The 144179-nt window shown below is 42.1% G+C and overlaps 2 long non-coding RNA genes across 2 annotated transcripts; one reads left to right on the top strand and one right to left on the bottom strand.

Annotated features, from left to right (window-relative positions):
- Positions 1-56128: 56128 nt before the first annotated feature.
- Positions 56129-106249, bottom strand: LOC149857261 (uncharacterized). The gene is made up of 3 exons (XR_016444091.1): positions 106174-106249; positions 56483-56574; positions 56129-56313 (listed from the first exon to the last, which is right to left on the bottom strand). It is a non-coding gene; the product is annotated as an uncharacterized LOC149857261 (long non-coding RNA).
- LOC149857260 (uncharacterized) lies at positions 63747-143046 on the top strand. The gene is made up of 3 exons (XR_016444090.1): positions 63747-63770; positions 75609-75648; positions 140705-143046. It is a non-coding gene; the product is annotated as an uncharacterized LOC149857260 (long non-coding RNA).
- Positions 143047-144179: the final 1133 nt, after the last annotated feature.

Raw genomic sequence — 144179 nt, 5'->3', positions numbered from 1 at the left:
TTTTTGTTATAGGTATTTTCTGTGGCACTGATCAGAACTCTAGCTATTGCATATAGAATAAAAATGCAAGTGTAGATAGTTGAGACCTGAGATCAATACTGGAAAAATATAACAAAACAGCTAAAATACCCTTCAGGATTTCACTCAAACTTAAAAATGCATTTGCTCCAGCTGTGCCTGTATATATTAGAGAAAGTTGTACTCCCAAAATTGTAAGCAGAGATTGAATTTATGCTCATACACTTAAATATTTGCGCTGGCATTACACAAATGGCATGACATTCTGAAATGTGATGCTGCTTGATACAGCAGAGATGGGACTCCCAAATACTCACTGGAATTTTGGTGTGGAAACAATTAAACCAGACAAATGGATAGGATTGTATATATGCACAATGTTAGTTGGCGTGTACGTAATTAGAAAATTAACTATTAAACTCAGTTCTCAGATTAATAAATTGGGCACGGTCTGTGTTACCCCAAAAGGCAAAGATGTAGTATTCCTAAATGTATCTGTCCCTCATGGTCTGCCACAGATTTTTCACAGCTTGCTTCAAGCTCTTACAAAACTTTTGTTCAGGGAAGCAAAACCAATACCACATGCTTACAGTATTAATCAAATCTCAAATGCTTAGAATCAGAAACACATAGATAATGTCTCATGTGATCCATCCTGAATTTGCAAAGAGGTTTGTCGAGGAACTTGGAATGTTTTAAATTTGATGAAATTATGCCCAGCTTATTATATGAGTTTAGGCGGGGGGAAAAGTCATTTTGAGCAAATTAATTTCTCTAGTTGTAGCAAACATTGTGGATGTTAAGTATTGTGTGTGGCCAGTAATTTGTAGTGTACTGTGCTCTCATCCAGCGAATCCAGGCCTAAGTACCTTGTGAATAAGCTAACTTGAAATTGGTGCTACAACTCAAATCCTTTCATGTATAGTGCTGTTTATTTCTTGAAGACATTTGCTTGGAAGTAGATGGGTACATCAGAGCTGGCAGACTGGAAGACAGTCTGTTGTGCTGTGACTGACAGGAAATTTGATCATTCTCTGACAAGAACAGGACCCCTTTCGGTTTGCTTTAGATCACACGGTTCTCTTCTGAGCCCATCGTCAGAAAGCTGTTGAGTAACTTTGGCAAGAAGAATGTATGACAAAGAGCACAGCAAATGGGGACAAGTGCAGTCATATATATTTTACTGTTGTGTTGCTGAAAAGTCTTTAGAAAGGCTATATCATTTCACGTGTTCAAATGGAGAATTTAGGCCAGAATCTCAGGCCTGCTGTGGCAGCTTTGTTTGAGGGTCACAAAACAGGATTAAAGTTTCCCTTCCTCTGTGTAAGTGCACAATGTTAATGTAACAATTTCTCCTTGCTTTTCCATGGCCAGGGGCATGGCCTTTGACACGGGTGGCCAACCTGTGGCACAGGTGTCATAAGGGGCATGAGCAGCTTCTGCATGGTACACTGGCAGTTTGGAGAGGGATGGGGAAGCATACTGGCAGATCGGGTAGGGTAGGGGAAAGAAAGCCAAGTACCAGATTGGGCAGGGAGCACAGGGTTGGGACAAGAAAGCAGAGCAGCTGATTGGGCATGGGAAGGGGATTGGAATGGCGTTCAGGGATAACTTGTGGCAAGCCCACACTGGCCTTGCTTCTCCCAGGCTCTGGTGATTCATGGTCACTGGAGAAGTCTCAAATAACCAGTTGACACCTGGTGCAAATTCAGAGTCCCTAAGCAAAGATGAGCAGAGGATTTTTTTTACCCCATTTCAACTTGCATCTCTTTTCTGGGGTTACAATGCAACCCCCATCTTCAGTTGTATACCTGCCCTGTTCTGTCGCTCCGCAGTCAAGGGGATCAGATAGCATTTGGAACTTCACCTGGGAGTTGCCCACATCTCTAAGTGATGTAAACATAAGAGAACAACCCTATGACCCCATGACTGTGGGAACCCTGGTGTTTAGGGGTATGTTGGGTGTATGACTAGAGATGGATTGGTGCATGTTAAGGTGTCTGCCTATTCTGGAGTACTATATAGCCCCCACAAAGCATTGCCTCCTCATGTAAAGTAAGGCTGCCATTGAGGCAGCTCATATTTAAGCTGGGAGCTGAACTGGCCTCTGAAGCCTGGATGTGCAATGGTGGCACCATTTTCCATTCTCCCACATGTGCTTCACCACCTGAACTTCATGTCCTGAAATATGTAGCTTATAATTAGGCTCCTGATTATTTCTTACTGCTCACATTCTAATCAGCAGCCATACTTAAGTTTAGACTCAGATCCCTAATTTAAGATTTTTTTCCCCCATCATTCCTTATTTATACTTTATGGCTGCTTGAAATTTTCAGACTTGTATTTTATTTTCTGTGAAAACTTTCAACAAAAATTCATTTTTATTTTGATGGTTGAAAACTGAAATTGTTTTGGCTGTAAAAGATGAGAAAAAATGATAAAAACAAAATATTGTATAATATTCTAGAAGTGACATTTATTGTACTATTTTCAATTTGATCTAGTTTTCTCCAGCGCTAATGTGCTTTTGTATTTGTTTGCATCTACCTAGGAAATGTTAAAAATTAAAAATAAAAAGGTTGCCTTTGAATTACTTTGAGTAGAGTTAGGCAGTGAAGGGTCTTTTTAAACCTAGGTTGGGATTCTTACCCTTTGTTCTCAGCAAGTTATTTCAGTTGTGCAAGGAAGAGGGAGACTGCACCAGCTAGGAATTTTTTTCCTTAAGAAAAGGGTTATTCTTTAGAACTGTACCACAGTGACCCAAGGCAGATATGCTGTAGAGGCGATGTGCGTTGTGTTTTGTTTTGGTTGATTTAAGCAGGACAGCGTAGCAGGCTCTCTCAAGTGTAGTCCCCCAGAAATGTCTGTAGCAAACTTTGTCTAATATGATTTTCCTCTTGAGACAGACCCTCGTGTTTAAAGGCTGCTTTACAGTTGGCTTGGGAAATGAGGTCCTCTGAAGTATACAGTGCACATACACTAGGTGGAAAGCTAAAATGAGAATATAGTTGACATGGCTTTCCAATAATTTATCTTCAGATTTGAGGCTGTTTGCAAAAATTAAAATGTTTTGCTATGCTTATATGATGTCCTTTCTGTCTAGACCAAACTGCATGTGCTGTAAAAATATTATAGATATAAATGTACTTGATGTGCTTTGCACTGGCTTCTGTTAATGTTAATGGGAGTCACAGATGCCAGTTCTGAAATGTCTCCCCCTATGTTAAATTCCTTAATATTTGTAAAACTTTATTTCCACATCTCTTCTGGGATGAAGGTAATGTGGGTTTTTCCCACCCCCAGGTTAGAGATGAGAAACTGAGACTAGAGAAATTAAGGTCAATAGTATCCCCTAATTTTGGATTTCCAATTTGAGACAGCAAATGCTTGAATTTTCCTAGTATCAAACTGAATTGTGTTGTATATTTTCAAAACATTCTCTCTGACATTAGTTGCAGCTGTGAGTGCTCAGCACTTATGGGAATCAGATTCCCAAACCCTGGTCACTCAGGAAATGAAGAATGCACATGGGGAGATGTTTGATGTATATGGTTTAACCAGGATTACATAGGAACTGTAGGATAACACATCTTTCCAGAGCAGTATGCGCTGCCTTAATCATGAGGCCATCCTATTTTTGCTTTCCCCCTCATTTACTACATCTTCCAGCTTCTACATCAAATTAAGTCAGACACCTGTAGAAAGTGGTCTCTTTCACTATACAGTCCTGATTAATTCCCAGAGCATGCCCATCCTGTGAACAGTGGAGACAGGAAAAAAATAGTTTGATCTAGTAATTGAAGCCTATGTCATATGACTTGAAGGGTTTCCCTGAGTCACCTGAGTCCAGTCCTCTTACTGTAGTGTGGGTGTGTCTGTATTCTTGACCTACCACATGCTGTGATGCCACTGACTTTTGTCATGCTCACCTCGATGACTTGGGAGGGTAGATGACTCTTCGGGAGTAGCTCTGTCTGGAGGGGTCCCGGTTCTTCTGCAGGGCTCCACCTTCCCTAGACTCTGCCCCTTTCTTCTCAGCCCTGTGGTGAAAAGTCCCCTTTGGTCTTGTGTGGTGAGGCTTATCTGGGTCAATTCTTTGGACTTCTCTGTGTTCCTTAGTCCATCACTCTATGGCACTTGTCTCTCTCCTGTGAAATTTCTATCCATTTGCTTATCCAGACTAGGTAGACAACTTGATTGGTATCTAAACCCCACTGCTTGCTTCAAGATCTGTTCTGGCTTTCTCACCCTGCTGGCCCTGCTGGATATCCTGGGAAATGCCTCCTTCCTGGCCTTGTCACCAGTGTTTGCTGGTGTGGCTCCCCCTGACCAGCTTCCCACTTCACTTAGCTCTCTGAGGGCTGGCCAGATCCTCACTTGGGGTTATTTGGACCTCAGTGACATGGGCCGACTCAGCTGCTGATATCCTCTTCTTCCCCTGTCCACACAGCTCCTAGCTCCACCATGTTTTCCCCACTCCTGGGGAACACCATTTATCATCTTGGCATCCCTTTAAATTCTCCAGTCCTTTCTATTAGCCAATCAGAGCCGGCTCCCTGGGGCAAGTGGTCCAGTGCCCCTGGAGGCCTGTTTTTCTCCTTGGTTCTCCCTGGACACTTTTCCCTTCTGTGCCAGGGATACACAGCCCTTCCAGACCCATCCCAGTAAATTGCTGGCTGGTATAGCTAGGTCTGTGGGTCTGTAGCAGGGGCATGCCTCGAGCCCCTGTTACAGTTGGTATAAACATTCCCAAACTGATTGAGTTGTGTCTAAAGTTAGGATTTTTTCCCCCCTCTAGTCCCATAATATGGTAGTTTCAGGAACTGTAATATCTTCTTCAACTATCCAGTCACCGTTTATTCACTACCATAATTGGGCCAAACCACCTCAATCTTGCATTTCTGAGTGCTTGATATTGTAACCTTAATATTTTTCTTTTAATGCAATTTTTAGGTTGAGTCATTTCTAATGCTTTTAAAAGAGGATAATGACTCCATGTACAACTGATGAATTCTGAGTTTAATGTCCGGAGACTCTGTGTCTACATGTTCTACTATAATGGATGTCCATTTTGGATGTGAGGTTTGATTGCATTTTGCTTCTATATTGAGCTAAAACCTAGAAGATGACAAGACATTCTTTTATCTGGTTGCAGGGCTAACAATAGAGGGTCATTAAACAGATTACTCTACATTCCAGGGGAGCCCTCTTGAACAAAGAATTGGCTACCATCCTTGGCAAAACATTTTTCATGTCTGAACTCCAGAAGGAGAGGAAACTAAAGGGTGTGGCAGCCAGATTTAGAAGGTGGAAGGTAAAGAAAGCTTCCTAGCTTCTTACAGGACAGCTGTGGGACCCCTTTTAAATCATGGAGCCCATTTTCCTGATTTATAGGAGAAGGCATATGAAGAAGGGAAGAATCCTGGCTTTCTTGGACTGCTGTCTTAAGCACAAAGAATGCTTAAGCATGGTGAGGAATCTGAGGCAGGGAATTGTAACAGGGGGCCATCTCGGGGCTGATTTTTGCCTTTGGCCCACCCACCTGGTTTCTGGGCCAACCACCTACCTTCTCTCCTGCCATGCCTTGTTGTTACCTAATTAATGATCTTAATTAGGTGGGAGGCTTCCCATTTTCTTGCCCCGATGCCAGGGGTGGCTCCGTTCTTCCCCTATATTGCAGCCCAAGCCTTGCAGATGGTTTTATAAATTTTCTCTTTACGTTGGGGTCTCAGCTGCTGTAGGCTTACCCCCTCTCTCTAGCTAGACCTGTCGAAACCCACTAATTGGGGATTGACTCCGAGGCTCTAGCTTTCTGACTCACTCGGGCTCAAGGCCCTAATGTGGCAACCCTAGTGCCGCAGGGCTTCCTGAGCCCTCTATCATGGCACCCCTTGGTGCTAATGAGGCCTCCTGAACCCCTACAGCCTCAACCACAAGTCACCGGTATTTTTAACATCAAACGTAAACCATAGGCTTCTATGGCCTTATAATGAAAAATAATAATAAAGAAATGAGAGGCAATGTGCCTGCTTACTTCAAGTGATTGTGCCTCTGGCTCACAGCGTGGCGTATTCTTTCCAAAGAGGCTGCTGCAGCTGCACCATAGTCGTTGCGAGTCCCCCTCTCTGCTTCCTGTCTGGCCTTCCCCACTTGCAATTTATAGGGTTCTGGCCTTCCCCTTCCTGTCACCTGACCAGGTGGCAGGGCTAGATCCTTAACCCCTACTTGACCAGCCAGCTGTGTATGGAAGGTTCTGAATTTAAAGGGACCACCCTGTTTCTTGGTAACGGGGCTAGGGTTCCCTGTTACAGGAATCCAAACAGGTGTTTTTATCGTTTGGTTTTCATCTGCATTGTTCTAGATCTGTGTTTTCATTTGTTTGCTTTCACAGATGTGTATCCCTAAAAAGGTAAATTGTAAATCAGAGTGCCCCACATTTGGAGTTCTAGGGAAGAATCTGCATAAACTTCTGGAGTGTGAAGGAAAATTCCTTCATGGGGCCTTAATATAGCCTGGCTCTTAGATCCCATTTTTGTCAAGAGGTTCCAGTTGCCTAGGAAGTATGCCAGAGAAGCTTAGGGGAAAAGAAAGCAAAAATGAACAAACAAAGAAAAAAAATCCAAAGACCTAAAAATCAGTGCAGTGGCTGACTTGGGTCAAGAAACACAAGAGCATAGGACCCAGGTGTCATGGGACTTGAATAGCAGTCTACTCAGTGTCCGCTAGGGGGAACTATACAAGTGCCATGTGATGAAAACAATGAAAAAGCTGAAATCCCATTGTAGGTGAAACCCAATAGTAGGATTGGAATGACCACACTAACCCTTTTTGCCTAAGCTTACAGAATAACTGAAAACAGTTGTAAGTCATCATCCTGTAGGTGATTTAATCCTAGAGGGGTATTGTTTGTTTTGCCAGTAGATTTTTGTTGACACTAGAGAAACGGTCAGGTCAGGTCAGCATTGAAAACCTGCTACTGCTATGGCCGTAAGTGGTATAACCTGTACCGGTCAACAATGAGTGCTGGGCAGGAGATAATTAATGACAACCTCAGGAAGTGCCAATGGCTTCAGTTGGATGAGTGCCTGAGGAGGGTAGTGGAACCCTTGATGGAAGAAATGCCATCAAAAGGCAGATGAGCATAATCACTCAGTGATTTTGCCAACGGTATCTACGTAGGGCAGATTGAGCTCTTCAGCCATGGTTGGCAACCAATATAGGAGTGGAGCCCCAAAAGGCAGGCAGATGGAAGATCTTCTCTTCACTGGCAACTTCTGCAGCATAGCTAGTTCCAAATGTATTGATTTTATGACTGTCCTTCCTTTGGACCAAACCAGTGAAGCTGAGATGGCGTTACTGATACAGGGCAAAGCAGCATCTCCATATCAACTGCCCAGGCTATTGCAGCCATACCACATGGCAAGGATATGCCATCCTTGCTGGCAGCATGGATGCAACATGGAATGTGGCAGTGAAGAGTCATAAGCTCTTGCTTGATTGGTGTAGAGGAGGGTGCTATGGGTCACCTTCAATGGTGGGAGGAGTCATCACATTCCACTGGTCAGCTACAGCCCACCATAATGCTGGGAAGCCCCTGGACAGCTGGCCTGCCACGGTCTGTCTGCCTTGTTGGGTGCATAGGGCTAGGCCAAAAGCCAAAAAGCACATGAAAACCTTGCACCTGGAAAAAACAAGAAACCAAGAACTTCCTGGATTGGAAGATGGAACATCAAGACCACGTGTCCTGGCTTGACAAACGACAATGATCTACAGTACATGAGCAGCATCCGAAAGTCAGTCTTGATTGACCATGAGCTATACAAACTCAACATTGACTTTGCAGCGCTCCAGGAACAAGACTTGCAGATTCTGGTCTATCCAAGAGGCCAATTATACCATCTTTTGGTAAGGTAAAAGCACTGAAGAAATTTGTCTTCACAGCATCATGGTGAGCTCCCACAGGTGGCAGCAGTGCTGTTGGTGGCAGGGGTGTGGTGATGGCTGTGAACGAGTCTATCTATCGTCTGGCTGTGTTACTCATAGGTCCATTATTTTCCTAACCAATCCCCTCTCCTTCTCGGTCCGCACGCGCTGAGATCGCCTGCCACGACTTTGATGTTTTCCACGGTTCAGTGGACTTGTGTACGGTGCATACCAGATTGTCCAAAATTGGGACGGGTGGTCCCTGCACTTATTGAGGGCTCCTCCACCCCTACACCCTCGCCCGTGCCTCCGTATAACGTCCTGCCCGCTCTATAAGCCAAAGTCAATCTGATCCTACCAGAAGTGTTGGGGAACGACGCCCCGGAGGCTTCTAGTCTTCGTGCAAGGAGTTCCGCTCATCTCCTCCTCCAAGTCTGATCCTGCCGCTTGCGCCTCTTCGAGTGAAGGGTCTCGTGCCCCTCCTCTATCCTCTCTTAGCTGAGTCACCGTTTGAGGTCCTTGCGCCTCGGTGGGTTCCAAGGCTCTCCTCTGCCCTTCTCCCGCCAGAACCTGGTGCCCTTGCACCCCCTCGACAGTCGCCTCTCCACTGGACCCCGGCTCCTCCGCAGTTCACCCCCAGGGTGCCTTACCGCTGCCCCAGAACATCCGGGTGTCATGTCGGGCGGTGTGGATCCGCCCCTCTGCTCTCCCGCCAGCCACTGACATCTGTCTCGGCGCCTCCGGTCCCGCAGCTCTCCTGCCAGCCGCCGACGTCTGTCCCGGCGCTTCCGGTCCTGCAGCTCTCCTCCCGGCTGCCAACATCTGTCCCGGCGCTTCCAGTCCTGCAGCTCTCCTCCCGGCCGCCGACGTCTGTCCCGGCGCTTCTGGTCCCACAGCTCTCCTCCCTGGGCTTGACTCTGGCCCATCCGTCCGGGGACCTATAGCGGGTAAGTGCTCGCTCCACCCCTGGCTCTGGGGTAAAGGGCTTCCTGGGGTCTCCCAGTCCAGGCAACTCCCGGAGAATGGCAAGCTGGTGGCCATGGCATTGTCTGCACATTGGGGCGCTGTCAGTGGTGGGGGAGTGGGGTGGTGAGTGCCGACTGGTCAATGACCACCTGCAGATGCTTCCGGCAGTGTCAGTGGCGGCCAGCAGTGATCAGGTACTGCCCACAGATGCTACTGGCAGTAGTGGCAACGCCTTTTGGTAGGGGATGCACCGCCAAGCTCGGGGGTGTATGTGCACCTGCATGCACCCCCTATGCATCACCAGTGGTCAAAGCACATCATTTCATGTAGACTTTAGACAACCATAAGTTCTCTGAACATCATCAGCGCTTATGCACGAGCACTCAGCTCCAGTCTTGAGGATAAGGATAAATTTTATGACACTGCACCAAGTCATCAAAGGAATACCATCAACTGAGCAACTATTTCTCCTTAGATACTTTAATGCAAGAGTTGGTGCAGACAGCAACTCATGGCCAGATTGCTTAGGACATTTTGGCATCAGCAAGATGAAAGAAAATGGTCAATGACTTTTTAAAATCTGTGTCCAAAACCAACTGTGCATTACCAATTCATATTATGATGCCACGAGGTGTCACATGCCACAAAGCATCATGGCAACATCTATGATTAGGCCACTAGCACCAATAACTTGTTATTGTTAGGGGGAAAGACCTACCTTCATTGTAGGAGATCCACATGTTCCACAGTGCCAATGGTGACACTGACAACTCCCTGATCATTAGCAAAGTGAAGATTACAGTCAAGAAACTACATAGAGTAAAACCTAGGAGCAAGTCTAAAATCAATACCACTAACACAAAGAACCAGAGGACGTTCCAAGAGTTTGTGAAGGCTTTCAAACTCGGCATGTTTGGGAAGTCATTACTAGAGAAGGCAGAGGAAATTAGGGAAGGTTTAAGAACTGAATCCATGAAACATTTGGGGAAAAGAGACCATGCAATAAGGACTGGTTAAAGAAAATGCAGAAATATTACCTCTCATCAACATCGAGAACACAGCCTATCTGGAACGCAACAAGAGGCCAACAGTGAGGACCAAAGTGAGACGGACATACAAAAAACCGAGCTATGTAGAGCAAATAGACGCTGTGCAAATCAGTACTGGACTAAGCTCTGTGAAGAGATACAGACAGCCTCAGACACAGGAAACCTAAAAGTCATGTACAATGGTCTGAAGAAAGTTCTAGACCCTACTGTCAATGAGATACCACTGCATGATTTGAAAGGGGTGAAGCCATTACAGATAGAAGCAAGTGGATGTCTCACTGGGTTGAACACTACTCAGAGCTATATTCACAAGAAAGAAACATTGCCAGTGAATTACTGGACTCTACAGGTCATGTCAGAGTTCGATGTGGAGCCTACTGTAAAAGAGCTAAGAAAGGCCATTGATTTGCTATCAAGTTGCAAGGCTCCTGGAAAAGATGGCATCCCAGTGGAAATTCTCAAGTACAGGGAAAGAAAGCCTACTACCATATCTTTATCAGTCCTGACGTACCATAGCCCTGAGGTACCACAAGACACGCATGACACAATCATCACTTTGCATAAAAGTAAAGGAGATAAGGGCAACTGCAACAACTATAGAGCTATCTTGCTACTAAGTACAGCAGGAAAAGCTTTTGCAAGGGTCATTTTGGTGCACCTACAACAACTGGTGAGTTGTCTACCCAAAATCTCAACGCGCAGGGCTGAAAGATCAACCATAGACCTGATATTTCCCCATTCCAACTTTAAAAAAAGTGCAAAACTGCCCACTGTACATTGCTTTCATGGATCTAACCAAAGCATTTGACACCATCAGCAGAGCAGGCCTATTTGCAGTCCTAGAAAAGATAGGATGCCCACCAATACTGTTAAGTCTTATACATTCCTTCCATGACAATGTGGAAGTAACTGTTCAGTTTGATGGGTCCACTTCGAACAGCTTTGAGATGAAAAACAGAGTGAGGGAAGGATGTGTTCTTGCCCCTACTCTCTTTGGAATCTTATTCTCAGTACTCCTGAACTGCTCATTTAAAGATATGGAAGGTGGAGTATACCTTCACACAAGACTGGATGGGAAACTCTTCAACCTATCGCAACTCAAGGCAAAGGCTAAAATTGAAAGGTGCTTATCAGGGAGCTTCTAGTTGCTGCTGCTGCTGCCCTTACAACCCATGATGAAGACCTACTACAAGAACTCATGGATCACCTCTCAAGAGCTTGTCAGGCATTTGCTCTCACTGTCAGCATAAAGAAAACAGTTGTACTAAGACAGGGAGTTGTACAAGATGCATAGAATCATAGAAAGTTAGGGTTAGCAGGGACCTTAGGAGGCATCTAGTCCACCCCACAGCTCAAAGCTGCGGGGATGGTCCCATTACCAACTAGATCATCACAGCCAAAGCTTTGCCTAGCTGGGTCTTGAAAACCTCCAAGGATGGAGCTTCTACCGCTTCTCCAGGTAACCTGTTCCAGTGTTTTACTACCCTCCTAATAAGAAATTCTTCCTAAAATTTAACCTAAACTTCCCATGATGCAACTTGAAACTGTTGCCCCTTGTTCTGTCATCTGCCACCACTGCAAACAGTTTAGCTCCATCCTCTTTTGAACTCCTCTTCAGGTAGTTGAAGGCTGCTATTAAGTCCTCTCTAAGTCTCCTCTTCTCTAGACTAAATAAGCCAAGTTCCCTCAGTCTTTTTTCATAAGCAGGGATCCTGGCTTTCCCTGATTTAAAAAAAAACAAACAAAAAACCCCAAACAACAAAAAACCCATACAAATTCTCTGATTTTAAAAACAGCAAAAGCCATAATTAAATTACAGCCCCCCCCCCCACATCCCTCCTCTCCCCTGGCCCTGCTGGTGCCCCTCATTTCCCCCCACAAGAAATCCCCAACCCTACTGGTGTCCTTCATTCACTCCACAGCTCCTCCCCTTGGGACTGCTGATGCCCTTTGCTCCCCAACCACAGCTCCCTGTTCATGCCTCTCACTTCCCCCGCCACCCACATCCACCACAGCCTTGCTGTTGCCTGTCACTCCCTACCCACAGCTCCTGTTTTTCTAGCCCTGCAGGAGAAAGCCCTCAGCTGCCAGGGCTATGGACCTGGGTCTGCAGCCCCTTGTCCCCACTTCCCCCTACTGCTTGCTGTAGGCTCAGGCAGGGTGGCTTCTCTGCTGTGCACACTCCCAGGGGGCAGGGGGGACCCACAGTCCCCAGATCTGTATGCGGGGCAGGCACAGGCAGAAAGCAGAGCTTTGAGGGGTACAGCTCCGCGTGCAGGAGGCGCAGTGCCTGGGCAGTGTGGGGCGAGGCAGCAGCAAGCAGCTTCTCTGTGTAGCAATGGTGCTCTCTGCTGCACCACGTGGTGCCTGCTGGGCTGCAGAGGCCCCAGGGGAGGGAAGCAGTGCAAAGCGAACAGTGGTGAGCAGTTTCTCTGTGCAGGCCTGCTGTTTTCTGCCACCCTGCTTCCACCCCCAGGGCCTCCAGAGCCCAGTGAGCACCACCCAGTGCGGCAGGGAGCACCGGAGCTATGTGGAGAAGTGAATCATCCTGTGCAGTCCTGGGGTTGTGCCTTCTGCATGCGGGGCTGCATCCCTCAAAGGAGCGGCAAATGCAGGAGGCGCATTGCCAGAGTAGTGTGTGTGTGTGTGTGTGTGTGTGTGTGTGTGTGTGTGTGTGTGTGTGTGTGGTGGGGAGCTCACAGCAGTGAGGAGATCCTCACATGGCCCTGCTGTCCCCAGCTGTGCCCGGTCATGCCTGCTGGGCTGTTGAGGCCACGGGGGAGGGAAGCAGGGTGGGAGCCCGTGTCCGCAGCCTGTGCTTGCCCTATGCACAAATTTGTGGGGCATGGATCCCCCCTGTGCCCTGGGAGTGCACGCAGCAGTGGGGAGCCAGCCTTCCCCCTCCCCTGGATGAGCCACCCATGGCCCCATTCTGCTCACCGCTGGGGCCCTGCAGCCGAACGTTGCAGCTCAGGGCTCCAAGTTCCCCCCCACCCCCCAGCTGGGCAGCAGCCTCAGCCCAACCCAGCTTGCTTCCTCCCTCCCTACAAGGGTCTCAGTCCCCCTCTCCCCCATTTACCTGCTGGAGCCACTCTGCAGGCTGCCTGGGGCAACATGCATGTCCTTGCATGTGGCGTCCCCTGTCTCACTGCACTCCTCCTGCTCCCTCCCAGCTCCCTGCAAGCTGGAACTGGGCCAGGCAATGGCAAAATCTGTGGGTTTCTTTTGTAAAATGAGAAATCTGTATTTGCCTCTGGTAAAAGGTAAAATCGGCTGTTTACTCCGTTTTACCATGGGAAATGGAAAATCTGGATCCCTGCTCTTAAGTTATGTCCCCCAGCTCCATCACCATTTTTTTTTTTTTTTTTTGCCATCTGCTGGACTCTCTGCAATTTGTCTTTTCTGTAGTGGGGTGCTGAAAACTGAACACAGTACTCCAGATGTGGCCTCACCAACACTGAATAGATGGGAATAATCACTTCCCTTGATGTACTGACACCACACCTACCAATGCAGCCCAGTATGCCGTTAGCCTTCTTGGCAACAAAGGCACACTGCTGGCTCATATTCAGCTTACTGTCCAGTGTAACCGCCAATCACCCTTAATGAGAACCAGCTAGAAGCAGTCCAAACATTCATCTTCCCAGGTTCTACAGTGACCACCAACCTCCCTGTTTACACTGCATAGTCAACATCAAATGGCGATAGAAAATTACCAAAGCAGAGGTTTTTCAAAGTGCAAATTTACCAGCTGTGATAGTCCTACTCAGACAGAGATGGATGACTATGCTGGCTAGGCCATCTGAACAGATTGGAAGATGGACATATACCCAAAGACATGTTATACTTTGGGTATCAGAGGGAACAAGAACAGGATGCCCCAAGTTTTGCTACAGAGATGCATGCAAGTGAGTTATGAAGGCTTTTAGAATTGATCCTGGCCAATGGAAAACCTTGGGAAGTGATCAGAACAAGTGGCATCATCATCTCCACCAGGGCATTTAAGTCCATGACAAGAATTGGCTCCAACAGCTTGAAAAGAAAAGAGTCCATAGGAAGTAAGCAGCTCCTGAACCACCCAACCATGACACATACACTTGCAACTACTGCCACAGATCATGCAAATCTAAGATTGAACTATTCAGTTGTATGAGACACTACAAGCCATCTCGGTCATAGGCTGCAATATCCACTGTCTCTCATAGATAAAAGGATGCCAGAAATAGGTGAAACTTGGTCTCTCTTGTATTCTGTTCTAGACTCTAGAAAGGATTCTGTTTACTGGCCATGAACTCCTCCATTTATTCCCACAAAGCTTGACCTCTTTCAATCTGATCTTTTCTCTTCTTACTCCTGCTGTCTTGTCTTGTTTCAGTTCCATTCTTCTTGCTTAGCCTGCCCCATTCCTTAAGGTTTTCTTTCCAATTCCAGTCTCTTTAATCAGAATCCTGTGGTTTCTCCATTTAGATTCCCGTTTTTTTTCTCCCTCAACCCCATTTCCATGCTCCTAGTGTTGTTGACTACCCCATTTCTATTCCCCCCACTCCTGGCTCTTCATCTGATCTTTCAGTACCTTCTTCACTGGTTTCTCCTGCCCTCATCCTCTTTCCCCACCTCCACCCTCACCCTTCAGAGAAAAGACCTCTGTAATTAAAGGTTGCATATTAAAGAGACTCTATTTTTAGTTTCTTTCAGCCTTAAGTGGAAGCTATTTTGGACTTACGCACAGCTCAATCATAAAATGACCATGACTAGATAAAAATTAAAAACAGTCTGGCTGTCACTAACTGTATGAGCACTGGAAGGCAATTGGGAAATTATACTTCAAGATGGCCATTTGAGGTGAAGGTCAAGATTTAATGCCTCTGCTGTAGTCCATGATCTTTACCCCCTATTCAGGTTTAAGACATCTTAAAATTACTACCTTTTCATGGACATTCACTTTTCACTGGCTTCTAAGCATGAAAAATGGACTTGTCTTTTTTCGTCTTCCTTATTCTTGATTCTGAAGTAGTAGACTTATCTGGCATTCTGATATCTTCTGACTAATTTTTCTGACATCTCTGTGATCATGATTTCCTAATGTTATCATTGCGTTGTCGTCAGTGCCAGAATTTTAAAGGCAACTTGTTCTTCAAAGCATTCCAAATGCAAGAAATTATTCTCTCTATTTTTCAACTTCTCTGAAACCTTTATTATAGTTAGACCCTCTAAATGGATTTGATGAAACACAAGGTCTTTTACATTATGTCCTTTTCCTTTTGCTTATCTGATTCAGTGCATTTCTTTTGTATTCTCTTTTAGATTCTGATTCCAAACTGTTCTATATTTGAATGTTTTGGGTTTTTTAGGGTTGCTTTAAAAACTGTGTATAAGCTGTGATAGGGAGAAAGATTAATCTTTTCCTCCAAAACTTAAAAGGAGCTATATCTTAGAAAATAAATTTCAAGGTGTGTAGTTCCTCCCACACTCCACAAAAAGGTTAACTAAATATAGCCCCAGTTCTACAAATGGACCACACACATTTAACATTGTTTTGACTTGAATGGAGTTGCTAACAGTGTAGAAGGTAAATCATCTCAGTAAAGCACATTTGCAAGATAAGGACCTAAATAACCAGTATATCATGATGCTGTGTGCCACCAATTAACAAACAACAATGCTAGAGACTGCCTTTCTTATATCTGTTGAAATATGGATGCACATCATTTGCCAATCTCCTCCTCTGAGAACAAGTGATGTCACCACAGCCTTCCCATCTCACCTGCTGCAGTTTTTTCCCTAATACCAATTCTACAGCATCACTTGGAGTGTCCTCTTAAAGTACCATAAAGCAGTTTATCTCAACAGTCCTGTTTGGTACTTAGACTATTTGATTTAGAACAGTGGTGCTCAAGGTCATGTCATCCAGCCCATAGGTCTAAAAACTTTGTTGGAGGAGCAGGGTCAGCAGTAATCACTATGACAAATTTTGCAGACCTGTGGGGAAGCCTGTAGGCTAGCCTTGCATGCTAGATTGCCCCTGAATGTGTGGTCACTCCTGTGTGCGGAGTTGGGCTGGCATGAGCCACATTGCACCCCATGCACAGGATCCAGCCTGCAGATGGGCCCTGCACCAATCATCTGGCCTGTAGGCAGGGCCATCCCTGCGGGGGGGGGGGGGCAAATTGGGGTGACTACCCTAACCTCTGTGCTTTGGGGGGCCCCACAGAGCCAGGTGGAGCAGCTGTGGTGACTCTGCACTGCCGCTGGCTTCGTGCCCAGCTGCTTGGCACATTTCTGCCCCCACCACCGAATCCGCCGCCACCTTCCTCACTTCTGGGGGGTGGGGCCTCTGCACAGGCTGATTTGCCCTGGGCCCTACACCCGCTCAGGTCACCTCTACCTATGGGACTGAAAGATTGAGCGCCACTGATTTCAAGAATGCATCCCAGTTATAGGATCACATAGGAGTGAGATATTAGGTTTGCCTCTACATGCCTCTATTTATAAAAAAGAAATTAGTAAGAAAACGTCTTGCTTTTACAACTGATTTGCTGACTTCCGATTAAACGTAGCTATATCTCTGTTCCCTTTTATAATGGTGCTGCCAAAAAATAAACCAGATGTACAGGGCTTATTTTTGGCAGCAGGCTCGAGCCACTGTGGATGTGTTCATAGTCACTTAAACTGAGATCCAGATTGAATTTAACTACTCAGATTCTTCATTGTGTTTGGCCTGTAGGCACTGTTGAAAATTTTAGCCTACATTAACAAGTTCAAAGAGTTTGTCAGAGGTCAGAATTAAGGTGATTTATTTCAGTGAATAACCCTGTTATCTGTGCTGTGGTTAACCAGGCTGGGGTCTTTTACAAATGCTTGGCCTAGGCTAGCTCATGAGCGTAGCTTTCCCCATAATGAATGCTCTTTCAAATCTGAACCTAAGAGCTCAAGTTATGAGGGTAATGGAATATTTACTTCCACAACTCTTTTCCATAGTTTTTTATCAGCAGGATTTTTAAGAAGTTGAATACTCTGCATTATATTGATTTACAGTGAAGTTTTCTGTTATGGTATGGGGAACAGCATAAAAACAACCACTTTCTTTTGATTTCCTGCTTCCTTGCTAGCTTTTCCAAGTTCAGAGCTGCTCTTTTACAGGCATGCTTTTCCCGTTGTGTCTTTATGAAGCTGGAACTTTAAATTTGGTACAGTTCTGCAGCTGCTACTTTGTACTTGGCTACTGTGTTTTTCTTTTCCTGTACCTGTTACTTGTCCACACTTTTTCATTGCTTATTATTGAAAAGACAGACACATTTTATACAAACAATAAAGCAGATTTTAATTCTACATTCATGAAGTAAAAGGTGCTGAGAAAGTGAGTATGTAGTACTCACAGAGAGCACACAAAAAGCAGGTGCTTCCATACATTATGGCTAGGGACAGTAGTTACACGTAAATGGATATAAGTGATCAAAAACTGGTTCAAATCTGCAACACAAGTTCAGTGCATATAAAATGTTTTCAAAGGCTAGGGACAGACATTCAAAAAGCCTGAGCTAAACTGATTCAATCTTTGCAGGTTAATCTAACCTGGCTAAGCTAAATCACTCTGGAACTGCACAAATATCCCCTCTGAACTAAAAAAAAAATGCTGGGACATGCCGGGAGTGCTAGAACAGCCCTCCTTTCCCTTGCACAGGGCTGAGCTGAGGGGGGCATGACCAGGCCCTGGCAGGACGTTGTGATTAGGGAGGGGTTCCCTTCCTCCTTGATAACAGAGCATTTATCAGCTCTGTTATTGGCATTTAGCTCCCCATCAGAAAACAATGCCTTACTCATTAGTTCAAGCTCTTCTTAAACAGCTTTTTTCCAAAGGAAGGAATACAGGGACGTTACCAGCTGAGCTGTTGATTAACTCTAAAAAGCCCTAAGCAGACACTGACCTATCTGCCTTGCACAGCATTAGATAGCATACCACATGTTGGCTATAGTCCATGCCGTGGGAGTGAGAAGGAAGGGATCTCAGCTCGAGTGGTAAGAAGGAGGGGGTAAAGATGGGGACAGGGAAGCCAGCAGACTCTGCTGTGCTTGCAGGTCACTGCCAGAGCTCCAGGTGGGGAGCAGAGGGGAAGGGTTGTTGAGAGCAAATTAAGATGCTCATGGATGGCTCATGTTAGGTTGGTAAGGATATTCACAGGTGAAACTGTAACTAGGATGTATGATGTCATGCTGGTCCTAAGTTTGGTAATTTTCCATATGACACCCTTAAATATAATGAAGAGTGCTGTGCACACACCCACATGCTGTGTGCAGAGCCCTGGTGTGCTGGGTACACTACCCCTATAAAGGGCTTTGATTGACAGAAACTGTGTGCGTGTGTCTGGGCATGTGTGTATGGGACTGGGAGCATTTGAGCTTGGTGTGTAGGGTGCGTGGTGTGGCTGGATTGAGGTGGGACTGTGAGAGGGAAAGAAGTTGGGGTGCTTGTGGACAGAAAGGAGATGGGGGGGAGAGAGAGAGAGAGAGAGAGAGAGAGAGAGGAACGGAGAGGCTGAGTGGCCAGTTAACTGTGTTGGACCATGGAGGTTCCTGGTGCTGGGCCCAATTGTTGTGAAGGATCCTCTGTCTGCCACCAAATCAGAAAGGGTTGGCTCCCTGGGCTTTTCCCTCTGGGTGTCTTTGATTTGATATATAATTAGAACTGTTAGGATTAAGTGTGCTCTTGCGTAGTTGTATATTTACCTGTTCTTGTCAGTTTTATAATAAACCATTCCATCCATGTATTACAAGCCTTCCTATTAGTGATTATTAATTAAACCGTTGACAGATACGGACAGGGCCAAGATCCACCTTACCTTTTGGGGAGAAATATGACAAGAAGTGGTTGTTCAGGCCTGCTTCAAGATTTGTTTTAAAAAAGCATGATTTTTCCCCAATAGGGCCAGTTCTGCATTCCAGAGAGCATGCCAGGATGCTGGGGAAATCTTATTTAACTTAAACCAGCAAGTGGGGGGTCTGGGACAGATGTCAGACTTAACTGTTTTGGGTCAACCAGTTTATGCAACACTACATTCAACCAGGTTTATCTCAAACCAATTTCAGTCATTTTCAATTGGTTTATGTGCACTGAATGTCTGTTCTGTTACAGGTTTAAACGAGTTTCTGATCACTTAAACAGATTTATGTATAATATCTGTCCCTAGCCAAAATGGCTGAAACCAATTTAAGATAAACCTGGATGAATGTAGTATTAGACTTAACTGATTTAGGTTACATTGGTTTATTGAACTTCTGTCCCAGATCCCCTCCAGATTCAAGTTAACTCACAGTTCCACAGCATCTCCAGATGCTTTGCACCTCCCTTGCAACCCCACCTCACAGGTTGGGTAAGCTAGCTTCGACTTAAGCTGCCTGCTTCAGCTGAGCAGGGAGGTCTGCTCTAACATCCCCTCACCCCACAGCTTCTACTCTGGGTCACTGCAGCATGTGGCTGCATTTCTGGAATCAAAATTGAATGTCTGTTAGCTTGTTTATCAGTTCAATCTACGTAGCTTAGACTAACCTGCAAAGATTTAATCAATTCATCCTCAGGCTTTTTGACCATCTGTACTTAGCCTATATGCTTTGTTTATTTCCAAGTTAATTTCAAATAAAAATTTGGTTTTTATACTGATTACAAAAAAGTACCTTAGGGGGCATACTGCGCATGGATTTACTCTAGAATAAAGTTTACCATGCTTTAAATGACACTTTACCTTGAACCAAATTTACTTTCATGTGTAAACAACCCTGTAGAGTTAGCCTTTGTTTTAAGGTATTTATTGCAACTATGAACATGCACATTTAGAGACAAAAGCTGGTTTTTAAGAAGCATAATTACATTGTTTATATGTTGTACTTTTCAAGTCTGCTAATGTAGCTGGATGAATAGTGGATTAAAAAAACCCTAAATAATCATGATGCTTATACAGGGAAGGCAACGTCTGCATGGTAGCAATGAAGATTCCAAATAGAATCTCTAACTTGAGCTTTATGAAAATGTAATACAAAGAGCCAAATATATAGCCAATTTGTAGTAAAAGGCATTTAATGTTTTACATCTAGTTTCTATCATGGAATTTTGGTTTATTAAATTAGTTTCTGAACAACAAGCACCTCCTAGAAGTAGTATGTCCCTTTGAAGAGCAACATGCAGAAGAAATACTATTAAAATTTATAATAGTTACTAATTATAACCAAATACCATTTTTTTAAAACTGAAAAGGCATAAGGATGTAACACCTTAAGCACACAACTTTAATCTTGCTTTAATGTGAATCAGAATAAATTCCATGGGATTAACAAGGTTAAATTGGATTTTTCCACACAGTTTGAAAAAGACCATTGGGTTCCTAATATTCTAAGGGCTTGTCTCTGTATGAAAATTAATTTGGATTAAGGTAGGCCCTCGTTTTAAAATGTAATTGCTATTCTTGAATAAATATGTGGAGTTATTCTGGACTAAATATTTCCACGTCAATTTATTCAGAAACAGCTTTTTTGGAGTAATCTTTCTGTATTTGTGTCCTAAATTTATCGTTTGGGGGGATCTTTCACAAGAGCATTTCTAAAACCTGCACAGAGGCTTCCCAAAATACAACACTATAGTTTAATTGCATAGGCCCTCATCTAGCTTTCAGCAAACTCAATGGAAATCTTTCCGTTTAAGAGTTGGATCATGCTTCTGTAGATTAAACAATAATTAGACATTCTGTTTGTAGCTCTGTAAAAAGGCTCTATCATTGAAAATGTGACTTCCATTTGAAATTCGTACAGTTAGTGCTTACATCTAAGTACAAAGGAAAAACACAAAACACGAGGTAAAGTGAAATCCTGGTAAACTTCTGTTAACTTCTGTGGGTCTGGTATTTTACACACTAGCTCTAGTGAGAAAATTCTGCATCTCCCTATCTCTGAGTCTTTCACGGACATGCAGGCCCTTGAACGTGGTGCATCTGTTTCACTTTTGCTGAATTGGGAGTTTAGATTGCAGAGAACCGCAAAGTGTGCTCAGTTGATGGAACTGAGTCAGCATGGTGTATGGTGACCAGTGGGATCCCTCAGGGTTCAGTACTTGGACAAGTACTCTTTAACATATTCATAAACAACCTGGATTTGGGTATCAGAAGCAGACTGGCTAAATTTGCAGATGACACCAAATTATGGGGAAGCACAGTCGAACTAGAGGATAGACTGGGGATTCAGGCTGACTTGGACAGGCTTGCAAAGTGGGCAGATCAAAAACTGATGACTTTCAACATAGAAAAATGCTAGGTGCTCCATCTCAGGAGAAAGAACCTACATCATACCTGTAGGTTCGACAGTGCTACACTCGCTAGCTGTACAGCCAAAAGAGACTTGGTCATGATTTACCACAAGATGAATATGAGCCACTGATGTGAGGCTGCAGCCAGCAAAGCAAATATAAGCTAGGGTTTAATCTACCAATGCATCTCAAGCAAGACCCAGGATGTCATCCTCCCACTTTATTTGGCCTTAGTAAGGCCGCAGCTGGAGTACTGCATCCAGTTCTGGGCTCCATGCTTCTCTACATCCTTCCTAAAGTTTGAGTGAGTTCAGAGGAGAGCCACGTGCATGAGCAGAGGTCAAGAGTGCAGGCCTTAGGAGGACAGGCTGAGAGGCACAGTATTCTTCAGCTTGGAAAAGCATAGGTTTAGGGGGGACTTGGTGGCAGGCTATAAGTATATTAGGGGTGTACATCAGGATCTGGGAGAATGTCTGTTCACCAGGGCACCCCAAGGGAGGCAAGGTCCAATGCCACGAACTGCTGGAAGATCATTTTAGACTGGACATAAGGAAAAACTTCTATGCTGTGACAGTCTGGAGTAGACTCCCTTCAGAAGGGTTGCAAGCACCTACCCTGATCATGTTCAAGAAGTGTTTGGATGATGATCTTGCTACGGTCATCTGAGCCCAGCTGACTTCCTGCCTGGTGATTTCCTGCCCCAGCTGACTTCCTGGACCTGACAATCTCGCAAGGTCCCTTCCAGCCCTAATGTGTATGAAATCTATGAAACTAGCTTTTCCCCAGTTGACTTTATAATCGTAGAAAATTTGGGTTAGCTGGAAGCTCAGGATGTCATCTAGTCCAGTCCCTTGCTCAAAGCAGGACCATCCCCAACTTAATCATCCCATCCAACGCTTTGTCTAGCCTGATTTTAAAAACCTCCAAGGATGGAGATTCCACAACCTCACTAGGTAACCTGTTCATGAGAGAGTTTTTCCTAAGATCTAACCTAAACCTTACTTAAACATCACAATCAAAGAAAGTCAGGGTTGGAAGGGACCTCAGGAGGTCATCTAATCTAATCCTCTGCTCATAACAGGACTATCCCTAACTAGATCATCCTAACCAAAGCTTTGTCTAGCTGAGTCTTGAAAACCTTGAAGGATGGAGCTTCTACCACCTCTCTGGGTAACCTGTTCCAGTGTTTCACTGCCCTCCTAATAAGGGCAATTCTTCCTAAAATCTAACCTAAACTTCTCTTGCTGCAATTTGAGACCATTGCTCCTTTTTCTGTCATCTGCCATTACTGGGCATGTCTACACACGTGCTTTAATGCACAGTAGACTATTAAAGCATCGCATAAAAAACTGTGACATTATGTTAATGCACTGTAAAATGATCTACTGTGCCTTAAGAGTCACTAAAAAAAGCATGCGAATGCACTATTGTATATTAGCACAGCCTAATGCGCATTCATTTAGCATCTCACATTGGAAGTACTAAATTGAATGCACATTACAAAAGGTGCATTAATGCATGTGTAGGCATGCCCACTGAGAACAATCTAGCTCCATCCTCTTTGGAAGCACCCTTCAGATAGTTGAAGGCTTCTATTAAATCCCTGCATAATCTTCTCTTCTCTAGATTAAATAATCCCAGTTCCCTAGCCTCTCCTCATAAATCATGTGCCCCAGCCCTGTAACCATTTTTGCTGCCTCTCCACTGGATTCTCTGCAATTTATCCCCCCAGTTTGTAGCGGGGGACCTAAAACTGGACACAGTACTCCAGATGTGACCTCAGCAGTGCTGAATAGAGGGAAATAATCATTTCTCTTGATCTTCTGGGGATGCTCCTACTAATGCAGCCATATGCTGTTAGCCTTTGCAACAAGGGCACATTTTTGGCTCGTATTCATCTTATTGTCCACTGTAATCCCCATGTCCTTTTCTGCAGACTTTCACCCTGTCTTTGTAAGGATGACTCGCAGAAGACCAATTTGCCAGTTGTGTGCGAGTGATAGGACCTTCATATGCAATGTCTAATTTGTCATTCCTTACCGTAGAGTAGAATACAAACCAGTTCGCTGCAACCACTAATCAGCAGAGGTAGCAGTGGTGGTAGGGACTGTTTCACTCTCCTAACCTTCTACTTTGTTTCCACTGTATTTTTTTAATGTTATGTCTATACCTGGCATTTTTTACTTGCCAGCTGGGCTTTGAGATGGAGCCACGTAGCTTGAGATCCAACATTAAAAATTCCAGATTTGGTGCCCGGTTGGTTAATATATGGGTGATTTTTAAATATAGGTGCTTGTGAGAGGCTTTTCATAAATACTTGAATATTGATTGTATATACAGTTGTAAAATATTATGAGATATTAATTCTTGGAAATGGGAACAAGGATATTTTAGACTTTTGTATATAATGCTCATATGAGTACCAGAAAGATTAGCTAATTAGTATTGACCCTGGATTTTTGTGCACATATTAAGGGACAATATATACACCACCATTATATAACTGCCATTATTATTTTGTCTGTGTAATTATAAAATATAAATATATTACTGTAGTTGGTATCTGAAAACATGAGTATATATGTAGGCTCTGATCTTACAACACTTAAACCAGCTCTGAGTACAACAGTCTGATCATAATCTACCAGGTGCAGATCTGAGCCTTTATAGCTTGATCTAAGAATACAAATACAGTAATGTCTCATACCCACCTGCAGATGCATGCTTATCTCTGGTACCTAACATAGTGTATATGTCAAAATCACCCCTTAAGGTTTTTTCTGTTTTTTTCAATGTGTATATTTTAAAATGTCCTTAAGAGATTGCAGGAAGTTGTTAATGATACATTGTCTGTAGGTCTTGAGTCCTGCTCCCTGATTCTTCCCAACTTTGTGATATATCCTGAAAGCATTACTTATTTAAGGACTTCAGGGTCATTACCTTCAATGCCACCTTTATCTTTCTGACACTATGTAGGAGAACTATATTAATATACATACACAAAATATTTTTTAAAGTACACGTGGTGGTTTTGGTTCTGATGTATTTGTGATAGCCAAGAATTAGTATGTGCTGAAACAGAAGAGTCATGATCTGACTGTATAACTAAAAATAAGTTTCCTTATGTCAACCTAAAGTTTTAATGTCTACCCTTTTTAAGATTCTATCAGTATCTTAGAATTAGGTTGTTTATCTCAGGTAGAGAATGATAGTTATTTTTGCTTTACCAAAAGCCAATTACATATTTTGGTTCCAGTCCCTTGCTAAGCAGCTTTTTCTTTTGGCATTTAATTTTAATGTTTAAATAGCATGTGCATTTTCCTAAGGCTGCATAAAGATATGTATAAGTAGAAGGCTACTCTGGTTGGGAAGATCCAATGCTCAGTGAAGCCTTTCGCATATATAGAATACTGAATATCTAAACCATTATTTAGCATCAGAATCAGTTATGGTTGTCTGACTGATGGACAATTTTTTCCTGACCCAGTCTCTTTGCAAGTGACCTATACTGTCTAGACAGTTGCATATTATTTATACATTCATTTCAGATTTATAGTTCTTTTAACTAAAGTTGAGGGTGTTTGCCAGTGACTTTATGTCCATATAACTATTTGAAATACACTGGAACAAAATCACGGCCACCAAAATTAAAAAATAAATGCCTAGTCCATTTACATTGCCCTCCGTTGTTTGCTGATTCACCCTCCCCTTGCTCTCCCCTCTCCCTGCCCCACAGAAAAATTAATGGGTCAACAAGTAAGGAAGATAGTGGAAATCCTGCTAATTTCAAAGAGCTGAGATTAATTCTGGTTGATCACATTGGTTAACTAGAAAATCACAAAAGCAATATTTGCATCCAGTTTCCAAGTCTAAAATGCTAGCAGGCCTAAAGTAAAAGCAGCTCTCTCTGGAGCTATTTCCTAAAGGGCAGAAAGGAGGTCATGTTAAAGCAACTCTAAAAGTACCATGTGAGAGATCTACACAAAGGTAACCTGCATTTTTTTTCCAGAATCATGATCAGGAAGCCCTAATAATGCAGTGTTGTTGCTGTTAAACTGGTCTTCTCTAAGACCTAGAACCTGAGCAGTTGATAGTTTGTCTATAAATGCTTCCATTATTACACCTGCCCACTGTTTTAAAGATTGTAATGAAATAAAATACGAAATCCACATATTTTTAGACTATTCACACTTGGTCTTCTATCATATGCCTTCCTTTGCATTAAATTTCCTTTTAATATGGGTATGCGTGTGTGTTTGCACGTGTTTGCATGAATATATTTGCATGTATGTATAAGTGTGTGCATGGATACGTGTACGTATGTGTATATCTTGTGTATGCTTGCTTTTGTGCATGTGTGTGATGTATATTAGAATTTGTATAGGCAAGGTTTCACCTAAAGGTTTTATTAGCATAAGCCTGGGATGGTCACTGGCCTAAGCCAAGTATCTCAGCAGTCACACCTCCACTAATGAACTCTGCCCCAGATTAGGACCAGTGAGAATCCTGATTGGCTGCTGAGAGTGCTGCCTGTCCATTTAACACCAGCTGGGAACCTGGGTTTGCAGGCCAGTCGACAGTTGTGCTGTGGCAAGACTCCTGGTTCTTTCACTCTGGTTCTCTTAATTCCTGACGCTGGTTTTTGGCTTATTTCTGGACTTCAGGTTTGGATATCCTTGCATATCTGTTTCCTGGTTCTTGACCCCAGTTTCGCTCTGTTTTGGGGCTTCACATTGTGAATTGATACTTGGCATCTGATCCTCGGATCCTGCCCCTGGACTGTGTTGTGAAGTCTGCTTCTGGATTTCTCTCTGGTTTTGGTATATGGCTTTTACCCTCTGACCCAGCCCCAGTCCCCTTCTTCCCCACAGCAGTCTAACCATTAGTCATGACTTCCTAATGGCCTCAGACCCCTATCCAGGCCACTTGGCAGGATGGACCCCTCCTGGGATGCAGCTGCCATCAAGCCTGGGCAGGCCCACATGAGCTGACTGCCTCCGTGCAGAAGCAGCTGGGAACGCTCCAGCAGCGCAATCCTTCCTTGCAAGGCTGTTCCTCCCCTGCCAGCCCGTGGTGGACACAGGGCTGATGCTTATTCTGTGGGGCTGCCAGTCATTGGGTAAATCAGGCTCAAGTTAAGAACAGGAAGGGCTCAACCTCAGTAGTTTCTTCTAGATCCCCAGGGAGGCTGGGAAGATCAACTGTACAGCCCTTTGAACTCCAGATTCCCTATCACAGTTTCCCCACTCAGCTATGAAAGACTGCATGGAAGGTCACTGGTGGACGTGGGAACCTCTGGTAATTTTATGGATACAGACTTTGCAAAAGATCACTAAAATCCAGGTCATGTGACCTAGTGGAATCAATTTCATTGATCCCCTCCATCACTGGGGCCTGTCTCCTGTGAGAGCCCCACTTAGAGCAACAATACATGGGTCATCAGGAGTAGTTCCAGTTTGGGCTTATCTGGTCCACTCATTACGCAGTTATCTTTGGTCCCCCCCCAGCATGTCATCTTGCATGGCCCCATGCAGTGATGGCAAGTTAGATAAATTCCCTTTAACTTCCCTATTACAGGCAGAATTGCTTGCCCTCACAGGAGCTACACCCTTCTTCTGACAAGACCTGAGACTTAAGGGTACCTTGGTTCTCTGCTGGAATCCTCCCAACCCCCTAAAGGAGGGAAACCAGTGCCTCTGACTACAGTGATGATACTGGGAAAAGTACGAAGGCCTGACAGATGTTTTTGATGAGAAGAATGCAGGTATCATCCTGCCTCACAGATCCTATGATTGCCCCACTGATCTGAAACTGGGGTCTGAAGTTTCCTTTGGCCCCATTTACACTCTCTCAGAGCCAGAACTACGCGTGTTCTAGGAGTGCATTCTGGAGAATTTAAACAAAGGGTTTATCTATCCCTCAAAATCCCCAGCAGGGGCCCCAGAATTTTTTGCTGGTCAGAAGTATGGGCACCTCCTGTGTTGATTACGGAGTTCTAAATAGGATAACTATCTGCAACTGCTATCTATTGCTCCACTAATGAACATGTTTTTGAGTGGTTCTGACTGGCCAATGTTTTCTTTTAGACTTGCATAGGGCCTATCTATAATCCAATGCCAAATACAGAAAGAGAATGAATGAAAAATGGCTTTCCAGACCTGATGCAGGCATTTTGAATATCTAGTCATGCCCTTCAGGTTTTGTAATGCCCCTGCTGTGTTTCAGCATTTTATCAATTATAGTTTTAGTTACATACTGGACCATTATATTATAATATATTTGGATGACATTCTGATTTTCTCCAATGACCCAACGCATCACACACATGTGCACTGGGTTTTACAGAGGCCCTGGGTAAACCAATTGTATGCTGAGTTATAGAAGTATGAGTTTAATAAAACATTAATTGAATTTTTAGGATACAAAATCTCCCCTGGAGGCCTGACCATGGACCCCCACAAAGTATCTGCAATCACAAAGTGGGCTGCCCCACAACATGTGAGGGGAGTCCAGTGGGTCTTTGGATTAGCTAATCTTTTATAGACATTTTATAAAGGGGTTCTTCCATTTGCCACTCTCCTCAAGAAGGGGATGCCATTTAATTGATTCCAGAAAGTTCAAGAAGCTTTTGAAACACTAAAAAAGGCATTCACCTTTGCACCCATCCTAGTGCATTCAAAACTATTTACAGTTGAAGCAGACTCTTTCAGTTGTGCCACAGGGGCTCAGGCACTTCGAAGCGACTATGTCTCTGTGCATTCTTCTGTCAGGTCATAACACCCTCAGAGAGGAACTACAGAATTTGTGATCAAGAGCTGCTTGCCATTAAGGCAGCTTTTGAAGTGTGGCAATAACTTGTGGAATAAGAATGAGCCACAAGAACCAGGTAATAACAACCAGGTAATAAAAGACCACAAGAAACTGGAATACCTCCAGTTGGAATTGTACCAGTTGGAAGCTGAATGCCTGCCAAGTCTGCTGGTCAATATTCTTTTCCAACTTTGATTTTGTGGTTAGTTACTCCCCAGAAACTAAGAATCAGAAAGCAAATGCCTTACCCCAGAAAGATTAACTTTTAGTACCCAGTCCGCCACACTTTTCCACCATCCTTCAGCCCATTCCATAGAGCCTCTCCTCACTGATTCAAGCAGCTCTTGCAGATGACATGTTTGCCAGGGGCCTGCAACAGGTTTACCCAGACCCAGTTTCCAGTGGTACTATAGGTTCTTATTTTTCCAACAGTGCTTTATATTCCTGAAGGCCCACTGAGACCCCAAATACTTAAGCTTTGCCACACACCCCACCTGTCAACCATTTTGGGTCATTCCAAGCATAAGCATTAGTTTTTTGGCAGTTCTGGTGGCCTCAGATGAATGTTGACATGAAATGATATGTTCACTCTTATGCCATGTGCACCTGAACCAAGAAGCCCTGGACCAAAACAGTTGGTCTTTTCCAGTGCTTACCCATTCCCTTGCTGCCTTGGTCTATAGTTTCCATGGATTTTATTGTGGAAAATCCATCCTGTACTATACTTAAGATGCAAACCCAGGGCCCCAGCTGGTGTCCAGATATTCCACATGCAAACTAGTAAAATCCCAAAATTTCACCACTATATTTTTTTCAAATGTTTCAAGTTGCAAACAGTGCCATTAGGAGTCAGATCATTTTTACACTCTTTATTGGATCTGTTTCCTGTAGTGGTATTTTCTTTGTAAGGGGGTGTTTAGGGGTTGCTATGTGGGAAAACCATATCATGGAAGTTGGGATGGTGAACTGGGATAAATAACAGAATTGAGGATGTCTGGGGTAGTTCTGCATGTCATTCCCCCTTCCCAGAGAATTCACTAGTCCCTAATCTTTCCTCTCATTGTTTCTATTAACAGTCATAATTAACAATGCATTTAGGATCTCTCGGTAATATTTATAAGTGAACAGGAAAGAAAGAAGTAAGAGGTATATGGGATTATCAGGTTCAAGGGAATGCGAGAAGGAGAGAAGAGGTCAGTAATATATGGCAAGTTGCAAGAGAGCACAGGGAAACATTAAAGGAACAGGGTGTAGGAGTGAAAGAGGCAGTAGGAGTGGAGGATGAAGAAACAAAGGAATGTAAAGAATAACAATGGAGAGAGATGGAAAACAGAAGTGAAGAAGTGAGTGTATTTGTACATGCACCACACTTCAGATGACACTTTACTGAGGAGTAAGCCTTCATTTTCTTGATTTTTTTTTTTTTTTTTTTTTTTAAAGAAAGGAAAATTTACCACTCTCCTATTCAATTTGGCTTTAATGCTGCCTATTTGGCCTCGGTGAGAAGTGGCAAGTATTCATGTTAGATTTGGATTCAGCTGATTCAGAGATTTAAATCGCTGTCCTGATTCAATTCAGCCAAACCAGATCCAAAAGATTTGGCACCACTTCAGAGATTCACCCATAAACTAAACAGGCAGCTGACACAGGTGCCTCCAGCTGGTAAGTCTGTTGGGGTTGGGGGATAGGGGAGGGAAGGGGTGTAGGGGAGGGATTGGGGCTGGGAGAAGCTGCCCAGCTGGGATGGGTGGGTACATTACTCAGGGGTGTGTGGCAGCGCTGGAAGCAGGGGTTCTGCCTTGCTGCTGCTTGCCCAGACAGGCTGATAGGGGTGGGGGCAGGGCGTGGGTGTGGCTTGCTCTGAGTGAAAGGGGACAAGCGGCAGCAGGGCATAGCCCCTGCTCCCAGTGAATTCTGCCCCTCCCCTGCACTGGCTGGCAAATGGCGGCAGGGCAGAGCCCCCACTCCCATCACTGCTGCCCTGCTGCTACTTGCCCCCTTCTGCCCGGAGCAAGCCGTGCCTGCATCACGCCCCAGCCCCGCCGGCTGGGCAAGTGGCAGCAGCGCATTGCCCCTGCTCCAAGTGCTGCTGCCCCCCCACCCCAGGTGGGCAGCTTGTCCAGGCCCCAATCCCTCCCTCCCCCATGCGCCTTCCTTCCCCCCTCCCCCAACCCCAACGGATTTACCAGCTGCCCGTTGCCGAATCTTTTCCGAATCTTTTTCTGAATCGATTTGGATGCTTCAAATCAATTCAGAGCTTTTAATTGATCTCCTGGTTCAATTTAGATTTGGAGATTCAGTCCCCAAATTGGGCCAAATCCCCTCCTATTCTAATCGGCTACCGAAGGCAGTAGGGCAGTGTGAAGCTATGTGCATGTCCAGGGCAAAATAATTTTTAAAATCAAGGAAATTGGTTTTATCCTACATAGGCATGATTCACATATCCTATAACTCAACATTTCACTCAAATGCAATCAGAGACTTCTTCTGGCCAAAGCAAACTTCTTTTCAACTCTCACATAAAATTGTTCACAATATACCCATCCATTTACTAATGGTTTCAGTCAAACATTTATCATCACATCTGATCTCATATATTCTTAGGTAGTAAAAACTGTTTATAGACTTTTCAAACAAAAGCAGGTTTCATTGGGAAATTATTTAAACTTGCTGAGGTCAGAGTTAAGGTTGATCATTTAATGAGAGGTGTAAAGGAACTAGATGCTGACTTGTGAGCTACATTTATTGTACATTTGAAAAAGACTAAACTAAAATGACTAAGGAAAGCAAATTAACCACTCTTATTGAAGAAAAGTTCATGTTTCTAAATCATAATCCTAAAGCACCATTTTTCCAGATAACAGGAAAAAAGACATATATGGACATTTTCAGAGCTTGTTACTTTTAGCCTCTGAATCTTTCTGTTTGGCTAATACAGTATAAGATTAATTCTCTCACAGCACATTGCCTGGAGTTCAGTGCACATGTTTACTGATGTGTACAACTCTCAAATAAGTTTAGTGCTTCTTTCACCCACTGTTAGGAAGTATATTTAAAAGAAATTGCCTTTTATAGATTTAAATTACAAAAGTACTGATATCATGCAAAAAGCAGTTCAACTCATGCACGCATACAAATGTGTAAATCTTAGTGAAAAAAATACCCAGGGCTAATATGAATGTAAATAGGATTAGCTGCTTACATTGGTGTCTAAAATGCAGTTTAAAATGCTTACTGTCTGCTTTATATTTATTTATTTATTTATTTATTTTATATATAAGAGAGAGAGAGAATAATTAGTATTACATTTGAGTACCAGCTGGCATTCAAATGTAGCACTAATTATATACTTTTTGAGCAAGACATTTTTAGAATATTATTGCTTATTGACAGCTGAGTTAATGGTAGAATCTAGGATTTTTAGTAATGATAGAGGTTTAAATTTGCTGCTATACAAAATACTAATATAAGAGGACTGTTTTTTTTTTCTCTCTCTCTCTTTAAAATGAGTGCACAATAATACCATGCTCAGTCTTCTCAGTGGAGTGTGAGAAATGGCAACAGCTGTCAAGTTCTTGAAAACTCCATGTAAAGAACAATTTTCAATTAATTAAACCACTGAAGTTGCATAAATCAATATACCAGGCATTAGAGATTTCAGTTGCTTATGCCATGGCCTCTGTGGCAAAACCCCTTTAAGCAGCCTTAGTGGTAAGATGGAAAACTTATTTTTGTTGTTACTTATGTCAAACTGATAGAAGTGTGGGTTCTAATAAGCCTAACAATCATTTAACTGTCAATGTGCTTGAAATAAGGAATAAAGCAGATTTTGCAGTTATAGGGCAAATGTTAGGATTCTTCGGGTTTCTCATCCCACAATTGCTAGCAGCTAGGACTGCTTGCTGCTAGAGACTATAATTTCTTTTTTTAAAAAGATCCGATATTCTGGTAAACTGTTCATTTTAAGTGAGAGCTAAAATGTGATAAGGGAGTAAAATTTGACAGTAAATATGGGTGAATGGTGCCTCAGTAGTTCTACCTGATTTCTTATAAAATGGAAACATTCCTTGTTCCAGTATCTGTGCATATTATTGAATGAGACAAACAGCTACAATAGATGCAACAATAGTGTATCTGGAACCAGAAAGCCAAAGGAGTAATTAAGCAATGCAAAAGTCAGTTTTTCCTTGAAAATAAATGTTTTGAAACATTGCCTACCTTAAATATTTAGAAATAAGACCCTTGCTATATAGTTTTAGTGCCTGCTTACAGATTACACAAGCGTGGACTACCTGCACTTAAAGTGCTAGTGGCTGAGCAGTCAAGCCATCGTAGCATAGTAAAGTTAGGCCTTTTCCAGCAGAGTCTCTCTGGAATGTATTACTTGAGACATGTTGAATTAACATTGGACTTCTCCATGGAGGTAATATGATGAGGTGATTCCAGTGTGGTGGGGAGTGGGAGCCCAACAAAGCTATTTGTGTGGCTCCCAGCCTCCTTCCAAGAGCCTTAAATCAGCAAGGCTCCACTACAGTGTGGGTGGTGGGAGCTCGACAAACAGCTTTGTTGGGCTCCCACATCTTGCACCACACTGGAGTCCCCTGGTTGTACTACCTCCATAGAGTAGTCAGATGTTAGCTCAAAACAGTCAAGGCTCCAGTGCAGTACAGGGACTGGGGGCCTGACAAATGGCTAGTCATAAGGCTCTGCTTCTCCTTCCATCCCCCTTCCTGTCCTTCTCCCCTGAGCTTTGCCAGGTCAAGGATCCACTGCAGTGTGGGGGCTGAGACATACTTTCTGGAACAGGTGTTGCTTCCAGCTCCTGCACTACGTCGGAGCCTTGAACCAGTTCACCTGCAGTGTGGGGGCTGAGTGCCAGTGTCACGCCTAGCCCCTGTACTGTACTGAAGCCTTGAATGGGCTCTGGTGCAATCCCAGGACTGAGACAGAAAATTAGCTGGTTTTGGTTTCAGCCCTGGGATCACATTAGGGCTCATTCAGAACTGTGCTGCGGTAACTAAAATCTGTATTTAGATTGTAGTAAGTATTACTAATGACAAAGCTAACCTATTTAACAATTTATTTGCCTCCATTTTTCTGAGCAGGGACCAGGTCATCTCCCCCACTGGGATCCCTGATGGTCCTGGGGAGGCACAGCCAGGCCCAGTGTGAGAGAGGACCTAGTCAGGGAACTTCTGGTGGGACTGGATGTGTTCAAATCAGCAGGTCCTGATGATCTCCACCTCAGAGTGCTGTGGGAATTAGCAGAGGTTATTGTGGGATCCCTGGCACAGCTTTACGAGCACTCATGGTACTCTGGCAAGGTGACAGAGGACTGGAAAAGGGCAATGTGGTCCCCATTTTCAAAAAAGGGAGGAAGGAGGACCCAGGAAATTATAGGCCCGTTAGTCTTACCACAGTCCTGGGGAAGCTTTTTGAGAAAATTATCCAGGTGCACATCTGTGAGGGGCAAGCAGGGGAGTGTATACTTAAGGGCAACCAACATGAGTTCATTAGAGGCAGGTCTTGTCAGACAAATTTGGTGGCCTTCTACAACCAGGTCACAAAAGCCTTGATGCACGTGTCGCGGTGGACACAGTCTTTCTGGACTTTAGGAAGGCCTTCAACACTGTCTCTCATCCCATCCTCATTAAAAAATTAGGTGACTGTGGTGTTGACGCTTACATAGTCAGATGAGTCGCAAATTGGCTGGAGGGCCACACCCAAAGAGTGGTGGTGGACGAGTCCTTTTCGACTTAGAAGGATGTGGGCAGTGGGGTTCCCCAGAGCTCGGTCCTCGGGCCTGCATTGTTCAACATCTTCATCAGTGACTTGGACGAGGGGGTGAAAAGCATCGTGTTCAAATTTGCAGATGACACTAAGATGTGGGGAGAAGTGGTCATGCTAGAAGAGAGGAATGGGTTGCTATCAGACCTAGAAAGATTACAGGGGTGGGCGGATGAGAACAGGATAGGTTTCAACATTGACAAGTGCAGGGTACTGCACTTAAGGAGAAAGACCCAGCAGCATACCTATAGGCTGGGGAACTCCCTTCTCATCAGCACAGAGGCAGAAAAGGATCTTGGAGTCATTATAGACTCCAGGATAAACATGAGCTGCCAATGTGGGGACGTGGTCAGGAAGGCTAACCGCACCTTGTCATGCATCTATAGATGCATCTCGAGCAGGTCCAAGGAGGTGATCCTCCCCCTCTATATGACATTGGTCAGGCCACAGTTGGAATACTGCATCCAGTTTTGGGCACCACACTTCAGGAGGGATGTGGACAACATGGAGAAGGTCCAGAGGAGGGCCACTCGCATGATCAGGGGGCAGCAGGGCAGGCCCTACGAGGAGAGGCTACAGGACCTGAACCTGTTCAGCCTGCACAAGAGAAGGCTGAGAGGGGATCTGGTGGCCATCTATAAACTGGCCAAGGGAGACCAGCAGGCAATGGGAGAGCCCCTGTTCCCCTGAACACTATGAGGAGTAACAAGGAATAACGGCCATAAGTTGACAGAGAATAGATTCAGGCTAGACATCAGACGACACTACTTCACTGTCAGGGCAGCTAGGATCTGGAACCAGCTTTCAAGGGAAGTGGTGCTTGCTCCTACCCTGGGGGTCTTCAAAAGGAGGCTAGACAAACACCTTGCTGGGGTCGAATGACCCCAGTACTTTTTCCTGCCATGGCAAGGGGTTGGATTTGATGATCTGCTCAGGTACCTTCTGACCCGAGCAACTATGAAATGAACGTGCAATTGCTTGGGAAACTTTCTAAGTCGTAGTAATGATTGCTACAATCTAAATATAACACATGCTAAAGCTCATGAATGGTGTGTGCCTCCAGTAACTGGGGTGGGGCATGTCTGCACCAGTGGCAGTGGGAGCCCGGTGGCTGTGAGCAGGGAGCTCCTGCAGATACCACTGGCACTGTCGGCAGCAGGCCGGGAGGAAGTGGTAAGCTCCAACCAAGGGGTGCACCACCACGTGCAGGAGGTACATGTGCGCCCACATGCATCCTCTACGTGTCGCCCCTGCTAAAGGTAACACATAGCAAGGCCCTTGCATTGAAACTGGATTTACTGTTTATAATTTTGAAATCAATCAAATACATTTGAAATTGTCGCTTCTAGATTTTGCCCTGGATATACATGTGAAGTTTCCATTTCCCTCCAGCTGAGTGGTCCCTGTCAACTATAGAGTAGGAAAACTCTTTCCCTCCACCACACAATTTTTAACCTGGGGAGTTAGCATGGGGTGCAAAAGCACCTCAGTAATTTAAGAGCACAGTCCCAATGAAAGTTGAGGAAGCATGTGCTCCTAAGGCCCATCTCACATGTTACACTGATGATCAGTTAATCATGCCTTAAGTTGTAACCTGGCCACATGTTAAAGCAATTACAGGCATCATAAAACACAAAGTTATTCCACAAAAAAGTGTAGTCACTTTATGGCTGGTTCCTATCATACTATTAACTGAACATGTGACCAGGTGTGCCCCTCTCTCCCCTCCATCAGCTGATCCCACAGCTGGGAGGCCCATCAGCTGAGGAGGTCCCAGCTATGGGAGCTTGCTACTTGCTGGTGCAGGGAGAGCCTGGGATCAGGATCTCAGGCTTGTCCTGCACGGCCAAGAAAATATGGTAGGAAGTGATGCTGGATCCCACAATCATGCTTCCTGCCCATGCATGTGTGGCATAGCAGGAATCACAATGCTGTGGATTGTGCATTAGAATCCATTGTGCTTTTACCTGCACATCTAGCAGAGGTCTCATTAGGACCTTTTGAAAATCTAGGCTTAAATCCCTTAAGTAAACAAGTCTTATTGATTTAATTGGTCCAAATCTCATCTCACAGCATAGGAGATCAGGAGTAACAACACTGAAGTCAATGAGGTACACCACTGAGATCAGAAATGGGCTTTTATTGGGTATTTCCTATAACTAAAACAAGCAGAACTTGTTTCTTGTCCCTGACTCCCCTATTTCCCTTATGTCCCTGGCTAATTTACCGGGTACCCCACACTCCATTGTAAGAAGAGCAGTTGCCAGCATTATGTAATACCAATAAAGTGAACCTGCTACATCCTTTTTATTTAATTATACAAAAATAAAAGAAAACATAAATGAGACCAGAATAGAGCTCTGAGTGTTTATAGAAATAAAAATAAATGAGTGTGTGTTTTAAAAATAATATTTTCAAATGTTCAGCTTGAATTAATTTGAAAAATATGAATATGTATTGGTAGTGTTAATTCTTTGGGGTTTTGAAAATTCTTACAACCACATAATTAAATGAGTGCCTTTAGAAATACTGATAAAACCCATTGCCATTCAAATATCCATACAAGACAACAGGGGCTGTAAGCTGTAGGCTTTAGAGATTAGTTTGGCCACAGGCCAGTATTTATCACAACATTTCCATCTTAGAAGATAAAATTTAATCATTTTTATTTAAATATAAATCAAAATTAATGCAGCTTTTTAAAAAGGAATGTATAAACTAATCACAATATCTTTATTTTAGAGATGCTTGCATGTATTGTCTCTATTCAAAGAAGCAATGCCAGTCTTTGTTGTGCTGCTTTTTCTTTTCTTCCCCTTTTTTTTATTTACAGTGTGAACAAGAAGTGGGTTGCTGACCCAAATCCAATAGCGTCTCCTAATTTTGCCAAGATCAAAGGCATTTTTAGTGTTTTATGTGCTGCCTTTCCAATTGCTGAACTCTAGAAACAGTGCAGTAGGCATTTCTCTGTTTCCTAAATGCACACAGTCAATCCCAAATCAGGTTTCTGTAGTGCTTCATTTTTGTCTATGCGTTCTCCTTCTAGGTCTATAAGATGTACACTGTAAAAGTCTGGCCCCATCTCCCAACTACTAGGAAGCTTTCTTACCCTTCCAGAGAAATCATGTGTGTCTGAAAATTTAGAGAGAGGTAGTTAGTTGTGTTAGCCTGAAGTCAGGCAGAAGGCAAAGCAGAGATGTACTTTACAGACTAAATCAGCATAAGCTTTCGTGAGCCCAAGTTCACTAAGTCAGATCTGAGTCTGTATTGTGCATACTGTTAACATTGTAGTACCAAAATGCAGTTTTCCTTTTTGTTTTTTTTTAACGTGAACTCTAATACTTTCTGCATCAGAAAAATACTGAGTTATCCTACTACCAAGGTTTATTGTCTGCTTTGATTATGGATGTTAGTATTAACTGATCAGTCACTACTTCTCCTTATTTCATATGGATGACTTGGAACAACAATTATAAGTCCAAGTTAAGGTTAGTTCACCAGTTTAATGCTCTTGAGCAGGGGTGGTCAATTATTTCAGCTGGAGGGCTGCTTAACGAATTTTTGTGACCTGTTGAGGACCGTAAAGATAGTCCTGCCCCTTGACAGGTGCCCTACCCCTGGTCACCATCTTGGGACTGGAAATCATGCCCCTAACCTCTGACCTTTTCCACCAGAGTTCCCTCCCCTTGCCCCTGGAAGTAGTCCTTGGGGGAGGAAGGGTGCCATCTTGAAACTGGAAAAGAAACAAATCAAACACAAAAAATTCCAAACATCTACTATAACTTATTTTAATTTTATTTCAAAAATATTTTTGTACTGATTTATGTGCATTTGTGTGATGCATCTAGAGGTGATTGCATAATAGCTCAAAATACAATCTAATGTTTTATATTTGTGTGTGGGTAAGGGGGTATATGTGGGGGGAAGTGATTGGGGATCGGGGCTAGGGACAAACATTACATATAAACTGGTTTAAGTGATCAGAAACTGGCTTAAACCTGTAACAGAATAGATGTCCAGTGTGCATGAACCAGTTTGAAAATGGCTGATACCAGTTTGAGGTAAACCTGGTTGAATGTAGTATCAGAATTAACTGATTTGGCTCAAAATAGTTTATGCAATGTCTGTCCCAGACCATTTGCTGCTAAGTCAAACCAGGCTCCTCCAGCATCCCAGCATGCTTTCTCAGCTGGGTGGGGCTCTCTGTTCCACAGCAGGGCTGGCCCCTCCCCTCTGCTCCCTAGCTGGAGCTCCACAGAGACTGAAGGCATCTGCCTGGCTTCCCCCTGCTCCCCCATCCCCTCTGCCTTACACAGACACCTCTCAGCATTAGCTAGTAGACCACATGCTGGCTACAGTCTGTGTTGTGTACCTGCATCCCCACCCTTGCAGGCAGGGAGACTGGGAACAGCCATGGACAGCCAGGCATGAGTTCTGCCAGGCAGAGGCTTTTTGTCTCTAGTGCCCCCTAGCTCAGGGCTGGTGCAGGTCCAGCCAGGCTGGGGTTGGGAGGTGGTTGCTTAGCAGCCAGAGCCAAACCTCTTGCATGGAGGCACTGGCTTGCAGAGGGGCAGCTCAGGGCCAGGCCTTATGGAGGGGCCCTGTAGGCTGGATGGAATTGACTGGTGGGCCTGATCACAAGCCATATTTTGCCTGCCCCTGCCTTGAGGAAAGCGAATGTATTGTCACTGTCAAATTTGTATAGATGGCAGAGTATTGTTATGTGGTCCATAGTTTGATCAGGATTGCCACAGTCACATTCTGCAGAACTCCTAATACACCATCTGTGCATCAAGTAACCATAGCGGCCATGCCCAGTTTGGATCTTATTTAGAATCTTCCATGTTTTTTGTGGAAGATCAAAAGTAGGAGGCTTTATTGTTTGGTTGGAAATGAGATGTTTATTTCAAATGGTGGTTTCATTCCCTGCTGTCCTTCAAGCTGCTGCATTGTGAGGGTTTGTGCATGTGTCCACAAAGGTTTCCAGGAGACCAAGCAGTGAGCTGGAAGGTTCTTTTAATCTTTATGGATGGGGAAGTCTGGATTGTCATTCATATTCTCTGTATCTAGCTTCATTGCAGCTAATGTTTGGAGGAGCAATATTGGCCAGCACTGATAACCACTAAATTGGTGTAGATTTCAGAGTTCTGGTGATAGCACGCATTACAGAATTTAACTGGACATCCACGCATTTAGTATGAGTACTTGCACCCAGACAGATGCACAGTACTAGGCTGTTGAGAAGACCAGTGCCAGAGCAGAGGTATAGAGTACTCCTGTGATGGCACCCAGCTCATTCCAGTGAGTTTTTGCACTATGTTCACCCAACTCTTGATCTTCACAGCTATTTTTTTTAAGATGGTTATGAAAGGTTACAGTGCAGTCAAGTGTCTCACCTACATAGGATGGAATTGGATCATGTTGTAATTTTCCTCTGCAAAAGGTGATGTTGACATGAACATGTGGTTTGTGGTTGTTGAGGTAAAATGCTGAGATGACAGGCTTAGTTGTATTTGGTTGCAGCCTCCACTTGCAGAAATATCCTGCCATTATTGACAGGTATAACATCAGCAATTCTTCAATCTTGTTGAAGGTTCTTGCCTGTGTGGTTAGTGCCAGGTCGTCAGCTTATGCAAATTTCCTCAGAGGCAGCAGGCATACCGCTTACATAAATGTTGAAGAGGGTCAGAGCAAGAACACTTCCCTGCAGGAGGCTGTTATTTAGCATCCTTGGTTTACTCATTTTGTCTCAGAGGTAGACATGCATCTGTTGATTGTCCAGAAATGTCCACAAGAGGTGGAGCAGCCTGGCACACAGGAGAAGGTAGGACAGTTTTAGCAACAGACCATGCTTCCAAACAGTATCTTATGGCTGCAGAAAGGTCAATGAATGCAGCACTGAACACTTTGTTTAATTTGGTCTTTTCAGTCACTTTGTTTAATTTGGGTTTAAATACTGGTAGTTTCTTAGAGCAGGGTTGTCCAGCTTCTGAGTGGTATGGGGCCATGGTCCCTTTGACCATGCAATGCACTGTGTACCTCCTACCCCCACTGAGCTTTATGGTGAGTGCCTCTCTGCTACACTGAGCTGGTGCCTTGAGTTTCCCCTAAGTACCATGGCCACAAATTCCCTCGTCTCCATGGGGCTCCAGTTGGATAGCTCTGTTTTAAAGGATGGTTACATTAAACCTTGTCTCTTTACACAGTAAAGACCACCATTGTGCACAGGCATGGCAGTGTTTTATGTTATTGGCTGCCCTAATATACAGTACAGGTCAATGGAGTTTTGAATCTTTTCCTCCAATGACAGACTAGGGTTTTCTTTGAATGTATACATTTGTCTTTTCTAGCGCATTGCTACTATAGGGTGAAGGTACCAGGTTTCCCTGTGTCTGTTTAATCCTGTCTTAGCCTATTTCTCTGGCAATGTCCTTTGTTCTTTTTGGGAAACCTGTACCAACTGACTAATTGCAACCACTAGTAGAAGTGAACTAAATTTAAGAAATCAGGCATTTGCTGTAATTTAGGAATTCAACTGCGTTCCATAAGAGTAGTAGGCAATTTGATACATTTCTACTGAGTCACATTTAAAAACATTCCTTTGGGGGGAGGGGGTAGCATTTGATTGAAACTTTTATATAGTCAAAATATCTTTAATTGGATACTCAACAATATTTTGATTTTGTTCATATTAGGAGAGACGTAAGTAGAGCATTATATTACAGAACCTGCAGAAGAAACATTGGTATGTGTGATCCATATAGCAAACTATCAGTGATCACTATCATAGTCTGGTGTAACAAAATCAAACAAAATAAAATGGAAGGAATGAAAATAGAAGCAGGAAGGGTTCCCTGTTCCTGCCCTCCCCCTGATTTTTTGGTCAAATCTAAATTAATAATATTTCTGAAGTGAGTGTGGGAAGGAGGATTTGGCCTTCAAGAGGCATTTTTTTGGTAGTTCAAGGCTATCCAGTGGCTTCATAGCAGAAACAGCCAGTTAATTTGAAACTACTGTCCATGTAACATATACTACCCAGCATTTCTATATGCTTTATATTTTCCATGTTGTGCCCATGTACTGGGTTCTTGGCCTTATGGATAAAATAAGATTTTCCCGTGATAGAAAAGACTGATTATTCAAAGAATTGTTGAAAGGATTTGACACTGGTTTAAAAAAAAGGCTCTAGAATTGTTTACATATTCCAGCATCAAGTGCATATATTACTTCAGTGTTTGCTATGATCAATCATAGCTCCTACTATCTCCTGTTTCTTCTGTAAACACTACAGAATTCAAAGCAGAACTGAAGGTGCTTCTGTTTCTTCAGCAGTATATTTCCATGCTTGCTTTGCAACAGCTCTTGAATACTAAATGGCAGTTGCTGAGCTCATGCTTCTTGACCTAAGGCTATGTTGGTATTAGTTGTTATAACCCTTTAGCTATTCAGACTAAGTGGGGCACTTCATTAGCTTTAGCTAAAGACAAAACAAAAATGTTTGTTTAAACTAGTATATCTTAAAGCTCTGTTTCTTTTGCACCATTAAAAAAATTTCCCACAAGCCTCCCCCTTGGATTTGTCTTAAAAAATCAATTTTTTCAGGTACTGTACAAACTGAGGCTAACTTCCTATAACCTTTTCATTTACCATACAGATATTGCATATGTGTTTGCATCATTTGTCTGCCTGTGAACAGCATCAGCTCAAGGTGACATTCATTTTTGGAGATTTTCTGGGGGCTGTACCATGTTGTACTAGGCACCTTGCATTCTCTAACAAGGCAGACCAGTTTCCAGTTTTATATCGATATTAGTTAAAGCTAGTTAACCAGGATAGATCTCTGATCTATATCTTCTCACTGAACCGGAGATGCTGTAGTTGCAGTGTTTTTTCCCAGGGTCAGGGATGGAGGCAAACTGATCAAGGAATAAAACAAATAGGAAGGAAAGGATATTGTCAACTATGGAGAGGTATCCAGAGAAATATCCCTTCCCCTTTGATTCATCCTTTGGGGAGTTATATCAAATCCAGTGTTAATTTTGGTTTCCCAGGTGATAACAATGGCACTTATTATTCCTAAATGACAGCATTAACAACTAATATTATTTTTACTGGCAGACTGTCTCTTGATTGCAGCCAGTGCTATCCAGTGTGAACCTTATCATAGTGATTCAGGTTTTTGTCATATTTTAGCAATATGGATAGCCCAGAGGCACCATGTTTCTATGGTTTGCTGTTCCTTTCCTGGTGAATGTTAGGTCATATGCTGTGACACATCTCTTTGGTCATGGCAATGAGTCTTACCAGTATATAATTTTAATAGTAATGATGTTTTAAAACTTCACCTTGCCCAAAAAGGAGAGTAATGAATGGTAGTAATGGCTCTACAGTTGAAAAAAAACATTTCTAGAGCTGCTAAATGGCATGATCGTTGCTGAAAGAAGTTCAGTTGATGGCATATTCATGCCTGTCAGTAAAAGTGCAATAAACATATTGTTTATTATTAGCCACTATGGCTGCCAATGGTAGGTACACGTGGGAAGTACACAAGACCAACAACCTTATCAGTTAAATCCACCCATGGGCAAACAGTCCATGGCCAGTACACAGGTAAAGGCTCACATAGCACTCATTATAAAGGCTCATAGAGGTAACCTGACTTACTTGGGAATGTAACAAAATAATCACTTGGATAACTGGGCTCCTTACAGTGAGAAACTGGGGTAAGTATCATGCCCTCCCATGTGTTTATATGTTAGCTATACTAGTTTCTATGGGTGTGGCCAGATGAGTGAAAGTGTGTGCTTTGCAGCACCTCAAAGCCTTTTGAAGTGCCACAAAATGCACACAGTGCACGTGAAAAGGTTCTCCACACTGCATTTTTTCAGTGTGGAGCCGAAATTAGATACTGGGAAAACCCAGTATCTAAAAATAATGCTTAAAAAAAATGGGACAGTGCATGTGGCTGTAGCATGCACTACCCGAAACCGAAGCCTGGCCAGCCAGAGCTATGCTTCAGCTGCCATCCAGGCTCTGAGCACCTGGATTGCCACCACTGCAGCCCTGGGAGGCCTCCAGGTCCCCAGATAAGGCTACTGGGTCCAGCCCAGGTGCTGGCCCCAGCCTCCCCTACTTCACCTGGAGCAATTTTCTGTGCAGCAGGACATGCATGCAGGTGCATTCCCCAGGGAAAAGTAGCAGTGGCACCACTATGTGCTGCTACTATTTGTCCCTGGGGAAACACACATACATGCTTATGGGGATGTGTCCTGTATTTGTTTCTGTGAATTGTTACACATTATACTAGGATTATTAAAAGTTAGCTGTTTCACTGTCTACAGGATCAATATTTGAAGGAATAGGTGTTGTGTAAACAAAACGCTTACAGGGTGCTTTTTAGAAGTAGTTAAAGTAAGACAGTAGTAAGACAGTAAGCACTTAATTGGAAAATGTATTCAGAAGTGTTTGGATAGCTGAGTTTTGCTAGCAGAATCCAGGACCCCAAGCCACCTGCAATGGGATACAGTTATGCCTGTCTACAGCCCTACTCTGTAATGAGGCACACTTGGTTGTGTCAAGCTGGTCAGGGGTTGAAGACAAGTGTATATGATGGGGTAATGAAATAAGCTGCTACAGAAGTATTATATTTATTCACTTCCAAGACAAGCCTTTTTCCTCATTTTACATGGAGGGAAAAAGGGCTCTCATCTTGGAATCAACTATGAAGCAGTGGGGGGCAGGCAGCTGCTGTAGCTCCAGATCCAACCCTGACCCCAGGTCAAAATCACAGCTGCTACCTGCCCTCTTTACCACCTCTGCACACCCTGCCTCTTCCCCTTCCCACCTCCAACAGCCTTGGGGCCCTCCTCCCCTTCAGCCTCTGCCTTCTTGCTAGCCCCCCTTACTTCACCACTTACCCCTGGTGCTGGCTTTGCGCTGCTGTGGGACTAGGTTAAGACTGCTCTGTGCCTCAGGCTGCAGCCAGGATGGAGCCTGCGAAGGGTAAGTGTTTGGGAGAATGGGAAGGGAGTGGGGGGGGGGGCAGCTGAGGGGCAGAAGCAGTGTGAGGGAGGGAATAGTGGGGCAGAGGGCCTAGACTGCAAGATGGGGCAGGCACAAGGGGGACTAAATGACAGGAAGGGACAGGTGGCAGGAGGTAAGCTGCCTTTGCCCCACTCCTACCCCATCATCTGCCCTGTTACTGCTTCCCCTAGTGCCTGCCCTACCCCTCACCACCTGCCTACTTCCTGCCTCTCCCACTGCCTGCCCCCCTACCATTGTTTTCCCCACCGCACTGGTGGTGAGGATGAATTTAAGAAAATAATCTAACAATGAGATTCTATACATTGAAAATTGTATAAATTTTATAAATTTTCTATGTGTAGATTTGGATTTTTGGCGGCTTGTCTTAAATTAAGGGTGTTCTTGGATTCATATAAATATAGTAAAAATGAAACCACTTAAAAGGTATGGAGGAAAATTGCAATAGTATAGATATTTTTATTCTCTTCTGAGAAACCAATTTCCTGTCCAACCTGAGAGTGAGAAACTTGCTACCCTCTCATGTGATGAATGAGATAAATCAATCTGTTTGATAAATCAAACTGTAGTTGTGCAATGTGCATATTGTAAAATAACACGCCACATCAGGACAAGAAATAACTGTTAAACTACTTGTTTCTTGGTTCTGAGAATAATAATGGTATGGGAATTTGGAAAAAAATGCCTTTTTACATTAGGAGGACTTCAGGGAAATATCTGAAGGAGAAGCCTGGAATCTTGAAAAGATGAGAATGAAGAACAACAGAGTTTCTTTTTAATGCAGCCAAGTGTTAAAATGATATCAAAGATCACCATATTGAGTATATATGAATTGCCTTGAACAGAATCACTGTAAACTTCACTGTTTACTAAATATCTTACTAAGTACTGAACTGTAGTCTAAGTTCAATGTCTGGTCCTGTTGGACACATTGGGAATTGTAACTATCATGTATATCATTGATTTTTCTGGATCTTGAGGCACTTTTCAGGGGTGTCACTTCTTATGCACTTGCCTGTCAGCAAAAAGATAAAGTACAGGAAATGTTTCTACACATTTTACTTGATCAGTTGCTGAAGTCAGAGCATCAGTAGCATGCACACAAAATGTTCACAAAAGCAGCTTGATTTTTCTGTGGTCTTATGAGACTGTTAATCTGCAGAAAGGAGAGAAAAAAGGGTTGGGGAGGAAGCTTCACATTATTTGAATTTTTTTATGATGACATTTATTTAATATTTTATCTTTAAAACCATTGAAATATTATATATAGATATAGTTTTATCATGATAAAGTTTGTACTGAAATGATAAAAGATAGGATGTATATCCTATACTTGATTTAATTAGGATTTGTTTATCTATCTTGCCTAGTTACATACAGCACTTTTCCCGAGCAATATTCTAGCATTTTATATTTTCTCAGATCCTAGAGCTCTGCAAGAGAATACCTTTGAATGCTCCATGGAGAACCACCAAAAAAAGAAGTCACACACAACTTTTAAGAGAAAATATACTTTCCTTTCTTAAAGATGTTATCACTCAACAAAATATCTATATCTCACTGCTATCAGATTTTAAGCCTGTGTGGTTGCCTGGGATTTTGAGAAATAGGGTCTGTGTTTGTAGTTGATTATATTTTGGAACTGAAAGCAAGTCTGTGGTTGACATGAGGAATCTGTCCATGCATTTATGTGGTATGTTGAAAACTGGTTGGAAAATGTTTCTCTTCCCAACCCCCATCTCTCTCCAAAGAGTTATGATGAAAATGAACTAACAGAGAATGTTTGCCTTCCAGATGGAAAAAAATCTTGTTTGGATGTAAAATTTTGACTTTTGATTTAAAAAGAAAAATCAAAGAATGTTTGTCCAAAAGCAAGGAATTTTCCTTTAGTTATAATCCGATAACTACTTATGGTTGTTCATCTTTCACTGAAAGTAAAAATTTTCCATAGGAAGTAGACAATTTCCACAAAAAAATGTGGTTGCTTAAGCCCCCAGACCTCTGCTGAAAACAATTTAAAAAGGAAAAATGTTATCCATACTTATCTTTGATGTTTATATAAAATGAGACTGGGATGGATATTAATGTTGCTATTAGGAGATGAATTCTTTCTGATGATTGGATTGATATTAGTGAAACTGTAGCGTGAAGGTTTTTTATGGTGGGTGTGGAACTATAGATCTATGCTGTAATGTGCATGCACACATATACTCTAAAAAGTTGAGACAGTACTTTATTAATTATGTTTATTATTTATTTGCTGCTGTTTCTATGTGTGCCAATTGTGTACTGTTAAGCTCCAAGGGCACCCTTAGCACCCTTACAGGTGTGCCACCTTGCGTATGCAAAATCACTAGTTACTTTTGAAAACGTAGTTTCTTTCTATATGTTTTAGGCACTTTTTGGGCACCCTTACAGTGGTATTTGCATGACTGCAGGGCATAAGATAAGACACTGACAATCCCAGAAAACAAACAAATGTAAGTGTTACTATGCAACCACTGTCTAACTTGCACGCTATTAAGAGATTTTACCATTACTCTTTTCCATGTAATGTCTCCTCTCCTCACATCTGTCTTTCAGGTTTGTTTGCTTCATGGGTTAAACCACACACTGGGACCCCAAATGTTTTGTTTTGTTTTTATTTGTCTTCTGGTTTCTGAGTGTTTGGGCACATTTTGGTCATATCTTCCATTTTCCTCTCTACAAGGTTTAAAGTTTTTCAGCTAATCACTATTCTCCAGGAGCTCCAAACAGAAGCAATTGATGGCACTAGTGCTGTTAATGCCTATCAAACCCCACACAAAATAACTTTTAAAAAGGATACTAACATTTATGGAACTAGCATGCTCTTTTGCATATAATATTCCTATCGTCTCATCCACCTCTCCTGTTTTGGTTATTCTGATCGTGAACACAGAGTCTGATTGCTTCTGTGCCTCTTTCAGAGGCTCACTAGTCCTTTGGTTGGAGCTTCTAGGTGTTATTGTAACAATAACGAAGCTATAATATACACGTTTTTAAATGTGTAATTGTATACCTGACAAATGCAGAGAAACTTACTGGATAATACTGAAATCGTAGACCCATAGGGTTGGAAGGGACTTCCACATCATCTAGTCGTACCTTCTGTAAAGATGCGCAATGTGTTATTCCTAAACCATCCAAGATGGATACCTATCTGGCTTCTTCTTAAAAAACCCAATAAAAGAGGTTCAGATACTTTTCAGGTATTCTACAAGGTAAACAGATGTAGTAACCCAAACTTGAAGGCATTTTATATCCATAAAATATATATAGAAGAGGTTCATAAAAGAGGATAAAAAGAGGTTTTTTCAATAGGCAGGATTCAGAGAGCAGTACTACAGCTGCATTGAGTACTGGATCTAACTAGGCTTTGGAAATTACAATGACAAGCAATGGGTTCTAGAAGACCTACTATACCAAGGTAAGCAGTTTCATGGAATGGCAGTACTGAGACATGCAAGAATGGAGGTTTTTGAGATGTTCCAAGAGTTTAAAGGTATATAATGTTAAGATACCCATGCAGAAAAGGAGGCATGTGGTAAGAGCAAAATATTTAATGGAAGAAAGCTATGGAAGAAGTCACATAACACCAAAGCACAAGGTAGCATGATTAAAATGTATCTGATACAACCTAGAATGGTGAAAAAGTAGGGAACAGAGATTTCATGATAATAAATTGTGACTGGCTGAACTTTAGTCAAATGAGAATGCAAAAAACAAACACCCCCCTCTTCCATTTCCTAATTGTAAACTGGAGTTGGTGTTATTGGTTTATTTATCGTATTGGAGACAGTATAGAGTACTAATTTATTAATACCTAGTTTGACTTGTGTATCTACCTATATACTTGTTCATAGATATTTTTATATGGCACAAAACTTAATGTAAACATTGGTCTCACCTGGTACATCTACACAAGATGTTTTACTGTGTAGTAGACTAATTTACTGTGCAATAAAACATTGCTGTCTACAAGTGCAAACCATTTACTGCACAGTAAATTAGGCTACTACACAGTTAGCTGCTTCCTGTAAATACAGGTACAAGGTTAATTGTGCTATAGCTACTGCACAGTAATGCTTATGTAGACACTGACCAGGAGTAAATTTTCTCCCAGTCAGACTAGGCAGCAGGGGCCACAAGGGGCAGGGATCTGTCTGTCCGTGGTCCTGGTGCTACTCAGAACCAGGGACAGACAGCTTCTGGGTCTCCTGCACAGAGCTCTTCTGGGGGGACAGGCAGAGGCTAGAAACCAGACCTTGCCCACTCCCTGGACAGCCAACTCTATGCCAAGCAGGGCAGCTGCTGGTGAGCCCCATGCCCAACCCCAACCCAGTTGCTGGTAGCTAGTCCACACCTGAAACAGCTCCTAGCAGATCCCCTGCTGGGCAGGGTAGCTATGTGTCCTGATGGGCATAGGGCCAGGAGAGCTCTGCCCATTGCAGGGGCAGCTGTCTCCTGGCTGGTACACATCAGGTCTACTCCTGGGTCCACTTGGAGTCAGGAGGCAGCTGTCACTGCACTGGCAGAGCTCTCCTGGCCCTGTGCCCACTGGGACTGACTCTGTGCCCCTTGCCAGCCCCCGAGACTAGCATTCGAGGGAGTCTGGAGCTCCCCCCAGCTGCTGAAGAGGGATAGAGCAGGGCGGTAGCAGCCGTGTACCAAGCTGCACTTATTGTGCAGTCTTCTTCATCTTCGTTGTCCTTATTTTTGTCTACCTCTTCCTCTTCTTCCTCCTCCTCTTCTTCTATTCCTCACAGTCAAGGATGAATGTCTTCCATGATTGTATTATATGTATGTCTGAAGATGGCTGACCAGAATCAACTGACTCTGCTGAAGCTCAGACATGTGTTTCTGTGTCAGGTGGGTGGCACTGAATTCTTGATTTGATCCGTGACACACTGTTTATGCCACTCTTGCTTTTTCTTCTGTTGTTGTCATGAAGTTTGAAAGTACTGATATCCCTGCACCAGATTCTTCCTCATTTTGAGATGGTCCTGGGTGATAGCCTTCCTTAAGTTGACATTGATATTACTTTTTTTTAAGTTGGCCTTGAGGATGTCCCTGAAATGCTTTCTCTGCTCTCCTCTTGAGCATATGCCTTGGCTGAGCTGGGAGAATAAAACTTGCTTCAGAACTCTGGAGTCAGATATGGTCAGCTCAGTGAAGCTGATTATTGCCTCAGTACTCATGGTGTTTACTAGCAGGAGGGCACTAACATTGGTTCATCTCTTCCCACTGGATTTGGAGGATCTTCTGCAGGCAGCATTGATGGTACCTTTCCAACAACTTTAGATGCCTCCTGTATGTTCTCCATGACTCATCTCTGTCCAGCAAGGTGGGGATCATGACTGCTTGATAAACCATGATCTTGGTTTTGGATTGGATGTCACAATCTTTGAAGACCCATTTCTTCAGGCATCCAAAGGCTGCACTTGCATATTGAGGCGATGTTGAATATCTTTGTCAATGTCAGCATTCTGAGAGAGATGGCTTCTGAGGTACAGGAAATAATCAACTGTTGGTGACATATAGGGGGTGCACGAGGGTGCATGTTCACCCCCTGAGATTGGCTGTGCACCCCCTGGGATTGGCCACTGCTGATGCTGGTGGTGGTGTCTATGGGCAGTCACAGCTTGCCACCCCTGCCCCACCACTGACACTGCTGGCAGCATCTGTGGGCTGTCACTGATCACCACTCAGTGCTTGCCATGTGCCCCTGCTGCTGAGACCACCCACTTGGCCTGCCCTTGCTGCTGACATCACCATGACTGCCTGAAGGCAGTCCCCATTTGCTGTTGCCATGCCCCCCCCCACCATTACCTGTGGGTGGTTGTTGTGTCTCCCTAGCCTTGGGAGGCACAAAGCGTTCATGTAATTAATGTTCTTCAGAGTCTCACTATGGATCTGGATTACTGGAGCTGGGGACTGTTCATTAGGAGTTTGTTGGTGCAGGACCTTAGCCTTCTGAATGCTGTCAGTCCTATTTTTGTGTATGCCTCAGTAAAGATACGGATGATTACCTGAGGGTCTGCTTCTGCGTGAGTGCACATTAAAGCATCATCAATGTATTGGAGCTCAGTGATTGACGTCAGGGTAGTCTTGGTTTTGGTTTGGAGTCAGCTGAGGTTAAACAGCCTGCTATCCCTTTTAATCATTTAGCTCCATTCCAGCTGGAAGCTTGTTGGTGATCAGGTGTAACATTGCAGCAAGGAATATTGAGAAGAGTGTTGGAGTGATGATGCAGCCTTCCTTAACTCCCATTTTAACTTCAGAGGTATCTGTGATGGTCATTACTGAGAACCACCATTCACATACCATCATGGAGCAGGCAGAGAATGGTGACAAATTTCATTGGGCATCCATGCTTCAGAAGGATCCTCCACAACAGTCTTGGTTAACGGAGTCAAAAGCTTTTGTGAGGTCAGAAAAGGCCATGTAGAGAGGCTTTTGTTGTTCCTGAGGTTTCTCTTGCAGTTGACAAGCTGTGCAGATCATTTCAGTTGTGTCTCTTGATGCACACTGAGATTCTGGGAGGAACTCTTCACTAGGGGAAGGAGACAGTTCAGAAGGGTTCTCACAACGATCTTTCCTGTTGTGGACAGCAAGATGATCCTTCTGTAGTTTCTGGGATTCCTCATCATTCCAGATCCTTAAGATGAGGGCATGAAGCTGTGAAGTGAATTCCCCTCCTCCCTGTTTTAAGATTTCAGTGGAGATTCTATCCACTCCAGATACCTTGTTCTTTATTTGCCTGATGGCTTTCCTCACCTCGTCAAGGGTTGGAGGGATTCCAAGATAATCTCTGACTGGGTGTTGTGGGATGAAATTGAGAACACAGTTGTCAACAGCAGAGTCTTGATTATGAAGGTCTTTAAAATGCTCTTTCCAACAGACATTGATGGCTCCCCTTTCCTTGATCAGGTCTCCTGCATCTTTAGGTCTCAGTGGGCTTGGTCCCTGAGTGATTGGACCATAGATGGCTTTGGTGGCACTGAAGAACCTGTGCACATCATGGATGTCAGCCAGATGTTAAATCTCCTTATCCTTGTCTTTCCACCATTTATTTTTCATATCATGCATCTGCCTTTGAATCTCTGCCTTGGCTTGTAGAGTCAATTTCTTTTTCTTGGAAAAAGACTCGATGATCTCCCGAGGTCCCTTCCAGCCCTAATGTCTATGAAATCTATGAATTGGTGTCATTTTGCCAAGGACAAAAGGCCTTGTGCTTGCAATCAGTCAGTTCTTGGATTTGTTCTCAGATTATTCCACAGGTAGAGCTGGGAGGATATATTTTATGTTAGGGACCCTGTCTGCTTATGTTTGACATGTTATATATTGAAGCATTCAGTGAGGTGACAATTTTATTAAAAAAATGAATTTCTGAACTGTAAATAAAAAGATCTACCTCCCAAACGATTGCAGCAGCATCAAACTCCACTGGCTTTTCAGGCTGGATTTGGATTATGGGCTCCTTGTGAGCTGGACCATGAGGAGTCTTGTGGTAGATACAGACCTAGAGGCAGTGGTGGTTAACACAGTCAGTGTTAGTGTTGCTCCCATCAACACACATCCTTGACAAAACTCCATACATGGGAATTCAGAGGTGGGACCTACCTCTGAATTCCTGGCCTCTCTAGAAGCACTGTGGGCCAGATGACATGTCTCCGTGGGCCAGATCTGCTCCATGGGACATATCTTTGATACTCTTAAATATGAGTAACACTTTGTCTTGTAATACTTCAGGGTGGTACCATAACCAAAGGAGGGATGACTGGGGCAATAGCGCCAGGCACCAACTTCATGGGGGAAGGGGTGGAAATGATAGCTGCCACAGTTGCCTCTGGTAGCCTGACTAGGGCTGTTGCATCTTGGTTCACTGACACCCAAGACGCAGAATAATCCTGATATGCCCCTGCTTTAGAGCCTGGATGAGTTGCCCTTAGTTCCTTCTGTCCCCTCAGTGGTAGGAAAATGGTGCTGCATGTGGTTAGACTGGAATTAAACCTGCAAAACAACCAGCCCAATTGCAGTCAGTGGGATAATTCACAGATTGCAGTGAATAAGGGCACAGAGTTTGTCTCTTACTGTTATGGAGTGAAATTTTGGCCTTGGAAGTCCATGATAAAACTCTTGTTGACTTTCAGGAGTCAAAATAGTTACTTGCCAAAACAGCCATCCTTTGTTTGTATAGCACCTAGCACAAAAAGGTCCAGACTGATGAGTGGGACTTCTAGACACAACTATAATAGAAACAAATAATAATAGCAATGGCAAATTCAGGAATGAACAAATCGGTGCATACATAATGGATTTTATTTATAATATATATATTTTATAAATAAAAAAACCCATATAATTTAAAAATAGCTACACGTCTTCAGGACAAAAATAAAACATGTCCATGAAGAAGCAGGTTTCCATGTCTTTCCTTCACAAAGCCAAAGATATCCAAAGTTAAGGTTGAAATATAAAGCACATAGACTAAGGACAGACATTTAAAAAGCTGGAGCCTGGATTGATTCAATTTTTGCATGTTAGTTTAACCTGCAAAGACTGAACCAATTTGCAAGTGAATAGACATTCACTTTTGATTCTGGAAATGCAGTGGCTCAGGCTAAAAACCGAGGGGTGCTAGAGCAGCCCTCCCTTCCCTTTCTCAGCAGCCACAATGCTGGAGGGAAGCTGATGTGGGGGGCCTGGCCAAGCCACAGCAGGAACTAAGTATGATTGCAGAGGGCTGGTTGCAGAGGGCTACAACCCCCACCTTAAACCCTCACCTTAGCCTGTAGGGACCCCAGCCAGGGTGTGCCTGGAGAGGGAGGAGGGAAGCAGCCATTGCCAGGTTTGTCCCTGAGGCCAGACACTGGCCAAGGCAGTGCCTCAGGTGAAGGGGAACAGGGTAGGGAGATTAAAATTCACTGTCTCCATGCACAGGCATGGGACCCCAGCCAGAGTCTGCCCAGCTTTTTCCCCTGCTCCTGTTCAGGTGGTGGGGGAGCCAATATGGCCCTGCTATATGCCCAGAGCTGGGGCTGTGGGGCTGAGCTGAGCCAACCTGCAGGTGCTGCTGAGGGCAGAGGCAGAGGGGCCAGCCCAGGCTGGGCCATGGGGCTGGATCCTATCTAGCAGTCTGTGGCTCAGACTGGGGCTGTGGGAACTGTGCAACCAGATTGCTCTGGGCTCCCTGCACTGTCATACAGCTGCACTCTGGCCACCTTTCACCTATTCTGTCCACTTGCAAGGGCTGCTCATTACACTGAGCAGGTGAAAGGCAGCTGGAGCTGGCACCAGAGCTCCATGTGCTGGGCACAAGCACCAGGCTGAAGCTCCCCCTTCATGCTGCCTGGAGCGATGCAGCAGGGGTAGAAGTGAGTGGGGGAGCAGCCACTGGAGGCAAGGGGAATCTGGCTTGGCCTGGCAGGGCTATTCTGCTCTCCTTGCCTCCAGATGTGTCTCCTGCCACATTGTGCAGTGCTGCTCTAGGCAAGTGGAAGCTTCAGCCCAGTGCATGGAGCTCTGGCTCCAGTTCTGGCTGCCTTCCATCCACTCTGCTTGTCTGGTACAATGAGCTGCCCCTGTGGGTGGAGCAGATGGAAGGCATCCAGGAACTGGAACTGGAGCCCCATGCACTGGGCAGAAGCCGTGGGGGCTGAAGCTTCCCACTCACAAACCCAGAGTGGTGCAGCAGGGGCAGAGGTGGCCATGGCAGCAGCAGCTGGAGGCAAGGGAGGTAGAAGAGCCTGCCCATCCCCAGCCAGCCCACAACTTGTGGTGTGGCTGCAGCTGCTGGGTGCTACATAGGACACGGGGCATGGCAGCAGCTGCAGCAGGCAGCTGCTAAGCTCAGAGCCTACTGGCACCTCTGAGCCAGCCCAGGCAGCCTGCTCCCCAGCTAGCCCCCACCCATGCTGCAGCTGACTGGGAAGGGCCCTGTCCCCACAGCTCAGCTGGGCCAGCCCCACCAGGCCCTTCCCAGCAGTCTGTGGCTCCATGACAGCTCTGCTTGGCCTGGGTCCAGGAAGCTGGGAGTAATCTGGCTGTGAAGCCCCTGCAGCCCCAGTCGGAGCTGCAGCCTGCTGGGAAGGGCCCAGTCCCATGGCTCAGCCCAGGTTGGCTCCTTTGCCTCCACTCTCAGCAGCACCAGCGGACTGGCCCAGCTCAGCCCCACGGCCACAGCTGGTGACGAGGATGGTGGGATCATGCCAACCTGCTCTCGCCACACTCCCGTTCCTGCTGCTGGAGTGAGAAGGGGGGATAAAGGTTTACAGGGGCTTGTGTACCTCAGTCAGGTAGATCTGAGCTGCCAGTGGGACAGGGGATGGAGGGGGAGATTAAATCACCTTCTGTCTCCCCATTTGCTTCAGGTTGCAGATGGGGGGCTACAAGGCAGGGGGAGGATGCCTGATAGGGGCTGATTGGTTGCAGATGGGGAGCAGCGAGGTGGGGGGGGATGTCTAATAGGGGCTGGTATACCCCAGCCAGGCAGACGCCAGCTGTGGTTCCCTGGTGGGAGAAGGAGGGAAGGGGGAAATAAACCCCCTCCCTGCTCCCTTTGCCTCAGGGGGCCGTGCCAGGCCTGCATCTGGCCACGCTCTTGCCCCTGCCTCTGCTCTGACTAGAGAGCAGAGGGGTGGGGCCAGCCCTGCTGTCTGGAGCAGTTAGCCCAGCCCAGGCCAAGGCTGAAAATCATGCTAGGATGCCAGAGGGCTCTGGTTTAATTTAAACCAGGAAGGGGTCTGGGACAGAAGTTGCATAAGCCAGTTTGAGCCAAAATAGTTAAGTCTGATATTACATTCAGTCAGGCTTATATTAAACCAGCTTAGATCATTTTGAAACTGGTTAATGTGCACTGAACTTATGTTCTGTTACAAGTTTAAACCAGTTTCTTCTCACTTAAACCAGTTTATGTGTAACTTCCATCCCTAGCCACAATGTCTTTGAGCATACGCTATTTGTATTCCCTGTAAAGGAGTGAGCCCATGTTGAAGCATCAGCCCTGAGTTTTCTTCTATAACTCTAAATTTCCTTGCATTGTGAATTTGTCATATATTTAGCACTACTTCAATGTATTTTTTGTGAGTGGCTGAATACAAAGAGCAGGAGGTCACAAAAGGTATCACCTTGTTACATACGGAGGTCAAAGCTAAGAGAGTGTCAGTTTCCATTTTAGGCTTTTGTGGCATAGTTGACATTATATATGCTCTTAAGTATGCAATGCAAATCGCATTCCTGCAAGCTAATTATAGGATAAATGCAGCCACTTAACTAGGCAGCAAGCATATCATCTCAGCATGGAGCTATCATATTATATACATTTGCTGTCTTCTGTATAATTAACAGGATAAAAATATTACTGCCAGATACCATAAAAATTAACACATTATCTTAATTGTCTTTTCAGCTCAGGTATAACCTATTACCATTTCAAAAAGGACCTTTTCTAATACACTAAAATTTTAAACTTCATTTGCCAAAGATGCAATTAATCCCTTTTCCACTTTGATCTACAATTGTGATACCTTTGGACATTGACTTTTCTGTTTTGCTTTTGAACTGCCCTTAAAAAACTATTACTGAGATTTAGTAGCTTGAAACTTGAGGTTGCACAGAACATTGTGTTTGATTTTTAAATGCTAAATGACATTACATCAGGGTTTAATACAACATAACCATTTGCTGCTGTAGGAAACCTTTGTTGTAAGACATCTTCTTTCCCAGTGTTGTATTTTAGATGCCGCTTTTGTTTAATTCAATCTATGCACTCTTCTAAATCTAATGCTCTATTTTAGGCGTTTCTTACCATTTTGTCAGTGCTGCAGCATGGTAACGTTTAAGCACAGATTCTGAATGCTTCATTGCCAGTCATTACTGGGACATGTTTTATGAAATATTTACAGTTGCCATAACCTGTCCTAATCTGATAACATCAGCACAGTGGATCCAATCTGCAGTTTATATTTGGACACTATGAAACTCTGAGGGGCATCTACCAAGTATAAACATTGTTTTTCCTTCTAAAATTACTTGTATAGAAGGACACACAGTTAATAGATGCTTGTTTTCAGATCCTCATGGCAGTAATTAAGCTGAAAGTTTCCATTGTTTTTATCAAGTAATTCACAGGAATTTTAGTTTTGCTGTCTACAAACTGTTGATGACTTTTTCTAAAATTTCTGGAGAAAAGACACAGCTAGAAGCAGGAAACTTATTCTGAAAATCATTTTTATTATTTGTTTTGCAATAGGTCTGTATGAATCTAAGGTAGTTCTTGCATATTTACCTAAATGTTGACATCAGTAATGACACACATGGCTAACAGATTTTCCACGTTTTCCTTTCTGGATGACATCTTCCTACTCCAGCAGGACTCAGAGTCTGATCACAGAGGCTGTTGATTGATTGCTTAGAGCACATGAGGTTTGGGGAAAAAACAGGAATGACAGTTTATATAAATATCCTAATGTGACACTTTTTCTAGGTTTAACCTAACTTTTATTTTTCTTTGACCTAAAAAATTATTTTTGTATGTGTACAAAAACCCAGAGATACTTCAGAAGCATAGTTGACTCACTTAGACAGCTTGTTAGCATTTTGTTCTTAATTGCTTCTTTCCCTGCTTATCCATGGGGGAATTCTATTTGCCAAGAAGTAGCTTTACAGGACCTAATAGGAAACGAGAAAAAAACACAAAAATAAAATAATAACTAGTCTTCCAAAGAACTCTTAGTGGTCCTTTAACGGATTGCTTCACTTTGGCAGTAAAACTGCAAAAACATATAGCTAGCCAAGTCTCAGTTCATCTAGCATCGCTTAAGTGATTACCAACATTTTCATATTTTTCTGATAGGAAAGGTACTTTTGTAACCCTCCTGATTGCCTCATGATACCATATGAGCTTCACAAGAAAAAAATATCAGCTGTAAAGTACTGTCCATTGCAAGATAATCTTTAAAATCCCGCATCCCTACAAAAGTATCACTCATCTCTCTGACTCTTAGGAAAAGAAAAAAAATACAAACTCCTTATAGCTGACTTAATTTTATGCATATGGTCAAAGCTTTAATAGCATGTAGCCAAAAGGGGCCTTCAGGAAAACAAGACCTCTACAAAGAGATTTGCCCATGAATCTGGAATGTGAGTGCGCCTTGCTGGTAGATTTTCTTGCTGAAGTCATGGCCAGTAGTAATATTACTTTTCATGCTGAGCCATTCACTCTCTGTATTGATCAGTGAATTTCTGGATAAGTAAAAGCTCTTTCTCTTAGTTTATTTTGAGGTGGGGAAAATGAGGGATGGTGATTATTTTGATAAGATGAGGAGGAAATGATCAGATCTTAGAGAACCTTTTCTAGCACGGAAGAGAACTGTTGATTTCAGTGCATCATATTACTCCAAGTTGAGACTATTTCTATTATATATGCATTATATATTCTATATATTCTTCACTAGGGAACAAGAAGGAGCTACATCAGTAACCTAAGTTCTGAGTCCATAGCTCATCTTTCCTTTCAGGTAGAGGATAGACCATTTCCTGAGCAGGTGGAAGACTGGGAAAAAAATAATTCTTTCAGTTATTTCCAGCAGTTTACTATACGAAACTTTCAAATCAAATATAAGACATTAGCTTCTCCATGTCTTCCAGTTCAGCTCAAAATTAATGTTCTATAACAGTTCTATTAACCTTCTATAACAGGGGTGTCAAATTCATCTGGCCCCATGGGTTGGATGAGTGGTATGGAGCCAGTCCACAGACTGTGCCCCTCTCCTGGCATAGTTGATCAGGTGGCTGATATAGCTGGTCAGGGACCCGCTCTGTGTGGCACAGGTCCCAGAGTAGCTGGAACGGGTGCCATGCTGCACATAGTGGGTGCCCCAGCCAGACTGCGTTGCATGTGGCACCCACCCCAGCAGCTCTGGGACTGTGCCATGCATGGTGCCTGGAACCCTCACTGCACGTGGCACCTGAGCACAGGCCCTGGACCTGGTGCTGTGTGCAGTGTATGTCTCAGAGCAGGCACTGCAGGTAGTGCAGTTTGGCAGGGGCGGCCACTGCATGTGGCACAGCTGCCTCTCTGGCCAGACTGCACTAAATGCGTTGCTTGTTCCAGATGCTCCAGGATCCATGCAACATGGAGTGTGGATTCCCCACTGGCTGAAGCTACGACCAAATCAGGTATGGTGGTGGTAGGGAAGTGGAGGGAGTCTGTGGGCTGGATCTAGCCTATAGACTGGTAAATACTGTGCCTCTTGTGGGTCTGATCAGACCCTGGGGCAGCACTAGGGACTGGATGATGGGGCTTTGTGGGCTATAAATCTATTTTTGACACCCCTGTTCTGTAGGTTTCCATGTCATGAATTTTTATACATATTAAAGAAAGAAATGAGTGATTTTTGATGGTATCCAAATAAAGTGCAGCTTTGAAGCTTTCCTAGCTTTCAGTTGTCTCAAGTTCCCTGAAGCTGGAATTCTTAGAGTCCATTAATACAACAATCAGATGTACATTTTATAGAATCTGTGTATTGTTAAGACCATCCTTCCTAAAAAAATTAGTCACTAGATGGATTGAGATCTTCCACATGGCCCACCCTCAGTCCCATTTTTTCCCCAAAATTTTGGTGCTGATTTCAAGGAAATTGAAGAATTCTATATCTAAATATTTTTATTTTTAAATATATATTCTGCCCTGCCCAAAAGGCTCAGAGCAGCTCTTAATTATCAGGGTATTATTGGTCAAAAAGACAGGGTCATATTGAAAATATAGAAATACTAAAAGTGTTTCTCCATTTGAAAGAGCCTTATTACCCCTTATTGGGGAAAAGCAATTCTTACTCTGGGACGTGGGCAGCCAGGTCTGGGGCTGCTTTGGGATTGAGGTGCCAACCAAGGTCAACAGTTACAAGCAGAATCTGGGGACAAGCCAGGTCATGTAGCCAGGAGGTCAATCTGAGAGTGGGTACTAGAAGTGAGATGAGTCCAGGAAGCAAAGGATCAAGCAGGGAACAGAGTTAGAGAGCAAGCCAGGTTGGGAAGCCAAGAGATAATGCAGAGAGAGGAGTCGGGGAGCAAGCTGGAGGGAATAGCAAAGAGATCTTTGGTCAGTTTGAACTGTTGCCCAGAAACAACCTGTTCCTGCACTTAATATGGGGAAAAGTGGAGATCAGCTGACCCTGACTGACCAGTCTAGTGACAGGGAGTGGGCAGAGGGTTAGGCCCTGTTGGAGCCTTCAGCTGTCTAGGTGGTCAGCTATGGGGTAGCAGGCCCAGATAAATGGCTGCACTAGCTAGGCCAAATCCCCAGGTTCCAGGCTGTGGCCTGACAGTGGAGGAGTGAAAAAAAATTAGCATTTGACTTTTGTGCTACCAATTAGAGCTGTGTGAAGCTTTGGCAGCTGATTCAATTCAGAAGAAATTTGGCCCAATTCGGCCACTGAATCTCTGAATCTGAATCAAATTGGGAGACCTGTTAAAAGGTACAAATCAAATCGGAAGCTTCTGAATCGATTCGGAGAGATTCAGTGCCAATTTGAAGATTTGGTCATAGACTAAACTGGCAGCAGTCCTCAACTGTGCTGGACACAGCTGCCTCCAGCTGATAAGTCTATTGTGGAGGGGGGAGATCAACATCCCCACAGTGAGGGAAGGATTGGCGCTGGGGCTGGGACAAGCCGCCCTGCTGGGGTGAGGCACAGGACTTGGGGAGGGGTGGTCCTGCCACTGCGTGCTGCCACCGGTCTAGGAGGGCATGGGAGCAGGCGTGTGTACCCAGACTTGCACAGCGCAGGCTGGGCCGGGCTGTGCTCTGGGAGGCTAGCCCCAGCTGCCCGGCACCAGGCTGCGCTCCATGGGGTAGGTAGAGCCAGGGCTGTGCTCTGAGCGGCTAGCTCCAGCCACAGGCCAGACCACAGCCCTGGCTCCGTCCACCCTGCAGAGTGCAGTGGAGCAGGGGTTATGTGGGGGCTGCAGCCACCCTAAAATTCCCCATAGCCCCTGCTGCTGGCACTGCCCTGATCTGGGTGCACACGCCTGCTGTCATGCCCTGCCACTGCTCTCCTGACGAGGGCAAGGTGGGATGAAGCAGTGACTTGTGTGGGAAGGCTGGAGAGGCTTCTGCTGCTGCTGTGCCCGCATTCTGTGCAACCCCCCCCATCTGGACAAGTGGCAGCAGGATAGAGTCCCCACTCCCAGTGCCTTCCGTTGTCCATCTGGAATGCAGCCCAGCCCAGCCCACTGTGCAGATTTGGGGGCACATGGCCGCTCCCATGCACTCCTGGACCAGCGATGCATGGCGGGTCCAGTGCCCCCCCGCCCTAGCTAGGCACCTTGTCCCAGGCCCAATCCCTCCCCCACTGTAGGGGTGATGTCCTGCCCACTCCACCCTGCACCCCTTCCCTCTCCCCTCCATCCACCACAACAGACTTACCAGCTGGAGCCAAATGTGTCCAGCATGGTCGAGGACTGCTGCCTGTTTAGTTTATAACCAAATTGGCACCGATTCTTTGAAACCGATTCAACTGAGTTGAATTGGGACAGTGACTTGAATCACCAAATGGAATCACTGTCCCTCCGAATCACCCAAATCTGAATCCGAATCCAAATTAAATACTTGCTGCTTTGTACAGGCCTACTACTAATCTCAATACTGGGTTTCTATATCGTACAGAAAGGGCAAGTTTTTTAGGCTGTGGCAATCATGGCATTCCTTCCCAAGACATGCATCAGGCATCCTAGCCTCATCGTGTTGTTGTGCTGTTGACCAGTAACCAGCCTGGATCTTTCCATAGTCATAATATTGATTCACTGGCATCTACTTTATCTTCCAGAAAATTGTCAGTCATTTATGCCTATAGAATATCTGAGTCTTTCTCAGCTCAGTTTCAGCTTCTTTTCTCTTAACTAATGCTAAGTGTTGGAAAACTTTCTTTTCAAAACAACACAGTTTTTAAAAATAGCTTGTGTGATATTTTGCTCCCAGGATGACTTTATTGAGCCATATTAAAAGATTAAGCAGAAGATTTTAGTGGTATTGGGAGCAAGAAGCACTAGTGTCCACTTCCTCATCCAATAGTTCTCAGAGGGCTGTAAAACAATTCTTCTGTTGAGTTAGGGTTTGAATTAGTAGGAGCTGAGGAGGAAACTAAAGTAATGGTACTCTTAGAGCACTCTCCACTTTCATAACAAGGTGTCACTCGCAGCAGATTGTATAGATGGTTTTAATAGCTGGCTAGACATGTACTTGAGGGTGGGGAGGGGAACGCTTTAATTAGAACAGTTCCTGGACAGCTGCTCTAATTGAAATAGCCCACCAATTTTCTGGTATTAAGCCCCTGCACATTTCAAAATGGGTGCAGGATGCTTTATCTAAAGCTCATTCAATAAGGTGAATTGGCCTACAGCCATTTTGAAACTCACGGGGACTTAATACATGTGACGGTGAGGTGACACTGGAGCATTCTAATTAGAACATGAATGAGGACATCTATAGGCACCTCTTGATATGGTTTCTGTTTGACTTTCCCTCTTTGGGGCTCTTTAGGAAGACTGGAGTAATTCATAGGTAAGTCTTGGGGCATGTCTCCCTCAGACCATAATTTCTCACTAAGGGAGCTTTTTTGGAATTTATGGAACATTTTACAGATGTGAAAATTATTCATTTTCTTAGAAGCTGACTCCTATGCTTTTCCTCTGAGCCATCAAATTGAGAAGTCCATAAAATTGAGTGGGACTAAATTTGGCTATATGATATTTATGCGCAAGAATCTTAAGATATTTAATTTATATTTAAAATACGGAATCCTTCACTTTTGTATTTTTAATAACACTTTGTGGGTTTTTTTGCAAAATTTCTGATTATTCATATCTAGTCTAACTTTTCTGTTAGTTCAGCAGAAATACAGTGAAATAAAAAATTAGATAGACCTTAATTGCTCTGTCTTTTTAGAAACCTATAAACCATTCACAGAGCTGTTTTTACTACTTGGTCCTGTAATCCACATTGTTCTAGCATTATTAGAATTTGGCCTTGGTTTAATTACAGCAATACTTTACTACCATTATAATTATAATAATAAATACTGGATAGATACCTCTTTGGTTAATCTCACACTATTCACCATAGCAATTTACATTTAAAATGCACCTTACATCAGTGTAAAAGAAGCTAGATAGGCTTAACCCAACATTGCTGATCCCAAGCAAAGTGAAAAGCTCTACTTTATTAGCCATGACTAGGAATATGTTACTCCCTTATCATTCCTTCAAACTGGCTGGCACAATGGAGATTTACAGAAATGCATGATCTGTTAATCTTTTATATTTAAAGGAATACTGTAGTGGTTGTATACAGTAGTTCCCTAACATCATGACTATGTATAGGCGCATGTGTTATAATACTTAAGTTTTTTAAACATTTTTAGAAACACTCATTACTTTTTTAATACCCACCATGGCTGTGAATTATTCTGTCATCACTCAATGAGCACTGCTATATTACTGTTACTTTCCAGCAAGAAGTCTAATGTGCCCACAGATAAGCATACACCGCTTCCACTGACTTAAGTGGAAATTACATGCTTTACACTAAGAACAGAATGGGTTTGGGAACACATAGTTCTAGTCAAAAATGAATGCATCAGAATGGATATTTTCAAAACAGTTTTTGATATGCCAAAAAAGGATTCCTTACTTGAAGAAATTAGCTTTCACATCTGTAATTTCTCCACGATGTTAAACTGCATAAGCTATAGTCTTCTAGTACTTCCCTTCTTTACCTTGGTTAAGATCTTTGTATAACATCTTGAAACCTACCACCTGAATTAATAATATGTTCCAACGAGCTAGTGGTCAAGGGAGACTGAAAGAAAGATCCTCCTGTTTTACTTGAACTTCACTAGATGTCTAATCTGTGGTTTCCCTGATGTAGATAAGACCTTTTGTTTAAGTGGGTATGATTTGGATTCATGGAAAACTTCAAAGCTGGATGTTTGTTATACATATGCCTGATAGCAGTGCTGCTTGTTAATTGTGTTCCATCAGAAATATTTTATTTTGCCTTAAACACATACTGAAGACAGCCTCTCTCTCTCCACTACCGTTCCTTCTGGCAATGAAAGAGTTGTCCCTGGAAAAGATATTTTAACATGCAGCTATAAACTACTAGAGGAAAAAAGAATTGTGTGATGAAAAGCAAAAATTAGTAGGTGAAAGGGAAATTGAAACAGTGATATAGAAGAGAGAGGAAGTAACAGAATTAGATAGTAAGGATCTGGGGGGAAAAGGGGAGGCTGGTACAAGCAATAGTGTTGTTGACTTGGTGCCAAATTGAAATGGTACCTTCCTATGGAAGACAAAGGCTTGCAGAACTTTTATTCCAAAATGAGGAGAGAACTCAATTTCTCTCTCAAATCCTATGCTGAATATGCAGGCATAGTGGTTAGAAAACTTTTTTTTCTATACTGGATAGATTTGCTCTGGGTTTTCTGGAATGAAATCTCATATTGGCTTTTCCAGAATCACTATGAATGATAAATAATAGCTGCACTTTATAGAATCATAGATTAATAGGATATGATGGACCTCCCAACACTATTTAGTTTAACCCCATGCTCAAGGCAGGATTGCTTCTGACTAAATCATCCCAGTCAGGTGTCTGTCTAACCTGCTCTTAAAACATCTGGGGATAGAGATTCCACAGTCTTTATGGGTAGCCCACACCAATGTTTAACCACTCTTGTAGTGAGAAAATTCTTCTTAATATTGAACCTAAATTTCCTTTGCTTAAGTTTAAGACTATTGATCCTTATCCTGTCTCCTGTGGCCCCAGAGAATCGTCTATCTCCATTCTTCATTTAACAATCCTTCAGGTACGTGAATACTGTTATCAAATTCCAATCTATTTCTCTTCTTCAGACTAAGTAATCCTAGTTCTTTCAGCCTGTCCTCACAAGTTATGTTTCTCAGGCCTCATATCATTTTTGTCGTTCTCTACTAAACTCTTTTTAATTTCCCCACATATTTCTTGAATTGAGGGGCCCAATACTGAACATAATACCCAAGGTAAGACTTCTCTACTGCCATATATTGTGGGTGAATCAGTTCCCTTGGCTTTGAATGATGGTGGTTGTCCAGAAGAAGCGACGTTTGGTCCCTTACGTTTCCACATACATACCTATTGAGTGGCATCTGGATAGACTCTTTCAATTCTCAAACCCAAGCGAGAAAGAATGCACAGAGGACTATCCTCTCTACCTATTCTGCCCATCCTGTTGCCAATTTGGAAAGTGACACTATGTAACACTTCTGGACAACAGTATTTTGGATAGGAAAGTAGTGATAGACTGCAGTCTTTTTTTTCTCATTTCTTAAAACTTGTAAGTAACAAAATGTAGTTTTTACCACACCACCCTTTCCTATCCTGAGCTCATGCTTGTTTAGCAAACACCAATAATTGATAGAAGAACAACTTGGATTAGAAAAGATCTACTTTGTTTTGTAATAATAAATAATGCTCTTGCACAAAATTCTAGCAAACTGGCTGCAGTAGAAACCTTGTGTTTATGAAATTACCATGGCCAGTTAACTTAAGTGGAAGGGAGGTGTTTCCTTCTGTATAGAGACCCTTTGTTTTTAGTCTGATTGGTTAAAACAACTAATTCTTTATATTTTGAAATATTAATATTAAATGTGATATTAAATATGGGGTAATTTTTATTCACTTTCATGTAGTTATTACTGGGTCTCAAACAAATGGTGGGGAGAGGGTGGAAATTAGTGTTATTTTATGACCTTTATGTGCTTTAAAAAGAGACACGATTATTTTATCTTGTGTCACTTGAGCTTACACAGCCATCTAGCTAGAATAATGTTCTCTGACTTAGTGCAGTGGATTAATCCCCGCTCCATTAAATGAAAGACACAGCTGAAAATACACTGAGAAACCTGTTTCTCAAACCAGTGATAGTTCATGAATATATTGTGTCCATTTCCATTATAGATACCTTTTTCACATTGTGCTCACATTATGAACAGTAACATGAAAGTGCTTATGTATCCAATGAACTCTTTCTATCCTGTTCTGTTACAATTACTTTCAATTATTTGTTTATGAATTCATTTTATTGCTGTAATTGTTAGCCAACTATTTGGTTTTTTAAAGTTGAATGCCTAATATAATTTTTTTTTTTCACCTAGATAACTTGGTAGATGCTGCTGGTAGATTTTTTCTTCTCTTGACAGATTAACATAAGACACTCTCCCTTTGTCTCTTCAGTATCAAGGAATCGCACTGTGCATTTCATATTTTCCTGTTTAGGGAAATGCCTGTCAAAAATTAACTTCTACTAATTGTAACAACCCTAAATCATAGAATCTGAATGCATGTTTTCCATATATTGCTAAAATAGCCCTCATTATATAATAATGCTGACAAGCTGAGAGAAATCAGTTCATAAAATGCATAATGCATAGCTTCTGTTCCATATAGAAGGTGACAAGCTTTCACTGAGACAATGTCGTCTTTGGTGAATTAGGCATTTTTAATTACACATCAGAGACTTCACATACTAACATTAATTTAGAAATAAAGGGTCTGAATCTCATTGACACAAAGTCCAGTTTTTATGACCTTGGCAATATCAAGTTGTCTGAAAGTGAGTTCAAATGTTTCTTGTCATTCACTTTAAGGGACCTTTACGTGGTTTAAATAGTGTAAAAGGGCATGAATGAGAATGGCGGCCAATCTTCCAAACATTCCTGTGCATAAATGATGTTGATCTGAAAAAGGGAGGCACAGTTGTATCATTTCATCATTGTCATTCCTGTAGTTAACTTGAGGGATCACAAAACAAGAATGATTTTCTGTTGAAGTTTATGTAAAAACCTAAAGATCTGATCCCTCTTACCTTTACATCTGTGCTCAGCTCAAGCATGAGATGAGTAGCCATATTGACTTCAGTGAACTCAGGTACTCAGAGGGCACGTCTACATGATCTGTTTACTGCAAAGTTGACTAATTAGCTGCACGATAAAACTCATGCATTGACACGTGTGCCCCTATTAAGCTGGAGTAAACTAATTTACTTCACAGCAGGATAGTACTTGTAAATGCAAGTGTTATCCTGCTGCAGAGTTTTGTACTCTGCAGCAGCACATGTGTAGATGCTGCTCTGGCTGGCTGGGGCATGCGGGTGTTTCAGTGTCGGGGCTGCCTGCTGAACAGCTGGGCCCTGTTCCATCCAGGGTTTCTCTGACCTGGCTCAACATGCTGCATGTGAATAAACTCCAACACTTATTGCACATTCAAATGGCACACCCAGGAGCAATAAACTCTAGAACAATAAATGCTGGAGTTTATTCATGCTCATTGATTGCACAGGTAGATGCATCTAGAGGCTGTGTCCAGGTAAGCATGGTTGTGCAGTATGTGGTGCCGCAGATACATCTGTGGCACCACATGTTTAGCTGTTCTCCACACTGCAAAGGAGCAGCTCAGGGATTTTTTTTGTGCACCACTAAGAACTGGAGCCTGGCCACCTAGAACCATGCTCCTGCTGCTGGCCAAGCTCCAAGCATCAGGATCACCACTGCTACAGCCCTAGGAGGCCCCCAGGACTCTAGGAAAGGCTGCTGGGGCTAGCACAGTTGCTGGCCTCAGCCTCCCCTCCCCTATCCAGAGTAACTTGCCATGCACCAGTGGCTGTGTAGCACAGGTGTTCCCTAGAGACAACTAGCAGTGGCACAAGGTGCACTGCTGCTAGTTGTGTCTAGGGAACCAAACATCCATGTCGACATGGCCAGAAGGTCTAACAAACAAATCTTAAGTCTTTTACCCTTGTTTTCCTTTGCACTTGGAAGTATGCCAGAGAATTAAATAATATGCTGAAGTAGCTCAACCATGAACTGTGGCATTTTAATGTATCTTTATTGTTATTATTAATAATTATGATAGAACTGATAGATGTCCATCATACACCAGGAGCCAACTGTGATACCTACTGAACGACACGTAACAAAAAGGCATTCCCTGCCCCAAAGTACAAATGGAGAGGTAACCCATGCATACAGCAGTCTGACAGGAGGGCACAATGAAATCATGAGGTAAAGCTCTGATCAGCATGAAAAGAGAGGGTCACAAAAGAAAGGCTGCTCAACTTTTGTCACAATTCTTTGTAGGCATCATAGTAAAGGAAAGGTTTTAAAGAGGGAGTTAAAGGAGAACAATGAAGTAGTTTTGCAGATATTTATGAGGAGCTCCTCCATATTTGAGGGATGGTATTGTAGAAAGCTTAAGAGGGAGCATCTCAATAAAATGTGTATTGTAGATTTTTATGGGGTTTGTACAGAGAATGGAGGAAGTAGCTCAATCATTAACAATACTGAAATGTGACTATAAGAGTCATTAGAAAAATTACTAATCTTTTTTTAGCAAGGGTATTGCCATGGAAAGAACAGAGGGGAAGTAATGAATGCAAGTTGAAACCGTTCTTGAGGTCTTCATCACAGTTAAATGGAGGACAGGAGCAGACAAATTGGGAGACCAGAAAGAGGCTGAACACAGTCAGTAAGATCTAAGTATATTACTAGAATCTTCCAATCCCATCTGTTCTGCAACTTTTTTACAAAAAATGGAGTGTTGTTCAGTGGAGTAGCAGCTCAATGGTCTGGTAGTATTTTTAAGACACCAAGATTGTGCCTACTAAAATGCAAGCACTTGAAGTAGCTTGGGGATATTTGATATCATTCTTTTTTAAAATGAGATTCTTTTATTGACAGGAACAGATCATATCACTTCATGTTGAACATCAGCGTATTCAGTGTTATGGTCTAAAGAAGAGATTTAAGGACAGGAATCATGCTGAAATAATTGTGGAGCCCACAGTAGCAAGTATATCAAAATAGACATACTAAGCCAGATGCTGAGCTAGTTAATAGCAGTGTTTGTCTGTTGACTTCAGTGCAGCCCCTGGCTTTCAGGGACCCCTGTGTTCTGGCTTTCACAACAACACGAAGGCTGGAAGGTGGTGATACTTACTAGGGGTATGTGAAACAGCCCATATTTGATTTGGATTTGGCCCGAATTGGGGACAGTGATTCAATTCGTTGATTTGGATCACTGTCCCAAATTCAATTTAGCTAAATCTTAATCTGAAGACACAGCTTTAAATGTTTTTTTTATATACCTTGAGGTATGAGGCATGGTTCGTGGATGCTGTGATGCTGGGGTGGATGGAGCATCCCATAGGAGTGGGGTCCACTTCTGGGTCCACCACCAAGTGTGCCGGGGGGGCTCCCAGCACACCCCCAGCTCAGTGATCAGCTACAGGGGGACTGCAGTAACCCCCAGACCCAGGAGGGACCAGTCATTGAGCCAGGGGGTGTGGGGTGTGGGGAGGCCCCCTGCATGCTCCCCAGGAGACCCAGAAGTGAACTGGAAATGCTTCTGGTCTGCTTCCGGGTCTGCTGCTGAGTGCGCTGGGGAGTGCACCCCCCCTCACCCCGCTCCTGTGAGATGCTCCAGCCCCCCCCACCATCTCAGCATTCACAAGCCATCTGGTACCTTGAGGTATGTAGAAAAAATATTTAAAGCTGTGTCTATGTCCGAATCACCGAATCTTTCTAAATCTCCCTGAATCAATTTGGAGAGTTCCAATTTGATTCAGAGAGATTAAAGAACCTCCTGATCAGTTTGGATTCAGAGATTCGGCTGCTGAATCTCCACTGAATCAAATCAGGGACCAAAGCTTCACACAGCCCTAATACTCACTGTTTGGCCTAGTCTTTATTCCATCTGTGTTTATATATTTTTTACATTCAGTATTAAGATATGGTGGTTGGTGTTTGAAAATCCCAAATTAATTTAATACAACTATGTAGCCGTAGTTATTTCCTCTTTTATTTATAAAGAAATAAATTGGTATCTCTGGCATTAGGTAGTGATAACTTTTAGTCAATGCTCATTTTTAAAACTTCTAATAATTCATCTCCAGGGAGATATAGGCCATTTTGTAGCTGTTATCAGGACATTTTCAGAAAATAAATACTTATAATACATATGTACTAGTGGTTAGTGTAGGAAAAAAGCAGTTCATGTAAAAAGACTATCATATGTAGATGTTAATACTTAAAATATTTGCAATAATATAAAAGTCTAATGACTCTCATTTCTTTGCTACTGCCAACATTTCTGATGTTTCTTAAAAACCTCTTTTAGTCAAACAGTTTTTCAAGGACTTGCTTTGGTTTTGAGATGGAATAAGGTTCAGATTAGGCTTGGATTTATTTTAGTAAAACATGCAGAAACACAATTTGTGACAATTTCTGGCTTAAAGATCAACCGGCAGCATTGACTGCTTGCACTTGCTGACATGACTATCCTGAACTGCTGGAGACAGGGAATCTGTTAGTGAGATTTTAAGGAATTTAGGTCATTACATCTGTATTAGCTAATTGTGGGTATCTTTTGAATATGGAATAAATTCAACAGGCTGAGTCTCCATCTTCTACTGTAGTTTTAAATTCATCTACTGTAGTGCATTTTGAATCTGTTTTGCCTTACAAGAGTGTGTACCATTCCTATTTATGAGAATCTAGAATAGTGGGATTGAAAATTTATTTTGATGCTGCTACTCATGAAATATAATAATATTTCTTAAAGAGGTTATGGTGCAGTGTTTTTTTTAAATTTCAGTTACTCCTTATCTGTTATAATATTCAAAATCTCTATGAATGTTTCCCAAAGTACTTTGCTTTTTAACCTCTGTTTGTACAAGATAGGACAAATGCTTCAAGGGCAATTGTCATTGTGCATACAACTTGAAAAACACAGCATATTTCCCTGGCAAAAGGAGAAACATGCAAAGAGAGAGAAGAGAAAATACTAATCATTGTTCGCGACAGTGAGTCAGTCAATATATAATCTGCAGTGGTTCAAGGAATGTTAGAATTTTTGAAACAAATTCTTTTTGAGATCTTGAATAAATATTTGTAGATTCAGATTATCAATTAAGGTCTAGATCAGGGGCAGGCAATTATTTTGGGTTGAGAGCTGCTTACTGAGTTCTGGCAAGCCATTGAGGGCTGCATGACAGGCAGTCAGGGGCAGATAAATATTAATTTTCTAAATTTTTTAGGTGCCCCACAGGCTGGATAGAATGGCCTGGCAGGCTGCATCCAGCCCGTGGGCTGCATTTTGCCCACCTCTGGTCTAGAGTATCATTCAAAATTTTATTATAACATATTTAATGTAATTGGTGAGGTTCACCCATCTCATGTTTGCAGCATGGATATTCGTTATATGCTTTCTTGAGTTTTCTAGGTCAATAGAAAGTTCTACATGGATCTCAGAAGAGTTTTGGATCAAGGTAGCATGAGCAACAGGGCCTTTACCTGTAACTTATTCTTCTAGACCAGTTATTCTCAAACAGGGTGAAGCCAGATCCTTTAAAGGGTATCTTGGGGGTGCCACACGATATTAACAGTTAGGTGTGAAAACTTAACAGGCCCTATTCAATTCAGATTTGGATTTGGCCCAAATCAGAGGCAGTTATATGATTCATTGATTTGGATCACTGTCCCTGATTTGGTTCAGCTGAATCTGAAGATTCGATGCTGATTCAGAGAATCAGCATTTGGACTTAGACACAGCTTTAAATGTTTTTTCTCCATACCTCAAGGCATGGCTCATGAATGCTATGATGCTGCAGCGGATGGAGCGTCCCACAGGAGCATGGTCCCCCTTCCCCCCATGTGCTCGGTGGCGAACCCAGAAGTGGAGAGATTAGGAAAGATTCAGTGATTCGGACATAGACACAGCTTTAAATGTTTTTTTCTACATACCTCAAGGTACCAGGCAGCTTGTGAATGCTGCGATCCTGGGGGATCCACTTCTGGGTCTGTCGGGGACTGCACTGGGAGTCTACCCCCCCCATGCTCCCCCAGCTTGGTGATCAGCCACGGGTGGATCCCTAGTGCCTCCCTAGGCCCAGGAGGCACCAGTCACCAAACCAGGGGGCCGTGGGGGACCCCTCTATGTGCTCTTCAGCAGACCTGGAAGTGGACTGGAAGTGCTTATGTTCCACTTCTGGGTCTGCTGCCAAGTGCACTGGGGAGCCCCCTTTACTCCTTTGGGGCACTCCATCTGCCCCAGCATCACAGCATTCATGAGCCACCTGGTACCCTGAGGTATGTAGAAAAAACATTTAAAGCTGTGTCTATGTCCAAATCACTGAATCTTTCTGAATCTCTCCCAATTGATTTGGAGGGTTCTGATGTGATTTGGAGAGATTAAAGGGTCCTCTGATTCAATTTGGATTCAAAGATTTGGCCACTAAATTGGGCCAAATTTCCACTGACTCGAATCAGGGACCAAAGCTTCACACATCCCTATTATACGTGATTCACACGGTAAGCACAGAGGTTTCAAATAGGAATCCGCAGTGTTAAAATCATCTTGAACTATTGTGGTCTTGCTGAGTTCTTTGCAACAGAAGAATTGCTGTATTATTTTTCTGTAGTCAAAAAATGAGTGAAAGCCAAGAATTGGCATTTTTTGAGAGGTCCCCTGAGGGTACCTTGAGTCAGAAAAAGGTTGAGAACCACTATTCTTGACCCACATTCATTTCATGAAGAGAAATATTTTTTCACTGGATAGCAAGTTTTAATTCTCAGAGGTTAAATGACAATTGACTTGGGTTCTTGTATCCAAAAATATTTATGAATGAAAATCATCTTAATCCCGAAGCTGTTCACTGTGTACTAAACAGAAAATCAATGATGAAAAATTAAAGCAGTCTGTGAGATTGCTCATCATCTTCTGTGTCTTGCTGTGTCAGTACTGTTTTTTAACATTGAAGAGCAGGTTAATAGTATGAGGTAAGCCTGCCTGGGCAACTGTTGCATATTTACTTTGGAACGATCTTTATTAATTCTTTCAATAATTGGAGGGCATGACACTTCATTCCACTGCACTGTTTCCAAGCAATGTGACTCCATTGAAAACATGCAGGTATTTTTTCACTTGTAAGCTACAGTTTTTAGCTATAAAAAGGACAAACTGTGGGAATATAAACCTGTAGTGATGGGAACCTATGTGGACTTAATATGAAGCCATGTGCAATATCTTACACCCATCCACATAAAAAAAACAACAATGCTCCCATTGATTATGTACCATGGAAGTCAAGCATTATGAATAGTAGATAGTGGGCAATTCCAGACAAGTTGCGTGTGCCTCTTGCAGCATCTCAACCCCTTTTGAGATGCCACAAGAAGCACGTGTAGGAACAAAAAAAAGCAGCCCCCACACCCACAGTCCCCCCACACCTACCCACACAGTGACTCAAATTTCTCCACATCCTCCCACCTCCCTTCCCACCCCTTCCTGCAAACCCCACATACCCCCATCTCACACCCATCATGTGATAAGGAAACCCAAAGAAAACATTAAAACATGTAGATATTTAGGATTTATTTTCTTATGATGCTAGAGACACTGGTAGGCTTCCAAATTTCTTTAACATTGTAAATATAGCAATAAAACATTGTTCATCTAATCAGTTCCCACCCCCTTTTGTTCTAATTGTGGAAGAATGTGGATTTTGTGGTATTTTTAAAAAGTGAATTTGGGATGCTGCTTCAGTAGTCTAGCTGACATAAGGGGCTAGTTTGCCCAGAAGTTTCTGAGGTCAAGTAACCCTGAAGCTGCTAGCCAGGGCAGGTTTTTATACTGCTGGGGACAACACAGGTGATGGCCTCAGGCTCTAGCTCCCCCTGGCTGCAGATCTGGGAGGAGCCAGGCAGGGTTATTTTGCCCCAAGTGGCACAATTTGCTGCACAACAAAGTGCATGCCCCGGCTCAAATTTGTACCTCTTCTATTTGAGCTGTTGCAAGTGCACGTGCTTGCATGTGTGGACAGGCCCAGTAACGGTAAAGTTACACATTACACTTAGACCAAACTAAAGACACTGAAAAGAAAAGGTCCCACATGTTAAAGCTCATTAACTCATGCTGAGTTCCCTCGGAGGATTTCAAAGTTACACAACTTCAAGTGAGTGTTAACTGAGCTGTGCTACCTAGCTTGCATTAGGGTAACTTTAGTCTGCTTCACAGGGATAAAGTAAACAATTTGCAGTCCTCCAGCATCCCAGGATAAACTGCTCCCAGCAGTTCTTCAGTAAGGATAGAGCCCAAGGGCACATCCAGATGAGTGCAGATATGCCAGTTGTGGTGTCTCAAAACAGTTGGAGATGCTGGGAACAAAAAATTGTTTCCCATGCTGCATATTTGCAGCATGGGCTCTAAATTTGATACCTGTAAATCCAGTATAAAATACCCCCCAAAAAACAAAAAACCCATGGGAAAAAAAGCAGGGCAAGGCACACCCCTATAGCATGCCCTGAGGCAACCGGAGGCTGAGTCCTCCACAGAGATGCACTGGCATCCGGCCAGAGTGTCTCTATGGCTTCCTTGTGCCCCTGCTGCCCCAGCAAGCTGCCTCAGCATGGTGGGGCAAATACAAGTAGGGCAAGCCTGCAGCATGACTTGGACCCAGGCACCGTCCCAGGTAAGTAGGGAAGTGGGGGTGGAGAGAACTGGGGGCGTGGCTGTGGGGGAACAGGGGGACTGCTCAGGAGGGGTGGGTCTCCTGATACCTGCCCCCCCCCCGATCTGAGGGTCCACTGCTGGCAGAGCCCCCCTGTGGTGCAGCACAGCCTCAGCTGCCTCAGACCTAGTGCTGCCTGTGCTGCATGTTGTGGGCCCAACCTGGCTCAGAGCCATGCACCTTTGGGCAGCGCCAGGTCACTCTGGCTGTCACCCAGGGTCCCAGAACCACATGGAGGGGCTGTGCATCGGGCCAGGATGGGTCCTGCCTACAAGTGCCCCATGGACTGTTGGGCCAGGCCTGATTCATGAAGGCAGCACCAGGCCCAGCCTGATGTCAGGATTGGGTTGGATGGGCTTGGAGAACTGGTTAGCAGGACCCAACTGGTGCCCCATGATAGGTGGCAGCCTGTGGTTGACAAATGTAGGTGAATAGTCGCTGGCAGCTTGCATAGGGTTGCATCCCCTCGGGTGGGAGGGACAGTTGACTTGGTGCCAGTACTACCCACTGGGCAGTAGAGTTCAGGGTTGAAAAGTTTATCCAGACAGAACAGGACATGAGGGCAGGGGATGGTACATCCCAGAATGCTGGAGGACTGCAAATTGGTCGTTTTATCTCTTCAGAAGAGTAACACAAGCTGGGTAACAGTTCAAAGATAAACCTCACCCAAAGTGGTATAACTAAGAGGCCTAAAGAATGCTAGTTTTCATGCTTTAATGTGCAGACACTCCAATATTAAGAACTCTTACCATAGCCCAAGGGTAGCATGCAACAACATCTTTAGATCATACTAAATCTGATATTAAGCAAGGTTAAAGTTAGAACAGGCTGTGACACAGTCACTCATTAAGAGTTAATACTATTTCTTGCTTGTACAACTCTGACTTGCCTCCGTCCTGCCATCTGGACAGCTATCACCCAGAAGATGTGCTTGTTGTAGTGGCCCATTTTGAACGGTAAAAGTGTGTTCTCCTGGCCTCAGATGACCAGGTCAGCCACCTAGTCTGCCCTCCAGCTGGGTCTCCAGTGCTGGCCCTGGGCAGGCTTCTCTGCCTGCATTTCACCATTCATCTCACCAGCAGAGATCCTGGTGTTCCCGGTTTAAAAATTGCAAATTCTTTCATAAGAAACCCAAATTCTCTCATTAAAATACCCCAAATACTATATATAGAGAGATCAGTTGGGCAATGTTTTACTGATATATTTATAATTTTAAAGCAATTTGGAAATCTACCAGTACCTCTATCATTATCATAAAATTTCTAAATATATATACACTTTGGTATTTGCTTTTGTTTTTGTTTTTTAACCATAGAAACATCAGAGCTGCCCCTGCCCACTTTGCTCGCCAGAATGTGGAATGCTGAGCAACATTGAAATGCCACTTTCTTGCCCTTGCCCCTCACTCTTATCCTCCCACCCTGCCCACTCACTCATGACTCGCAACCCCTGCCTGCCCCGCTAGCTTCCTCTCAGCAGCAGCTCCACCCCAGCACCAGGACATGGGTCCAGCTACAGCTGTCTCACCAGCTGCTCTGTGGCTCTGAGCAGCCAGCCCAGTGGCAACACATAGAGGATGCACGTGCACCCCCTGAGAGGGCTGGTGCACCCCCTGTCAGGCCACACTCCCTCTTTAGGTGACAGGCAGGGGAGCAAGCAGGAGTGCCAGTGCCCTGTCTGAGAGTGCCAGCCAAGGAGTGGGGCCACCAGCAAAAGCAGCTGCACCACTTCCGCAAGTGGCTGCGGGACTTCTGGAAGGAGTGCAGCTGCTTTTTGATGAGTGAGATCAGCCACGGAGGGACCCCACCCCCCATCAGCACAACTGGCTCGCTGGTTCAAGAGGCAGCAGTCACCCATGAGCCAGCCTTTCCTGTTCTGCTCCCTGCAGCTGTGCCCAGGCCCCAGTGATCCTCATGCCATTTCTGGGAAGCCCTTGACTGGGGCTCAGGGAATGGGCTAGTCAAGGCCCTTCCCTTCCAAGCTGCCCTCCCCCTGTACTTGTGGCTCTAGAGGGACAGAGGGGGTTCTAAGCCCAGCTCTGGTGGCCTCTCCTACCCAGAATGCTCCTCCACCCTCACCCCCATCTCTCTCTCTCTCACACAGACACACCTGCAGCATGATCTGGACCCAGGCACCATCCCAGGTAAGAAGGTATGTGGGGGTGGAGGGGACAGTGGTGGGGGCTGTGTGGGGGTGGCAGAGAACTGCTCAGGAGGGGTGGGTCCGCTGCCCACCTCCCCCCACAGGATGCACAGCCCCTCCCCCACTCAGCAGCATCAGCAGCCATTGGGAGCTCAGGGTCCACTGCTGGCAGAGTCCCCCTGCAGTGTGGCATGGCCCTGGCTGCCTCAGACTCAGCACCAACTGTGCTGCATGTTGCGGGCCTGGTTTTCAGGCTGCATCTTCAGGCAACAGTGGACCACTGGCTGTCACCTGGGGTCCTGGCATCAATTTGCAGTTTTTAAACCGGGAACACCAGGATCTCTGCTGGTGAGATGAATGGTGAAATGCAGGCAGAGAAGCCTGCCCAGGGCCAGCACCGGAGACCCAGCTGGAGGGCAGACTAGGTGGCTGACCTGGTCATCTGAGGCCAGGAGAACACACTTTTACCGTTCAAAATGGGCCACTACAACAAGCACATCTTCTGGGTGATAGCTGTCCAGATGGCAGGACGGAGGCAAGTCAGAGTTGTACAAGCAAGAAATAGTATTAACTCTTAATGAGTGACTGTGTCACAGCCTGTTCTAACTTTAACCTTGCTTAATATCAGATTTAGTATGATCTAAAGATGTTGTTGCATGCTACCCTTGGGCTATGGTAAGAGTTCTTAATATTGGAGTGTCTGCACATTAAAGCATGAAAACTAGCATTCTTTAGGCCTCTTAGTTATACCACTTTGGGTGAGGTTTATCTTTGAACTGTTACCCAGCTTGTGTTACAGTAATGTGTAACTCTTCTGAAGAGATAAAACGACCAATTTGCAGTCCTCCAGCATTCTGGGATGTACCATCCCCTGCCCTCATGTCCTGTTCTGTCTGGATAAACTTTTCAACCCTGAACTCTACTGCCCAGTGGGTAGTACTGGCACCAAGTCAACTGTCCCTCCCACCCGAGGGGATGCAACCCTATGCAAGCTGCCAGCGACTATTCACCTACATTTGTCAACCACAGGCTGCCACCTATCATGGGGCACCAGTTGGGTCCTGCTAACCAGTTCTCCAAGCCCATCCAACCCAATCCTAATTCATTGGCACATGAGACTTTTTTCATTGTTATTTATTTTCCTTTTTTATTTCTTTCCTTTTATTTTGTGGGGTTTACTTCATTCATTTTGCTTCAGTGGCTGACTTTCTTCATTACTCCATAGCCCCTAACCCAGGGATGGGCAGCCATGGCTTTTCAGGAGCCCTGGCAGCAGTGGCTACTTCTGGCTGCCACTGCCAGTGTTGCCACTGGCCTCTGCCTTGCTGCCTTGGTGCCCAGGCACTGCACTTGGGGTGCTGAATGAAGGGGCAGGCAGGGTCTTCATGAAGACTAGCCAGAGACCCATGTGGGCAGGGCACACTCAGTTGGGCAGATGGAATGTGGCTGTGGGTGGGCAGGGAGCAGTGTCCAGGATTCAGATGGGTGGGCAGGGCTGGGGTTGTGACTGGGCTTATGGGGTGTTGATAGCATGGGGCTGGGGCCCAGGGCAGACAGACTGTCTCTTAAAAGGTCCCACTTCATTCATTTGATTCCTTTGGCCTTCTGGGCCTTTCTTAGAAATAAATGTGCTCCGTCTTCCCCTATTGGGCCATGTCTTAGTTACTCAATCCCCATAAGACCAAGTGAAATGCAGTCTGGCCTGGGACTCGTATGCACTGCAAAGTGCATCTTGAATTATTTCCTTTTACATGAAAATTGATTGGGGGTTTTTTCTTCCCCACCTCCCAGTAAAAAAAATGAGTTCTGCTGGTGCAAATTTCTCTGAAGCTTAAAAGCTACACATCTGAGAAACCCTTGAAGATTAAATATTTGAAATTTTACCACAGTTCCTTTTCTTCACCCCCAAAAGAACCTATCAGAGTTTGACTGGGTCTGTAACTTTATACAAAGAATTTTATGATTTCAGCTTTTCTATGGAACCATTTGCAGAAGTAATTGATACTTTTGAAGTGATGGCACTCAATTAATCTTTTATCTGATAGATGAATCCTGCTGAATGAATGTTCATGCTCTCCCCATGAAGTTAAGAAAAAAAAAAACTCTGCCCCTTTGCTAAATATATTACTCTGATGGAAGTTACAAGCTCTTCAAGTTCCAAACCAGGCTTTTTACGATCAAGGTGGTCTCTTGTCTCAGTTTCCTTAATGAAGATTAAAAAATGTGTGCCTGGGAAGTTGGAGTCCAAAGAAGCTGAAGAGGAAATGTCTAGGCCTTCTCTTCTGGAAGGGCTAGACATTTTTAAATCTGCAGGTCCAGATGCCCTCCACCCAAGGGTGTTGAGGGAGCTGGCAGGGGTCATTGCGGAGTACTTAGCCTGGCTGTATGAGCATTCATGGTCATCTGGCCAGGTGCTGGGAGATTGGAAACTGGCTAATGTGGTCCCAATTTTCAAGAAAAGTAGGAGGGAGGACCCAGGTAACTATAGGCCTGTAAGCCTCACTTCAGTGCTAGGGAAGATCTTGGAGCGAATCATCAAGGAGCACATGTGTGGGGGGCCAGCAGTGGAGATCATGCTCAGGGGCAATCAGCCTGGGTTCATCAAAGGCAGGTCCTGCCTGGCCAACCTGGTTGCCTTTTATGACTGGGTGACTAAATCCTTGGATGATGGTGTCACCATGGACATAGTCTTTCTAGACTTTAAGAAGGCCTTTGACATTGTCTCTCATCCCAGTCTCATCAATAAATTAAGTGACTGTGGCCTTGATGCCTACACAGTCAGATGGGTAAAAAATTGGCTGATGGGGCGCACCCAGAAAGTTGTGGTGGATGGGTTATACTCAACCTGGTGAGATGTGAGCAGTGGGGTACCCCATGGCTTGGTCCTCAGGCCTGCACTGTTTAACATCTTCATCAGCAACTTGGACAAAGGGGTGGAAAGCACACTGTCCAAGTTTGCTGATGACACTAAGATGTGGAGTGAGGTGGACACACTTGAAGGGAGAGACAGGCTGCAAATAGATTTAGACAGACTACAAAAGTGGGCAGATGAGAATAGGATGGGGTTCAATGTAGACAAATGCAGGGTGCTGCACCTTGGGAGAAGGAATCCACAGCATACATACGTATAGGCTGGGGAGTTCCTCTCTTGAAAGCACGGAGGTGGAAAGGGATCTTGGAGTCAATAATGACTCCAAGATGAACATGAGCTGCCAATGCCAGACTGCAGTCAGCAAGGCCAGCCATACCTTGTCATGCATCCAGTGATGCATCTTAAGCCAGTCCAGAGAGGTGATTTCCCACCCCCATGTGACTTTGGTCAGGATGTAGTTGGGGTACCGTGTCCAGTACTGGGCGCCGCGCTTCAAGAGGGATGTGGCCAGCCTGGAGAGGGTTCAGAGGAGGGCCACCCACTTGGTGAGAGGGCAGCAGGACAGGCCCTATGAGGAGAGACTGAGGGACCCGAACCTGTTCAGCCTCAGCAAGAGGAGGCTGAGGGGGAACCTGGTGGCTGCCTACAAACTCATCAGGGGAGATCAACAGCAAATAGGTAGAGCCCTTTTCTCCCCAGCACCACCTGGGGTGATGAGGAACAATGGCAATAAGCTGATGGAGAATAGGTTTAGGTTAGAGATCAGAAGGCAATTTTTTACAGTTAGGGTAGCCAAAATCTGGAACCATCTTCCCAGGGAAGTGGTCCTCGCTCCTACTTTGGGCAAATTCAAGAGGGGATTGGATGATCACCTGTCTGGGGTCTTGTGAACCCAGCATTCATTCCTGCCTGTGGCAGGGAGTTAGGGCTAGATGATCTGTTCAGGTCCCTCCTGACCCTAGCTACTATGAAAGACGCCGGACAGCAGTACTTAATTTTCACAAAATTTGTGAAAAGAGGGAAATTTTCCAGGAAAATTGCTGCTCCCAGGAGAAGGCTTTTCTACTCTCCCTGTGAGATTGCTACAAGATATAGACTTTTGTTTGCTTATTTTGCTTTGAAAATCTAGTTTGAGTGGCCTAAAGAACAGTGGCTTTTACGAAGGAAATGTACTTTGTGTTAGACTGCTAAAACAAACAAACATGTCTCTTTCTTGAGACGAGTTTTTTTCCTCCCGCTTCAAGTGTTTTTTTTCCTGCTTCAAGTCTCCTGTTTGTGTGGGAGGACTTTGCATCTGGGCTTCAGTGTTGATTTTTCTTCTTTTTAGGATTAGGAACCTTTTGGGCCAAGGCAAAGTATTATGTCATGTAATGAATTGGTGACATTTTTTAAATGATACTACAGTTCTATGCCCTTTAGAAATAATAAAAATTGTGGTGTTATATAATTCATTACTTCAGTTATATGTTGCAAATATCTTTTGCATTGAAAGGGGCAAGCCACACAATTAACTCCAAAATTATCTTGGTAGCATTCTCTGTTCAAATGTTCTACTATATTTTGTCATTGCTTCCATAGATTTGCATGCTCTTAAAATATTTCCCTTTATGTATCATTCTCTCCATTATTTCTCCCTGGTCCCATAACGAGCTCAAAGCTTTCATTCTATTGTACTCATTTTCACTACGTCACCATGCTGGGCTATTATAACAGTAGTGGTCTGCATCTGACATTTTCAGATTACACTCTCTAAATGTATATCCTTCCTTTTCAAGATAGTTACTTGGCAGAGACTACAAAGAACTCACCAGGTGTTCTAGGTTCAGTGTGGAAAATGGCTTCGCATGGCTGTTGCAGATTCCCATGATCTTGAAATAGTTCAGTGAATGAATGGGAAACAGAATCTTTCATGGATTATGTTGCTTTCATAGCTTCTATTGCCACTCCACCTTTGATAACTAGTAACCTGATATCATTTACTGTGTTCATTCTGGAGCTGCTTGCTTTCTAGTCATACCATTATGCTCCTCTACCAGCTTTTGTCAATGTGCAGGTTCACCCAGTGTTTCAGATTCATGATGGCTATGGTTATAGCACATACGCTGTCACCCAATTAGATCTCTGTAAATACTCTGTTCTAAAATGGCATTCTGTAAGATATCCCATCGTGTCTGGTTTATGTGCAAATCTCAAGCTATACTTTTGCAAGTGGTTCCAATTTCTGTGCGCATGATCAAAGGGTAGTAGCACAACAGGATCACTTACTAAAGAGATGTGTCTGGATCAAAGGTTAGCATTTTCTGCATGGAATATTCATTTCTAACATTAGTTAAGTACAATGTAGAGTTTTCTGGGAAGCAGTGGTTAGGGATACACTTTACTCCAAGAAATTAAGGGAAATGATACCAAACAAAGAATTCTAGCATGTAATTTTCAGCAAGACCAAGCAGATATTAAGTAGGAAACTAAACTGAATAGAATGACAGCTGATTTAAAAAAAAGATGATATGAAAAGAGGATAATTTAATAAATATAATTTGTATAATTTTGACTACTAAATAATGAATGATGTGGACTGTCCTACCCAAGACTGCACACCTAATAAAGCAAGGGCTCCTACAGACCTCTGCCTCACTGAACACATTTTCATGCATACTGAATGAAGCAGAGCCTCCTTTACTTTCATAGTAGATGCCAGTCCTACATAAATCCCAAGTATTTGAGCTTTTGGAAGTGGACTGTGAATTGATCCAAACTCGGGCCAGGAGGGAAGGTGACTGGAATGTTGGTCACTGACTGTAGCAAAAGGGCTCCCATAAAAGGGCTACATGAATCCTTGTAAAGACCAAATCTGCAATGTTTCCTTAGCACTTTCTCAATGCAACTTTCCGTGTGAGTTTATATGGGAATTTTATAAAGTTGGTACTACAATGAAAATCTTTTTTCATTTGGCTGGGTTATGAGGCTTTAAAAGAACAAGCCTGCAAACGTGCAGTAGTTTTTAAAATAAGTTGGTTTAGAAAATTCATTTAGTAACTTCTATCTTTTGCTGCTGCTTTCTTTTCTTTTAAACATTGACATTAATCTCCTGTGCACATTCACAATTTGGAATGGACTCATTTTCAAACTACAGTACTTCCAATTTTAAATATTCTGTTTCCTTTTAGTTTTTCCAAGCAATTCAAAAATAAGTAACACTGTAAAACATCTAAAAGTACTCTGGAAGTTCCCTGCTGCTTCAAGTGTTGTGTTATGTTATCTTTGGAATAATTTTAAGGTCCCAGTGGTGTAGTATAACAAGTTATTATGTCATGGAGCTTATTAGTATGCCTATGGGAAACATTAATTCACACTGACATCATACCACATTTTTTAATAAATCAGTTATTTTATTATTTAAGAAGATATATGAAAGTAAAAGGTGATCAGATTATTTTCCAAATATGATGCTGGGTAAGCTGAATAGGCTTTATGATGTGCATCACTATAGCACAACATCCTGTGTCTCATTGCAGGGAAATGGGAAGAAAAAGGATTTGGGGGCTTGCAGGAATTCATAGTAGTTTGAAAGGTCTTTATTTTACTGGGATAGAGATGTTATTTTAAAAGACTTTTTACTCTGTAATTAGCACAGCAGGTTTAAATTGCTTGGGTTCTGGTCATTATTACTTCTGTAATCCCCAAAGTTTATGATATTATTCAGGATCTAAAAATGACAAACTAGTTATAAATTAGGATTTAATGTGAGATGCAGTCTCTCTTGAGCTGAAAAAAAATAGGTTTCTGTTTCATAGAGAACTGAGAAAATGACCAGAGACCACAAAGGCCCCAAAGTATTACCAGTTGAAACTGCATAAAGAATTGCCCTTGTTCTGTCTGTATACAATTTGAGTTCTTCACTTAAAAATCTCTTCAGTTCAGTTCAGTTCTACTGAAATGAATTAACAGCTGAATTTGTCTTTCATATAATAGCTAAATTATGAGGAGACTGCTTAGGTTTTTTATATTTGTAGGCCTTGGCTCAAACTATCTGCTCCAGCTGAGCCAGGAGGTATGTTTTAGCACTCTTTGGCTTCTGGCCTGGGCTGCTGAAGGAATGTAGCTGCATTTCCAAAATCAAAAGTGAATGTTTATTCACTTGCTTATCGGTTTAATCTATGCAGTTTAGACTAACCTGCAAATATTGAATCGATTCAGCCTTGGGCTTTTTGACTGTCTGTACTTAGCCCTGGAGATGTCAGGCACTATGAGTTACCAAGCAGCCAAGTATCAGACCTAACAGTGGAAGAAATATTTATATCTAAGATGGTAATTGTTGTATTTACCTTATTAATGTTGAATGTATGGCATATCAACCATGAAGGGCAGCACACAGCATTGAAAGAATGGTTATGGTTGATATGCAACAACACCCAAAGGTTCATTAAAGCCTCTGAAGTGGCTTGATTTGTGGAAATATGGAAATACCTGTATTCTATTATACTAGATCTGAAAAATATTAATACATAAAATGATGAAAAAACTTACAAGTCAGTATGGAGGAAGGCTTAATACCAATCAATACTGTTCAAATAGCATACATTATATTACTGTCTGTATGCCTTCCTTTTATGTTAAAGCAAAACAAAATGAAACAAAAAATATTTGGCTGGTTTACCTGGGATTTTAAAGGTAAACATATAAATATGTTGTGGTGGTGGTGGTTGTTATTATGTATGAACTATCGTTTCATTATTTTTTTCCTCTTGTGAACAAAAATCTAGGGAAAAAAGGGAACTAGATGAATGACAGAGCTATATATTTCCTAAAATGATACAACCAGAATACCACATTTCTGATTTGTATCCATCATTTTCTGATATATACTAAAAGCTCAGGGAAACAATGCATTATAAATGGTCAATGTCAGATAGTAAACATAGCACACTAAATCTGTACATACAGGTCATTTTCCTTGGGACGTGTCCATATGTAGCACAGAAATAAAGATCAAAACCCATAAAATACATCATTTATATGCCACTCCCCACTATAGAACAGCATGGAGAGATGGAGACCATTAATGAAAAGCACAGCTAAAAGAATATTACCATGAGTTTGTTTCCAGGCATCGTGTGGCAGAAAGCGCTGCCCTTTGGGAATTAAATAATAATAAAAATCTTTTAAAAAAAAAGAAAAAGAAAAAAAAAGAAACAGTATTTGAATTTTTTTCCCCCTGCTACCAGTTCCTCAGCCATTGCAACAGCTTGAGGTAAAGAATTTGCAAAACACACATGGAGAGCTTTTTGCTGCTTATTTTTTTAATCTCGGAAGTCCAACGGTGATGATGAAGGTAGCTGTGACATTTGCAATTTTCCATGCACCAGCCCATTCCATTTTCTTCCCTGGTGCCACTTACATGGTACAGTAAGCCTCCAGCATTGACAATAATTATAGCCTGAATAAAATGAAGAGGGTAATATGAACAAAGCTCTGCTGTAATTGCCTTTTCATTATTTGCTAACAGTTAGTTATTCAGTCACAGGGAAAAAATTACACAGTAATTGGTTGACAATAGGAAGCTAAGGCTAAATTCTAGAACTATGATATTTTTGCGTGTTGGTCTTTTAGACCTTTTATTCATATTTTGATTAAACAGCTAGAGCATTAAAGTGAAATATAAATGTAGCCTTGGTTCAGATTCCATAACGTTAGTTTCCATCCCACACAATATTCATTCAGTTTTGAATTTAAAACTATCACATATGGGTAGACTTGTAAATATTGTAGTCTGTTGCCTTGAAATAAATATTCACAACTTTCCTCATTCACTGTTAGTTTAGCAGAAGCAAGAAAACCTTTTATCAAGAACCCCTTTCACCTTCCTCCTTTAAAAGAGTGTTGACTGTGCCTGTATAAACAATTTGATAAATAGGACAAACCCAAGCTTTATTTTAAAACTAATGTTGGGTTGCTTCAGTCTGAACCAATATTCTCCCTTCTCTGAGATTTGGCACAAAAAGATCTGTGCCATTACCACTGCAATTTATAGATTGAGCCTAAAGGGAGCGGTGATGGGTCAGTACCTGTTATGATCAGTCTTTCTGTCTGATGGGTACTTCAGGATATGTTGTCAAAGAAAGCATCTGTGGTTTTAACTATAAGTACATAAAACTTCTAGAATTAGTTCCAAGGTTTCATGTGCATTTTTGCTTCTGATTTTGCTTTGCATGTATTGTTTTGTGAATTTTCTTCTCTCTTATGTGTGCACGCTCCAAATCACAGGGATGGTTTATTTGCTAGCTTTGTGAAGCCATGGCCTTTTCTGTTCTTTCTGTGGGCTTGTCTTATATCAGGAAATTTACTGGCAGTACTATACCAGTATAAATTAAAACTGTACTGATATAGTTATAAGAGTATAATTTTCTGAGTTCATCTCTTTTCCAAAATAAAAAGGCTGTTTTCAGCTTAGCTAAATTTCTTCCAAAGTGACATAAACTACACTGGATACAGGTACCCTATTCAAGAATCAGTGGGTGTATCTACATGTGTGCTTTCTGGTGGAGCTGACTACTTAGCTCCACAGTGAAGAATTACATCTAAATGTGCATCATCATTAAGGTGCAGTAAAAAAAATAATTGATTCCGCTGTAAGATAGTATTATCTTATGACAGAGTACTAACTTTGATGAAATGTACATACAGATGGTGCATGAATAGATGGGGATGGCTGGGGCACAAAGGTGCTGAAGTGTGGGCACTGCCTGCCTCAATCAGCCCCTCCACCTCCTGACACCATCACTCAGAACCCAGGTCTGGCCCCTGCAACCTCCCTGCCAGCCCAGGGCTGCACTGCCCCCACTCAAAGTGCTGCAGTCCCAAGCACACATGTAGATGCAGTGCCTAGGAGCAGCTGACTGACCCAAACTGTGCGGGACTTTAGAGCATCACCTGAATGGCATGTGTAGATGCATCCAGTGGCTGTTTCCACATGAGCATACACATGCCTTTTGTGATGCCTCAGAGGTTTTTGAGGCACTGCAAAATGCACCCTGTGCACATGATTTTCTTTGCCATGCTGCATATTTGCAGTATGGAGCCAAATTCAGAAACTGGGAAATTGCAGTATCAAAAAAAGGGCACAGGAAAAATGTGGAGCAGTGCCTGTGGCAGCAGCATGCACAGCCAGAAACTGGAGCCTAGCAGGCAAGAGCCATGATCTGGTTGCCAGCCAGGCTCTGCACACCCAGATTGCATGAATTTGTGCTTTTCCCCACTGCAACCACCCACCCCTGCTCATGGGGATGCTGTCGGTGGACAAGTCTACATGTGATATTAGTGCAACACAATAATCTGGGAGGCACAAACTTTATTTCTACTGGGTGCAGCATTTACATCTGTGCTTGGGACTATAGCACATTAAGCCAGGGCACCACAGCTCTGGCTGGCAGGGGACCTGGGGGTGCAGCCTGGAACTGCTGAGGCACAAAAGTGCTACAGTGCGGGGCTAGCCAGTAGGCAGCCTCCTGCACTGCAGTATCCTTATTCTTCAGCCAGACCCAGTCACCATCTACAGATTCATTGTAGTGGAGTAAATAACTCCACTGTAAGATAGTACTAGTGTCAGGCAGCACACTCCTATGGCAGAGTTAATTAGCTTACTCTGACCTAATAGGGATGCATGTGTAAACAGTGGTACTTTACTGCAGAGCTAATTAGTCAGTGTGTAGGCATGTATGGTTTGTGGTGCTGCAGACCACACGCTTTGCATGTTAAGTCATATACAACACTGCTAATTTGCCATGTGGGGACAAGATTTGCTACCACTATTTCCCAGTAGCAAAAAACAAACAAACCACCCAAAAGACCCTGGAAAAAAAGGCACATGAAAATAGCATGTGCTGGGACAAACAGGGAGACACTCTGCCCCAGCTAGCCACAGAGCACAGGGAGACAGGGGAGCACACAGAGATAGGGGAGCAGCCATCCAGGGCTGCCTGCTCCCCCATCTCGAGGCACACTGCACCCCAGCCAGCCACTCCACCCAGTGCCTCCAACCAGCTTCACGGCTGCCTGGGGTGCAGTGTACCTCAGCTCCAGGGCTGCACAGTATGTGGAAACAGGGGAGTTAGTAGCCCTGGGTTGTCTAATCCTCCATCTCCACATGCCACTCCCCAGCTGACTGGGGCACAGGGTACCTCAGTGTGGCAGCTGCCTGCCAGCTAGCCCCACACTGAGACACTGTGTGCCCCAACCAGCACCCCCAACAGCGCATGGAGTCTGGCCAGGAGCTGAACACAGCCCACAGCAAAGGGAATGTGCAGGGGTATGTGCTGCAGCACAAAGAGGCAACAATTTGTTGCTACTATTTGTGCCACTGCAAGTACACTCCCCTGCTCATCTGGGTGTGGCCCGTGTGTCCAATCTAGGTGCAGTGATGTTGTTACCATAACAATATAAATTTGCATTTTACCTTTTTTACTCGCATAATTCTGCAAGAAGAGAAGCTCTCTGCCATGCTATAGATTCTTCCAGGTTTACTCATGAGGTAGATGAATCTTTTGACAAACTGTCTTGTAGGGCGAAATTTTGCTGGCCATTTCATTTTGACACTGTTTCGACTAATTTTGAGGTTGAAACAGCAAAACTGAAACAAAACAAAAGCCCTTGAAATATCCTTGAAACAAAACAAGGCTGGCCAAAACATTTCAAAAGTCAAAATGTTTTGACCACAGGCTGGGGATAGGAAGTCAGTCCAGCCGGGCTGCTTCCCTGACCCCCATGCTAGATTGCACCAGGGGTGGGAGGCAACTCAGCTGGGCTGCCTCCCACCCCCAGCCAATCTAGCATGGGGATTGGAGAAGCATCCCAGCTGGCCTGCATGCCCTAGCACTGGGGATGGGAAGTGTGCCTAGCTGGTCTGATCTCCCATTCCCAGTGAAACTTGAAACGGGCTCAAAACAGCCTCTCTGTTTCAGTGGAACAGAACAGCTGTTTCGACTCAAAATAAAATTTGAGATGAAACACTGTTCCCTTGAACCATCAAAACTCAAGGTGAAATGGAATGGTGCCAGTTTGCACAGCCCTACTGTCTTGCATTTGGATTTTATAAGACAACCTAAAGTTTTGCATACTTTTTGCACAACTCTAATTTCAACCACTCCAGTTTTATGGGGAGTGAATACAAGCAAATTTTTTAGGGTTGTGTTCTCTCTCATTGTGTGTGTCTAGAACTTCCTTTTAAGCTTATTACATTATGTGAATATCGGAAAGGGTATATTCTGAGAATAAATCAATTTATTGACAAATTGTTTATATTGGCATCTCAGTTGATGATGAGGCACATTGAAAGGAAAGCAAGATTGATTTTCAGTTCCTGTATTTGAACATTCAAAATAGTTAGACAAACAGTTTCAAACTTTCAAGTCTGATTAGGTGTCCCAACTTTTTAGAGCTGTTCAGTGCTCACAATTCCCATTGAAATTTTCAAAATTGTGAATGCTGGTAATCTCTGAAAATTAGGTAGTCATTCAACTCCAACTACATAGCTTTAAATCCCCTGATTTTTTTTTTTTAAATTGGAAAGTAAATTAAATTCTCAAGAACTGCAAGTATTGGTAAGATATCAAATACTGTCAAATATAGGGTGCAATTGTGGTCCTCATTTACACTGGCAAAAAATATGTTAACACTCTCCAGGTAGGTAAGTTGATCACATTTGATCAGTTATGCATTGAACTGTCCATTTATACATGCTGGTAGTTGGCAAGCACAATTACAGTAGTTGTATACTGAAGTCAGTTGTATTTTTTTGTTACTTCTTACATTACAGTTACTTCTTCAAAACTGAGCCCTTTTAAAAACTCATTTTCTAAAATTAGAGTTTGTTTTCAGAAGATTGAAAAGTTAAATGTGGCATTAATTGAAGTTAATTTTAACAAATATTTTATTCATTTATGTGCACAATCACAAGATATCTTAGCAGCATGTGACTATAAAAGTGTTGCTACTCCAGTGTAATACCATTGCTTTCTTTTTATATCTTCCAGTTAATTTTTGAGAGACCTCATCAAAAACACTAGCTTTTAATGTTTTTCAATGTTTTTCATGCTTTAGGGAAATATTTGGTATATTCCTGATTTTGCACTTTCTAAATAAACTAGTTAAGAACATTAAAACCTCTAAACTGATGCAGATGCAGTCAGGAGATAAAATACGCTGAATTACTATATCAGTAATTTGCACCAGACCATGTTATAGCTGAAACATAGAAAGGCGATTAGCATCTTGTTAATATTTAGCTATGTTTCAAACACCATTTTATTACTTTTTTATTTTATTACTTTTGATAACCAGGAAGATATGGAGTAACTCACTGGATTCAAGGAATTAGAGATGGAAAAGCCATTAGAAATGTGTAATACATCCTCTCTTAGCCATAGATGGGGAACATATTTATGTGGGTGAAATTAAACTGGTGTGAAAGTGGAGTAATGCAGTTTTGAATTGGGTCCAGCATATTTTTCAGCGTTTAATTTGGTCCTTTTAAGAATTGTGGATGGGAATGGAACTGTAGCCATAGCTGAGTTATTTTCAAACCATAAACTTTATACATATTTTGCATACTATATTGTTTGATCAAGAAAATTTAATGGCATCAGTTGAAGAAATAAATTAACATGTATCTAATTTTAAGAAAGTATATAGTCAATATATAGTCAATTCATATACTTAAGTTATGTATCTTTTTAAGTATCGTGCTAAATAGAGGCTGTAATGAATTCTTGAGGAGTTCAGATACACTATAGTGCTAAGGTCCTAACATAGTAATGTTCTACACAGATAGAGAAAAACAAAGTCTTATGTTTATTATTTTATTGCATAAAATTATTTTGCAATAATTAAAATCTTTTTAAGAATGCAAAGCTGCCACAAGGTTAAGTGTTTAAATCATAATTATTTGCTATGGAGAGTCTGTTGTAATTTACAATTAATTGCTCGCCATAAATGCATGGCTGATTGACTTCTAATGCCAACTATATCTTCATTGTTTATTATAAGGCCTTTAAAAGAGAGCAGAACGTATGGACTGTTGAATGAAATCAATATTCATTTCACTAGATATCTGATTGCAATAATTTTCTAACTCATGGGAGTTACCAGTGTTAAAAACAACCAAACTTTTTATAAATCTCAGGTCATAGCTCTAATAGTCATGTCAGAATTTCAGTCATGTCAGGGAGCAAAGATAAAATTTGCATACTACGTCTTTGATTAACACACTATTTTAATACTGGAGGTGGGGAGGGGAGAAGTAGCTGAAATAGTCGCATGTAAGCTGAGATGTAATTACAGTGGGGCCATTAAAGAGTTTATTTCTTATCAAACTTGGCTACCTCTAGGAAAGGCCTGGAGGTTGGGATATAAAGCTCAGTGAAGATCAGTGCACTAACAGAGAAAACACAACAATAGAAAGCTGAGCCACTTTGCTTCAAGGGCAGTTTGCTTAAAAATAGCAGATTAATGAAGTGGTCTTGGTATTGCATATTACATTTTTGGAAAATAATACTTGTGTATTACTGGATAAATTTAGATTATTGAAAAGTGGTGCCTATTTTTCTGGGTGGGATTCATATCTAACATTAGACAACAATTCCCACTAATTTCAATAGGCCTGGATCAGTCCCTTCTCAGGTTGGATGTTGAATGAAAAATTGACAATGAACAAATATATATATCACATCATTCCTGATGCATACTTTCCTCTTACTTTTATTCTTAGTACTAGATCTTTATTATAATCAGTCAAAGTTCTGCCTTTCAAGTTGTGAATGGGTTTCATAATTATCTAATGCAACTAGTCCAGAAATCAGATTAGTAATTAGCTGAACCAAACTGATTGGTGTGACTTCCTGAATGCATCTCTTTAATGTTGAACATTTACTTTGTGCTTGAAAGATTTGTTTATATGTTTCTGGTGTGTGATGAGAGCTTTTCTGTAATTAGCTCCTGGGGGACAGCATATTCTAACAGTTAAAGAATAATTGCAGCCCTATGAAATGTGAAATGGCTTGGGCTGGCTTTTGTTGCAGCTTAATTGTATGCAACAAGTACAGGAGGCTTTTTATTTCATACCATGATAGTAAAGATGTAGCTTTCATAAATAAAGGAATTTTGTATAGTGGTAAATAGTCTCTAGTATGTTAATTTAGCAGAAAAAAGCAAAACAAAGCAGAGTCAAGGATTCTGGGGTGTTTATAAGATATGTTCATCGTCATTTCATTGAATTACAAGTTTATGTATGATATTAATGAAAGACAAAAAGTGAATAATGCAGTAACTGACAGTAATAAAAGAGAAGTGCTGTGGTCAGCCAGAGTGAGGGAGTTTTTCTGTGAATATCATGTTGATTAATATAACTAAAAACTAACCAAAGTGAATTTTACTTCTAAAACTGAGCATTTAATGCACATTGCCATTTAATTTGAGGATGATGAATGATTTCAAAATGTTATATTTCAGCAGTATTAATTGGCTGTAACATGGGTGTATGGCCTTTGAAAAATGTGTTTGAAGTTCTTTTTTTGCTTTTGTGATGATAAACCAAGTGTATGTTATTCATCCTTTCTTAGGATATTGTTGTTCACTGTACCAAATAATTGTAACTAGCACTTTCCAACATGTGAGATCACCAAGGGGCTTCCAGCTTTATCACTTCTCTATGAGAGAAAAGCGTTGTGTGTATAAGGGCCCCTTGGTTCTAGAATTCATTGTTCTGAATCAACCTGAATTTGCAGAGGCTATAAGTCTAGGATAGGAATCCTGGATAGAACTTTGGAACGTAGCAGAGGGAATGGCATTTTGTTGGAGCTAGACAAAGGTAGTGGGTCTTTTGCTGTTTGTCTTATTGGTGACTATGGACAGGGAGGCTGCTCTGATGCCCAGTAATTACAGTGCTTCAGAGCAGACTCAACTGAATCTGCTGGAGCGTGGTAATTACTGTGCTCCAGCATACTCTAGCATCATGTGTATCAATGTCCCTGTGTTGAAAAATGGTGGTGGGGTGCTTTAAACTAAAACTCGTTCAACGAGCTTTTGTTCAAAGTGCCCTCCTGCCATTTTTCAGCATGAGGACGCTGATGCACATGCTGCTCCAGGCACTTTAATTAGCATGACTCTCAGAGCTGCACTAACTTAAAGTGCCCTCCCCTACCACCTCCAGCATATCTATAAATGCCCTGTATTACTTTCTCTTATTGAATCGTGTTGCTGGGCAGGTGTTTTACACGCAGTCCATAGGCACTGCACCCTAGTAGTAGATATAAAAATATGCATTCAAACTATCACTTGGCAAGATGAAGCAGTAATAAGTGAATCGAGTTACTTGCCATGAGAATTTATAATACTACACTTGCATATGCCCAGGCCTAAATTCAATCCCCTCAGCTTTCTCCAACAGCCCTATCAAAGTTTAATTGCTGCCAGGATGAATAATGTTCACCTATAGCCTTTTTCTTTCTTTTAAATAAAAGAATAAATAAATGCAGTTCTAATCATCAAAGCCGAAATCTGACAACTCTCCATCAGAATATGTATTGATGCAATATCTGTTTAATCTTCTATCCATTCCAGTGCCTTGTGGCGCACATTTTTTTTTTTTTTTTTTAGTATATATGACAGTGATGCTGGACTTTCTCATTGTCATCTAGATCTGATAACTGAGAGTCATCTTGATATGGTTTTGTGGTAATCTACATTGTCAGACTCTCAATGTCATCTTGTCACTACCCTTCTTTCCATAGCAGTGCCAGAGACAATAGCTTTCCTACTAGTGTTCCTTCAGGGGTTTCCCTACAAAGGCTACAGATTGTAGGAGAAGTCACCACAGGAGTTATATGTATGTGGTAATGGAAGTAGAGTAGAACTCTATCCTCAGTAGCTATCTTGAAATCAACTTGCTGACTGGACATAGTCATGGCCAGATTTCACAGCAATACTTGCATGCATTATTGGTTTTTTTGGGTTGCCCCTCCCCTCTTTTGGCACTGGCTCAGAAAGTCAATTTGCAAGCCCTTTGCTGCTACATTCTGTTCTTAAGAAAAGGGGGAAAAGTTAGGGAATCTTAATTCACAAAGGACACGATTCTTTTGGAGTTGAAGTAGCATTGATAAGAAACATAGTATTTATTTCAAAGAAATGGCATTTTTTATTTGCAAGCAAATGTAAAGACAGTGCAGTGTATCTGTTGAAATGCTGTTGGTTTTGTTTTGAAGTCTCTTTGATATAACTTGGCAAAACACTGGGTGACCAACTGATGAGATTTACATTCCTCACTGTGTTGAGTTGTTGGCCAATGTGGCCAAACAAAGCCAAACTCAGATCCCACTCTGACTTGCTACAATACCAACTCTGGAACAAAGATAACAGAGTCCCTCTGGTTGCCAGATACAGACCCTGGCTTGAACACCTTAGACCAGGGGTGGCCGACCTGCAGCTCTGGAGCCACATGTGGCTCTTCAGAAGTTAATATCTATCTCCTTGAATCTTTGCACAAGTACACAGTGACCAGCTTCCAAATGGAAGCCAAATGGAAAGCTGATCACCATGTGCTTGTGCAAAGATTCAGGGAGATGCATATTAACTTCTGAAGAGCTGCATGTGGCTCTGGAGCCACAGGTTGGCCACCCCTGCCTTAGACATATCATTAATGACCTCCAACTCATCCTGGAAAAGGATAACTATCTCAAAATAGACATAGAAGACAAACCAGTCCTGGTTTACAGGCAGTTCGCCAACCTCAAGCGACATCTCTCAAGTAGCAGACTACCTAATTCCCAGTATCACCAAGGTACCAGGCCTTGCAACAGACCCAGGTGCTTTCTCTGCCCTAACATCAATATAGACCATAACACCACTGGACCAAATAACACAGATTATAATGTCCAAGGTTCATTCACTTGCAACTCCACCAATGTCATATACACCATTACCTGCTTACAGTGCCCTTCTGCTCTCTATATTGGACAGAGACTGGGTGATCCTTGTGTGACAGAATGAATGAACATCAGTTGCAAGAGAGTCACAAACCAGTGGCAGAATGCTTTAACCTCCCTGGACACTCCATCACTGATCTGAAGGTCACTGTTTTTAGACTGCAAATGTTTAAAAACAAATTTGAATGGGAAAGTGCAAAACAAGAAATCATTCACAGACTGGATTGAGTAAAATATAATCTAAGTGTATTTGCCCCATTACCTGGTTTAGCTTGGGTGACTCCTTTGTTCCTATGAGTTTACTGCTTGTTTATTTGTCTTTACTAATGCTGCCCCTGTCCCCACTCTGCCTTGTCTTTCTCTCTCTCTTCCTCCCTCCCTTCCTCTCTCCCTCCCAGCCTTGTTTTTTGTATTGTAATTTCTCTCATTCTTATACTCTGCTTTCTGCATGTCCTTTTACAGCATCTGGTGAAGTGAGCTTCAGCTTACAAAAGATTGTACTGTAGGTATGCATACACACACTTTGGTTAGTCTATAACATGGACATCTACCCTGCCTTCTGCTTGGCTAATATGGAGACCAAGCAAAGAAAAAAAAATTAGTAGCTATCTGTTCTTTTGATTGGCCATGTATAATAGGAGCAAAGAAGAAAGTAGAGAGCTATGATTGAGAGAGAAGATATAAGGATGAATGGTCAAAATTTTTCAAAAGCAAAGTTATTTTTGTTGAAAAACTATCTTTAAAACTCTATAAACATCTTTTTTTTTTTTTCAGTCAAAGCAAGTCAGCATAGGGAGGTGGTTTAACTGTCATTTGAGTAAGAGACTCTTAGCCTTAGTATTAAATATGTCCTAGGTAAATGAATTGGGCCAAGGTCTACTTATAAAACAGCTGGATTGGGACATCTACTGAAATATTTGTTCATCAGTAGGTTCTATGAATCCACCTTAGATTTGTAGAGTCTCCTGTTCTGAATCTTGTGCTATAGCAAAATTGCAAAGAGGTTTCAAATATGGAGTCATGTTCAGTACAATTTGATTTTAAATGGTGTTGGAAGCTAGAGTACCAATAAATTTTCTTACTATAATTATTATAGCTGAATGTCTATTTGAGTGGTTTCTATAGAAAATTGACAGTGACCTTCACTACTTTTACAAATCATATCTAATTATTTGTAAAACAAAAAACAAAAAAAAAGGCTATTTTGTTTATGAAACATGCTGATAATCAGTAAAATAGCTCTTCATAAATCAACTTGTATGAAGAACAAAGTATAAACTAAAAGGGATTTCTCTTCTGTTAACTGGCTCCAGAAGGTTCTTGACTTGACAGCACTTAATTGCTTGTCATAATTTTTCTCTGACACAGTGTGGTTTATTAGTTACAATAGAGTAGGCAGCTAGAGGTCTCTAGTTCAAATTTGGTATGACTTACTTTTTGTGAGGCCTTCAGTAACATCTGGTTTAATTGAAGTTCTACTTTCTACACAGTGGCACAGGTGGGTTGAATGGAGACCAAATGGCAGGTGACTAATTTTAATGCCACCTAATGTCAGTTGTCCCAGCTGTAGCAGAATCCAGGAATCTCCTGGATCCCATATTTTGCATTGGTTGGTAGATTAGCAGATAGACCACTAAAGAGATAGTATAAAAGGTAGGTATTTTGACTATTTTAGTACAGGACTTGATCCAACCAAGCAATTAAACACATTCTTAAGTGCTTTATTAGAACAGGACTGAAGACTAATCCTAAATTTCTATTCTAATTGGACTGAAATATGTGGGAGATTGTTAATGATAATAAAAATGATCTGTGCAGTAATGCAGGAATAGTGATAATAAAGTGGTTAGTTCCAACAAATTGTTAATTTATTGCTGTAATTTTCCAAATTCTATTTTTGCAATGCTCAAAACTTTAATTGGACTGTGCTGAATTAGTATGACCAGTATAGATCTATATAATGCTATCCAGTTTTTATCTTTCCACCTAGTAAATATATTCATAAACAGTTTTATATGGTTGTTTAAAATTTTGTTCTAGCACTATAATAGCTTCATTGGTGCACTGGAAAGGAAGCTAGAATAAAATCTTTTTGATGCATTATAACACACAAAGGTCAAGATATGAAATTGTAAGCTTGAGGTTGTAGAGGAAATGTCCAAAACACTATTCTTTTAAAGGCACTGTATTTTCTTCTGGTAATATAAATTTAGGTTTTTCTCCTGTGTTATTTAGATAGCTAAATATTATAGCAGTTCACATTATTGCAATATTTTAGTTGTTGTGTAGGCAAGTTAGGAAGTAAAATACCACTATGCTAGTTAAGTAGATAGTGCTAATGGATATTGGCTATTTTACCACTTTCCACTGAGAAGAATATTTGCCTTCAGTTAATCTTATAAACACAGGGCATGTGTAGATGTCACACTTGGATCAACCTAGTGAAGTGCCATACTAGACATATATTTGGAGAGGTTAGATTGGGCAAAAAATAGACAGTCCAGTCTAACTTTATTCACTTAAGGAGGTGCACTATGTAGATCAGGCCTGATCTAACTAAATCTGTGTACGCATTTGGAGTGCAGCCCAGCGCCTGGGAAAGCTTGGCATCTCACCAAGCCCAAGAGCTGTGCTTTTGGTACTTCTCTTTCCCCAACCAGGCTATTTTTAGCCCTCTGACCCCACAACCCACCTCCAGATGGACAACCCCTCTTATCCCCCAGTAGACCTGCTAGTTCTGTCCTCCGAATCCCACCCACCCCTCTTTCCACCCCAAGTTACTTAGATCATGTTTCTGTGCAGCTCCCATCCCTGGCAAATGTGTGCACAAGCAAGGACCCAATCTTCATTCACACGGCTTAAAGCAAGCTGATTGTAGATTGGGTCCCATGAACTACTAGGGACTAAATTCACTATAGTGAGAAACTTTCTTTTAACTTCAGTAGTTTTGGGGTCTGGCTTACGGTTGGCTAATATTCGTTCGGTTTTGACGTGAATGTATTTGCCCTGGAAGGTTGTTTTATGATAATCAAACCTTGGTTTTTAATTCATTTTATTTACTGCTTGCTTTTCTGGTCACTTAATACGTATGTAACATTTTTTTTATATATATTTCTGTGCATGAAGTACCCAATATGAATTTGTGTTTCTTTTCAGTACTTAAAATTAATCTTTGTTTTCTCAAGCTTTTAGGTGGGACACTTGCCTTAATCCTCTTATGTTTGTGTGCCTTGAAGTCATGGCTCTTTGTATGGTTTGGGATTTTAAGAGCCTGACTCTTAGAATCTTGAGGTCAGTTTGACCTTCTTTGTTGATTACTTTTACTGTCACAATTGCAGATAATTCTTATAACTTTTTCTGACTCTAAGCTCCAACATTCTCCCTGTTTTCCCTCTTTCTAATTTTCCACATTAGACTTGCTTATCTTATCTAGTCAAATAGTTACTGTTTACCATATTCTAAAGAGGATAGCTATAGGTCTTTATTGATATTGCTGAGCTTTTTTTTAATCTATGATGGGCTTTTATACATATGAAATATTTTTAAATTGGTGCATATAGCAAAGCTGTTCCTTTGAGGCTAAAAAGCAGAAGCCATTGATCAAAATATATTTTTATAGATTGGCCCCAACATTACCTAATTTTTTGTTTCTTTGATTCACGTAACTTATTAGTCATGACTTCATCCAAATTTTAACCTTTCTGGCTGATTACCAAGTCTCAGATTTTTATAATATCAGAATAGAGTCAGCTAAGACAAATTGATTCAGACAGTTGTCACAGAAGTATTTAGTTAAAATTACTTCAAAAGTTTTACACTGCTTGACATTTCAGTACTGTCTTTGAAGTATATACCCTGAAAAATATTTGTTATTAACGATTCCAGACAGGTGTTTCACTAAAGACATGTAAAGATGTGTAGAAGAAGAGATTAATATTTTGCAGTAGGTTTAGCCTCTGGAGGAAATATTTATGTCTTAATTGTTTGGAATTCTACCTGTCATTTTACCAAAAGCTTTACTCCTATTCATTTTTTCTAAACAGGTAAAATTAAACAGTTTTTTAGTCACAAGAATTAGTACAACATATGTCTAGGTTTTATTCAAATATCAGCTGGTGTGTGATAATTAAAAGGCAATCTTTTACAGGCTCTGCTTTTATGATGCTTGATGCTGGATACCTAAAGCTTTCCAATTAGAAAACATTAAATTAGGATTAAAACACTAAAAGAACTGGAAAAATAATGCTGCTGTTGAATTCAGTAAAAACTATTCCATTTGCATGAAGCCCAAGTAATCTGGCCCTATGCAACTGGTGTGGGAAGGGGTAAGGAAGGTGAAACACCCTGACTCTGAAGCCAGTCAGCAGGGCCAATGGATGTCATCCTGCAGCTGTGCTAGCTTTCATTGTTGTTGTTATTTGCTACAGTAGTGTGAAGACACCATGATTGAGATTATCCTAGGCACTCTGTACTCCCCGTAAAATGCAATTGGGATGTGTCTACACATTGCCCTATGGTAATGCAGCAATGTGCTATGTCACTGTATGGCATGCTACAGTGATGTAGTGATCACGTGAGTCTATACATGATTGCTAGCTACATTGCCAGAGTGGTGCGCTCTGTAGCAGCAAAATCCAACCATGCACCGCCTGCACAGCTCAGTAACCACCTGTACAGTACTGGGTACAGTGACCTGTTGACATACTCTTAGTGCCTCAAAAAGCTTACAGGTGAAGTAAATGGGAAACAAAGGGTAAGAAGGGAAATAAGGGGTACAGTGAATCAGAGATGGCAATAGATCCATATCCTGACTTTCAGTCAAGGTCCACTCTGCCTCTCAGCCACAGCCTTTCTGCATTAGCTGGATGTGATACTGGACACAGGGAATCAGTGTAATGTTAGGTCCTTTTCAGTTCCCATCACCCCTCCTGCACTGTTTTCTTAGCCTGTGCATACAAATAGAAGGGCTTAAGGCTGCAGCATGATTTTTCCCACTCCATTTCAGTACTGTGACCTTCTAGGAGAAGGATAAAGTATTCTGGAGCACATCTTCGCCAGAGTTGTTTTTGTTTTTTGGTGTATGGCTCGCAAAGATACTTCCACATATGCCTAACTGAAAGCATATCAATGGTCCTACTGAAGACTACTTAGAAGTTTAAGATAGACATCTGGTTAAGTACTTGTTTGAATAAGGGCATTGCTGAACATAATCCTGCCAACTATGAAAAAGGCCTGTGAGTAGGAGAAATAAAATGTGCTGATGCTACTACCTCCAAACACATCACTAAAAAAGGCATGTTGTGAAGTAGGTGAGAGGGTAGCATGAGTAGTAAAAGGAGCAAGATGTAGATTTATCAATAGGGGATTCTTTAATCAGTATGGGAGATTGAGATCCAGTGTCTACTCAGTCTGGCTGTGTTTTTGCTAGTAAACTAAGAATTATTTACTTATTTTTAGTATTCAATAAAAAGGAAAAAGTATCTCTTCAATATTAAAATAAAATGCATTAGTGATCAACAACTGTAGCTCATCCTTTGGAAAAAATAGTAATAGCCATGAACATAGAATTATTTGCTCCAGAATTGTCTAACATTGCGAAAGGAGATTGTTTAAGATGGATATTGGAGAAGAAAAGATAAATTCTACCAGCTTGCTTTGTGTAATTAAGCTTAAGATACAGAATGCGGTGTCCAGGTCAAAGAAAAAAAAGCAAGTTATGAGTTGTAAAAAGTGATGCATTTGAAATTTTTGCCTTTGAGTGGGGAGGTTAGAAACCTGCTTCCAATGAAGAAATTCCTGTAGAAGCTAACACTGGGTATTTAGGGACATTTCCCATTGGTGACAGACCACATTTATTGATGGTGAAAAGTACAAAGCTTAGAAGAAAGCTGCTGAGACCAAGAAATGCAAGGACTTTGATTCTTTTAGCACAATGTGTAAAATTTGGGTGGGTTATTTCATTTCTGCCATGACCTGCTGTGTGAAGGAAGGGGTGTACTGTCCTCTGATTCCTATCACTGAGCAGTTCTCATCATTTCCTTACATGACAGGCTTTGTGTGCTTAGTGAAGAGCGGTGCTCCATGTGCAGGGGCAAGGTGTGGCTGATGAGTCTGAGATAATTTCACACACAAAAAAACCACTGTGTTGCTGAATGGGTTTCCAATGTAGCTCTTTAATTTCATCTCTTGGAAATGTTTCTCCTCTTTTCATCCAACTGCCTTTATCTTAACTTCTGATCTGAGCAAAGCAGCAGCCTTTCAAATTGAACAAACTATGTTTCAAATAGGCTCTTCTGCTTGTGACAAGATGTACCTCATTTTCTCTGCAAGCCCTCAGCAAGGTCACACCTTTTTAATTTATTTTCTGTAAGAAAAATCTAGTTGCATGATAGAACAAGGGCCAGATCTAGCTAGAGGTCATTCCTTGAGCTAGTCATAAAGTAGAATAGGATTAGGACCATTTAATATCACACAACTCAGCAAGCTTAGTTCTGTTCAAATTTAGGTTCCTTGTTTACAAAGTAACCTAAATAATTGCTTTAAGTTATGGCCAATGCAGTTATTATAAAGGCATTATTTTAGATTTTACTTTTTTGTTTTACTATGTATCTTTTTAAATAACTAATATATGCAAAAATTCTTATAACAAGCAGTGTCATGAATTGAAATGATTTTCACTATAAATAGTCTTGCAAATTAGTTTAATATAAGATTCCGTGTTTGATTTCCTTTCAAAAGATAATTTAGCACTTTAAAATGTGGCTATATTGTTTTTGTATGTGCAGTTTTAACACATACTTAACCTCTTTACTGCTCATTCCACAGCAGGAAAGGACCAGCTTGCATGTGATCTGTATTTTAACATAGAAATTGCAATGTTTTTTCTAGACTTCCATTCTTAATAAATGTGATCCTAAAGACTTTGTTTGTGACTCTCAACAATAAATATCCATTAAATGGTGGCACACTTTTTTAACCATAATGTTACCAAATCCAACTTTTCCATTTTCATATACTTTCCTTAAGAGAAATTACCTGTAAACAAATGCTTTTTTCTTGCATTCAATATTCCATTCTTAAAGGTGAGGTAAATAGACTGAAATATATTATTACACACTGGAATTGTTTTAGGCAATGGGAAAAAGTCATATTATAGTTAATAAGACTTTTATTAGTCAAATAATCTAACATCTTTATAGCAATGATAGTTTTCTGTTGTTCGCTGTGGAGGAATGTTTTATTAGTCAGTGTTAGCATGTCCTACCCAAGCATTCCTTGGTGCCCAAGTTTTTCTGTTGGTTATTTTTATATAGTCTATTATGTCAAATGCCTATCTACACTTAGTTTGTACATCATTGATGCAACAGACCAAAACATCTCCTTCTAAGTAGTTCTAATCAATTTGACTGACATGTATGCTCACTGTGTGTCTAGGTGATAGAATTTCTGTTGAAATGTCTGTTGAAAAAACTTTTGTGCATTATGTAGAAATAACTTTAAAAAATATTCAAAAGTAATATTAGAAAATACTGTGGTATAGATAGACTACCGAATAAAAGAGTACAAACTAGTCATACAGGATATCTGTTGCATTGATATGCATACAGGACATATTATTTAGGCAATGTAAATGCTGAAAAGGTGTAGCTTAAATGGTCTGAACCTTGGTTAAGGTTTACATCTGTGTTGTTTGGATAGCTGTGCTTTAGTTTACCTTTATGTGAGGTGCAAATAGTAATTCTAACTTGTAAATAGAAAGGTACGTAATAATGTCTGTAAAGCATGACAGTGCTTGAAGTGCCAAATATTATCATTCCTGCATTTCAGATTTGTAGCTGGATATAATTCACATTTCTGAGTTGGAGAATTAAAGCTACCTATCTACCATTTTTGAGGGAACCAGAATGAAAAAGCCATTAATGGAGTAAATTGTTTTCTTTCTAGTGTACCTTACCAATATGAAATAGGGTAACAATGCAGTGATGGAGAGATTAAGGCCAACTGATATAACAAAGAAAAGTTAAAATGTTTGCTAAAATATGGAGACCTGAATCAGTGCAAGTCTGATCATGGCGAGAGGGAGAAAAATTGGAGGGCGGGAGAGGGCTGAGTGAGTGCATACGCACAAGTGTGCACATGTACTCCCCCAGGCAGGAAAGTCTGTCGGGCAAGTGGAAAGTATCATGGGGGGAAAGTGGGCCTGCGATCAGGAGGAAGCTGAGCTGAGCCAGGCCCAGGATCAGGACTGGGGCCATGGCTGGGGCCTTCTGTGCCCCCACACCCAGGTTGTTGCAAGTGCTGGCATGCCAATGAATCCACTGCCCCCCAGCCCCATACTGTCCCCAGCTGCCTCACCACACCAGCCAGGGGGCCTGGAGCAGAGGGCCAGAGCAGGGCCAGCCTCAGCTGCACCACCGGGCTGGAAGGAACGGAGCCCTGCGAACCCCATGCCCACTCCGCCCCGAGTCATTGTTGCTCTCTGGGGAGAGGAGGGGCATCCACCTCTGCATGCATCCCTGGACTGCATGGGGGTCATGTGCCCATGGATCTGCGCAGGGCAGGGCAGGGTGCCACCGTGGACTGGGGTGGAGGCTGCACTTGGCTTTTCCCTGCCCGGTCCCCCACGGGCAACAGCTTGACACAGCCTCGGCCCCAGTCCACAGCAGCATCCTGCCATGTCTTGTGCAGATCCAGGAGAACATGTCCCCCATGTCTCCCATGGTGTGGGTAGCAGCAGGAGCCATGTCCCCTGGATGAGTCACTCATGGCTAAGTCCCATGCCCAACCAGCTGTGCAGTCCCTGCCCCTCCCTCATCCCTAGACTGCCCCATCCCCACTCCCTCCCCACCCCTGCTGTGCCAGAAGCCCTCGGCTGGGCTGCCTTGCGGCCCTACCATTGGCCTGCATTTGTGGGGCGGGGGGCTAAGCCCTGTTAGCCCCCACCTCCACCCATGATTCTGGTAAAGAGTATGAGCATGGATGTGTCCTAATCAAAATTAAAGTGAACATAATAATTTTTTTCTTTCTTCATATTTCTGCTGATAAGATACCCTGTCTGTAATAGAATACAGCAGAAAGTTAGATATTTTTCTGAGGGTTATTTGTTCCATGTCTGGGTATGTTAACTTACAGTGGTCAGCATACTTACGTCACAAAAATAGCACCACCTTCCTTATGAAGCGAGGTCTCCCTATTTTGAATGTTGGGTTTTTTTGCATAAATTACTAAAGAAAGTAAGTTTTGCTCCTTTTTCATTCCTGGCAGCAGCAGCAAGGGCAACAGCACTGAAGCAAGGTGTGTTGGAAAAATGTGTAAGTCACACAGCATTAATAGAATTAACTAGGTTTCAGTTTCAGAATGCAAAGTTGGGGAGAGTGGTGATTGACTAATTTGTATACATCTTGATGAGGAGACACCTGATGAAGAGAAACCAGATCCCAGATTGAATATTCAGGTGTAAAGATTAGGGGGAGATATGCAAATGTAATTGTAAACTGTTCAAATTTGGTCCTTCTGTCCTGCTGATATGTAAGGGCATCTATAATTTGACCTACCTAAACAAACCATTTGACTGCACTGAGGCAGCTGAAGTCATACCAGTGCATAACTCTTTAGAGTATCAGGCTGTGGTCTGATGTCAGAAAGTTTCTAGACTTTCAAAATACAATTTTTACAGAATTTTTTTGTATAGTGTAATTGCACTGAAGTATTGATTAAAAATATTTTAATATTTTGCAAATTAACTGCATTTTTTCTATCCTCAGTATTTCTTTGTAATTCTGTGTTTCTACCAAGATTATGCTCAGCATTTACCATCATACCAGCATTTACTACATAAATGGCTGTCTGGGTTTATATGACTTCTTTCTATAGACATGTGAGTTTTATTTATATAGTGTAGGAAAGTTTATTTTGTAGTCTGTTCTCTATGGCTTATTATAGATATCTTTATTGGTTGATTGTTCCTATCAGTAATCTGCTATCTTTACAGAAAGAGTGTTAGTTCATTTTACATTCTGTTTGATTTCTCAGGGCACCCAAACATGTGCCTGATCCAGTGTGTTCTAATTAGAACACTCCAACAGCTTCGGCATCATGTGTATTCAGCGACCCGTGGCTCAAAATGGTGACGGGGGTGCTTTAACTAAAGCTCATCAGACAAGTTTTAGTTAAAGCACCCTGGCTGCCATTTTAAAACACAGGGTACTGAATACATGAGATGCTGTGGGAATTTTAATTTGAACAGCTCCCAAGAGCTACTCTAATTAATCCCCTCCTCCCCCCCATACACACACACACACACACACACACACACCCTGCAGCACATGTCAAGATGCTCCAGGGCCCAAATGAAGCAAAGCATTTAAGCACGTACTTAAGTTTTTGGTTCTTTGTTGGGTTTTTTTAACCACAATGAGCCTTAAGTATTCATACTGAAGTGAACAAATACTTTGGTGCTTTCATAAATTAATACCCGGCAGAGTAGGGAATACTTAAATTCATATTCAAGGAAATAAACTTTGAATGTATAGAAACTAGGGTTCCTGAGATGATAACAATTTAAATGGGTTCTTTTAGGATAGCAGTAATTCATGACATCTCCATAAAGGAATTATTCTTCAGCTGAAAAAAAAAATATCATTTTTGAGGCAAAAAGAATTGTTCTTTTTGGTATTCCTACCATCTCCACTTTTTTATTTCTTCTGTTTTAACATTTTTATTAGTAGTGGTATGTTTTAGATCACTGAAGATATTTAAAGTATAGGAAAAATTTTCATCCAGTATTTCATTCATTGTATAAAAAGTTTGTTTCCATTTAAGGGTGTGAAAGTTGTTTCTCATAAGGAATTTTAGGGTTACAAAAATAGACAATATCCCTATGCTTTAATTAGTTCATTTTAACTGTTCTTCAGGGTCCTATATATCTTGTGAAACTATCATGTTTTTCTCCTGGTTAATAGAACTAGTGACATATTTATGAAAAACAGTTTTACAGACTGCTGTTAGGCTTTCCTAGCTGTCTATATGAAACAAATTTTTACTTGGTAAAGTTTTAAAATTTTCAAAAATTCTGTTGGCTAGGACATTATCCCTCTTCTTCCTCCAAGTATTTTTATTTCAGAGTGGGAACATTCTATTCTATAGTAGTTAAGTAGTATTTAAGTTAAAAATATGAAAGCCTACTAAAGTTTGAGAAGTTATTTATATCACATGTGTATTAGTAATGAAAAACATGTTGACATATCTCTGTCAACAAGAGCATGGTTTAAGTCAAACCTGTCCCCAATTTATACATTGATTTGTAAACTATAATCCTACTAACTACTGAACTATTTCATAATAAGTAGGCACTCCCACTTCCTTGTAATACAATTTTTTGTCATCATATAATGGGTACTTGAATATTTGTTAATCCATCAGAGGACAGCAAATAGCTGGCGCTTTCCAATTGCTGGGCAAAGAATCATCAAACAAGAACAGAGGCACGGGGTATGACAACAAGCTAGGTAGTAATAAAATTTATGCCTTCAATCTGCAAGAATAAACAATTTTTCAATGAAGGTACAAAGAGAAATTCTGAAAAACTGAAGGTACTACTGAATGAGAGAGGAGAAAGGAAGGATACCTGATGTTGTGATGTATAGTTTTTTTTATCAGTATAAATTTAGATTTCATGATCTCAGTGAGAGGCATTCGAGTAATTTGTAACTCTAAATTTTTTTATTAGGAACAACTTTCACACCCTTAAAAGAATCACTATGTAAAATGAAACGGGATCTGCGGCCATTAAATGTATAGCTCACAGTGATCACAAACACACCAATTATTTTAATTATTCTCTTCTTAGAACAGTCAAGGTTATCAGTGTAAATGCTCTTCAGAGTCCCAGTTAATGTTCCTCTATATCCATATTTCAGAGATTTTAGGTAAGTTTGCAAACTAGGTTCATATTTATGATAGACAGAGCAATTCAGGTGCTCTCCAGAGACAAAACTGCATGGTATATGCTTCCATGACTCTGCATCTACCTTCAGTAGTGTACCCTTTCTGGACATACATTTCCTTATTTCAAATACAGACATTCTAAATTCCCAGCACAATGAAATCTATTTAGTTACTTGTTTACTATGGAGGACAAAATATATTGAAATGCATCTCTGTATGTCCCCTCTTTGCTCAAGTAAAATTGTATAGCCCAGTGGGAGCTCCAGGTTCCCAACCACAGCAATATTTTGAACTAAAAGAAAAATATTTTGGGGATACTGGGAGGTAAGGAGTTTTAGAGGGTGGGATTTAGCATTTGAAAATATAAAATTACCAGATGCTTTCTTCTGCATTCTAAAATAGTAAGACATTTCAAAACACAGATTTTTCCAAATAAAAAGCCAGCCTCTCTGGTATTTATCCTGAATTCTCTACTAAAGTGCCTTTGGCAAGTTATGATCTGCTTTAAAATAAGAAATGTAAATCAGACCAACAGTGCTTGATGCACACCTGCATTTATTCCATCAGCTGCACAAGTAGTATTCAAAATGCAAACCAACCACAAGCAGCTACCCTGAGGGAAGGAACAAACTCCAAACCAGGATATCCTTTTCTTCCATGTAAGGAGCAACTAAGAAGTGTGGGAGAGATGTTGTGGCACCTGGATTGCTTCTATTTATACAAAATATAGGCCTACCTCAAAATGGTGGAGGCACTTTGATGCCTCAGTTCTTTGTCCCTGTGTTTGGGTGGTTAGCACTTGTATGATCCTGTTCCACTTGCTGGTATTCATGACAGGATCCTCCTCAAGGCTCAGCTACTGACAGAAGTTGATACTGTTTGGTGATTATATTGTACCAGTAATACTTGAGCTTCTTGATGGCTTATTTTTTTGATTTGCAGACACTGATTATTACATTTTGGCTGCGTTCCAACCTTTTCATGCAGGCTTCAGTGGCAGAGAAATTAAAGCTTCAAATTCTCTGTTAGCAGCAAAACGATCAAATTCTGTTTGTCACTAACAGTCTTTAGCTTGGCTATTGTCACACCATAGTGAATATTATATTCTCTGTTGCTATTTATGTAAGAAGTATATGGTAAAATAATGTTTATGTTATTCATTAATCTCAAACAATTAATATTATTAGCACGTACTGTACATTCTGCAGGCGGTTATTATGTTAATGAATAGGGTAGTGTGTTCACTTATACAAGCAATTACTCGCCTACCTTATAAGATTAAAAGACAGTGTTCTCCTACCATTCCTATATAACCTTCAGTGTATAATTTTATATATCCCATAAAACCTCCTTCTTCATTCCTTATTTCTTTAATGGTTTACAGGTAAGAATCATAACCTGATTCATACGTACACATTTAAGGGTCCCTGAGTTTCAGGAAATGTGTAGTGATATATAAATATATTCAGTTGTATCTCAGTAAAAAATACTTTCAGAACAAGCAGGTAAGCATGGAATTATTTTTCAATTGCTGTTTATACTCCTGGACATTGTCCTTTATAAGAGTTATTTCAAAGAAGTATTATACTCCACCTTTTAATCAGGGCTGCTTCATTGTTTAAAACTATTTCTAAATACTGCTTTCTTTTCAAACCCTTCTTAGGGCAATCTGATGATTTTGCAGTGGTTATTTATATTAACCTTGTTTGTGTTTTCTTCTGTTGCACATGCTTCAACAAAGTATGATAATCACTGAATTGTGTGCAAATGTAGTTAGTATTACATTTATACCTGATTTTTCTTATGAGCTTCATATGGGCACGCACACACAAACCTATGGCCATAGAATCAATACACTTCACTTGCAATGCAAATAAACAAAATGCTACTTAGTGGATAGATCTTCTCTCCACTACATAAATATTAACCAAACACCAGAAAAGGGTTATTATATTTATTTTACAGTTGGGGAAAAAACTGAGATACAAAAAAGCTGAATGATACACTCAGGCATCTACTACTTGAGAATCAGAAACATAGGCTCAATAGAAATGTCTATATATAAAAAAAATCAGTAATTTTTCCCAGGTTAGAATTAACACTCAAGGTTCATTCACTAAACAACAGTTTCACACTTTTTAGATTGCATCTCACAGTTTAAAAACATTACTCCTCAAAAACCATCTACCTTACGAGTTGTAGCATGTGTTTCACATTGGTAGTGCTGGAAAGGTGCCATTCTACCATTTTGTTTAATTTAATGAATTTATAATGTATCTGTCATTTAAAAAAAATAAAAGAAAGCAGATTAATGATGACAGGGATTAATTGGAAAATGTGAAAACAGTTGGGTAATGAATGAATCCTTTAAAGTTTATTACCACTCATTTTGATGCCTCATTCATACTACAGAAAGTCAATCTACATGTACTTAACAGTTTAAGAGCATAGAGAGGTAGTTAGCTGTGAAGTCAGCAGAAGGCAGAACAGAGTTGTGTTTTATAGACTTAGTCAGAGATGTATAAGCTTTCATGAGCCTGAGGTCAGTGATGGACTATCCAAGAAGGTTAAGCCACAGGCTTTAGTGCATTTGTGATATCAGATCAGTGGGCACTGAGGGGCATTGTAAGCAGATGATGACATACATGACATTGGTGCAGATGAATGAAACTTGGATGCTATAATACATATTGTTTGGCCTAGTGATGCTGTGGTCTATGTTCATGAGGAGGCAAAATTTGCATCTATTATAAGAGTTGGTGCATTTTTTCTGGATGCGGCTCAATCTACCAACAGACTTTTCTGGTCATAATTTACTAATCGCTGCCACTAACTTTTCATCATAGGGAAGACTTCTTTATTGTGAATAGTCTTTTAGTTTAAAATAGCATCAGAAAAGGAGAAGAGAAGATAACCAGGCTAACTATAGGGGTCAGTGAGTTAGAATGACTTGATCCTTCCTTTGTAGGAAAAACTTCATCAAAAAATGTTTTGAAATTTAAGATTTTTGAAATCCAGCATCAAATATTTTTAGTTTTTTAGTTTTCAGTTATAGTTTATGATGATCTCAACTTTTGGGGAGGGAGCAGGAATCCCCAATCAGATCCATCTGTGTAAATAAGCAAAAACAGGGCAAAGTGCTAGAAAACCTCTTTTCCTCCCGTTTCTCTGTGCAAGGTAAATATTTGCAATTATTTTTCAAGCAGTTTTAAAGAACTAACCATTTGAATTCTTAAAAGAAAAGCAGGTACTGGGTAAAAGCTTACATGTAGGAAGACGATAAGAATCACAGAATCATGAAGGGCTGGAAGGGACCTCAGGAGGTCATCTAGTCCAATCCCCTGCCTGAGGCAACATCATCATACATCATACCATCGCATACAAACCACAATCTAAACTCTATATAAGACTACCATCAACCCTGATACAACATAGACCTAACACCCTAACCTGCCACAGGTAAGCAGGGGAACCATGGCACACAATGTCCTTCTTCCTGAGAATTCAATATGGCATGTCTCATTAAATATAACTTTAAATCTTATTTTTTGAAGTCATAAAATTCATCTTAATGCTAATAAGAAAGTGCAAAACTTCATTAAATTGCATTTGTTGCAACCATTCTAACAAATTGAGGCCCCTGTAATAAAAGGGTTAAGGCATCATGATAAAAGTTTTAGGTTGAAATGACGCTATGAGATTCTAGAATTAAAGATTTAACATAGAAGTGCTCAACCTTTTTTAGACTCCAGGCACTCCAGGCATCACTAAATCAAAGCAACCCTAGGAAAATGCTAGCTCTTGGCCTTCGCTTGTTTTTCTTTGACAACGGAAAAATAATAGATCAATTATTCTTTTGCAAAGAACTTAGAAAGACCACAGAAATTTCAAATGCTTTTAAAATGATAAATTCCTATTTGAAATCAAGGGTGTGTCCACACATGCATGCATATGCACTTGCAACAGCTCAAATAGCAGTGGCAGAAATTTGTGCCAGATATTTGTGCCTCAGCACATGTGCCTGAACATACACTTTGGTATGGGGCAAATTGTGCCACTTGGGACAGACTTACCCTGCCCAGCTCCTCTTGGATCTTCAGCCAGAGGGAGCTAGGAGCTGGGGCTAGCACCTGGACATGCAGGGTGTGAGATTTGTGGGGAGATGCAGGGTGTGTGTGTGGGGGGTTATGGGGGGGTGTAGGGTTTGAGGGGGGTGTGGCTTGTGCAGAAGTTGGAGGGGTGAGGTTTGTGGGTGAGTATTTGGATGAGGGATTTGTGGGGGTGGTTTGGGGGTGTGGAAAGACTGTGAGGGTGGAGGAGACTGCTGTTGACAAAGATCCCCTGGCAGCACAGCACTGCTTTAGATACAGCAGCTCACATGATGCTTGCCTGGCCTCTGGTGCATGCCCCCAAGCAGGACCAGGCCGCTCTTGCTGTCACCGGGGCTCACGGCACCACACGCAGGAGCCATGCACTGTTGGGCAAGGCTGGCTCTGTGGAGGCATAACCCAGCCCAGTCTGAGGGCACACAGCTCATTCGTGCAGTGCTGGGAGCCACAGGTGCCAGCAAGAGTGGCTTGGTTCTGACTGAGGGTGCGTACCAGTGGCCAGGCTAGTGCCATGTGCAGCTGCTAGGTCGGAGGTGGTGCTGCACTGCTGGGGGCCTCTGCCAACAGCAGGCCATGAGCACCTCAGCAACCACTGCTGCTGCTGTGGGGGCAGGGGGGAAGACGGCTTTCTGCCATGTGCGGGTCAGCAGTCCCCACCCTCCACATCTTTGCTAACTAAGACGCAGTCTAAGTCCAATCTGCGGCTGCAGCCTTGCCCCACTCCTATTTGCTCAGCATGCTGAGGCAGCAGGGGCAGGGGCTGCCATAGAGATGCTTTGGCCGGGAGCCAGAGCATGTCCTTGGAGGACCCAGCCTCTGGTTGCTGCTTTTTTCCAGCATTTTTTTTTCATACCAGGATTTCCCAGTATCAAATTTAGAGTCCACTCTGGAAATCAGTGCAGGGAACATTTTTCTCGTTCCTGGTGTACCTCTTGCGGCGCTTCAAACTGCTTTGAGATGCTGCAGCAGGCACATGCTCCCTCATCTGGACATAGCCTATGGGTTAATCTTGTGAATCATGTTTGCATTTCTAAAAGTGCTGTCATTGGGTGGTACCCTGCAACACCCTTGAAAGGCACCCCCTTACTGTGGCATCATGGTTTAGAATCTCTGATCTAGCGTGTTGACTGAGGAGATGTAGTCTTAGGGTAATTAGTGTTCCTGAAGAACTTAAATTTTAAACTATTCTAATAGCAATTAGACTAATCTTGGACTAGTCTCTTTTAAGATATTGAGATATCAAGTGCAAATTGGTAACTAAAATGTCTCAGTATATTTAGTACAATACAATAATATTAAGACACATGAAGTAAGAACAGAACTGGTAAAGAAGTTACATGTCAACCAAGAAGAATAGTGAAAACAGTCTCTGATCAAATTTCTATGATTAAAACAAATTTAAGAAAAGAAAGTCATTTTCTTCTGAATTGTATTGATAGGAGATGTACATTTAGCATTTTTATTTCAAAATATGCTACAGCTGAAGAGTGTGCATCTCAAACCCTCAAAGATCTCTATACTTTAAAGTGTGTCTCACATCCAGTAAAACTCCTTCAAACGTTCCTGGAACACAGTACTGAAAGCCACAGCAGAAATATGAAACAAATATTCCCAACAGTGTTCTTTTCTGCTACTCATCATTTTCAGGTTGCCCCAGTCTTCTCTAGTTGGAGTTTGCAGCCCAGTCTGAAGTTAATCCATTTGTCCAAGTCCCTAAAGTTTTAAAAAGTTTTGGCGAATGATTAGGACTTGGGCATTCAGAATTTGAAGGCTCTTGATTTTGGAGCTTCCTTATCATCAGTCAGCTGTTGAGTTTTATGGCACACTTCAGGTCTTTTTCTATAATATTTGATCAACAGGATGATTTGGTTGAATTGACTTTCAGGGAATATATTTTCTTGCTTACTGGAAAAATATATATTTTTAATAAATTGCACAAGTTTCATGACACAATAGAAATGTATGCCACCTACACCAATATCTGCTGTCCTCTGCCTTTGATTTCAATAGCAGGGCAGATGTATCTGCATTCCTTATTGCCCATATTGCTCAGTAATTGTATTCACAAATTTTACCTCTTCTTAAATAGCACAATCTCTAAAGGAACTAAAATGTATGTACTGTCAGCACAAATATGCCACCACTAGCACAAAAACAGACATATTTTATATTTCCAATTATTTATTTTAAAATAATACTATGCAACTTTTGAAAGGAAGTGATTTTCATTACATTTTCTGTATAAACAAAATACTTAGGCAAACAGTGGTTTCTGGCACCATATGAAACACAAAATATAAAGAATTGATTAGCAGACCTATGGTTTTGCCATATATGGCTCATCAAAGGGGGTCAAGCTGCAATGCACAATACTCACCCATGTTTTCAGCTGTAAGCACTGATTATGTGGTACAAACTAATCTACACTTCTCCATCTGGCAGCTGCAAGGAGAAAAAGAAAAGCAGTCAAGAACATTATCAATCAGTTGGAGCTCAGTTCAGTACCGCTCTGTAATTAGTCTAGAATAGCATTAAAATTTTTATGCAATATACAGAAGGGGAGGTTGTTTCTAGCATAGTAACTCTAACATGACTGGTGGTGATTAATTTTACATATAAATATTTATTACCCTCTTAATGTTTAGTGCCTTTATGGTTATAAATACAAAGTGTCTGACCAGGTCTTTCTCTAGTATAAATAAGTGGTGCTCTCCTGATCTCTTCCTTAATATATATCTGCTAAGGATGTGGCCCTGTATTGAAATATATATATAGATGGATGGTATATATAGGTTGTACACTAGTATTGAAATCTTAATTCTTTTATGTTATTACTGTACATGCATTGTTGCCTTTCTAAGAACTCTGTCAAAAGACGATTTAAAGTTAAAGTTAGTTTTTAATTAGCCTACCTCATTGCCTAAGGGCAAGGTCATGGTTTATGCCATGCATTCACATGGGAAACTCAGGGAACCAAGGCACCCTTTTACTGTCCTGACTTAACCACTCTTGCAGGTCATAGTGTGCAAAAAGGAGAGATAACATGAAATAAGGCAAACACTCTCTCCTGGGCAAGGTATGCCAAGGAGATGCAAGAAATGGCTGGACCATTGACTCCACTTCCCCAGCATTCTGTCCCACCCTGCATGACCGGTATAGACTCATAGCAGCTCTTTGCCCCAAAGGAATAAAGGGGGAGCCAGGTGACCTGGTCACTGCTGTTTAGTCATGGCTACTTTAGCCCTTAAACATATGGTAGAGGGTGACTATTGCTCACTGTAATCGGTTAAAGTTTTATATATGCGAGTTATCTCCAGATTCTAGAGGGGTGAACATATTAAGCTACTAACATATCATATCAATAAAAAGGTGGTGGTTTAATTTGGTGTCCATTCCCTGTTGAACCTGTTCTAGCCAGTCTCTGACTATCAAAGGGGGAAAAAAAGAACTATTAGGTTTCACCTTTTTAAAAATCACAGTCACAACATCATTAAGAGCATCTCTACTCATGCATTAATCTGATAATAGCAAAACCTTGAGCATCCTCAAGTTTGACTTGTGACCCTAAATAGGAAGCATTCTCCTAAATGTTTTCAGTTCAAACATTTTCAAAAGAAGATAAATTGTTAATAGACTATCTTTTTTTTTTTCAAAAGTACACATTGCCTAGAATTTGTAAGGTGGTCTGGCAGGCAAGAGTCAGTATCTGAAGCTGTATAGTATTGTACATATAACAATAACTAACAAGCATTTATAATTAATTTTTATCAGTAATTTAAGAATACGGCTAAACTGTTTGTTCACTGTACCTCAGATATTTGGTGTTTGGGTGTGCTCAGCTTCTGGACCTGCACCCAGGGCCCTCTTTTACAGTTGCTTTGAGATAGGCCAAGCCTAAACGTAAGACTGAAAACCCTGAATTTGAATTTTAGGATACTTAAAATTCAGATCTGGTTGAATCAGCAGCAGCAGCTTCCAATATAGTTTTTCTTGTAAAACTCTCATGAATGTTGCATGATATCTAACAAAAATCACAATTGCAGAACATATGCTAGCTCCAAAGGGAGACATGAGAGCAGTTTTATAAACATAAAATCAAGCAACACCAGCAAATTTAAATTCATTATATCTATATAACATAGATGGGACTGTAGTGTGGAGTGAAGGTAAGGGCAAAAATCTCATGGAGTTCAGAGGGATCTGGATTTTATCCCCCGAGCACAGGTAGGCCAAATATGATGATGCAAGGAGTCTGTCCATGGGCAGAACCATGAGTTCTGGTTCAAGTTATAGAATTCCTATATCATGAAGGATTCGGTGTATATGGAATTCCCTATTTTCTGTCAGTGCTGTGGCATACTTTTTCCAGATCAGGGCTAATTCACTCAAAGCAGATTGCAGTGCTAATGTGGCTATGCTGTTTCTGGGGCTCAGCTATCAAGATGTACACTGTACCATATGGACATTCCCATTAAGATAGATACCTTGGAAAAAATGTGTTGATGTTTATTCAGTCAAGCATGTTCCTTCATAGTAATAAATGTATTGTATTCATTAGTAAGCCTTTGTTTTCAGGTGGGTTTGGCAGGAATAAGCTGATTTTTTTTTTTCTATAATTTCTAACAGTGCATTTAATGAGAAGTGTTCTTGGCCCTAGACTTTTTTCTTCCCAGAAAACTGTTTTTAGTTTGCTGTATTTTACTGAAATAGTTTCAGACATTGAGGCTAAAGGGCATCCATAAATGACTACAGTGTTTTATATATGTATCTCTTGTGTGGAATGAGTCTTTGAGCCTTATGTAGAGGTTATGATTACACATATCATAAATGGCCACTTTGATATTATATTGTGTCTAGAAATTCATGTTTCAGCACTAAGCTATCAAGTTTCACATTACAAAAAAACCCCCAAAACATTTTGCCACTACAGTTGGGTTAAATATGGCAGCACAGAATGACTGTTAAGGTTGTGTCTTTGCCTGTCTTACCAGATGTAACACTTGTCAAATAACACAGATGACCTGTAAGTATCTCCCAGGTAGTTCAGGATTAGAGGGCAAGTGAAAGTACTAGATATCTTTTCAGAAAAATATTTTCTACTTATTGGTTTTCAGTGAAACAATCAACCTTGTGTGTATGCACAGAACAAAAGTGAACTGTGGGGAAGGAGGCTGCTTTGATTCTTTTTGTTACAAATAAATATAAGATGCTTATTCCTACCTTTACAAGTTTATTATAAAATGAATGTCCTTGTGTCCTGGTGCTTATTATCTATTAAAATGTTTAAGTGGCAGACAAAAGAGAAAAGTAGTTGTAAAGTTCTGTTTATTTAACATACTTAACATATTAACATATTTAATTTGTAGAACTACTAAATATTTACGAACAGGTTCTGAAATATAATATTCAATTTACTAAAGAACAACTATCTGTTTGTAAAGCTACCTATTCACAGCTGATAGTACTATAATATTTTTATATGGAGGAAAATAATTTAAAATGTCTCTTTTTATTCCCTTCTTCTCCCAGCAAGTATAAGCTTTTGCAATGTAACAACAATATTTTCCCTTTTGGTCATAAATAGACACTGTTCTTCTACAGCATGTGTCTTTACATATGGGGTCACCAAGGAGAAAAGAAGAATGCTAAGCTGAAATGCAACAATCCAAGCATTCAGTAGAAAACAGTTAATACTGGGAACAGTAATATAACTAGCCATAGGTATTTGTAAATTATACAGAAGCAATTTACATATCATTTGTGATTCTTAGTCTAGTACTATTGAAAAAGTTATGATGGTGATTGTAGAAACAGACTCTGCTTTATTTGGTAGGAGTGGCTAATTATGTATATATGAAACTTCTGCTTTCTGTAAATCCTCTGATTTCTGTAAATGCATTGTTCAATGTGAACATGACCATTTCCATCAACTTCAGTCCTCACCATATCCTATTTGCACTTTGTAATTTTTGCTTTACTTGTGTGACTGCATTCTCTAACTCTGCAATGAGCATTCCCTTTTGGGGCTAGGGACAGAAGTTACACATAAATCAATTTAAGTGATCAGAAACTGTTTTAAACCTGTAACAGAACAGAAGTTCAGTGCACATAAACCAGTTTCAAAATGGCTGAAACTGGTTTAAGATAAACCTGGTTGAATGTAGTATCAGACTTAATTGAGTTGGGTCAAACCGGTTTATGAAATTTTGTCCCAGACCCCTTCCTGGTTCAAGTTAAAACAGAGTTCCCCAAGAGTCCAGTGTGCTTTCCAGCCCTGGGCTGGGCTGTGCTGTCTGCTCCAGCAGAGAAGGATTCAGGTGGAGGGGGAGAAAAGCAGGGGGCTGGGGGCTGGGGCCAGGGAGGGGGGGCTGGAAGGGACCTTGGAAGATCATCGAGTCCAACCCCCTGCCCCAGGAGCAGGAAGTCAGCTGGGGTCACAGGATCCCAGCAAGATATGCATTCAATTGACTCTTAAAGGAGTCCAGAGTAGGTGCTTGCACCACCTCTGGAGGCAGTCTGTTCCAGGCCTTGGGGGCTCGGACTGTAAAGAAGTTCTTCCTTATGTCCAGCCTGAAACGGTCTTGGAGAAGTTTGTACCTGTTTGATCTTGTTATCCCATGGGGCACTCTGGTGAACAGGTGTTCCCCCAGATCCTGATGTACACACCTTATATACTTATAGGCAGTCACCAGGTTCCCCCTGAGCCTGAGCTTTTCCAGGCTGAAGAGTCCCATAGCTCTCAGCCTCTCATCATAAGGCCTGTTTTCCTGCCCTCTGATCATGCATATGGCTTTCCTCTGGATTCTCTCAAGCTTCTCCACATCCTTTTTGAATTGTGGAGCCCAGAACAGGATACAGTACTCCAGCTGCGGCCTTACCAAAGCTGAGTACAGTGGGAGGATGACATCCTGGGATTTGCTAGAGAAGCATTTATGGATGCAAGCCAAAGTTTTGCTCACTTTGCCAGCTGCAACATCACATTGGTGGCTCATATTCATCTTCTAGTCAATCATGACCCCCAAGTCCCTTTCAGCTGTGGTGCTAGTAAGTGTAGTACTGCAGAGCCTATAAACATGCTGTGGGTTTTTCTTCCCAAGGTGGAGTACCTTGCATTTTTAAGTGTTGAAGGCCATCAGGTTTTTGTCCGCCCATTTTCTGAACCTATCAAGGTTGGCCTGGATCACCATACTTGGCCAGTCCATTTCTGACACCAATGTCCACATCATTAATGAAGGTGTTGAAAAGAATAGGCCCAAAGACGGAACCGTGGGGGATGGAGACTTGGGGGACCCCACTGGTCATGGCGCACTACAGTAATTGACACCTCTCATCTACCACTCTCTGGGTCCAACCTCAAAGCCAATTCCCCAGCCAGCAGACTGTGATATAGCCAAGGCCAGTTGGCCAGCTTTTATATATGATGATTGTGGGAGACCAGATCAAAAGCTTTTTTAAAGTCAAGATATATGATATCAATCACTTCTCTCTTGTCCAGGTGGTGTCACCTGGTCATAAAAGGAGATGAGATTTGTCAGGCAAGACCTGCCTGCAGCAGACCCGTGCTGGCTATCCCTCAGGAAGCTGCCTTCAGCAGTTTGTCAAGAACGGTCTCTTTGATGATTTTTTCCAACATCTTCCCCATAATAGAGTTCAGGCTGATGGGCCTGTAGTTCCCCAGATCTACTTTCCTCCCTTTCTTGAAGATAGGCACCACATTGGCCTTCTTCCAATCTTCAAGCACGTCTTCTGAGCACCATGAGTTCTCAAAGATCTGTGTCAGTGGCAGAGCTATGATGCTTGCCAGCTCCTTAAGTGCTCTGGGGTGTAAGCTGTCTGGGCCAGCTGACTTCCCTGAGTATAGAGCTGCCTTGCCCTGCTAAACTTACTGAAAGTTACTGCTGGCTGTGACTATGGACTACAAATCCCAGAGGCACCTGGAAATAGGAAGCGGAAGTGATGATTGCAAATCCTAGAGACCTTGGGGGCAGCAGGAAGAAGTGAATACAAAGCCCGTGCTGGCTACGTACCAGAGAAGCATGCTCTAGCACCCTCGCTGGCCTCTGGCCTGAGCCATTGCAGGCATGTGGCTGCATTTCCTGAATCAAAAGTAAATGTGTGTCCAGTTGTTTCTGTTTAATCTCTTCAGTGTAGACTAACCTGCACAGACTGAATTGATTCAGCTTTGAGCTTTTTGACTGTCTGTACTTAGCTTGGGAGTCCCTGTTCAGAGTCAGTCAGTGTTGCTTCTTAATCAGCAGCCATATTTGCTTTTGAGTGACATCTGTCACACATTCACCTTGCTATTCCCTGCCTTTTTATCTCTCATTCCGGGTAATTCCATGCAGTGTTTGATGACAAGGGAAGGGTTAGTATCCAGAATATACATGTTCTTCAAGGAATCTGGCCATACCAAGCACAGGATGCATGTGACAGGTTCGAATCTGCACTGCCCTAAATTAAGAGTTTTATCTACAGGAAAGTTGTCCATCACTGAGCCATCTAGGGGCTAGGGTGATGTGTCATGATATTCACTTCACCTGCTTTTATGTCCATGGGTAGGATTTTTAAGCTTTGCTGCTAAGTTTCTGTGCCTCTGAGTTTCTCAGTTCCTCACACTGGTGCTGAAATGTATTTAGCTTTTATATTGTGGGGGAGGAAAAAAAAGGAAAAATCTTTGTAGAGGCCAGTATGAGCCAGTGAGAGGCCTTGAGGCACTTTAAATATGTTTGACAGATTTTTTCTTTTTTTGTCTTATTACCAACTTTTTCTTTTTTTGAAGAGAGGTCTTTGTTTGGATCATTGTCCTCATTCTCTTGATTTTTGCCTTTAATGGTTGTCTCTGTTCCTCTTTTTTCACAAATATAAAGCAGCAGAGCAATAGGTTCAGCAGGCACCATGAGCATTCCTGCAAGACGCACATGACCGACTGATGTGTCTGGCACTTCAGGGAGTCCTATGATTCACCTGGATGCAGGATATGCTCCAGGATGTCACCTCAAGTTATCAGTTCCTAAAGTGAAAACTATGGTTGGCGTTTCTGATTCTTCCAGGATGTGAGACAGCTTGCTGAAAGAAGTTTTGTGGCAAGTTCAGTTTTAGCTTAGGGCTCTGCCTATAAGCAGAAAGTTGGCTGAGACAGAGGGCATGAAAAAGTGAACAAATTATCACAAGTTTAATCTGGGATGGGGCTTTATTGCCATTCACTGCTCTCTGGTAACTGTTTGTGTACCTACTCTTATCCTGCAGTTAACAAGTTATATACGCATACTGTTCCTGGCAGAGTTTGATTCATTTATGAGCTACATAGAATAACAGTCCTATATCTTCCAGACCATTGGATAAGTGCTGCTATTTTTTATAATAGAAAATGAAATAAAATATTGAAATCATTGCTAGAAATGCTCTATCATGCTAAAAATCCATCAATTCTTAACTCTCCCTACCCCACCACTTCCCCAGTCAAATACCAACCCATGAAGCCCACCAAGCAATTTTGCTCTCAGATGAAAGGTGAAAATATTTCATCCCAGGTATTTCATGGTACTAAATAGGAGTCAGAATGTAGTGGTAATTTTATTTTTTTAATTATTTTTCCACACCATCCTGACTCCCATTTAGTACCATGAAATACCTATAATGAAATATTTTCATCTGAGAGCCAAATTGCTTCGTGGGCTTCCTGGGTTGTTATTTGGTGGAGGTGGGGCAAGGGAAGTAAGAAATGATAGATTTTTAGCATAATAAATCATTTCTAGCATGATTTAAGTTTTTTATTTCATTTTTATTATTAAAAATTCCTCAAGCAAGTGTCCCATTGGGCATGACTTTGACAGAGAAGCATGGGTCAAGCTGAACAGACTGAGATCTGGATATGGACACTTCAAAATGACACTTCACAAGATGAGCATCTTGGACAGCCCCCTGTGTGAATGTGGAGTCCAACAAACAGCACAGCATTTAATCAACAGCTGCAATCTCTACAAATGCCCAGACGGAGTAGATGTAATCTGCACATTGAGCGATAATACCAGACAGTGGCTCATAGATTTGGAAATTCATATCTGGTACCATACAAAAGAAAAAGAATGGTATGTGGGGCACGTTTGGGTTTTGGAGAGTATTAGTATTTAACAGCAGCAGAATGTAAAATAAGGTCTCGGGCAATGATTAGTTACATGGCCCTTATGGATACCTACATAAGCAATGAAATATAACTGGAGATGTGGATTTATGTTTAATTTCCAACAGACTGTCTATTATTAAATATTTAGTGAACATTGCATTGTATTTGTATGGAGCTGGTGCATGTGCTGGATGATTGGTTGGTTAAGGGAAGTGTTTTAGTAAGAATCAAGGTATCTGTCCTTACCGTCACTGCTATCTCTGTTTTTTCCTGCAATATATTTGAATTATATTAGAGACCAAATGAAAGTAACTCAAATCAGAGCCCAAACTTGTAACTCACTATGTTATTAGTGAGTTACCTCAGGCCATCTTAAATGACCAAGTCAAGAGGGAAGAAAGCTATACCTATGGATTAATCATGTCCCATACAATTTCCTGGCTCTTCATTTCCTAGCAGTAAAGGGGAGGGCATAAGAGCAGATTAGATCAGATGATCACTAACAGGGCAACATGAGTTGTACTTAGGTTAGATGGTTATAGAGGAGATCTTTCTTAAGTTAGCCAGTCTACCTTTAGTTTTTAGTGAGGTAGTATAAGGGACTGTACTATTTAATTTCATCCTTCTTCACCAAGACCCGAGCGTGGTTCTTTATTAGTGTGATTCTTACAAAGCTGAAGGATTCTCCCTTTGAACCTGTTAATGTTGGTGAGATTAAAAAAAGAAGGTTTCACTGGTGGCAGTCACTTCACCTTGTAAAGTAATTTAGTGAATAATCAAGTCAATACTAAGGTCCTGGACAGATAATACATTTACCCCCATGTAAAAATGTACACACATGACAAGCAGCCTTATACCAGTGTAACTTGGTAGCATCCAATATAGAGTTGCCCAAGAAAAAAACCACCCCAGTATACACGTGTCCACTTCTATCTTACTCAATGTAAAAAGGCTGTTACCAGTTCTGTAATACTATGCTGGCTACCTTCTGAGAGCTACTCACGACTGCTCAGTCATGAATGTAATTTACATCAGTGTACACAAAACAATGTAAGTTATTACTCATGTGTTGATATGATGTGTATCCAGTTTGTTTCATAAATACACATTGGTGTGATGAGATTACGCTAAATTACTGCCAAAATTTGTTGTTGAAACACCTTAAGGAAATCTTCCTGATGTTGTTTTACAGTAATTTGGTATACTTCCTAGAAAATTCTTTCTCTGCAAACTTTGATTTTTAAGAGAATGCACAAATTTTATCTCAAGAAAACTAAACCTCTCATCTATCTTTTTGTTTTAGTTGATACCACGTCCCTTGGTCAAAGCCATGTCAAAGATAACCATGTGAAAATAGCTGTCTGACTGCATTTCACATTTCTTTCTTTGTAAGCCTGCAACTTCAAGGTTATGTTAAAGCACATTCCATCGGAGGCGTGTCATGACTGTTACTAGCCTCAGGTTGATGCATGTACAGGAGTTTGGCAGGACTGTGATATGGCATTCCCTCCTTGCATTTATCAAGTTTTTTTCCCTTGCTGTTAGTATGATAGCATACATCTAGATTTGTCCTGTTGGTGCTATAGAACTGTTCCTGGGCTGTCCCAGCTTTTCTGCTTTCTTTTTTTTCTGAAAATCTCTTGGGAGGGAATGTATATTGTACTTAATGATACTATTGCCAAACACAGTTTACTGACACTAAACTAAATTTCTGCTTGCTAGAAATTCCCAGTATGGCAAACAGAGTTTTAAGCCTTCAAGGGAAAGTATTTCATTGTAGTGCTATCTGCTAACAGTGAATAATTTAAGCCAGTCTGACTTTTTCAGTCTGCTTTGCAAAACAGCATGGTGACTCTTCCTCAGCTTTGTTTCATTTTTTCTGTGTGAAGGTTGTATCCTTGCCATCATGGAAAATGGGTATTTATAAAAAGCAATGGTTTATACTAACTTTGGACCAATACATGAATCCTATTTTGGGATTGTTTCAATGAAACTGATATTGTCTAAGACTGGAAACAGCAAAAGGGGATAAGAACTTCTGCTGATACAGCTAGCTCAGTTATGTGGAGTAACAGGCAGGTCTAAACCTTGATGGACCTTTAACGCTAGGCCTTTGAGCTCTTGTGTTTGAGAGGGTCATTGAATCTGAATGAAATTCCTTTCATGTTACTAGGCAGCTATAAATAAAAAAGGTACTCGTTGAAGCCACAGAACCATCAGGCCAGTCATGCTCAACATTTAAGGAAACCTGGTGAAATGGCCTCAGATTGGGAATTGGCTGTTGCCTTCACTGACATTCAAGAGAGTGAGATAGCAATCTTAAGTAAGCCAGTAAAATCCTAAGTGGAAACAAGGCATTAATCGTGTTTACCACGAGGCAGGTGGCTAGTACTATTACTTCCCACCTGTGTTTGACCTTATCTAGCTTCCCTCATGGTCACTATATAATTAGCTTGGAGGATCCTTTCATTGTTATTAATAGGTTCTTTGTTAGTGGCAGTACCATTCAAAATGTGCTAGGTGCACTGCTGTTATTTAGGAAGGCGCAGCCCTTGTTCACAGAGCTTCTCTGTTCAAAGCCACCAAACTTGGCTGAAAGGGCAGATGAGTAAACAGCATAAAATTAGAGCAGCCAGGGAAGTAGATGACACAAGCCATAGTTTACTTTTTTCTTTTAACTTACCTACATGGAGGCAGAGAGATAAGTACTGTAATAAATACATTTGTTCTTTAAATGATGTATTGGGCAATTCACAAAAGTAATAGAGGGGTTCCTTGAGTCTAACAAGGTTGAGAGCCACTCTTTTAGAGCTTCTTGTAGAGTCAGGGTGAGAACAGGTGTGATTAACACAAGGGCCTGCAGGGCCCAGGCCCAAGGGCCTCTGCTAATCAGGGCCCCCCTGCCAGGGGCAGCACAGCCCAGGCAGGTATCCTGGATGCGGGCATCTGGGGCAGGCAGCGCATGCCTCCTCCCTTCCAGCCAAGCCAGGGCTAGGGGCTATGGCAGGTGAGGGGCTCCCTGAAGGTGGGGGTGGCTTCCCAGGGCCGTCTGCTGCCAGGAGGCCCCATGGGAGGCCCCACTGCCTGCTGTCTGGGGGTGGCTACAGGCACCAATGCCAATGGGACATCTTACCCCGAGGCCAGGAAAGGGGCAGGCAGGCAACTGGAGGCAGTGCAGAGCCCATGCCCCTCACCCAGACCAGACCTGACCTCAGCACCTCCCATGGTGCTGGGGAACTGTAGCTCTGGCTGTGTGACACCCACTCGGCAGAGGCCCCGGGCCAGGGCCAGGGCTGCCTTCATCTCAGCAGTGCTCACACCTCCTGGCTCATGCTGCCCAGGACTTCAATAAATCTTAATCTGCCGCTGGGCTAGAGAAACAAAATAATACTTAAAATCAAATAAAACCTCATGGGGATTTTCTTAAATTATAAAACCTTTACAAAATATAAAGTTGTCTATATTTGAGGCATCTAAAGAGTATTGTCTTGAGAGAGAGGATTTTTTATGTATCACGTCAGATATCAGGCACGATCCACATGCCTTGTATATTTAAGCACAAAAGCGCTTACTTTATAGCATTTACTTTCTGTAGTTTATATAAAGAAAAATAGCACTGCTTTGTGTGCTCCCTATGAACAATGTGGAGAGGGGCAAAAACCCCCTATTCATTTACCCCCACCCCCAGTGACTCTTTTTATGCCATTTATTATTGCCCTGTTTTTCTTTTTTTTCTTTCAGAGGAATACTATTAGGGAGTACAACTATCTACTATTTGTGGTTTTGGACAAAGACAAACCAGACGGAGTACAGTGCAGTAGTTTTGTTGTTTCTATTATCATCCTGTAAGTTAATTGATCCTAATCTGAGCCCCTGTTTGCTCAAATAGCCCCAGTGACTTCAGAGTGACAATTTATGTAAGGATTAAATATTCAGACCTTGTTGCAAATTAACTTGTCACATTTATATGTTAATACTAGTTGGCCCATTTTTTTATATAATGTCAAGAGTCAACAATGGTTATTTTGTTTTGTTTTAGCTCCTCTTTGGTAACTACAGAGAAAAACTTTCAGTTTTAGTTTCTTACATAGGTTTTGAGCTCTTCTATTTAAATCAAACTATATGCTGCAGTTCAGGCTTTATAGCCAGTTGCAAATATTTACAAGAACTATCTCAATTAAACCACTCATGCATAGCTGCTATAGATTATAGTATATAAAGCATCATCAAGAAGGCAGAAGACTATTAGAAAAAAATAGAACACTTATGCAATTACTGCAGTACTGTTAGACAGGTGTGAATCCTTAGATAGGCATATGCACCAATATTAAGTGGTATTTACACTAGACAGGCTTAATCTAGTAACTTCCATGAAGATATCTTTCTGTTCCACCTTTTATCTTTGTCTCAGAGCCCCTTGCAACCTTTTATGTAGTCTGCCTCACGTGTGAGGTATATATGCACTATTATCTCCATTTAATAAACCAGGAACAGAGGCTTGTCCAGGAAGTGTGGCAGAGCAGGAAATCACGAGAGAGGCTTCCAGGTCTCAGCATGGCACTCTAAGAACTGGATCTTCCTTCCTTTCCATATTGGTTCAGCACATCTTTAATTGGTGTTTGTACTTCTGTAAATAAATCTAGTCTAACTAGATTCAGTGGAGGTATGTTTCTCTAAGGCACATGAGGCCTGTTGATAGTAAGATTATTTAAATATGGAGGACAAAAACTTATCCTGATTTTTTTTTTTTTTGCCTTTTAATAGTGCAGAAGACACTTTATTAGCAATAGTTAAATATTGAGCCATAGGGGTCTTTAATCCTAGTTTCGATTTGGTGCATACCAAACTCATTTTTATTCTGTTACCGGAAGATTTGTGCTTTTGAAATGATGGAATGTCTCCATGTAAAATCCATTTCACAATGGAATGAAATTTGCTACATTGATTCTTAGAAAGTGTATGATATGTTTTAATGCTGCAAAGACTGCCATTTGGACCAACTAATCTAATAGGTAAAGAAACTTTCTGATACACTCAGTGATCATCTCCAAACATTAGAAACGTGTCCCTGTTGTATTCCTAGAAATTTTGGATTTAATGTAGCTTGATGAATACTTGCTGCAAAGCTTTTTCCTCAAGTCGAAGTTCCAAGGGAGAACTGCATCCCAACCAAAGAGCTGACTTAGGCCTAGTAAGGATTTTTGTGGCTAGCTGTGAAGTACAGATGAATAAATATTACCCTGATTTTAAGGGGGTAAAACTTAATTTTCCACTGTGTTCATTTGCATTTAAAATTGGAGTTGAAAATAAGGCTTTTAGAAACTTTTAATTTCTATTTAATTATGAGAATTTAACTTCAGGGTTTCTATCTGATTTAAAAGAATAATTAAAATTAAGTATGGCTGGAGTGATTTTTCACAGTTTTTCTGCCTGTCCTTTAGGACTTAAAGTAATAGTAAATTATTTGTGGCTGGGGGTGATCTATATGTAAATTCCATTAAGAATAGAATTTTGTTATAGTGAAATTCAGCTTATGAAAATGACATTGGTGCCTTGAACGTCAGTAGCTAATAAATGCATTGGTTGTTACCATTACTTCTCCTAATGTCCTCAATTAAAATGATTTAAAATAGTACAATAGATAAGCAAGATCAATTAATTTTATAAGATGATCAAAGGAATGTAGTTCTGCATTGTAAACGCTGTAAATGTGATAATGGCTTTATCAGGCGGGAAAATAATTTGAAGTAGCTTAAACCTTATTCATTTTAGCTCAAGGGGCTTTTATTTGTAGCTAATCAAATGGTCTTTTGTATTTGCTAAGGTAGAATTTTATGATCTGGTGCATTAATTTTACAGAGTAAATTTCAGACATTTTAAAATTACCCCAAAAAAGTCTTGGAGGGCTGTGCGTGTAGAATCACTTATAATCAAAGAGAATTAGATTATGTTGCGGTTACTGCACATTATAGGTTGTTTGCACTGCAGTTTTTCAGAATGCTACTTTAAATTGCTTGCAACAATTAGTTTCATCATGTTGGATGAAGCCTTAGTCCAACATACAGTTACTCATAGGCTTAACTTTTAATCACATGGGTAGTTCCTTTAAAGTACTCCCATGTAGAAGGTTGAGCCTCTGTGTAACTGTCTGGAGAAGTGTGGTTTAAGTTTCCAATCTAGAGCTAATGAGATGAGAAATGCACTTATTTATGACATGTCTGACAGTTGTATAGCTTTATCTAGCAGCAGGGAGGGGAGGTAGGGTCTGTTGGTTCAAACAAGACACTGAAACCCTTTGAGTCAGTTTTTTCTTCCTTTCTCCCTGAGTGTGTGACTTTGAAAAAAATCTTTATCTTCAGCTATATGCTGAGTTTTGCATACATATGCTTGGCTACAAGGTAGGGAGAGGTGGGAGAGACCTGAGGGATCATGAATATTTGTAAAGCACCATGTGATATCAGAAGGCAGCACTAAGCAACTGCCTATCTTTGTATAGATTTGGATGCTTTAATCCCATCTTGTTTTACCCTCTTGTTTGTGAAGCCATTCATGGAAACATTTTTTACTGGAATGCCAATATATTGATGTTCCTCAGCATTGAGTCAATTAGGGTGGAAGGGGCCATCTTTGGGAGATGATGAAAAATGACAGTACATATGGCACCCTTGGTATATATAGGGCCCTACCAAATTAATGGTGAAAGTGATCTACACAGTGGTTTCCTTAATCTTGTAAGTTCTCCTGCACACCCCACTGCCACTTTCTCCTGATCAACAGGGAGGTGAAAACTGCAGTTGTAAATATGGTGCCCTTTTGTCTCCCGGCTAGCCAGCAGCAAGCAGTAGCGCCACTGGTAAGTGAAGGTTGACACACAGGAGGTTTGTGGTGGGGCAGGAGCAGAGTAATACAAGGAGCTCCTGGCATGTGCATTACTTTCATTTTACAGAAACAATAAAATATTCAATCTCTCAGTTCAACCCAACCCCTGGGTCTTACATAGTGCTTTTATTCAAGAAATCACCAAATGTTTTACAAAAATCAGTATCACAATCACTATTTTATGGACTGGGGAACAGGTACAGAAAAGAGAAGACATTTTCTCAAGATCACTCAACAGGTCAATAGAAGTGCCAAAAGTAGAATCCAGGTTTCAGTATAGTGTTGAAGCCAGTAGCCCCCACTTCCTAAATGTCTATTGACATGCTTACTGTGAATTTTCTTTATATGGCAGTTGAGACTGGCAGAATTACTCTTTGTTTTTTCGCATTGTTCTTAGAGATGGAATCGTGTTGAATTGGATGTAGCAGGCTTTAGGTTTAGGATTACTGTTTCCCAAGATAGTCTGTCATAACTTTAGATAAATGACATTTAAGGTAGGAATTAAGTTTTATTCTGACACCAGATTAATTTTGCTTTACCTGTTGGCGATTGTTGTTTATATTACTTGGTACACCAAGTCAATGTAGCAGACATTGTAAACACTGAATAAAAATGGTCCCTTCCCTAAATTGTTTAGAAATATGGGACTGAAAGGGAACTCCTTGGTCAGAGGTAGACATTTATTTTGGGTGCAGTGTCACTTAACGAGTTTTGGTGAATTGTCTAGGGCTGCAAGGGTAGCCCCACCCTTGACAGGTGACCCACCCACTGGCCACCATCTTGGGACCAGAAGTCCCATCCCAACCCCTGATTTTTGCCACTGGAAGTCCTTCCCCTTCCCCCCAGAAGTACTAATTTTGGGAAGGTGGTTTGCAATCTTGGAACTAGAAAAAAAGTTATATACTAAAAATCAAACACCTACAATAATGTATTTTAATTTTAATCCAAAACATATTTTTGTCCTGATTGGTGTGAGTTTGCACTGTGTATATAAAGGTGATTGCATAATAGCTCAAAATGAAGTCATACTCTTGTATATTGTGGGGGAGGTGTCGGGGTGGGTATGGGGATTGTGGGGGAGTGTGGGCATGTGTATATGTGGAGGTATGTGGGTAGGTAAGAGGTTGTGGGTGGGTGGGTGGGTATCGGGTTTTTGGGGAGCTGTGTGGGTATCTGCATATGTGAGGTGTGGAGAAGGGTGTGGGGGATGTGTATGTGGGAGGTGTGGGGTGGGTGTGGGAGTGTTTGTGGGGATGTAGGGGTGTGGGGGGAATGGGGTTTGTGGGTGGTTGGGGGTGTGTTATGGGTGTGTATGTGTATGGTGGGGTATGTGTGTTTGGGACCCCTTCGACAAACATGCCTTGCCATTACACACAGCTCCTACTGCCAGCAGCAGCAGCAGGTGGAGACTCCCCAGTGGCATGTGGTCCTGGCAAGCCTTAGGACTGCATGTGGCCAGACTGCTGGCTCCATCGCACAAGGCTCACCTACCCAAACCCCGCGCCACTGGAGGAAGCCCCACACAATGAAGCCAGTGGTGCAGGTCATGGGGCTCAGATGGGGTGGCAGGGAGAGGGGAGCCAGCCCAGATCCATTATGTGGAGCTCCCTGTCATTCCCCATGACCTGCACATAGTAGTGAGTGGGGCCGGCCTGCTGGGTCCATCGTATGGGGCTTCCCCCCCCCAGAAGCATGCAGCTCAGGTGGCTTGGGATTTACCCTCCTACTGCCCTACCCTGGGTACCCAATGGTCCTGGCCCCAGGGCATCAGCATGGGCCCCATGCTTCTGCCCAGCTGCCACTTTGCTCCTGCCCACTGTCACTACCATTCCCCCCGTCTGCCCATCACTCCCCCCACCAACATTACCATCGCCACTTCCCCTGCCCCTACTGTCACTCTCCCCTGCCACTTCCCTACCTTCCCACCCACCTGCCACCCTGCCAGCCCTCTCCTACTACCACCACCACTTCCCTTGCCCCCTACTGCTTCCCTACCTGCAGGGCCGGGGTCAGGGCTATCTCATGGATAAGGGAGGGAGCGCAGCATATGCTGCTTCCATGGGAATGGGTGAGGCTCAGCCCCATTCGAGCACAGCGGGGCAGCCCGGGGCTGGGCTGGAAGCAGGGAATTGGGAGGCTCCTGCCCACAGGCCAAATGAAATTGCCTGACAGGCCTGATCTGGTCTGTGGGCTGTATTTTGCCCATCCCTGTCTTAGGTCATAAAGTCAGTCCTCTACTGTTTTTCAAGCAACCATATCAAATAATATTTCTTAAACTGATCAAACTAAAAAGAAGTTAGGCTTTTTTGCCTTCTGTTAAAAGGCTATTCCAGACCTCACTGCTGACTGGGAAACCTTATTTTAGTTCCTGGCATAAGTTTATTTATATCTGGTTTATATTTATTGATCTTATACCAAAAATATTCTTTAGCTTTGTTCTTTTCCCCTGATGAATTTATATGGATAGCAATCAAATCCCCTCTCAGCTTTTGTTTTGGTAGGCTACCCAAGCCCGAAACTCTCTTTTAGTCTTGTCTTGTGTGATGAGAAGTTCATTCCCCTAATCATCCTAGTGATCCTTTTCTGCACATGCTGTTTTCTGATTTCAAGTTTCTTGAACATGAGGGACCAGGATTGGACACTGTGTTCCAGTTAAGGACTCACCAGTGCCTTGGACAATGAATCGATACTTCCCTACTGAAAATACGTCTCTTGATAAAAACCTAAGATAACATTTATAGTCCAACTAATCTAAAGGTCTTGTTTAGCTTTATATTTCATTTTGCTGTAGTGGCAGGAGTGCTCTTACTATCCATGATGGATAACTTCATAAAACTATGTTTTAAGTATTTTTTTATCCTAGCAATTAGATACTATGGCTATAAGTGCTTTTAAAATTACCAAATAAATATAAGAGTAAAACATTATTATTGATGCAATAATTTCCCCTGTAAAGCTGCAGTTTTTACCAGGTTTCAAACTTGACAAATAATTTTATCCAGTAGTTAAAACAGTCAAAACTACACTGAAGGCATGAATTAGATACTGTAGGGTGAACAGGGGTAGGGATTTATACTTTGTCTGCTGTTTGGAATTAACTATCTATATGCATACCCTTGACCCAGCAGTAAAGAAAAAGTTGATCTGTACCAACTTACATCCCCCCCCAGCAAAAGAAGGTTATCTTTTGTTTACCAAAAGACTGTCCACAGGACCAGTTACTGTAAAGCAGTGTATTCCATGTGAATCCCCACCCTGGTTTACCTTGCATTAGCTTGTTTGTGTGCTCATTCCCCAGGAAAATATACTGCATGTGGAACCTTATGTTATCTAGGAACAGCTCCAGCACTCCTGTCATGCTGTCCATTGAAACTGTAATTTATAATATTCTTGCTTCATGCATGTATGTATTGTCAGGCCAATAATCTTTATTTGCTCTGGGAGCAACAAATATGTTCCTAAAGAAATATTAATGCTTTTCTTTGCCAAGGAGGATGAGCCACAGCCTATCTCTGTGTGCTATAGAGATGAGGCCTTTTCAGGAAGGATTGACATCTATACGCATGCATGGAGGGGGCCCTTTAATTACAGCAGCTCTGTAAAAGCTTGTTGAACAAGTTAGAGTTAAAGTGCTGCAGGCACTTTAGAGAGCGCGTTCTACAAAGCCACTCCTACAGAGCTGCTGGGATTCAAGTGCCCACAGCATCAGGTGAATTCAGCATCCCACATTTTAAAATGGTGGCATGAGCACTTTAAATCAACAAGCTTGAGTTAAAACACCCCCACTGCCATTTTGAAATATGGGGACATTGAATACATGTGATGCGGAGGCTGCTGGAGTGCACTAATTAGCACTGTCCAGCAAACTTCCAGAGATTCAATTAATCTGATTAATGCTTATTACCACATGTTGGAGCAGAGATTCATCACATGTATAGGTGCCTCATAAATCTAAGTTTACAGGTGAAATAAGTGCTACCAAAATCAAGAGTTGAATCTTTTTTTAACTTGGCATGGTGCAAGCTGTGTATGGCAGAAATTTTTTCAAACCACTTTTCTTAGCTAATTCTCAGTTTCAGCTGCTCTTTGGCAGATATTAATGATCTTTTGTGTAATTTGCCTGTCATTGTTTCAGGGCAAAGACTGTTGTTTCTCTTTCTTAGCAATTTGTACAGTATGGATGCAAAGGGAATGAGACTGCTATGCATTACTGCAATTATTTTGCAAAACTTGCAAGGCTTTGCACTTGGCCTGATTGTATTACACTGTTTGGAAATATTATGATAATATTTGAATGCTGTATTGAATTAATTCTGAGGTTTGAGGGGATGTTCTGGGCAACAGCGGGCTTAACGTTTGTGATTTTGATGGGGAAAAAAGTTTGAAGCAGGAAACGGGGAGGCACATACAGCCTGTGCCATGCAGTTAGGATGCACCTTTCTAACCATTGGTTGATAGCACCCATTAACTCATTCCATCAAAAAAACTCAAACAACAAAAAACTGGTATCTAAACTCTGCCTGTTTTCCCAAGAACAAAGCTTAAAATTGTTGATACCATGAAAAACAAGGAAAAGAAAAAGGAAGACAAAAATAAAAATAGTAGTAGGGGAAGCAAGAGAGAAAGAGAGATGTTATCAGCAGTAGTATAACTTGAGATGGGCAAATAGGGCACTAGCCCTGGGGTGCCAACTTAGAGGGGGAGCCAGAATGGTAACTCCCTGAGGAACTTGTGGTGTTGCAGTTGCAGCAACCCTGCCCACAGCTATAGTGCCAGCAGCCGGGTGAATGATCTCCATACCGCTGTTGTAGTAGCAACATAGATTCATTCATACATTGTTAGGGGCTGGAAGGGACCTTGTAGATCATCAGGTCCAGTCCCCCTGCAGTAGGCAGGAAAAGATAACTGGGGTCAAGTGACCCCAGTGAGGTGACTGTCCAGTCCCCTTTTGAAGATTTCCAGGGTAGGTGACTGCACCACCACTTGAGGGAGTTTATTCCACAGTCTGGGCACCCTGACTGAAAGAGTTTTTTCTGGAATTGATCCTGAAGTGGCTTTCTAGGTGTTTTTATCCATTGCTCCTGCGCTTCCCCAGGGTTTTCCTGGTGAACAGCTGTTCACTGAGTTCTTGATGTACTCCCTTGATGTAGCAATAAGCTGCTACCAAGTCCCCTCTCAGCCGTCTCTTCTGTAGGCTGAGGAGGCCCAAGTCTCTCAGCCTCTCCTCATATGGCTTGTCTTGCAAGTCCCTTTTCATATGGGTGGCTCTTCTCTGGACCTGCTCAAGTTTTTCCAAGTTCTTGTTAAAGTTATGCCTTTGATCATCAGGAATAAGAACACATAGAATTCCTAAAAGGAGAGAGAATAAGGGACCTGGATATGGTCAAGAAGGTGCATGGGAGGAATGGAGGCACATATGGCACCTGACATGGAGGGGAGAAATGAAAGATTGTAGCATAAGGAAGAAGGAATTACATACCTTCTGGCATGGATGTGGACAAGATGTGGGGCACACAGAAACAGCTGATCAGAGCTCCCAGCAGCCTGGGGCCCCCATGTGTCCTCTGTGGTTGGCAGCTCTGTCACCTGTTTGGAGGTCCCAGGTGCAGGGGTGCATGGTAAATCCTGGAGCTGGGAGCTTCAATCAATTGACAGAGCTCCCAGCTATGGGAGCGAATATTGTTGGTACAAAATAATTGGTTGACAGTTGTAATTGGTTGACAGTTGATTCAGGTAGTTCTCTTGGTCAAATCCATCTTCGTTATACTATATTTTCTCACATACAACATGACCTAGAATATAATACATACCTTTTTATTGAAAGGTAGAATAAAGAAAAAATACTTTTTCCAGAGTTATGGTTGCTATTAGCAGGGGCTAATAGTCATCTGATTTACTCTCCCTTTTCTGCTTAACTAAAGCTAAAAAATAGAGGAAAGGGACCAGGAGCTGCTAGCAGACAGAAAAATTGCCCTAAGAAATGCTAGCTTGATTAACTGAATATCAAGACCATTGAAAAGGAGAGACCATTGTTAGCACCGCTGGAATAAACAACGAGCCATGATGTCCATTGACTTCTTCAGCTGCTTGAATTCAACAGCTGCTGCACTGTGGAGCAGGAATCAAAGTTAGGTGCTTCTATCCAAACCAGATAATTAGTTTCCCTGCTAAATACAGGGTGTTGGTTGTAGCCATGTTATTCTAAGGACACAGGCAGACAAGGTTCTTTTGGTAAATCTGATATATTTTATTAGACCAACTAAAATAGTTGGAAAAATTGTTCTTTGCAAGCTTTCAGGTATAAACACCCTTCTTCAGGCAGAGGAAGTGTGTATACAAACCAACTGCAGATGCTTCCTCTGCCTGAAAAAGGTTGTTTGTACCTAAAAGTGTCCTTCACCTGGGTAGGAAGAACTCTCACCACAGCTATACAATGGGTGGTGGCCTACTGGCTGGCACAACATTTGAATGAGACCTGGGGGTCATGACTAACTGGAAGATATATATGACCCAACAGTATGACGAGGCTGCCAAAAGCCAATAAAACTCTGGTGTGCATCAGCCGCTATGTGGCCAGTAGGACAAGGAAGGTAGTTCTCACCCTCTATTCAGTGTCAGTGTGGCCTCAGCTGGAGTACTGGGGCCAGTTCTGGGCACTGCACTTCAAGAAGGACATGGATAAGCTTAAGAGGGTATAAAGAAGGGGTTGCCCATTTGATTAAGAGCAAGGAAGATGGGGCCTATGAGGAGAGACTCCAGGAACTGGGCCTGTTCAACCTGAGGGAGAAAAAACTGAAAGGTGACTTGATAGCTGCCTACAAGTACATCAGCGGGGAGTATCCAGAACTAGGAGAGCAACTATTCAGGAGGGCACCTCAAAGGAAGAACAGGACCAATGGGCATACGCTAATAAAGGGTAAAATAAAGGGTAAAGGGATATACGAAAAAACTTCTTCTCTGTAAAGGTCACCAGAATCTGGAATACGCTTCCAGTAGAGGTGGTGCAGTCACACTCCTTGGAGGTGTTCAAGACGAGGCTGGATAGGCACTTTGCTGAGTTCATTTGAGCCCAATACTTCCTGCCCATGGCAGGGGACTGGACTTGATAATCATACTGGTCCCTTCCGGTTCTATTTTAATAAAATATTTAATGGTTTAATAAAAGATATCAAATTTACCCAAAGAACCTTGTCTATCCACTAAATACATACATTCTAATTTTGGTGGGGGGTTGGTTTTGGGGAAAGTTTCATATTGTATATAAGAAAATATGGTAGTTGTATACAACTTATCTGCATATAAGTCACCCCTCGTTATATTTAATAACAAAGTCATTAAGCTAGTGAACTGGTAATTCAGTTTATTGGGTATGTTCTTTGCAAGACAACATGAGTGCTTAGTGTATTGTTAAATTATTGTCAAAGGTAGCGTTTGTATGTATGTGTAGCATATTTATTACCCAGGGTGCACATATAATACAAATGTGGTGAGGGAGAAGTGAGTGGTGGAATATAGACTAAAGAGAGAAATGCCTGCATGCAACATCTCTTATAATAGGGATAGTTATTTTAATAATGCCTATAAGAACATAGGTATATAGGCACAGTGGCTGTTCCCACAAGTAAAGAACTTGCAAAATACACGAACTACTGTATTTACAGGATTCCTCTTGTTTTTCCCCTTTTCTAATCCTCCTACTGTCTTTGACATATGCATAACCACCTGCCGTTACTCTCAAAACAAATGCCCATACACACACTTACACAAATAAATAGGCCAGAAAAGTGTGCCTGAATTTTTAAGCAGGTGTGTGAGTATATAGTTGGTAAATAAAATGCATCCATGTGAAACAATTGTTAGTACTGTGTTATGGTCATGTTTGCAAGCTGCCTGCTAAATTACCATCATAAGGGGGGTCCAGCCCAGTAGTATTATAATTTAGTTCAAGAGGAGGAGATACCATATTGAAGTTGTTGTTTGCTACGTGCCCTTGCATTTAAATTAAGCTGTGTAATACAATGACCAAATGAAATAAGCATGGGTCAGTCACACAACTCCAGTCTGCGTTTGAGCTGAAGTACTGCACTTCATCCGCAGTGTAATTCCATTTGTGCTATTACATAATTAAATTGAGACTTGAATCATGCGTTTTAAAAGATTATGTGACCATATGCAGCTTGAAGGAGGGCTGACTTCTGGAACAGTGCTGTTATCATGATGTATTTCTATTAGGTATGCTAACATAGGTTCTTGTTTTTGTTTCTGTTTTTTTTAATCAGAGCTAGCCATTGCCAACACTTTAAGAATTGATATGATCAAACCCAGAGCACTTTGGAGTTTAAAGTTGATGCTGGAAAAGATAAAACCTGTGAAAGCCCAAATGTGGAAAGCATGAAATAGTGGCATTCCTCCAGTATACAGGAACTTAAACTGCAGAAAGTGTTTTTTACCTAATCATAGTCTTAATTAGGTTTTAGCAGAATGATTTACAGTCTGCATTTTGAACAATGTGATTAGGAAACAGCACAGATGACATTTGAAATAAGCCAAATTAGGCTCTCTGCATCAGTTATTCAGTATAAACAATTGGGCATGTCTAAACAAGACGTTCACTGTGGAGTAAACTAATTATCTCCGCAGTAAACATCTCGTGTCTACACGTGCAGCGCTATTAGGCAGGAGTAAACTAATTAACTCTGCAGCAGCACATAGAATCATAGGATCACAGAAAGTTAGGGTTGGAAGGGAACTCGGGAGGTCATCTAGTCCAATCCTGTTCTCAAAGCAGAACTAGCCTTAACTATATCATCCCAGCCAAAGTTTTATATAGCCAGGTTTTGAAAACCTTCAAGGATGGAGATTCCACCTGTCTGGGTTACCCATTTCAGTGTTTTACTACCCTCCTAATAAGAAAAAATGTTTTCTTAAAATCTAACCTAAACTTCCCTTGCTGCAACTTGCAACCATTGCTCCTTGTTCTGTCATCTGCCACCACTAAGAACAGTCTAGCTTCATCTTCTTTGTAACCACCCCTCAGGTAGTTGAAGGCTACTATTAAATCTCCTCTCAGTCTTCTCTTCTCTAGACTAAATAAGCTCAGTTCCCTCAGTCTTTCCTCAGAAGTCATGTCCCCCAACCCCTCACCATTTTAGTTGACCTCTGCTGGACTCTCTTCAGTATCTCCACATCCCTTCTGTAGTGGGGGGCCCAAAACTGAACACAGTACTCCAGACGTGGCCTCACCAGTGCTGAATAGAGGGGAATAAGCACTTCCCTTGAAGTGCTAGCACCACTCCTACTAATGCAGTTCAGTATGCTGTTAGCCTTCTTAGCAACAACACACTGTTGGCTCATATTCAGCTTACTGTCCACTGTAACCCCTAGGTCCTTTTCTGCAGAGCTGCTGCCCAGCCAGTCAGCCCCCAGCCTGTACTAGTGCATGGGACTTTGCACTTGTCCTTGTTGAACCTCATGAGATTTCTTTTGGCTCAATCTTCCAATTTGTCTAGGTCACTCTGAATCCTAGCCCTACCCTCCAGCATATCTACTACTCCCCACAGCTTGGTGTCATCTGCAAACTTGCTGAGGGTGCACTCTATGCCATCTTCCAAGTCAATGATGAAGATATTGAATAAAACCAGCCCAGAAGTGACCCCTGGGCTCTCCACTTGATACCAGCTGCCAATTAGACATGGAGCCATTGAGTACTACTCTCTGAGCCTGATGCTTCAGCCAGTTTTCTATCTACCTTACAATCCATTCATCCAGCCCATACTTCCTTAGCTTGCCTGTGAGAATGTTGTGAGACACTGCATCAAAAACTTTGTTAAAATCAAGGTACACCACATCCACCAATATCCCTGCACCCACAGAGACAGTCAACTCATCATAGAAGGCAACGAGGTTGGTCAGACATGACTTGCCCCTGGTGAATCCATGCTGACTGTTCCTAATTACCTTTTTCTCTTCCAAGTGCTTAGAAATTGATTCCTTGAGGATCTATTCCATGATTTTTCAAGGGACTGAGGTGAGACTGACTGGTCTGGAGTTCCCTGGATCCTCCTTTTTCCTTTTCTTAATTGTGGGCACTGTTTGCCCTTTTCCAATCATCTGGGACCTCTCCTGATTGCCATGAGTTTTCAAAGATGATGGCCAGTGGCTCTGCAATCACATCAGCCAACTCCCTCAGCATCCTCGGGTGCATCCCATCTGGCCCCATGGACTTGTTCACATCCAGCTTTTTTAATTAGTCCCTAAAATGTTCTTTCATAACTGAAGGCTGCTCACCTCCTCCCCAAACTGTGCTACCCAGTACAGTAGTCTGGGAGCTGACCTTGCCAGTGAAGACAGTGGCAAAAAAGGCATTGAGCACTTCAGCCTTTTCTGCATTCTGTCACAAGGTTGCCTCCCCCCATTCAGTAAGGGACCTACACTTTCCCTGATTCTCCTCGTGCTACTGACATACTTGTAGAAACCCTTCTTGTTACCTTTCACATCCCTTGCTAGCTGCAACTCCAGTTGCACTTTGGCCTTCCTGACTTCATCGTTGCATGCCAGAGAAATGCTCTTATATTCTTCCACAGTTATTTGTCCACATTTCTACTTCTTGTAAGCTTCCTCTTTGTGATTTAAGTTACTGAAGAGTTCCCTGCTAAGACAATCTGGTCTTCTGTCATAATTGCTAGTCTTCCTGAGCATCGGGATGGTTTGTTCCTGCACTCTGTCGGGCTTCTTTAAAGTACAGCCAGTTCTCCAGGACCACCACCACTTGTCACTTCTTCATGATAGTCATCTCAATCCTTCCCACCTTGGTGAGGCGTGGCCTGTCCTCCTCCACCAATGGAACGTGCTCCTCTCTCTCTGCTGCTAGGGCTGCAAATTGAGGCTGTGCAAAGCTTTGGTCGCTGAGTTGATTCAGCAGAGATTCAGCCTGATTTGGCAGCCAAATCTCTGAATCTGAATCAAATCAGGAGACCCTTTAATCTCTCCAAACCAAATTGGAACCCTCTGACTTGATTCAGAGAGATTCAATGATTCAGACATAGATACAGCTTTAAATGTTTTTTTCTACAGACCTCAAGGTATCAGGCAGCTCGTGAATGCTGAGATGGTGGACAGGAAGAGAGGGCTCCCCAGCATGCTCAGCGGCAGACCCAGAAATGAACTAAAGCACTTCCGGTCCACTGTGGAGCACGTGGGGGACACCTCCCCCACACCGCATCCTCCAGCTCAGTGACTGGTGCCTCCTGGGTTTGGGGGGGCCACCTAGGGTCCTCCCAAGGATGATCACCAAGCCAGCGGGGTGTGGGTGGGGGGTCCCCCATGTGCTTAGCAGTGGACCCAGAAGAGCGCACAGGGGGCCCCCCCATGCTCCTGTGGGAGGCTCCATCTTCCCCACCATTTCAGCAATCACAAGCCACGCATGGTACCTCGAGGTATGTAGAGAAAAAATTTAAAGCTGTGTCTATGGCCAAATCACTGATTCTCTGAATCAGCACTGAACCTTCACATTTGGATTCAGCCAAATCAAATCAAGACAGTTATCCAAATCAACTAATTGAATCACTGTCCCCCGAAACGGGCCGAATCTGAATCAAATATGGCCCACTTTGAAGTAGGGATGTGCATATGTGTTCTCCGGATGAGCCACTGCAGGTGGAGGTGAAGATCTCTGCTTTCTGCCAGAAGTCGTAAGCCTCCAGCTTCCACCCTCTTGGGTGTCCATGTGCTTTCTCCTCTCTAGTGCTATATCTGCATTTCTTCCTCCACAGCCCTGGAGGTCCCCTCCAGCATCAAATCGATGAACTCCTCATAGCAAAGGATGCTTCAGAGCCTTGCCACCTCCGTCTGTAGTTCTCTTGCCTGTTCCCTGAGAGATACCACCAGTAGGCACCGCTCACACTGCCAGCAGTCTCTGACCTGGCCATCACTGGAAGGGATCTGCAAGCCACAGTCCCCACAGTGCCAAACCTGGACCTGGGTGGAAACATTGATAGTCAGCAGTCCTGCATGGACAGAAACTTCACAGGTGCAAGCAGAGGCAGTGGCAGTGGCTCTGGCATTGTAAAATCCTCCAACCATTTCCCTGTTAATCTGCTTTCTCTCTCTTGCAGCTCTTCTTCTAACTACTCCTTTCCTAGTAGACTCAACTGGAAGCTGGCCTTGTTGCTCATTGTCCTCAAGGGGTTCCTTTTTTTCCTTCTTCCTCACACAAAACTGAAAGGCTTGCCCCTCAAAAAGGAAGTGGGGAGGGGTGGACCAAAAACTAGCCTAGGAACTGGCTTGCAAACTGCATGCAAGCTGCTTACCCTGTTTGCTGGCTTCCTGGTCACCTGGGGAGTCTCCTTTTAGAGATGCTGACATGGCTATCTGGACACAAGGGTGCTTCAGTATGGGGGCTGCCTGCAGGCTTGCAGGCTGACCCCTGGGATACCCTTCCAGGTAGGTCTGCTCCGACCCGACTCAATGTGTTGTGGCCCTGGCATGTTCAAATGGCATGCCTGGGAGTGATAAACTCTGGTGCGATATGTTTATTGTTTCACATTAATTGCAAGTGTAGACATGCCCACTGACTGTTACATATGGGCAGGATGGTAAGCAGTCTTGGGAGAAAACTATTTTTCTTCCTTTTGAAAGACTTATTCTCTTGAACATATTGTGGTACCTGACAGGTAAATTCTTGGTGACAGGTGAAAGGCAGACCTCAGAAGTGCTGAGAGCCCCTTGATGGTAGCAGGCAAAAATTATGCTCCTCCTGAGATGATTATGCTTCCCAGTGACAGAAATTTCTTGAGTGCAGGACTATTTTTTATGAGATTTCCTCTGCCCTCAGTTGAAATCACACAAGACCTCTTCATGAGCTCTCAGTGCCATCTAATATGCGTTAACTCTAGAGCGTCTTCAGTTTGTAATTCAAAACCTGAATGCCACATGAAACTTAATTCATATCTAAGCATTGCTTCCACAGACCTTTACCAAAATAATGTTAGTATTGTTTTAATGTACAGAGGGCTTTTGAGAGAAAGTCAGTAGGGATTGAGAGAGCAAATGACTGGGGTAATTTGCTTAAAGAAGCCAGTATTGCCAAGCAAATGGACTGCCTTGGTTTGTGCTAGCTGGTATTTTTTTCTCCATGTCTCACTTTATTCCTTCATCTATTAAGTTAAAATTGGGCAGTTCAGGAATTAGACCCTGATTTCATGTGTCCTGGGGCTTGCATCCTAGTCACTGGGCCTTTCTCTGTGATACAGTATGTTATTACCTCATGTGCTAACCTCTTGACTTCATGTTCCCATTTCCAAAAACTTCTGGGTATTTTTTTTAAGTCTTTAAAATGGTGTGGAAAACTGGAGGACACAGTAACCTAGTTTCTAAGTCTCATCTCCAGGATTACTATTTTACTGTGTATCTTACCATGTATACACATTTACCTTTATTTTATTATTTTCAAAACCATTTATCTTAGCTTTTCACAAGCTTGTGCAGGAAAGAGAGGAAGGATGGTCCTCCCTCCTATTTTTTTTTTTTGCATAAATGTACAATGCCCATTAAAAATTAATCATTTTCACCCCATATGAATTCAATGAGATTGTGTAGATTTTAAGTGTGCAGTGGAACAGATCTTAGTGGAGTACTTTAGTCTTCCAGCTCCTGCTGAATATTGTGTGTTTTTTTTCATTGACTGAAATGGGAGCTGGATTTGGTCCTTTAATATTATCTCATCGGATTTTTAATGACGTGTTTCAAAGCATTTAAATGATTATCTGTTTCTTGCAGCTTGAGATTCTTGTACATTTTTCTAAAGTGGCTACAAAACACTAATGAACCAGTCCTTATGATGCTGAAGGGATATGTGGATTATTAAAACAGTAGTGTGGACTGAAAATTGGAATGCATTTAGTATAATTACATATTTTTATCTCATTAGAGAAAAATAAGAACACTTCTTTGTCTTGTTGGAATGAGTACTAACATACTCTCACTTTAATATGATAGCACTATTTCCCGCTAGATATATAGAAGTTAAGATATCAAGCAAAACATTTTACTTTTCTTTGAAATGCAGTGCCTTAAACTAGAATCATTTATTGATTATCATGCTTCTGTAATCCTAAAGCCTTGGTGTTTTTTGACCTTGGAATCCGCTTACATTTCAGATGAGGAGATACTACAGAGTTCACTGCAAGCAAGTTTTGCTTCTGTCCTTCTGGATATTGCACCAATCCTCCCATCATCCTTAGTGCAAATGAATTCTAAGAATCACCTATGTCTTTTGAAGTACATCTGTACCAAAACCAATCTCTAGTGAAAGTCCTTAGAGCTTCCAGATCTTCGCAACAAAGAACTTACTTTTGATCTGTTTTGCTCTCTCTTGTATGAAACTGCAGTCAGAGAGCCAAGCCAAGCCAAGCCTTTCATGATATTAAAAAGTGACAGAAGTAGGCCATAGGACTATACCACATTCCAGTTAGATTGCTGGTCACTCCATTATTTTAATCTGAGGCACTGAAAACCACTCTGTTGGACAATCTAAATTGGGCGTTGGCATCAGTTTCTCTCAGTTTTGCTGCATGTGTATGATCAAATTAAAATACCTTTTAAACTCTAGTGAGTGAATGATTGTCTAGGTTAAAAGAAAGTTTTACAGCTCCATTTTAATGAATTTGCATCATGTTAAACAAAAAAATCATCATTTTTCCAAGTGGTTGGTTAGGCTAGTTAGATTTCAGAGGTTTATCTAGTCATTATTGGTCCTTAAATACAGTCGTCATCATAAACGCCCCTCTGTTTCCATTTACTCTGCAGAGGTCAAAAGATGAGGTTGGTTTATGAGCTTATTCTGCCATGTATCACTATAGGCAGTACAATAGAACAGGAGGATGGATAGGCAGCACTCACCTCTCCATTTATTACTCTTGTCAACTTGGAAAGGATTTTTTACCTTGTGAAAGGCCCATCAGCAATGAATCAGTGAAGTGAAGACGACAGTTGATTTGTGAATTCAGATTATATAAAGTGACTAGGCTTCCATGGACTGTGTAGATAAAGCAACTGTCATGATAAGGTGGCATGTGCAATTCCACAAAACCAAATTTATTGCACATTTGAGGAAATCATCCTATTTTAAAATGCCATAAATTTGAAATTGAATATTACTTATACCCTTGAATTTTGATTTATATTTTGAATATTTTTAATGTGATGCTAAGTAGCATAAATTCAAAGCTATGAGTTCATGCATTTCTTCCTTAAGGGTCATTTTAACTTTTCCTCTGAATGTGTTATCATTTCCTGATATTTTATTCCAAGCAAAAATTTCATTTTATTCTATATTTAAACTTAATATATATCATTGGAAAGATAACCCTGAAGTGGTCAGAGTGACACAGAGAACAATTATGAAGAAAGAAGGCAGGCCACAAGTTTCCTTAAGCACCTAAGTGTATGCATAAATATCATACAATATCTGTTGTCAACACAAATTACCATGTTTATTGGAGCCATAAATGCACTATCTAGTGTCTAATGCAAATACATCCACAATTTCAGAGAAAGTCCTGCTCATGGAAAATTTTTGAACCCTTGTCTGGGAGCATCCAGCTGTAGCCTGCTCTTGAGGCTTTTCTTTGCTTATGATTGCAGAGCCCTTCCAAAGGATGCTCAGAGTTGGAGAGTGAGACCTTGTTCTCAAAATTGCAAGACTACCTGCAAGATTTTTCAGTGGTCACAAAACACAAAGGTCAAGAAAATAGTGTTTTATTTGTAATGGACTTATTCATATAAACCATCTCTTGTCTGGTGTCACTTAAATGAACAGAAAAAGGGGATCTGGAGCAAAACACAAAGGAAAATTATGAACATCCATTTTCTTCTAAGCAGATATGAAAAGTGTTGTGGAAATAGACTGTGTTCTTTTTTAAAAGCTATCAAATGGTGTAGGATTAATTAAAGGAATAAGTGACCCGTGCAAAGTACTTCACGACAGCTTTATATTAAATCAAATTTTAGATTAAGAATTGTCGTGGTATGGTGTCCCCAGGGATGACCATGATGCCCCTAAGCCTCCGTGACAGTGCCAATTCTGCCCTCTTCTTGGGCACCTTATTCTCACCTGCCATGTCTTGCTGGTATAAATAATAAATAAGGAGACTGCCCATGTATGGTCCTGGTCCTGCTGGATCTCACTAAACCCTGTGGGTTCTTGGACCCCTTGTTGGGTCCTGATTCAAGTTGGTGACTTACAGGACATCCCAAGCCTTATGAGCTAGATGTGTGGCTACAAAACCTCCCCTTTAATGCATCCCATGCATTGCAGGTGGTATATAAGCATTATCTCCCTCCTTGACTTATGGTGGCCTGACTTGAAGCAATCTGCACTTGTGGCACTCCGCATTTTACACCCCTGTTATTACTTACAGCACTAAGCCTTGCACTTACAGCAGGCAATGGTAGAGGCACCGGGGCCGGCATTGAGTACTTACCGGAGGTAAACTCAGGCAGTGGCTCCTCCCTGAGGCCATGTGCTCCTAGAGGTGAGACAGTGATGGGGGCTGGGGCTGGCGACAGGGAACTGCTCCACTTCCCAGCCCCGACGCCCTGTGTCTCTTCACTCCCTGAGGTGGGGATGAGGCTGGGAGCTGGCACAAGCTCCCCACCCCCACATCACCTCAGGGAGTAAGGAGGCACATGGTGTCAGGGCTGGGAAGCAGAGTAGTTCCCCAGAGCCAGCCCCAGCCCCCAGGTGTTGGGGAAGAGCCACTGCCTGCTGAGCAGGTTATCTTCGATAAGTGTCCCATGCTGGCCCCAGTGCCTTCCTTCCTTACTGCATTGTGTTTTAGAAAGCTTTGTACAGTGTATAACATTTATTAGCGTATATCATTTATAGTTGATTTAAAAGCTTTCTAAAGTGCAATGCAGTAAGTTGAATCTGATTTTCCCATAGACACAATGTTATAACGGGGGGGTTATGTTCCTTGATTTCTATAAAAGTTGGCTTATGTTCCTTACCAAGGAACATAACCCCCTGTTACAGGGGTGGGCAATTATTTCCAGCGGAGGGCCACTTACTGAGTTTTGGCAAGCCATTGAGGGCCGCATGACAGGCTACTAGGGCAGGTAAATATTAATTTTCAAACTTTTTTTTTTAGGGGTGCTGAGGGCCAGATAAAATGGCCTGGCAGGCTTCATCCAGCCCACGAGCTACATTTTGCCCACCTCTCCCTATTGTTTCTGTGGGAAAATCAGATTTGACTTGCATCATTTCATCTTGCAGCACCTTTCCCAGGAACGTAACCCACTGTAAGTGTGAGGACCGCCTGTAAAGCCTTGGCCTAACTCAGCCTTTTGTGTTCCCTGGGCTTGGCAGCCCCTGTCACTGTGTCCGCTCTGACACTGGGGCTCTACACCATAGTGTGCCCAAATGAGGCCTCCTTCTCCCCTATAGCCTCATACTGGTCTACTGGTACAAATAACAACATAAATATAAGCCCCTGGGCTACAACATAAAAATAACACTGGAGACCATACTCAGCCACTTCAAAAAGGCAAGCTTCTCTCTGAATATTGTGTGCCTCCTAGCCCCAGATACCTTAAGAGCTCCTAGAGCCTCATTCTTACAAGCAGCAGATCAAG

Source organism: Crocodylus siamensis, chromosome 9 (genome assembly GCF_052110815.1).
Source record: "Crocodylus siamensis isolate JL-2025a chromosome 9, ASM5211081v1, whole genome shotgun sequence".
Taxonomy (NCBI): Eukaryota; Metazoa; Chordata; order Crocodylia; family Crocodylidae; genus Crocodylus; species Crocodylus siamensis.
Note: the sequence above shows the minus strand (reverse complement) of the source record. Positions and strands in the feature narration are given on the sequence as shown.